Here is a 117,565-nt window from a genome sequence, read left to right on the forward strand (position 1 = left end):
CTGCAGCATAACTCCTGTCGCACATGGCACATGGATGGCTACGTGATTAGGACTACAACCAGGGCCTTTAATTGTTCCGAAAACACACACACACAAACACAATGAGCATATCGGTGTCGCTTTGAATCAGTGGGTCAATATGGGCAGAAAATAGGACTGCCTTTTATGTCAGACAAGTGGATGAAAGAAGGAGACCTGTGATAGCACACAAGAGAGAGCAGGAGGAGGAGGAGAAGGTGCAGGGAGCACTAAAAAAACATTCCATGTTGTGTTGGCAGGCGCTCCAGTCAAATCCCTTGGCAGTTTAGATTTTTTTTTCCAGGCCCCGCCTTTGCCATCTGATATTCAAATTCAGAGGAAACTGGAGGAGAGCTCCTCCCAGACCACCCACAGTATCATCAGGGATTAGTCAAAGAGCACCAACTAGGTCAACAAGATGCAGGGCCGGTGCATGTTCAGGGGGACGCGATGCAATCCACGCACACACACAGTAGAGTCAGCCTAGTCTTGCCTGTGCTCCCGTCTCTCTCGCTCTCAAACACACACATGTACACACAAACACGCAGAGGCAGCCACGCTTACGCAGTGACCTGTTTTCCCATACTTTGACAGTTATCCAAAAACAACTCCAAAATTCCTCTTGAGTTTTGTGTTTCACAGCAAGTGGGTATGGGTTAAGCATCAGATATGAGGCCAGGCGTAGGGAGATGTAAACATTCCCACTGCTGTCAGCAGCCCTACAATTGATTCCCTGGCAGAACATTTGCTTTGCTTGGTAAAAAGCAAAATGATAATATGATGAAACTGGTTTAAAGAGTGAGAATGTCCTTTATCGGAGCAGATTAGTTGCTTCAACTCTAAACTGTACATGCTCTGTGTCTTCGGGTCATGTAGACTGTTAAATAGCATCTCTGTAGTTTCACAGTCACACCTTAACAAAACAGCTCCAGGCAGATTGGCCTTGGAGATTTTTTTTTTGTTGAAACAACCATAGTTGTTTATGAAGCCTGTTCTGCTCTGTGCCACTAGTAGACTGAAGAAACTGTTGAATGGGAAAGCAGACACCATCCCCATTGTGAGGCCAACATAATGATATCCCTTCGGTAGGGCGCAGCACTCTATGCGGATCCTTTTAGTTAGATCTCTGGTCCCCTAGAGAAACTCAGCACAGAGCTGTTGCAATAAATAACACTGACATAGCTGGACAGGGAACATAGTCTCAACCGTCTGAGCCTCAGTACCCCAGGAGACATTTCTTAACATCCTATAGTGACCTTAGTCAAATGTAATGTTGCTTTATTCAAGGACCGGCAGCTCAAATTCAAATTACTCACTCATTGTGAGTCTGATGAGGAAAATAATGTGAAGCAGGAGAGATGGAGGTCATCACACTGAATCAGTAGCTTGGTGCACCTTTTCTGAATGTGGCAGCTGTGACTTTCATGTCTCTCCTCTGTTAGCGCGGTGCTACGTTGAACTGGAATTATCTGTCTTGTCTATCAGGCGCAGTTTCATCTCCCTGACACACTTCAAGGACAAAAGTGGAATATTTACTGAGATGGCTGTTTAGCATGTCTGCCATAATCCACTCATAATCACTCTTGTCTGTTTATTTTGAGCAGAGGTCATGCATTTCTTCTGCATCCGTAGTTTGTTGGGCCAATAAAGACAGTTTCACTTGTTAATGAATAATCCACGCATCTCAAGGCTCGAGTTGAGTCTGTAAAAGAGGATGGCAGTTTCACAGCGTAGTTACGACGCTGACCTTGTCATTATTACTTGTGAATGTAGATTTGGTTCATTGGTTTATAGCTGTATGAATTGGGTTCATACATATACAGTGGGGCAAAAAAGTATTTAGTCAGCCACCGATTGTGCAAGTTCCCCCACTTAAAATGATGACAGAGGTCAGTAATTTGCACCAGAGGTACACTTCAACTGTGAGAGACAGAATGTGAAAAAAAAATCCATGAATCCACATGGTAGGATTTGTAAAGAATTTATTCGTAAATTAGGGTGGAAAATAATTATTTGGTCACCTCAAACAAGGAAAATCTCTGGCTCTCACAGACCTGTAACGTCTTCTGTAAGAAGCTTTTCTGTCCCCCACTCGTTACCTGTATGAATGGCACCTGTTTGAACTCATCATCTGTATAAAAGACACCTGTCCACAGCCTCAAACAGTCAGACTCCAAACGCCGCCATGGCCAAGACCAAAGAGCTTTCGAAGGACACCAGGAAAAGTATTGTAGACCTGCACCAGACTGGGAAGAGTGAATCTACAATAGGCAAGCAGCTTGGTGTGAAAAAATCAACTGTGGGAGCAATCATCAGAAAATGGAAGACATACAAGACCACTGATAATCTCCCTCGATCTGGGGCTCCACGCAAGATCTCATCCCGTGGGGTCAAAATGATCATGAGAACGGTGAGCAAAGATCCCAGAACCACACGGGGGGACCTGGTGAATGACCTGCAGAGAGCTGGGACCAAAGTAACAAAGGTCACCATCAGTAACACACTACAACGGCAGGGAATCAAATCCCGCAGTGCCAGACGTGTTCCGCTGCTGAAGCCAGTGCATGTCCAGGCCCGTCTGAAGTTTGCCAGAGAGCACATGGATGATACAGCAGAGGATTGGGAGAATGTCATGTGGTCAGATGAAACCAAAGTAGAACTTTTTGGTATAAACTCAACTCGTCGTGTTTGGAGGAAGAAGAATACTGAGTTGCATCCCAAGAACACCATACCTACTGTGAAGCATGGGGGTGGAAACATCATGCTATGGGGCTGTTTTTCTGCCAAGGGGACAGGACGACTGATCCGTGTTAAGGACAGAATGAATGGGGCCATGTATCGTGAGATTTTGAGCCAAAACCTCCTTCCATCAGTGAGAACTTTGAAGATGAAACGAGGCTGGGTCTTCCAACATGACAATGATCCAAAACACACCGCCCGGGCAACAAAGGAGTGGCTCCGTAAGAAGCATTTGAAAGTCCTGGAGTGGCCTAGCCAGTCTCCAGACCTCAACCCCATAGAAAATCTGTGGCGGGAGTTGAAAGTCCGTGTTGCTCGGCGACAGCCCCAAAACATCACTGCTCTCGAGAAGATCTGCATGGAGGAATGGGCCAAAATACCAGCTACTGTGTGTGCAAACCTGGTGAAGACCTATAGTAAACGTTTGACCTCTGTTATTGCCAACAAAGGTTATGTTACAAAGTATTGAGTTGTATTTTTGTTATTGACCAAATACTTATTTTCCACCCTGATTTACGAATAAATTCTTTACAAATCCTACCATGTGGATTCATGGATTTTTTTTTCACATTCTGTCTCTCACAGTTGAAGTGTACCTCTGGTGCAAATTACTGACCTCTGTCATCATTTTAGGTGGGGGAACTTGCACAATCGGTGGCTGACTAAATACTTTTTTGCCCCACTGTAGATACATGGAAGGAAGCAAACAAGTGGAAATGGAAGGAGCAAAATAACATATAACATTTAATTATTAAAATAGAATAGAAATAGAAACATGGGGGAGAATAATAATTTCTTCCTCATTGCACAGCTGTGTTGGTTGGTTTTTCCAGCAGCACTGATATGTAGACAGCTAACTGTTGTAATAACAAATCTGCAAAGTTGGCTTCTTAAATAATCTGTTAGTAAAACTAGAGGGATTCAGTTCAGTGTGTCAAATTAGCTGAAGTGAAGGCAGAAACCTGTCAGTCAAAGAATCCACAACTGTAATGAGTTTCAGACTTCTAATTTTAAAAGGTGTTTCCGCTGTAATGTGTCGGAATGTAAACGCTGTTATAAAATGCACATCAGTGTTAATGTTAACAGAAAACTTGGATTTATTTACTATTTATTTTTAGTCATAATTTGGGCATCTAAATAATTTTACTTTTAATCTCATTTTAGTCGACTTAAGATGATAAAATTAAATCTAAAGTTGGTTCAGTTGACCACAAGTGTAAAAGTTTGTTGTTTTTCCTCCACGTGGTTTGCAGCGTCTTATTTTTATTGACATTTTATTGCAAAATGTCTCCACTTGCCTTTTCTTGTCTTCCTTCCAAGCGTTGGCATGTTGTTGCATTTTCATGAGAAAATGAGTTAGTTGTATCTTTTCCCAATTTTTATTCTATTTTTATTTTTTACACTGTACCGTTTCCCAGTGAACGGATGCGTGCATTTATCTACGTTTCGATACATTTTATCATCGTTTTTGTCCTTGTGTATTCGTTTTTATGTAGTCATCTTCTTAGAGAATAAACAGTACAAAAAAATATCATTAAATGAAATTAACGCAGGATTTTATGGGGAATTGGCTTTTTGCCTCTAGTGGCCATTTCAGGAACTGCAGTTTTGGTATCACACCTGAACCCTCAGGTTCCTGCTTGTTCCAAACCTACAGTGATATCAGTGATAGAGGTTTGGAGCATGACTGTATCTGATCACCGCTCTGTTATACTTTATTGTTTAATAAGTGAAAAGTGCATTTCACATATACAGTAATGAAAGGTTATGTGCTTTTTTGTCCTCCATAATTTGTGATGTTGTTGTTGTTGTTGTTTAATTCTATATCTATTAGTTGAAACCAGCTAGTGTTGTATTATTCCACATTCATAACACAGCATTCCCTTGTAAATTGCAGGCTGTGGCACATAAAGCTTTAATATTTTCTTTGTTTGTTTTGTTGACCTCAATCATTCAAGCAGAACAGTTAAGCAATCCAAATACGCCTCATGTGTCTGTGTGCAGGCAGGTTTTGCTGTCTCATATGGTTTTAGTAAAACCTCCCCTGCAGCTGTATACGTGGGGAATGTCACAACCATTTCGTACGCATTCCAGTTCAAAGGTTACAGTATGGTGTGACTTCCAGCAGGCCCTCCCACCGCAGCTCGCACCTGCCTCCTCCCCGAGAGGGCTTTAGCTCACTCCAAACCTTAGGAGATACTGCAGCTGAAATTGGGGAGTAGAGGTCAAAGGTGGAGGGTTAATGTCTGCTGACTCTCCACCTCCCTCCTTCTGAGACAATCGGGCGTCTGATTCTAAACTCTCCTCTGATTGTACTGCAGGGCCGGGAGGACGCCGGTGCAGAGCTGACCCTTGGCCGCGGATTCATATGTTTTCCATCTATGTTTTTCCTTTACCTTGAAATATGCACTGGGATACAGTTTAAATGTATGGGAAACCAATTCCAAAGGGTCCTGCGGGGTCAGATTACTTCATTTCTGAAGAGATGAACAAATCAAATCTGCATATCCCATCCAAAGATTTGAATGATAATCTGCCCCAGTGACCACTCAGTGAACTCATGCAGACCGACAAAAGATGAGTCACAGATGAACCGTCTACACTACCAGATTTTACACTAAGAACATAGTGCAAACTTTGGAATATATGTTTGCCAATGAGATCTTCTTTTTCACTAATTACTGCCAAGTATTTGCTTGTTTAATTAGAGAAACAACCTTCTAGAAGAGGCCGAAGTTATGGCACAAAAAAAGTCTGAAATCGGAAAAACTTTTATTGCTTCCTACAGTTGTTGAATATTTAATATTTAATTTAATATTTAAATAATATCGTATTTCAAAATGACAGCTCAGCACTTTTGAACACACTAAAGAAGACACCACGTTAACGAGACAATAAAGTTAGTCTTGTAAAACAGCAACTTCCATTTCCTAATGTCTTTCAAACACTTGGTGAGCTTCCTCTTTTTTTAAAGCTTTTGCCATTTTCTGCACTTCTATTTCCCTCACACAGCTGCAACCAGCCCGTGAGCATCTGTAACCAACCTTCATCACACAATGTGTTAAATCCCATACATAAATAACATCAAGACAAACTGTTTTCACATGAGGACCTCAGACTTTTTTCTTTTTTTTCTTCTTCGTCAGTCACAATCTGTCCCTGTAATTCAGGGTCAAAGGACAGAGTTTCCTGAAACCCATTTCTGTGAAAAGCTTCAGGGGCAAAGTTCGTGGAGGGGGAGGGGGAGGGAATGAAAGGGAGAATATTGTATCTCCATTTATGTGGCATTCGGGGTCAGAGTTCAAAGATGAAAGGTCACTCCAGTTCAGAGGTTACAAGGTACAAGATACCGTCCAGATTGCCGAGCGGAGCCTGCTCGTCCAACTTTTGACGTCTCGACAAAATCGCGATCCTGAGCGGCACTCGTGGTGCAATCAGACGGCAACAATAAAAACAGCAGCAACATCAACTTTTTATGAATAGCACTTTGGCGAGGACTTTGCTCAGACTTTTAACTGCTGCTACACTCAAAATGCAAATTGCAGGTAACACCTATTGTGCACAACAGCCTTGTAAAAGAAAACTATCCAATTTACCTGACTGACATGTTGAGTGCCGCCTCTGTTTATACTACTGGCAATGAACTGAATTACTGTTTAAACACCACAGTGGGGTTACCGCAGGTTAGAAGGCACAGTATCCAGCTGGCTGAATACAAGTGGCCAATAACACAGCATGATGTGATAACACAGCAGTGGGAGGAGGAGGAGGAGCAACCCCCCTCTCTCTCCCCCCCCCCACACACACACACACACACACACACACACCCTTCTGTCTCGCTCACATTCTCACCCACACAAACACACACTGCCCCCCCCCCCCGATCCTGGATTTGAAAAGGGGAAATAGAGACAGGAATGGCTGGAAGTAGGTTATGTTGTTGTGTTCTCATTCACCAGAACACTGATGTTCCCCAGGTCCTTAGAGACATTTTGTTCAAGGCCATGTTGAGTTGACAGACTGCAGGCCAGTGGACCAGATAACACAGATTAGCACAAGATGACACAAAGAAAAGGGGGGGGGGGGGTATTTGGAAGCATAAGGTGCGTAATCATTGGTTTAGATTTACAATGTTTACAATAATGGCGAGCGAGATACATTTTAAAAGTTTCCATGAGCGCATCTTCTGCTCGGTGAATGGCTCCCTGCTTCACAGTCAAGTGACACACCTGGGAGACGTCTCATATATCCAAAGGTGCTTTGATGCCATTTATGTTGTTCTTTTCCCCCACTTGGTCACTGTGAGGCAGACAGTAGAGCTCCAGCACTATGGCAGTCTCATATGGAGCAACCTAATGATTTGTTTAGGAATGCTCACAACAAGGTTATTTAGGGTACTTCTTACTTAATCCTCCATCCAACTGAAGAGCTATAATTGAACCTGCTTTAGATGGCTAGATTAAGAAATGTTAGTCTTTTAGATTTACTGTAGTCTGCCTGTGACTGTTTCTGTTAACTCATCTAAAGGGGAAAGCAATTTTTATTCCAAAGCAAAATGTGAATCGTGGATTATCTTTTACTACAATGCTATTTTTAAGGAGAATTTAAAAGCACTTCCTTAAAGGGGAAATTCACCAATTTAGTATTGCAATTTGACAAAGTAAGGAGACTTGAAGTTCTTGCTTTCAGGCTCATACATTTCCTGTAATGCTAATTTCTCTCAATACATTTTAACCAGACTTCTCTGGCCACCTAAGTGCTCCAGGCATGAGCATCCAGGCTTTATGTTCTAGTCTTTCTAATTTTTCCCCTTTTTCTTTTTTAGCTCTTTTTTCCCTGCATGTCAATTCTGGCATTGCCATATTACACATGCACTTCTGTGAATAACAATAGAAAATAATAAATAAGAAAATAAAATAAAATGTGGCACTCATGGTGACAAATAAACCAGTTTTTGTACAGTAAAGTCCCTCTTTAAGAATTGCTGTTGTTTTAAAAAAATTATTATTATTATTATTATCATTTTAAAGGACCTTTTGGAGATTATTACATATCCAGCTGCTGTTACATTTAAAACTGCAACTGTTACCACTATGGTTGATGTTAATGTAGCATTTGCTACTACAAGCATGATTCTGTTAACCCTTTGGAACAAATTATATTGATAGTATTAAATAATTAGATTACAAATTATACATCCAAATACAGTTAAATAAAACAAAGACTTTAAGAAGGTAACACAGGCCAAATACTGAACAAGTGGCAACCCTGAGGGCTGCAAAGTGGGCTGGCTGTAGCTCAGGTGGTAGAGCAGGTCATCTACTGGTCGGAAGGTTGGTGGTTCGATTCCTGGCTTCCCTAGTCTGCGTGCCAAATATCCTTGGGCAAGATATTAACCCCAGTTTGCTCTCCGATGCATCCATCCAATGTGCTTGTGTGAATGTACAAGTTTTGAGTGCTCAGAAGAGTAGAAAAGCGCTATATAAGAACCAGTCCATTTACCAAAGTGAAGCCAGTGCCAAAAACTGCAGTTCTTCTAGTGACCACATGGGGCTGGCTCCGATGGTGAATTGGTCAACTCCCATGTTAAAATGTCCACTTCTGCATCATTAAGAAAGCATTTTTTTAACATTATAATGTGTTTAAAATGGCAGGTTTAGGCCCTGGGATGTGCCACGATAAGGAGCTGTTACCGTCACTTATGTGAAACATTCAACTCGACCTCTCAGCCATATTTGCACCATGTTGGTGCCTTATGGAACTTTTTTAATTGAACTACCAGGCAAATAATATGTCATGATGCGTGGTACTGGCCGTCCACAAAGTTATTGTTATTGAAATTCTAGTATAGTAGTCTGAAACCATCAACCACCAATTTAAAACTCAAGTTTGCGAGCTAGCTAATAACATATCACTCCACTGCTTTGTCCAAGAAGGGTCACTTCAAAATGGTCATGGCTGAAATGCTAACACTGAGGGTTCAATATGTAGAATCCAGTTAATATACTTGGACTAGAGTAAGGCTAGCAAGCAGCATTCATAATTTGTATGGGTGCAAGAACACATACAGATATGTGCTTATTAGTCCTAAGTCACAGGCTAATAAAAAGCACCAATGGACTTGAGATGTTGTGTGCCTTGCAGAAAGGCCACACCTGTTAAAGAAAGCACCCTTATGTTAAGCTACAGAAAAAAAGGTCATGAAAAAAATCACCCAGCATAATAGTTACGATGGTGAAAGCTATCCGCAGGCTGTAAAAATGGTGATTTTTGTTGTAAAGTCAGCCATTTTTATTAAGGATGTTAAACTGGGACTTGACCGTCTTCTGAGGCAGCCTCAAGTGGCCATTTGAGGAATTACACTCTCTATTTACATAGACATGCTTTTATTTAAAAGAAGAAGAAGAAGCAAAAATAATAATAAAAAGAATGAATCTGAGAATGATCACTCACTCTGTGGGCAGTATTTACTTTTAAGAGAAAAGTGCTGTATTTTGTATGTAAGCATTATGTAGCAGTAGGTAATGGATAACAGGTATTGATTATTATATAACATTATAGTACAGTATGTATCTAACTCACCAGGCAGCTCATTCTCCTTCTCTTGACAGTTCTTTCTTTAAAGATAGAACACACTTTGGATGCAAGCTATAATGTGATATTGAGAATCTCCATATACCAGTATAATTTCTTAGTTGTTGACAGACAAACACGGGCAGTAGGTTTTAAAGAAAACAGATATTTTATGAAAGTCTGACCTTGTTTGACATTGAAGAAGAGGTCAGAGGTCCAACGTAACGTGATATGTAGAATCTCCTTATATCATTGCCTTTTTGCCTATGTGTGGTCAATACAAACGCTGACAGTAAGAAATGTAGTTTTTAATAGGTGTGAATACGATTATTAGTACTTTTCAGATCAATCTATTGACCCAGAGAGGTCAGAGGTCAAATGAGATATGATATGACATATAAGATATTTTAAATCTTTACATGTTAATACACACCACACTTGTAAGAATCATAGTTTCTAAGTTATAAGACTTTTTTTTTTTTCCAGTTTTCAACCAACAAATCGTTAACTTGACCTCGAAGACCTTTGTGGATGTTGGTGGAAATTTTGGATTATTACCATGACCCCACTCCACACACCTACAAAGTTTTATCAGCATTTATTCATAACTTTTTGAACATTCCTTTTTAAAGTGAGACAGAATGAGACGTAACCAAAAAGATCCCCTCCTTGGTAGGTTATTTTAGCCCAGCTTATTCTTAATAATTGAAATGATTAAATAATAATCTGCTAATTAAGCATTTCCATTGTATGTCCCTTGGTGTGAGACAAACCGTAGGCGGTGTATATTACTTAGTTTAAAATGGGGAAAAAAAACAGCGTTAAGACCATTTGCTGTACATCTAATGTTAAAAAGTGCTTCCTTGTTGGCAGAGGGAGTATGTGGGCAGCGGTGAAGGCTTGTTCCTTTAAGGGTGGTGTCAGCGGCAGGCGGAGGAGGAGGAGTGTAGCTGTCTGCGCTCACTTCTCCACAGCGAGGGGACTCCGAGAATAAACAATTTCCACAGACTACGCACTCCACACCTCGGCTCGCTCACAGGCGCAGCATTCATTTGTAGAATTAAAAAATCAAATCAAAAGGAGGCTTTTTAGAAATTATTTCGGACTTGATTTTTTCCTCCCTCGAAGCCTGCCTCGCCATTTCTGCTTCCTGCCAAAAGTGTCGCGACCGTTTTCATTGGATTTGCCTCCTCCTGTCGAATGATAACGATGCGCCTCTGTGGGGTGGACGAACGCAGGTAAGGGGATCTGTAAGCGAGCGCACTGTTACGTCTGGACAATATTATTCTTATACTGCTGCGGGTGGAAACGTACACGGGTGCGCGTATGTCGGGCAGTGGTTAGATCGTGCGCTTTTTTTCTGTGTGTGTATGTGTGCGTTTGTGTCGGGGATCGGTAACGCTGTTTGTGTGTCGCACGGCGACCAGGGGCGCTTATGGATGTGTCGCTGAAATCGCTGCATAAAGAAGCGGGGAATAAACCTGCCCGTGTGGCTTTCCATTTAGCCGCACAGCCGCTCAGTGACGGCAGCCAGTGCCCGTATCCTTCGGATCAGTGACTCAAATTAGGCCCACGATAGAGGCATTTCTCTATAAATGTTCTCCCCATACACGCACACACCGCCTCTGAATCTCTTGAAACCCTCCAGCTAATTTTCACAGTGTATTCTGGGCTGTCAGGCTGCTTGGCAGTACGAACACCGAATGACTAATGTCACCCGTTGGCTTAATTTAATAACAGTGCGCACCGTCTTCTGCTTGGAGCGCGGCAGCTGTAATGTAACGTTAGTACAGTTAATGTAGTTCATCACGTCGGGTCAAAACACTGCACAGCCCCCCATCTTGTAGTTTTAGCACCACCAAAGGGAAACGCTTCACAGTTGCACCGGTGTGTAGATTACAGTTGGCAAGTCTTAAGGGGTTTTTAATGGCCCTCCGAGCGTAAAGGGTCTTATACGTTGACTCATATGTGATTGTTTCAAGGTGCTAAAAGCCACCTGGGCCCACTGGGTGTAAAAATGAGTTTGGGTTGAATATTCATTGAGCAAGACTTTGCATGTGTCACTGCAGTAGCACTCAGGGGAAAGCAGGGACAGTGACACTAACCCCTGAGCATGTACAGTAAACACAGTGTAGGCGAAGGTTGTTAAAAATGTTGCAAAGCAGTGTTGCTACAACAACTTTATTACACAGTCAGGATCAAGGTAATGCTTTTTTTAATGCACTCAAAAAGGTGTGCACTTGATGTGTGGCTTAGTTGGTGATTCCCATTAATACTCTTTTTTTTTTTTTTTTTTTTGCTTGTTACCTACCCCACCTCTGAAAATGTCTGAATGTCTCTACCCTCCCCAGGGTCCTCTGATAGAGATTAGTCTAGTCTGCAGACTAAAACACCCATCATTTCAAGTTGGTCTGTTGCAGCCTGTCACATCACCCGACCGTCATGTCAGATGTGTTTTGATAGATCTCAAAGGCTTGGATGTTTTCTCGGCGAGAGTTTCTGAGTGGCCTTTACGTAGGTGTTCCTTTTTTTCACAAATATCTTATTGCTTCATTGGACTTTGGATCCGTGTGGAGGCAAAAGGTCAGGGGCTGAAGTTTTCTGAGACTTACCGGAAAGAGGGCAGAGTACAAGCTGCAGTTCAGCTTCTGAAATAACCTGTTTGGATGTTGGAATATGAGGCTTTTAAAAAAGGGTTCAGTTAATTTCCTGCCTTCCACATAACTACTTAGGCTACCAATCTAAAGTAACGCAGAGAAGAGTCAAACTTTTTTAAAGCCTTCTAAATACTGCCTGTGTCTGGGGGTCTGCCTCTTAGCCTCTCTTTTGTTGAACATTTAAGCTGCTTAATTATTTGACCTGAACTTACACAAGATGTTCAAGGTAGTTCGGCTTGTCCTCTGTTGCCACAGATAACGTAAAACCTCCACGTTTGTAGCCCAACTTTTTAAGTTGTGCTTTATGAGTGTTTGAGTGCTGCAATTCATAGGATCCTCTGTGTTGGACGGGGCTTGATTTGACTCTGCCATCTGCTATTGTCCCGGGAGCTGCTGTTGAGTGATGTGCAGTAGCCTGCAACAGAACCAGAGGACATTCAAATGGCCAAATGCAAATGATGCCGAGGCTGCTCAACAGTCACAAGACTGGACTCTGAACTCTCTCCTCTCTTGTCCACTGGCTGCCTTTCATTACTGCAGAATCTTATCTGCCATCAAAACACTGCTGCCGCCGCCGCCGCTGCTGTATGAACGTGGCAAGTTTTGACATGAGTGTTTATGTGTGTGTGTGTGTGTGTGTGTGTGTGTGTGTGTGTGTGTGTGTGTGTGTGTGTGTGTGCTCTTGCAGGTGTGTTCTGCACATCTCTTTTGCACATTGTGGAAAACACAGAGTAATTTCAGAATCCACCTGCTTGTTGCTACTTTGTGACATTGAATTATGTAAAGGAGAAATCGCTGTAAAAAATGTATTTTTTTTTCACACAATGACTCCACAGAGTACTTGCCCAGCCACTTACCTCTACTAACAGCTTCTCTAACTACTGCCACTGTGCCAGCTCAAACCCTTAGTGTTTGTAAATCTGTCATAGACCACAGCACGAGCACAGGGCGGACAGAAATTGAGAGTGGCGTCCCGCTTTTTGATTGCTGAGATACTCGGCAGCAAGAAAAAAAAAGAAAAACTAATGTGCAATCTACCAGAACAAGTGTCATGCATTTACTGCAGAGTTTTTGATTTATTATAGACCTGGGAGATGCCCAGCACTTGTGTTGTTGGCCACCGAACATTGTTCAAGGGCACTTTGACAGTAGATGTGAGGAGCAGAAGTGCATTTCTCATCTACTTACAGGCCCGCACTCTTGTCAGCCCACTGAGGATTCGAAACCAGACACCTTTGGGCCACAAACTCATTTCTCTAATTGTTTGGGCTCCATAATGCCAGTGCGGGGCGTGCATTAAACCAAATCATTTTATTGTTCCATTTATCGTTTGTTTGTTCAGCAGACACTCTTCTAATAACAATGGTCAGAAGTGCTGCTGTAACAGGAAAAAGATTTACACCGTGACAGTTGTGCTGTAAATTTCACAGTCAGAATGAAACATTTATCTCTAATTAACAAGACAGAAGTCAGTGTTGTGTTCAATCAACAAACTGAAATGATCACTTCTCTCTGATTTACTATTAAGTACTGGTAATCTTCTGTCCTCTCTTCCATACAAATTCTTGCCCAGTGCCTGTGTCACAAATAAAGGTTTGCCTGATACTCCATATTTATACTGTTTCAGTCCTATTTTGTTATGTTTACCATTTTTTAGAGAAATGCACCAACCTTACCCACACGCCAAACCCCCTCCAACCTGTAATCTGTAATGACATTTCTCCTTCTCCCCTTTTTCTTCCTGTCTTATAATGTGATTATTTTTCATACTAAATTCAAAATCTGAGTAACTACAGCCTGAAACCCCCCCAAAATTAAATGCTCAAACTGATATCAGTAAATGCAGACTTATCTGCTGTAGGGCTGCCACGATTTGTCGACTAGTCACGATTACGTCGACTATCAAAATCGTCGACGACTGATTTAATAGTCGACGCGTCGTTTGAAGCTTTGTAAGATCCCAAAAGACGCAGGAATAAGTAGCAGGATTTAAGAGTGTAATAACGGACTGAAACAGAAGATGGCAGCACTGTATGTACAAGGATGCCAGCTGCCGTTAAACCCCGAAGAAGAAGAAGAAGAAGAAGAAGAAGAAGAAGCAGCTGTGTCCCAGAATTCATAGCGCGGCCCAGCTCAGTTTCCAACAGTGGCGGCAGCTAGTTAGTTTTAATATTACTCTTATTATTCTTTCTGGGTCACAAAATAAACGTTTAACATATTTTCAGGCGAGAATGTAGCTGTGTAAACCTCAAATATCGGCTCAGTTTATCAGGACACCACATATTTTCAAAAGCGCTCCGATGTTTTCGGAGACGTCTGTTACCCACTAGCTCGATAGCTAGCCGGGGGCTAGGTCACTAGCGCGGTGAGAACACCGGACTCCCGGCAAATTGTTTTCAAACCCACCGCCGTCTTTCGCTACTCAGGTTAAATATATATGAGTCACTTAGATAACTTAAAATGTTATTGTTTGGCTTTTTTTTTTTTTGTATTTTATTTGTTCCTGAGTAAATCGGTTTGTCTGAGATTAAAGTTATAGTTTTTACACAGCTGAATAAACGTCAAGCAGACAGCTGATTATCAAAAGTGTGAGATGCTGGAGAATATACTCCGTTGTCCTGTTATATTTTAGATAGCAAGGAGTTTATTAAACTTCACCGAAACAATCTGCAAATTTCATTAAAATTGAATAAACTATCATCTTTTCTTTATTTTTAGTTAGCACCTTAAAAGCTTAAAGCTGTAAGCTAATGATAGTTATATAAGAGCAGATGCTGCTGGTGCAATAAGCTGTAGTTTTACGTCCAGTGGATGATGATCTGATTAGTCGACTAATCGCATAAATAATCGGTGACTAGTCGACTATCAAAATAATCGTTTGTGGCAGCCCTAATCTGCTGATATCTTATCGGCCGATATTCAGCTGATCTGTTAGTGCCTCCCTAGTACCGATCGTCTGTCAGTGGCTTTTACATAAGCAAATTTCTTGAAAATGATGGTGAGCACTAGGCTAAAATATCAGGGCTTGAGTGACTAAAGCAAAAATGCAGACTGATGGAAGCCAACAGTGCTGAATTAAAATAGACATTCAAATTACTACTGGAACACCGCTATTCTAAACCAAGCAGAAATGGGGCACGCAGATAAGCACACATAAAGATGCACGTGTACCGTTTACTGATCGGGGTGTATTTTCAGTGCGTTTTCTCTGAATTTTCTCCCCCTAGAATGCCTACACAGTCAGAAAGTGATGTGGAAGTACAGAAGTTTGCTGTTGCTTTTGGAAATGACATCACCGTGGGGGCAGTTGTGGTGTCTTCCCACTTAAAAGATTTCTGCTCTCAGTCATAGCGAGCCGCTGTGTCTCATTCAGAGACAGCACTTCTGCCGGTGCTTCTGTCGCGAGCAGAAGGCAGCCAAAGTCAATGAGACTTATTTTGATGACAAAGCAGTAACTGCTAAACGCTCCTGGATGCAGGCTGGAATGACGAAATGTGAGGAAGAAAGATGGACTCCTTCTCTGCAATCCCTGAAAGCTATACTAGCCAGAACTCAGCTGTTGAATGATTCGCGCCCCTCCTGCACCCACCACCGTCTCCTCCTCCCTTTTGACTTTCGCCTTCACCTCCAACTCTCCGCCCCTCTGCCTTCACACCTCACAGGCCCTTCAATTATCTCCCCCAATTGATCGCTGCTGATTGCAGTTGCCGTGAATTATTTAGACTTTGCTGAAATTACTCGCTAAACGGGGACGGAAGGCTGAAAGAGCGAGATACCACGGGTCAAATAAATTACCCACATGAAGCATCGGCCCCTTTCGAAAACAACCGCCGCCAAGGCCCAGTGTGCAGATCAATGAAGCGGAGGAGGGAAACGGCATCAAGCTAGCCTGTAGTGTGGTAACATCAAGTCTCCACTGTACCGCTCCTCTGGTACGTTAAGTAAAGACCGAGGAGATGTAGCGTGGAGCAGCAGACCTCCTGGGTGATGTGAGAGAAGCTGACTCTTTTCCTGGCCAGGCTGGTGCGGTCACAGCGGCGGAGCGGAGTGGAACTGACTTCCCCCTCCCTCTGCTCTCTCCCTCCATCTCTGGCTCTCTTTGCCTCTCTTGCACCTATAGCAGAGCTGCCACCCCGGGGGCTGTGGAGGTGCAGTAGGGAGGTTTTCTCTACTCTTGTGGTGAGTGTGCAGCCAGGATGCTGCTGCAGTCAGACGAGGGGGGGAAAGTGCTTCGCCACAGGCAGGCCAGTGTCACAGGCGTGTCAGAGTGGGCAGGCTGCAAAAGGGAATGAGGACAGATGCTCATAGACGGCAGGCATGCCCAGCCTGTTTGCGTGCACGTGATGGAGGATGTCTGTCGTGTTGTCCTGCAGTGGCATAAACAGCATAATGCTAGTAGATGCTTGTCTGCATGTTTGTAGTTTTGTTAGAATTGTTTAGCTGCAACAGTTGGAGGAACGGTTGTAATTAAGTCTGTGATAATCCCGAGCATCACAGCAAACGTGGATTCACTCGAGTGTGCCGTGACTCAAACAAAACACTTTCTGACAGGCATCAGGATAGGCTGCTGCACCTTCTGCACTAAATGCTATTTATGCGACCTCTCCATGTGTTGTAGCGAAGCCCCCCCACCCCCCCGCCCGGGGCGGTGGAAGAAACCTGAGGGTTGAGGAGTAGAACGATGGGTCACAGAGTCCAGTGACTGAGGTCAACTGTTCTTCAACTGTGTCTTATTTTAAGCAGGTTATGTGGCAGGACTACAGGGGAGAAGCTGGGGCTAAGTGAAAATGCCACTCATTCCTGAAGAGTCCCTGGCCTCGTCAAGGTTAGTGCCTTGTCTTTGTAAGTTGAGGGATTGATGCATGAGCCTGTCTGGCGCTGAATTCAAAGTCCAAGGCTGTCACAAGCAGCAACCCACCCTCCCGCCTACCCTCTCTTTTTTTTGCAGGCTATCACAGGGCCCTGTCCTTCCTAACTTCTTAGCAGCCTGTCCTTTTGGGAACCTTGAGCAGCCCAGGCAAGGACACAGCGTCTGGTGCAGTAAGCCTGTGCAGAGGGGGAGGCTTTACGTAACGTTCTGCTTTAAACATGGGTGCATGACTTCCCTGACACGGAGCAGTGCGGTGCAGAGCTCCACAGCTCACAGCACACGTCCCCTTGGCACCCCTGGACGGGGGGTGGGGGGGCAGGCAGAGAGATCCCTGCAACTTAATTATATCTTTTTCTTTTAAAAGCTTTCGTTTGAAATTAAATTTTCCCAGGCAATTAACTAAAGAGGAGTTTTTAGAATTTATGAATGAATGATGGATATATAGCGCAGCACAGTGGAGGGGTGGGGCGGGGGGTGAGTGGTGGAGGAGAGGGAGCAGGGCATACATATATATACTATAAGCTATGAGCTTCTGTTTCAAGACCAGTTTGAGACTTTGTTAAACTTTTGTCGTACCCGGGTGCAACGGCTGGATGCCGTCAGCCCAACGACACCTCGTCCTGCAGGGCGGCGTTGTCACCCAGCGAGCATTCACACACTTCCACGTTGCTTGGTTCCTGCAGGAGGAAAATGCATCACCTGGGGTTTCCCCGCTTCCTCATTCACTCAGACCCACACCTTGTGAAAGATGGCTATATCTCGCTTAATAATGTTACGCACTGCACACCTCTAACCCTCGTTTGGCTTGAACTGTAATTGTGTAACTTTTTGGCTGCTAGTGATGAGCTGAATTGTTGCTGAGCAACAAGAGACCTGTGCGGGTGGCCGTGGAGAGTCGAGCTGTGCGAGTTCAGATAGATCTGCAGCACATTATCCTTTTTTTTCTTTTTTAAATAGAGGAATGTCAAAAAATTTCCCTTGAAACACTCAGTGTCTTGCATGCAATTCCAAGGTAGATATTTGTCATTCATCCAAGATAATATTCCATTAGAGCTTCGTGGAGAGCAGCCTTCTAATGGCTTGGACATTACAGATTCCCTTCGGTCCATTTAAAAATTGTCAGCAAAGAGAAATGATTCATTTCACTTTCAATAAATATCTTTTTAACAGAACGTGGCTAAATGAGAAACGAATGCATGCCCGTGCTGCAAAGGAAGGACTGGGGACATTTGGCATAACCCCAGCATCCCTCCTTCACTCACAGTTGTCTCTCGAATTTCTGAAACATGCCGTCCTTTTGTGAACCTTCAGCCCACTTGTAAATCCATTAGCGAGGTGACGTTATTCACTGTAGTCCTCACTACAGCCGGGTAAACAGACCGAAAGACTGGGATTCAGCAGTACAGCTTTCTCATAACTGTGTTAGAAGGCTTCCAGTGGTAGAGAGGCCATTTGAGAGGAGATGGAAAGCACTGGGCTGATGACTTGAGGCTGCCATATGACCTATTACTTAGGGAAAATGGACTGGTGACCAGAAGATTGCTGGCTCATACACTGCTCACCCTCTGCCCTTGAGCAAAGGTAATTAACCTGGATTCCTCCAGTAAATATCCAGCAGTAGAAATGGGAAGAGATGTGCAAGAGTGATAATCGTGTAAGTGACTTTGAATAAAAGTGTCCACTAAGCAGGAAGATTAATACAGCTAATAGAATTATAACTTGTGTTTTCGAGTTGTCAAGGACCCAGGACTGCTGAACATGTAGTCATTCCTCCTCCCCTCTCTATTTATGCACTCTTCCATAACACACACACACTCGCGCGCACACACACGTACGCACATTCACAGACTTCTCTCTTTTCCTTTGGCATTAGGGCTAGAACGTGACCTTGACCTGATTGCTGAGGAGGCTCTTTAAGTAACTCTCCAGAAGGAGATCCAATCATGTGACACCCTTCACCCAGCCTCACCCCCTGTCCTCTCTCCCAACCTTGTATGTCTACCAGGATGAGGGGGCGGAGACGCTCGCTACAGGCATGTGTGTCGCCGCGGGGGCCGTCGTTCAGTTTGGTAATCGCTCCCAAGGTCAAACAGGGTCGAGGTTGTGTCAGACCCAGTAGTGCGGCTGCAGCGAGCCTTTATCTGAATTTGAGAATGGCTGCTACAAGTTTCCACTCTGACTGTGCTGACAAAAGGAGCAGGTTTAGTCATCTACTCGATTCTCAATCACTGATACCAGCATATGTCAGGGAAAGGTCGTTTCATGTCCAGAGCGAGCTGGCTGCTAGGATGTGTGTTATTGCAGTTGCCTTCCCTCACTCCCCACAGCTGCCCCGCTGTTTTAAACCACGCTGGCTCACTGTCTCACTTTAGAGCAAGCTCCTGTCTCTGCTTCAGAGTATTTTTATGCTCAAATGTTAACATATCTGGCCCCTGGATACATTTACCATATGGCTGTGTAAATAGGGATCCCAGCCCACTTTGTTAAAGCTGCTTTAATAAACCTTAGGCAAATGACATGGAGTCCCCCCCCCCCCAGAAACTTGTCTTGATATTACGCTGGGAGAACTGGACAGTCAACGAGGGCCACTGTTTCTCAGCTCGTTTGAGGCTAATTGGGACCTGTTACGATGCTTCAGTGTTGTGTGTGTGGTGAAAGACAATGGGACTCTTTTATTTATTCCTTAAATTCCAGGATGCTTTGATATCAGGAGCAACTTGGTTCTTTCAGAGAAAATGAAATATCGTGTCGCATCAGTTAAATGAGTCCTACATTTAGCATCAAAATGCAAAAATAATGAATCTACCTTTATATGATTATTTGTTTACCTGTCTATCCACGATAGGAGCGTGAATGCGGCTTCAGTGGCACCTGGGATCTGTGGCAGCTTTACGAAGAGCCAACGACTAATTTTCCTGTCTTGTTTTCATGACAGGAACGTACTCTTCCTCCTTCTTCTCTGTGGAGCTCATTCTCATGTGTTTGTGCCTCTCATCTCACTCATTATTAGAAAGCAGACTGTGGCATACCGTATTCTAACTGATCCAGGAGGGAGTTGTGAGTTATACAAGACTGTGTTCATTAGCTCCTTTATGGCTGCATATAGTTCTGTTTTTTTACTGTCACAGTGGTGGGTGTTCATATTAAACATGGTTTCATGGCATATGTGATCCCTGTGAGCCAAAGGTTTGGGATTCACACTGCTCCAATTGTTCTGTTTCAAACCTTTTTTTCTACTCTTGGCTCTGTTTGATGTCACAATATGGTTTACGAGGGGCAGCCAATCAGAAGAAAGTTCACCTAAAGTGTGCCTGATCGTAAAAAGAGCTGAAGCGGCTTGCTGAGACAGCAGATGAAAGAGATGAACTGAGTGGCTGCACCGAGGCCAAGAAATAAGGATTCTTTTAAACTGTAAATCATGCAAATCTACTCAAGTGAAGTCCACAAATAAAACTTTGAATTTGGAAATTAGCCAAGTTAGTCCCCTTTAAGTGGACCAGATAATATCCATCGGAAAATAGTTTATGCCACTGGAAGAAAAGTGAGAATGTTTATCCAAAACAACCAAAAACTATGAATAGGTTTAATTTTCATACATGGTGTTGTAATCTCTACTACAAGTAAATATTTGTTGTCAGAACCATTTTTCTTTGTACCTGCATCAGGGTCTTCCACCTTTATAAGGGCCAAACAGTCTGCTGCAGCAACAGCCAATATGTCGACTAATATCTGCACATCAGCAAATGAGATAATGCTGATATTTATCTGTTGGCAGTTTTGGCCAGTAATTTTGAAATCAAGATTTTGAAATGAAGGAAGAGTAGATAAAATGAAAACATCAAAATTAATAGAAAAAAATGGCGTATATTTTGGTATTGATGTTGGCTATTGGCCAAATTGTGATTGTAAACGTCAGTCACCATCTGCGTGTCCTCTGTATTTTGAGATGCATCATTTCTTCTTTTAAAGTTAACTTTAGCGTATGAATAATACTTTTTAAAAATTTGGATAAAAAGTGAAAATCAGCACTTGTTTGTATTTTTTAATCACAGATAACCCCCAGCCCCCACCACCCAGTGGGCCTCCCCTGCAGTCCCAACTGCTCAGAAGCTTTCTTGATTAAGTGCAGGGAGTTCGCTTGTTAGGAGCAACTTAAATTAAGGTGATCACCTGCCAGGATGTGACATTTTAAAATCAGACATCAGCCGCCACCCGCCTGACACGCTTTTAGCTCGTGTACACACAAGATGAACCTGTAGCTTGTATAATTTGGTTGATTGTTTACAGCGTCAGCCAGTTGGAGGTGTTCTTCACCTATAACTGTGTTATGTAGAATAAAACAAGTGTCACCAACTTATGTGCCATTAAACAGGGAGCGTTTGGACTGTTAAAGCAACAGTCGAGCTTTTGTAACGTGTGTGATGTTTTTTTTTCACACTCACACACACACACACACACACCTAGCGTTATCACTGAGGAGCTGTGTGCTTGTGTAACTTTGTTTACACGTCTAGGGCCAGCGCTGGCACAAGAGCCAGACGAATGTGGTTTATCCAGGGCCTCTTTCTGTCTAAGCCACCTTCCCCTTCCATTCAGCGTTGACCTCACGAAGAGGCAGGGCTTGACCTACATCCACCCACTTAGCTAGAACCTCCACCAACCCCCGTTGAATAAAGAGACCTGACACCCTATTCTGCTTTTTTTCTCCTTTTTTTTTTTTCCAACAGCCATTTGCTCTCTGGTCGTATTTGGTGCACTTAGAGGGATACAGCACAGCTCTGCTGCTTTTGCAGCATGTCTGGCAGCATGGGAAAGTGGAGCAGCGTTCTTCATGGCTTGTCTCTGAGGCACCAACATGTCTGTGTGCACTAGGTCACCATTAGCACGCAGGGGCTTAGCACCAAGCTGGTGAGAGTTTAGTGGCAGGTCAACCCTCCTCTGGTTTTTAAAAGTGTCAAACTGTGGCTGATGCAAATGAGTACACGCAAAACACGTGTCGTCACTAGCATCTGGCGGGACTAATATTCTAGCTTGGGCACACTGTGACGCCGGGGTGCCAGCATAAGGCACGCTAATGTCAGGAGAGCTATTCGACAGTCTACTTGTAAGAGATTTGTGTAACCAAATGCTCTGCAAGTCATCCTGTGGTTTTAAAAGGCCTAATGTGTATTATGCAAGGTAACAAGTGGCTTGCTGCAGCAATAAAAACGAAGTGGAACACTATCATTCAAGCTGAACTGTTCAGTAAGTCGCTTTAAAGGTTTTTAAAGGTAATTGTCAGGTTGCCTCCTACAAGTATAGGTCTCGAGGAGAAGCTAAGCTAAAAGGTTGCTAAGCTACAGCAAGTAGTGACTAATGATTGGTGATTTATTTATTTATTTTTTGACAGATACATTCATACTTAAATCAGCAGCAAAAAACCGTGTGCTTTGGCGAGATATTTCACTGTGGCTTCAAGCAGGAATCCAACACTGAAAACGCAGCGAGTCCCACAACAAACGTTTCTAAATGAATGAAACTCTCAGCTGTTCTTGACTAACCTCAGAGAGAGAGAGAGAGCGTGATGATCATATACTGCGGGTGCAGCTTACTGAGGATTGCATGAGAGGACCATGCATGTGATCTCAGACATGTCATGAGCTGGGCTAACCGTGGCGAAGACATTCAGAGAGCACTAGTGTCATGCTACCAGGCATTAAGGCAGCTCCTGGCTTCAGCTAGCCTTCTAGTAAAGCCACCCACCACTCCGGGAAAAAATTTTTTTAGGCTGTATGACAGGTCATCCTTTCATGGGTGTCAAATGACTGCAAAGTAGCTTGTGTGCGTCTGCGTTTAAATAAGGCAAAGGGTTCCTATTTAGTATTCTGAGTAAGAGGGGAGATAATGGCCACCTGGAAGAGGAGAGGTAGAAGTGGGAAGGGGGAATGGTAGAGGCCTGTAGATGTATTTAACCTCAGGAGCAGTTGTTGTTTCAAGGCGTGGGAGGGTTTTTTGCCAAACATGCAGCAGGCCAGCTGATAAGGGTCGGCTGTAATCCAAAGGCCGCCAGAATGTGGAGAAAGATCAGAGAGAAGTCTGAGCCTGTCTTTTTAACTTCTTTTATTCCTTTGTTTCCCTCTCTCTCTCTCTATCTCTCGCCCTCACCCTTTCACTGTCTCCCTCGATCATGCTCTGCAGAACTCCTCGCACGACGTTAGGGGAGGGGAGAGAAAGGAGAAGAAAAAAAGAAAGAAGAAAAGTGGGTCAGGGCGACCTATTTTTTTTCCCACAGTTCACGAAGGCAGAGGGTGGTGGTGTTATCGTCAGTTAGACGAGGAGCAGGGCCTGATGGGGAGGCAGGGCCTTGTCGCGAGACGCAGCCACTCAGAACTGGGTCAGCAGCAGAGGCTATGTCTTGTAAACGGCTTGTCATACCGGGGAGAAAAGCTGCAAATGAACCATAGATTATACGCCCCAAGCTGAGCGCTGAGGTCTCTCCTCACTCCCCAGACCCACACTTCAAAAAGCACACACACGCACTCGCGCATATAGTATAAGTCTTACAGTAGTGCACGAGTCTCTAAAGTACTGCCACCTCCTATAAGTTCCTCTCTTCCCCTCTCAGTCTCCAGTAATAGCGTTTGATTTCTGCAGTCAGACCTGTCAGGCTCAAAGCCCGAGCCACACATGCTTTTAAGCAAAGGCTCTTTTCTGGTTCTGTTTCTCTGACATACGGGCTGCTGTTTGCTAAATATAGCCTGCCTTCTCCAGGATTTTCTTGACTTTATTTGGGTCAGGTTATTTACTGTACCAAGTTCAACTGTGGTTTAGAGGAGCAGCGCACATGCTTGTTCTTGACATGGTTGTAAACCATGGCTGCAATTTCTCCCAACTACAGGTTAATTTTTAAGACGCTTGAATTAGGGTTCGATCACTTTTGCTCGTGCTGATTCTTGGCAAAAGGACCCAGTGTGGCAGAGAAAGGGACTAGCCGCAGTAACCATGTGTTTTTGATATCGATCCTACGCGTTGCTTGTTATTTCATAGCCTTTGTGTCTTCCCGCTGTGCCTCAGAAAGACAAAGCGGGATAAACACTGGGCTTGATCTCCTCCTCGCAAATAATTGCCGCGGTTGTCATACTGAGCTAAGACCTTTAGGACTGAAAATCGGGGTTTCATTTTGGCGTCGGGGCCTGCTTATGGAGCAATGCAATTTTCAGGCAGTAGAGCTCACTCATATTTCACTATGTGGAACAAATCTGCCTGTAATGAATCTCTCAGGACACTGTGGTGCCTCCACAAACGAGTCTGTTTTTTTGGCTCTTCTGGAGTTAGGGGGGAGGGAGGGGTGCAGGGGGAATCTATAGTGGGCCTTTTAATATTTCAGCACATCCATCTCCCTGATATGAAAAAAAATCTGTTTTCTTTGCCTGTATCAGTCCTGGCTCATGTTAATCTTATTGGTTTCGCTCTCTGTAAAAACAGCCTTATTAGCAGAGGTGTCCCACTAACAAACATAACATAATATCCCGAGGTGGGGCTAAACATGGCGGGGGATTGGATTAGCAGGAAAGACTCCGTGTTAGTCCGCACATGCAGCTCCCCTCTGTGGCTCCCGAGCTCTTTCTGCCGCTGCCGGGAAGCAGACCTGCCTAATGTTATTCTTAGCCCCAGAACTTCGTGTCTCTGCGCGAAAGCCCCTAACAGTAATCGAGGAGAGCGCTCGTGGCTCATGTCGCTCAACGACAGCCTCTGAGGGCGTGTGTGCGTGGCCCTGTCTGTTTTTCTATGTGTGTGTTTGTGTGTGTGAAGGTGAGACACGCTGAGCAGTAAACCAGTCGGAACCAGTGCTCGGCCAATCTAGCCGGTGTTTCCTTTTTTTCTTTTTCTTTTTGGTGATAGGGAGCCACCGCATTGCCTTTAGCAGATGGTTTCCAGCAGGCCTGCATATGACATGTGATAATATTACAGTTTTGAAAGGTCAGGCATGAAGAGAACCAGTAGGAGGGCTAGAAGGAGGGCCTGTCCTCTGTGCACACACTGTTCTGCAGCGTATTAGTGTTACATTCAAGAGAAATGTCCTTTTATGAATTTCCAGCTCAGTATTGAACATACTGCCAGTAACGGGGCGATGCAAATATTTATAGGATCACTTGAACCTTGGTGGCCCGCGTGTCAGTCGCAGGGAGGGTGTCCCAGTGTTTACTGCTGATTTACAAAAAAATAAATAAATCTCCTTTGTGCTCTCGGGCAATAGCAAGATTTGGACAGCGCAGAGTCAGACTTTGGACTGTGGACTGTGGTGTTTACTTTAGAGAATCAGAGGTCCTCACTGGGACACAGCAGATCATCATCAACCTGTCAAAACACTGGTTCTGATTCACCGCCCCCTTTCTCGAGGCCGAGATCCTTGATTGGTCATTAAGCTGGCACTTGTTCCCGAAACAGAGGCTGGGATATTTGTTTTGAAGCTATGGGTCACCGTGTGTGCTAAAGGCTCAGAGCAGAGCCAGGAGGGAAACGGTCTGGGATTTCCATATGCGTAAACAACACCTCTGGAGTGGATGGCAGTCTCATCACACAGGTGTATTCCATAAAGCAACCCTTCACCCACACAGACACACACACACCCTTCTCCAAACCCCTTTCCTGAAATGGCCTGGGGCTTGTGCATGGAGGAGGAGGAGGAGGTTTAAAAATAAATCTGCGCAGGGCCGGTCAGACATTTTGAAATTCTGTTTCTATCTCCGTCTGATAGAGAGGTTAAAGATACAGCATCCTGATAAATCTCTTCCCACCAGGGGGAACAGATAAGGAGTGGCGTAGATTGAATAAAAGAGCTGAGGAGAAAGGGGGAGGATAGGTGCAGGGGAGGGGGTTGGGGGGCAGGAGGAGGAGGAGGGATGAGATGTCTATCAGGCCGCATGAAGGGTTTTTTTCTCCCCCCGTTTTTTTTTTTTTTTTTGTCTTGCAGATCCAGTTCAAGGGCGCCCGCAGGCGAGGCAGCTCCCGCTCTTGCCGTGCCAACGCTGCTGCTCAAGGTCATATGAGCCAGCCCTGTGACATTAAAGAGGAACAGGAAAGGGGGCTGGAAGGAGCGGGGGGCGGGTGCAAAAACCATCCTCCACAGACAAGCACACACAGTCGCATGTGACTTGAGTTGTAAGAGGGGTGAAAAAGTAGCCTTTATTAACTCTTTTCAGTCTTTCCTGTGACTTTCTGTGCTGGTGTCTGGGTCTACAGTGGATTTTGTGAGGGCAAGAGCTTTTTAAGGGCAGTAATGAGAGTGTCTTATTCTCTCTGCACAGAGCCAAGAGATGCTTGGCTAACTGCTTTGTAGTTGCCAGCCACACATACAGGCAGGGTTTGTGTGTGTGTGTGTGTGAAAGAGAGGAGGGGGAGAGAGAGGAGAAGATGGAAGAGAGAAGAGTCACTGTGATAAACCTCAGGGGAGGGAGGTAGAGAAGAGAAAAGGGGTCTCAAAGTTATTTAAAGGGACAGGGAACCAATGGCAAGTGCCCTTCAGTTCTGAGTTTGAGCTGAAAGGTAGTCCTAGCATTTGTGAATCTAACCTGCAAAGAGCGCACGCTGCCGTTTGGGCTAAGTACAGTGCACCGGCAGGTGGTTTCAGATGGGAAGTAGAGTTGCGGTGGCACATCCAGGAGTGTCATGCTTTTAACTGTTGCTCTTATTCCGTATTAAACTGTTTTCCAGCTGCAGCTAAGCATCTGCAATAATTACTCAGCAGTTTAATGTCAAAAAACGACGCCATCCTTCAGAATCCGGCAGGTTCCTAAAGTGCACCTTTCAGCATCAGTGTTTGGAGTTTTGAGTGTCACGAGTTTGAAATATAGGTGCAGTCGGGTGAAGGGAAAATGTGACAACAGGCCGTGACGGTTTGGCTCTATGGTGTCAGAGACAGAGGTGTCAGAAAAATTAATGGTGGCTGATTCGGCTTCTTTCAATGGGAATGTTATCATAACATAAATGACATGAAACTGTTAGCGTGTGTGTGTGTGTGTGACTGTATAACGTGATACAGGAAAAGTGTAGCTCTCTCTTGTTTATGTTTAATGTAGTTGAGCCTGGAAGCTATATTACTCCTTAAATATTACCAGTAAATAGTGGTCTGCTGAAGACATGTAATCATCTACGTGTCCAGTGTCCATTATGCACTTGGATATGAAATTTTATTAAATTTAGAGATGACTTCTTCACATACTGTGGTGCAACAGTTCTTAGCTAATTCATGCTAACTGATGCTTCCAGCCAACATTTGCTCTTAAAAAATACCATCAGAAGTAACATTTTTGGGCCTCTCGTGATTTAACGTAATCTACCTTATGGCATTTATTTATTATCTGTTTGTTTTTTGCTTCACGTCCACATTACCATAGTCGAAAAATGCACAATATCGTCTCAATATCTCTTGATATTATTGCATGATATCGAAAATTAGCAATAATGCTGTCATTCCTCTATAACTCTGTGTTCTGTGTTGCCTGTGTTAATTAAAGTCAAAATCCATGTACATGCAGGTGGAGGGGATCTTCACTGTAAAAACATACAAAAAGAGCAGCTACATTATCATATCTGCATTACTGCCACAATATCAGTCTTTGATTTTAAAATGACACAGTTACAGTTATCCTGACAGCTCTGTCCTGGGCAGATCCTAGGTTTCTGTTTGCAATATTAAACTCGGTCATTAATAGTGTGTGTGTGTGTGTGTGGGGGGGGGGGGGGGGGGGGGGGTATTGTAGTATCTACAGGCTCACCATCTCGTGTGCTGCTTGTTTACACTGTCATCATGTGTTCGCTGGTCAATCAGGTATCAGTTTGCGGCGCCAATTACGCTGCGTGAGAATATGGCCTTGTCCTACAACAGCACACAGCTGTACATTTCAGGATTGCACTTAGGGCGGCAGGCTCGTGGTTGACTTAAGCCTGAGGATCTGGGTTCAAGTCCTTGTTTTTGGCACGATGCTACGCTGATTTGTCCTGGGGCCCTATTACGTAGCTGACCTCTGACCTCCAAGTGACAGGAAAATGTGGGGAGGATTTCGCTCGTTAAAGACTCACATGATGAACAGAATCCATTTAGCGTATTATTCTATGCAATTTAGCTTCGAGAGAGTATATTTTGCTCCTGAGCTAGCCCATCTATCGCCTCCTCATGTATCATTTTACACCAATATACAACTATTGGAAAAGAAGTACAAGGTGAATGTAATGGAGAATGGTTTTTGGACGGAGATAAGGCTATGTTTTCTGGAACAGAACTAATAGCCCCACTATCATCTAAATTTCCTTGTAGATGTAAAAGTACAGGCAGACATTGTATGAGTCCACAAAGTCAGTCTCCCGGGCCGCTAATGGAGCTGCTTCAGGCTATGCATCAATATGACATCACAGATTACAATCTTTAGACTTTGGGAGCACTTTAGGTACTTTCAGTGCTGGAAGAACGCAGGAAGAACTGGCCGACAAAACACTGAGTCATTATAATAACAATCACAGAGATGGGTGGAGCTGTGCAGTGATACGGCCTGACAGAAATGACTAAAGTATACCTACGAGGACTTGTAGTGAGTCTGCTGGGCTTCATAGAGATTTTGCAGTGACATTAATAGTAGACTTTTTAGTCTCATTTGGTACCACTGTGTTGTTTTTGGAATGATTCAGGCAAACAAATCTTTTTCATTATTACAAAATGCAGAATGTAAGGAGATCTGGAGTCGGTGTGTGTTACGTTGTAAAACTATTTCTGTCACACAAATATCTTTTGGGGTTGCGTCGGGAAAGGCATCCAGCGTAAAACTCACATCAAACATGTAGATCCTTTGTCACAAGGGGGCAGCGGAAAGTAACTTTTAATACCACATAGAAGATTGGTTACTTAATTGCTTCTGATTATTTAGAAGCAAAAGTCATGAAAAACATACAACTCCGAATCCTAATTTACGAGTAGTCTGCAGCTAATGTAGCTTCTCCCGCAGCTACACAGTGTCCAGTTGTACTTAGCAGGGTTGGAATAGCTCTGAAACTACGATGCAAAACTCAGTGATGTTGTAGTTGTAGCAATACTGTTTTCCCGCACTGTGATATCCATGTAGGGCTATTAATGTTAAAGCATGCTAGCCTTGATGTTTGAAGCGCTTCAGGCTGAACTTATAACTCATGGACTCTAATCGTAATCAAGTGGCCTCTGGTAAAAAAAAGTCCATATCCCCCAGTTTGGTTCAAGTCAGTTTGGATAGGCCTTTTCCCTTAATAAATAAAATGTATCAATTAAAAACTAGAAAGTCGTTGGTTTTTTTCTGTTTTTACCAACTCGGCTTATCTTTGTTTAATATTAAGGTTAGCTTGATGATCTGAATCATTTAAGTGTGAGAAATATGCAAGAAAATAAGAAATCAGGAATACTTCACAGCATTGTATGACATCTAGCTTAAGTCCCCGTGACCTGTACTCTCTACTCAGACAGGATTTACTGGATAAGTGTCCCTCACACTTGTGACGCAATCCTTTCTAACCACTCAAAGCTGGATTTGAAGCTCTACTGAACCCTGCTGAACTTTGACATTTTAAGGTATTACTAAGGAAGACACAAGTACGGAAAGAGCCTCCTCTCACCAACTAAGAATCCCTCTGTGCCCTAGACCCGAGGCTCGATCACACCTGTTCATCACCCAGCTGGCATAGTACCATTTTGACTCTTTCTTTTGATTAAACGAAAAAGCATTTAGACTAAACAATCAATAGGTACAGGCTTGAGTCTAGAATCGCTCTGGCATAAATCTTCCTGCTGCCTGGCGTGGAGTCGTCTCTGTATCATTTTTGCTGATTAGTTTTCCCATTACTCAAAACAGACGCGTTTGCTGGTGATGAATGATCCAATTATGGGATATTTGTCACCCATTTGATATCTGCTGCTAGTCTGTGACTGTAAAGAATTTCAGTGTAACTCTACCTGCTCAAACCTGCAGTCCACTGTGGGGTTAGTGTCGACCGGCCTTTGGATATATTTTTTTTTACAGCCATTAGGCAATGATTATCTCTTGGGGGGTTATTTTTTTTAATTTCCCAAGGAGCATCTAACCACTTCTCCCCGATCATCTCATTAATTTTGTGGTTACACATAAAAGCAGTACTCAAGAGCGTTTTCAGCACTTTTGTCATTTTAAGACTACTTGCCCTAAAATTTTCTAGCATCTCTTCTAAAGTCTGCATCCCCCCCATCGCCACTGATATACTTCAGACAGCAGTCCGATATGTCTAAACTGAAGTTGACCTCGTCCAACTGCTACACACACACACACACACACACACATGCACACCCAAACAATACACAGACACTCACAGCTGAAAGGATTCATGTACACTCCCCCACCACACCCCTGTGTCTGTGGACAGTAGGCTGATTCTGCAGCCTCCCTCCCTCCCTCTCGGGCTCTCTCTCCTGCTCTGCTGTGTTGAGCTGTGTGTGTGTGTGTGACAGCTGCTTAATTGGGCATTCTCCCCTCGTCGGAGAGCCTCCTCTCTCTCTCGCTCTCTCTCTCCTCCAGCTTGGGCCGGGGCTGCTGACGAATGGCAGCGGATTACAGATGAGGACACGGTGACCCACCTGACCTTGCTGCACAGCCGCGGGGGTGGGGTAGTGGTGGTGATGGGGAAGGGAGGGAAGGGAAGAGGGGGGGAGCACTGAGAGCTGGCGATGGGGCTGACAGGGTACTGCAGAGAGGCAGAGGTGGTGGCAATGGGCATGGGTGCTGTAGTGGGGGAGGGGGAGGGTGGGGCGTACCCGTGCCAGGTCAGGGAGGATGAGGTCGCACGAAGGTGGGTGATATATCGGCACAAAGGGGCGGGGGTGGGTGCATTTGCCAGGTGGCCAGGAGGGCAGGCGGGAGATCAGGTGAATGACAGGAGTGTCACATGACACCCTCCCTCCTCCACCCGTGTCAGTATGTCAAGGGCACGAGCCCCTGCTGGCAACCGCCACTGCGACATTTTCCTAACACTTCTTCTCTTCTTTTTAAGTTCTTTTTTTTATGTGTTTTTATGCGTCTATCAGGCGAGCAGCTCCTATATGACTGCTGGCTTGCCTCCACGCACCCTCGGGCCGCGATGTGGTCGGTCAAAAGGAGGCGGCGGGTCCTTGAGTGTGGTGAATTTTAATTTCGGTGCGTGCTATAGATATTTTCATCTCCCCCACCCCCACCTTCCTGCTGTGCGTGTGAGACTGCCAAGGTGAGGTTGTGTCCTCTTGTTAAGAGCGATTAATGGCACTCGTTATGTACATAATGAAATCTCCCTGCTGATGCATAGGGTGGCGTTGTCTCCTCTTTTTCTGAAACACACACCCACCCACCCACAAACCTACATATATATATATACATAATATACTTGTGTGTGTGTGTGTGTAGCACAACACTGAGGATGCTTTGTTACATCCTCCAGGCAACTCCAGCATGTGTTTGATATGGTGTAGAGACCCCTCCCCTCCCCTCTTGTTGTAAGCCATCTCCCCAAATGAAAAACGAACTGGAATTAAGGCCCTGTCAATTCGCAGTCGAGTTTGTTCCTCTTTCGCTTTAGATGCGCACAACACTGCGGCTCCCTGCGTGACATGTGTTCTGAGAGATAGAGATGGGTGGCTCGCCACTGAGTCCCGTTTTGACTGGCGGAGCAAATTAGATCTAATCTTCTTGTGTGTGTTCTTTTATAGCCCGAGAATGTTCACCTAACATCAGCTTTTAAGTTGACCTTGTTGTGTTGTTTGCTCGTCTGAGGCTCCTGTGTGCATGTGTGTTTCTAGGACAAGACACTGCTGCACTGCTGGCTTCTTTTTTTTTCTTTAAATTTTTGATCTTGTGCAAGTGTACGTGCACACACTAGCACCATTCAGTGCCTGAGTCAAGCTGTGCAAGCTCTTTTAATCCCATGCCCCGGTGCACGTAGTCTTGATTAGTGGCAGCAGTTATCTGTGCAGAAGACAGCCCGCCCTCCTTTAGCATTTAGTCAGGTCTGGGGCACCAGGGGGGTTGGGGGTGTCAAGTCATGAGAAAGGTGAACGAGAAAGGAGAAAGGCAGAGGGGGCAGCAGTGGAGGAATGGCTAGAATGAGGGAAGAGGGGAGGGAAGAAACCTGATTAGTATTCTAAAGGAGCACTCCTGCCAGTGGAGCAAATTGATTACTGCACTTTACCTGTATCAGCCTCCACAGCTAAGGATGACAAGGTACGGGAGCATGATGTGTGTCTGCATTCGCCCCACAGCCACGGCACAATAGCGGTGTTAAACCCACACTAGGCAAAATGCTTTTTTGCTACCCTCTTTTTTACTTTTTACCACCACTGGATCGTCTTTTCTCAGTCACATTCAATACAGGAAGCGATATGCCCGCTGCGGTTGGGTGCGAGCCTCGCCAGTCTCTCGGTCTGATTTAACAGTCAGTGATTGACTGAGGGAAGGGCATGCTTGTTTCCTGTTTCCTGCAGGTCTTGGCCCTTTTAGGCTGATAATTAGCAGGTTTCTCTTAGTTACAGTAAAGGCAATTACAAAAAAAAGAGATTATTTTTCTTTCTACTGCACAATTTCCATCAACACAGTGTTAATGATGGGTATGGTTCTGCTTTAGAGCCCTGCTGGGTTTCATTCTGGCTACTCAATGGAGCGCTGATTACACCTGGGCTGCCAGGTGAAGGCAATTAATTGCAATTAACCTCTGCTTAGACGGAAAAGCAGCAGCAGTTTGAGGAATGACGACCAGAAAGAAAGCTTGGAGGCTTTGTTCAGGCTGCGGGGAAATCAAATTTGTTTCTCCAATCACATCTGTAGAGACAGATCGTGCAGACTGCTATTTGCAAGTGATCAGATCAGATTTGTGTGTGGTCATCACTAGCCCATTGGGATAGGTTGCTGCGGTAACAGCCGAGGGGTCAGTAACTACGAAGCAAAGGTCGGCTGTACACAAACCCCAGCAGATATACCCCTGGTGCTCTAACAGCAGCCTGAGCTCTGCGTCTGTCACTCCTGGTATGATGTGTGTTGCAAATGAGAAAAGTATTTAGTACAAATTTGTGGCTTGACCCAGCAGCGTCTAAAAGGAACAAGATTTGTTGTATATTTTTCTTTTTTTTTTTTTTTTAAATGTATAGTTGAAGTGCACAATGTCTTTTCAGTTAGTTTGCCTCCCTTTAGTCCAGTTTTCCATTTTTATTTCTAAAATGTTTCTTTTCACATCTAGTTGTGGTTAACTGTAATATTCTTGATCCACAGCTGTAGAAATGCAACTGGAGTTGCATTTCAAACCAAACTTTGAAACATATTTGTGTTGGCGGCCCGATTAAAGCTGAATAGTTTGTCTAATTAAAGCAGATATGCAAAAGGATATATAGATATTCAGTGTTAGATATGTATAATTTGCCCCCCCTTAGCCCAGTGCACGCATTCCACTATGAAATTTAAATTCCAAGCCAATGACACCAATCTGTTCAGCCTGTCAGTGGCATTCACTGTGCTGTCAATACTGAGCAGGCATTGCAAGTATGTTTATATTCTCCATGTGTAATAGGCAGGGCCCAAATCATGAACTCTCCAATCACTGTGACCAATAAAAGTTGATTAAGTCAAATTGACCTGGTGCATGTATTTAAGAGGACCCAGTATAAAAGCAGGAAAGCACTGCCTTCATTCATTTGGGCAATATCGCTAAAATTAGAAATGTCCTGTCTAAAATTGTTGTTGCATTTATTACTTCTATTTTAATTCATTATTATGAGGTTGCTCTGAAAAGCCTTCAGTTGAACCTGAATTCTGCAGCGAGAGTTCTGGGACTACAAAGAATTGCTGTATTTCTCCCTTATTAGCTTAATTTCACTGGTTCCCTGTTGAATTCAGAATTGAATTCAAAAATCTTCTCGCATACAAAATCTTGAATAATCGGGCCCTGACACATCGTGCAGACCTCATAGTACCGTATTATCCTAACAGAGCACTTTGCTTTCAAATTGCATGCTTACTTTTGGTTTCTAGCATTTTCAAAAGTAGAATGTGATGCAGACTCTTTCAGACACCTCTACTGTGGAACGAAGTCTGAGTTTGGTTTTGAGAGACAGACGCTCTCTCCACTTTTTTTTGATGAAGCTTATAGTCGCTGCTGGATCGGGTGATCCTGGGCCATTAGTTATGCTGCAATAGGTCTGGGCTGCTGGGGGCTTCCCATGATGCACTGAGGGTTTAATCTTCACTCATCTCCTTTCACTCCCTGTTAGTTTTTCAACAGTACTGTATGTAGTCATTAGCAAATATTAAAATCTGGTTCTTTCTCCCATAGTATGTTTTTTTTTTTCTTCTGTCTCCCTCCCTTTACCCTCAAGCTTCATGGCAGATGGCCCCGCCCCTCCCTGAGCCTGGTTCTGCTTGAAGCTTCTTCCTGTTAAAAGGGAGTTTTTCCTTCCCACTGTTGCAAGGTGCTTGCTCATAGGTAGTCATGTGACTGAGAGTCGTTAGCTTACAATATAAAGCACTTTGGGGCACATGTTGTTGTGCATTGGCACCATATAAATAAAATTTAATTGATTTAGGCAATTCTATTAATAAAGTTGGTTATTTCACTATGGATAGTTTATTTTCCAAACACTCTAGTCAATAAACATGGCTTTTGTTAACTCTATTGTGGGATATTTATGTAAATATAAGTCTGGCAAATATTTTTTACTCCAACATTGGAAATTAGTTCCTAACTAGGACAGCTCACAAGTCCTGGACAGGCAGAGGGCAGCTCGGGCAGGGCCTCGCTGCTTCTTTATTCTAGCACTCAAGTGACCCTGCTGTAGTTAGTAAGTAGTGCAGCCCACTGCTTAGACTCACCGGTGAGGGGAAGGCTTAAATATAAGGAGAAGGTCAAGCTAAATAAAGTTTGTTTTGCCCTTGTGTCTATAGGATATGGATTTATCTACAGCTCAGCAGAGATCATGAAGATCTTGGCACACATCTAGAAAAAGGTCTTATAGCAGGCAGTTTGTTGCAGTTTAACACTAGCTTGCTGCTACATTTAATCCCTGTAAAAGACTGCATTTTATCTAATGTGTTTTTGTCATATGTATAATATTTTGTAGTAAAACCATATGGGCCTTTTCATTATTGATGAAACGCTAAGTGGGAAAGATTGTTAAAAATAAGAAATTTCCTTTGCTCCTTTTTTTGTCTGTCAACCCAAAACCCAAATAAAAAAAATCTAATTTCTTTCCAAATTGTTAGTTAAGAAAAAAATCTTTAAAATAATTTCTCACTTAGTTAACCTGATGGTGCATGTATGAAGTTGGATTGATCATTTATCTGATTTGAACCAGACAAAGTTCAAGTGACTGTGCATAGTTAAGTCTCCTGTTTAAAGGTTTTAAAAGTGAGAGTGAGTCGCAGGTGTGCTGCACACCATTCATCTCCAGTAGTGCAAACACATTTTTCCTGCTGTGTGTTAAATATGAAAAATATCCCAGTAGGGCTGGGCCATATCATACCGTTCACAGTAATACCAGTATAATGTTGGGCAACGATAAGAAAATGAAATATGGCGATAGAATATGGATAAAACGCGCATGCGCAGTGCCTTTGTTTTCATACATACATGGCGGCGACGCAGAATGAGAAGGGCGAAAGCGGATCGTTGAATGAAACAGATGAACCAGAACTGGTTTGTAAAAATGCTGCAGCTTCAGTGGTGGAACTGGTTTGGCTTTCGTCCGTCAGATACACAACAAAGCACTATTTTTGGTAGAGCATGCTAGCGGGCCGTCGTTATTACCGTGTTGTTTGGAAAATATAAACATACTTGCAAACAGTGTCCCTTATAATCCCGTGTGCCTTATGTATGAACTCTGGTTGTGTTTACTGACTTCGAAACGATTTTATGTGCACGGCGCTCGAAAATCTGTCAAATGTTTCAGTGCGACTTTGCTAAGCTACGAAGCCGCACCGCTTGATGGATTGTCGGAGCGTTACGGCTATCGTAGGCGGAGCCTCGCGGAGTGATACGTACTGCGCTTCAACATAATGTTACCGTATTGTGTGTGTATAACCTCTTTTTAAGTTTTGTGGATATTATACATGGTTATGCTGAGGATATGTCGTCTGCCCTTTGGTTAAACTGTCAGCAAGGAATTTGCATTTGCACTGTTACATTTTTATATAACTTTAATGCACATAAAAAACAGCTGCTTGTTTAAGTGAAAATACATTGATGTTTTTTTGGAGTTGTAAAGTATTTTGTCTAGTGTCAATTATATCGTCAGTTATATCGTTATCGCAAATTTTCAAATGTGTATCGTGATAAATATTTTTGGTCATATCGCCCTGCTCTATATCCCAGCTGAGTTCATGTCTAAGCATTTTAAAGAAAAGCTTTAACCTCCTAGGACCTGGCATCCACATATGTGGACATCACATTTTGGGTTGTCTAGACCAAAATACTTAATTTTTCTCTACAGGGGCCTGATGTCCACTTACGAGGACATTATACTGCCACTGTTCTATCGAAATTTAAAACAAATGTCCTCATGTGGATCTGATTTTCCCCTGAAACAAAATTGAGGTTTAAAAAAAGAAATCTGGTTGTTTTTACATTCGTCAGGTCCCAATCAGCCCAAATAGCAAAGAGAAGTTAAAAATGCATGCCCTGAGTGCAGGTCTTAGGAGGTTAATGCAACAGATGCAACAAGTTCCCAATGATATTTTGCTCATTTTATATAAATTATTTATTTCAGGGATGTAAACCTTTCAAATGAGGCAATCTGATTCTCTTTGTGTGTTAGCTGTAAAGCTGTATGTGTGTCCTAAAAGTCAGAGCAGATGGGCATGTATGGGCTGTCAGCTTGCAGCAGTCACTCCTCTCCTCTGTGATATTTAGTTTTCAAACCATCTTTGTCATCTTTTCTTCAATATTAGTTCATCTCACAACTGCAAAGTAGCGCTCCGCCACTACGTTATTGTCATCATCTTTCAGCCCTGTTGTTGCCTGTGCCTACAAACAGGTAGTGACCGTGTCATTTAGCGCTCAGTGTTTTCTTTTTCCAGCAAAAAATATGTCCTATCAAATTATGGTGATATCAACACATTTTACCAGTATATAAATTATTCAGTATGAAATGTGCTTTATTTAGGCTCAGTGGAACATTTAACGTTATCTAGGACACCTGATTTTTTTTTTTTTTTTTTAAACGGCTTTTGAGAATTTCCGAATGAAACTGCAGCAGCCTTTGCCCATAGGGCAGTGTTGGCAAGTATGCCTTTATAATCTCCAGTGTAATTGATCGGGGTTATCTCGGCTTAGGAATTGGTTAAAATCCGTTCTCTCTGTGTTTTGCTTGAAAAGAAAGTCACACAAGGACTGTAACACAAGTTTAAATAGCTGAGGTTGTGTGTCCGCAGCTTATAATGAGGTTTCTCCAGGTTGTGTAACAAAAGATTGCACAGTGGCACAAGGTCCTTTGAGGTTGCAGGATGGCAAGCATACAGCAGCTTGTTTGCATCAGTGTTATCTAAAGCTCTTGCCTGGTATATTTAAAGTATAGTTAACCTTTTAAGTTATTAACTGTCTTCGACGCCTTACTGTCCCTTTGTAATTTCAGCAACAACGACATATATACAAACTGATTATCACGTTACAAAGTTGCACATAAACGTGGTTAATTTGTTTATGTTAAAGTTGGATGTTGCTCCGAGTGTGAAAAATGAAACCCTTGTCAGCGTCTGAAGCCTACACTTTTCTCTAGTGGCCAGCAGGAATGCAACTTTTTATATTTGCGAAAACAGTTTGCTTCTGTGCGGTCCGTGCCGTGGAGTGGATCTGTTTTTGTGGTTGCCTCAGCTCTGGCCGTGTGAGCACCGGTCAGGCTTTAAGGCCAGGTGTAGGACTAATCTTATTGAAATGTCTTGCGCTCAGCTCTGCCCTGCCAAGTGGATTGGTGCTGCTTGAGAGGTTTTTCTCAGAAAAAAGGTTGCACATAATTGTTTTATACTTTATTGGGTTAAATGTGTCTAATTGATTTAAAAGATACCCTAATTGTGGAACTTTGAATAGCCCTGCATTCTTGCTGATCTAGAGGAAAAACAAAAAAAGAAGTTGTGTTTTTGATGATTCTAATGGAATGTCCCCTCACAGGCCATTATGCCCTGCGATACCATTCTCCGGCTTCACTCGGAGCAAGCATTAGGATGATTTAAAAACTAAAAAGTAGGTCAATGGGAGCATTATGAAAGGTGGAATGATAGTAGAGATGTGTCCTCTTCTTTTTCTGTCACTTAGACCTCTGTCACACACTATAATACTCCAAACCATCCTATATCACTTACAGTAAAAGAAAAAAAGAAGCAGGGCTCTTTTTAACCCAATAAAACCAGACATCTTGCTGACTCATAGCACCAGCCTTCTTAGGGATGATGCCAAGGATATTATGGAAATGATCCATTAAAGGCCAAGGTTTTTTAGCTGGTTTTATCCAGCTTCCAGGGCAGTCTGACAGTGGGACATTTGATCTCAATTGCAAAGTGACTGCAGTCTGTTTCAAGGGCCTAGTCTGCCTTTTGGTGAGCTGGCCGTTGGGCAATCAGCTGTTCCTATTTCCAGCGACAGTGTTTACAAATGGAAAATGTGTGTTGTTTCGGGAGGGAAATGAGCGCCATTTCAGACAGGCGATGTAAGCAGAAGATTACCTCGGAGCCCAATAGAAACGAATCAGGTATAGATTGATGGCAGCCACGGCTCATTAACAAGGAATGTGTGTGTGTGTGTTTAATTGATGCGCTAATTCTCAGCCACTCAGGAAATGGCCCTTGGGTGGGTCTTCCAAATGGCACACAAATATTTACTATGGACGCAAACACTTTGGTAAGCACATCCACGCGAGCCTGGGCATGTAAGGTAAAGAGTGTCCGATGCTGTGATACAGTGCAGGGATACACAGGCTAGTTTGGCTAGCTGCTCAGCTGGGCTATGAAGTGCTTGGATGACTCATCAGCATGCATGAATTCCTCTATCCTGTCTCTCTCTCAACCCTAAGAACTCTTTGTACTGATGAAGTTAAATTCCGCCCCCGCTCCTCATCCAAGGCCAGATGCAGCCTGAGAAGTTTAGCACTCTGGTCCCATTTTCTGAAATGTCCCCAGCACACTCTGAGTAGGATGTTCCAGCAGGCAACCTGTGCTGCTTAAGTCAAGAAATCTGACTTTCCTGCACTCACGTATCGCATTTCCTCTATGCGGGGTGCATCCATGGGTTTGAGCGCGCTCACATGGGGGGTGTGTGCGGGCTATGCATGACTTGTTTGGTCAATGCATCCTAAGAAGTGGGTCAGTATGCCCTAGTTCTCACTGTGTGGGCGTGCGTGTTTCTGTGTATTGCGTTTCAGTGTTATTTTGTCCCGATTGACTTATCTGCAAAAGCATTTTCTTGCTCAGGCTCTCCCGCTGTTCAGTAGCATGTTTATCCTCTTCTTTACCTTTCTCAAGGTGAACACGAGCTTTTTAATTCAACTTTCCTCTCGTGGACTCGTTCGCTTGCGGAAGGCTCGGAGCAACTGCATTTGGTCAGGTAGCTTATGTTTTGTCTTATTTAATCATGTCAGGCCATATTGAATTTACAAATAGCGGTCACGCTGCATGTGTAAGTGAGCTACCCTGTTGAGTATGTGCAGCAGGGCTGGGCTGCAGATTACATGATATAATAGTGTTTAGGCATTGCCTCTCCTTTTAAATTCCTTTAACCTTGACTCCCCTTTAATGCAGGGAGAACACATCTGCCAGGCTGGTGTCAGACATTAGTAATACACACCGCTCAGGCAGCATTGTCACTTTTTATTAACGCCCAGAGCTTTGCATGGACACCAGCTGTTGCATCAAGTGGAAAAGCCTTGGCGGCATGGATGACCTTGACTTTAACTGCCGCTCCTTTGGCTCTTACCCCCGTTTTAATTCTTTTGTTTGGTCTCATACATTTTAAATGGCTTAAGTGGATTACCATTGCTGACGATGAAGGTCGTTTAGAAACTCGCTTTTTTTAAAGATTGGGAAAGGGGAAAAACACTGGATTACCAAGAAGTGTGTTTGTTTGTTCCTGGTGGCGGTGGTGGAGGAAGTGTAATCTGGGGGTTAGGGGAGGAGAGCGAAGCTCACGTTTTAAAACTTAATCCGAGACATCTGCATCGACACGTTCAGTCGACCTTGTGGTGCGACCGAGAGTGCAGTGACCTTTCCTGTTCAGAGTGTCTTTTAAGTACCAGAGGAGTGAAACGGAAAGAAATAGATGAAGAGTCAACCAGCCAAGGGATGATGAAGCCTCACCCCCATCCCCATCATTTGCCCTCCCCCGCGCATGTACGTGGCTGACTGTAGGGGTAAAAATCATTTTAGACCGGTGCCTGCTCTGTCATTGGCTGACATTGTCAAGGATAATGGATAATCACCACAGAAACCATACAGCAGCTCATTGGTGTTGTGGGAGGAGGGGGTGGAGGTCAGGCATTTTGGGTGCCACCACCAATGAGATGACATGTTAACAGATGTGTAAGGTCATTTTCAATGTATACACCAGGGGAGAGCATGTAAAAGTAATGCACGCATTGTGAAAGTGGAGAGGAAGAGGGTCGTGTGCTTTAGGGGCTCAGGATGGAGGACAGCTTTCCCTATATTAAGGTCATTTATTTGTTAACAGAGCTGTGCCACTGAGCAGAACGCATTTTCCCGTGCCCTTCCCGTGGCAGGGCTTTTTGACACCGGCTCTGTCATTAAATGCATCTCGAGAGCCTGAAGGGCCTCGCTTTTGTTTCAAGTAATTTGTGCTTTATGTGATGCAGTGAATGCAGCAGCTTTGGACCTCTTGTATATATACTGATATAGTGCAGTGTCAGTGTGTCCCCATGCTACCTTGTCTGCTCTGTATAGAAGTGTCTTTGGGCAAAAACATAGACAAGGTCAACTGTAATTCCAAAGGTTCATTGCCAGTAGCAGAGATTAACAGAATTCCCTGTGTTAAAACTGTCAGTGCTCTTTTTTTTTGTTTCCCTTTCTCTCACTAACTGTGGGGCTGACTCCCAGCATATTAGTAATGCTGCCAGGCTGTGTGGAAGGTAAACATGCGTACATGTTTACTGTGCCCATCAAACGTGTCTTTACAGGCCGTTCTATTATGATTGTGCTAAGCAGGCTGGCAGGAAAATAGTCTAATCCTGAGCATCTAAGATTAGCATGACAACAGACGTCAGATGGCCCAGTGTGACCAGGTTGGCTTTTGTTGTTGTCAGATTTAGGTCACCAGCTTAAAGATGGCCTTGAACTGTAACTGACGCTGATGGGCCAGTCTCAGTTAACTTATTCACTTCGAGGGAGTGCACCACAAAGAGTCTAATCAACCTATTCTAGACCTTTGGTATGAAAAGGTCTTTTTAAATTGCCAAGCTGATTGTTTTCCTACTGCTGCTCAGACTGATCATCTTAAATCCAGCGTCTAATCCCAGCTCACTTCCAAGGTGGCATTAAAAGTGCCACCTTGTTGCCCTTACTGTCATGACAACCTGTGGACCTTGGCCCCAAGGATGGATTTCAGGCTGATTAGAAGCCTGCCACCTTGTTGTTTCTGGCCCTCGCTGTTGCCCTCTATGTGAAATATTCAGCCCGGTGACTGTGTGGTGGGTTGCCATGGCCTTTCGTCATAATCACTGGCTGCAGTCCTGTCGTGTGACCCGCTATGTCGGTCCGCTCAGCGGACACCAAAGGTGAGGACGGCATCGGGAAAGGACACGGACAGCAGCTGAGGCGAGGTGGAAACTCTGTATTAATTAACCTTTACGGGATGCGGCCAGGACTGTCGGCGGTGCCCTGTATCCACGGAAACCACGCTGACAGGGTTCAGAGCAGAGGTCTCCCAGAGCAGCACTGCTGACAGTGTCATGGCAACTGGCACAATGTTCACCCCAGTGTCACTGGCTCTGCCCTCCTGACAGTGGTGTGGTGTGACAGGTGCACCTGAACCTTAAGCAACCCCTCCCAATAATATAGACGTGCTCGACAGTTAAGTGCACCTTGTCTGTTATATCCTTGATGCAGCTCTGCTCTGTTTATGTGCGGTGCACTGTAAACCTCCCAAAATGTGCAGAATATTTAGAATAGTAAGAGTTGAGCGTACTATTATAAAGCTGAATTTTATAAGTGGATAAGTGGAAATGTTTTCGGAATGTAAATGTTGTCTCATAGTTCATATGTCTTATTTGGTCTCTCTTTTTTATTCGTTTAATTGTTAAAAAGTAGTGTAGCACTGTAATTCTGTTACTTTAGGTATGCATGAGCAATGTAACTCATTACATGCTACAATCAAAGGGAATTAAATGACAATTACTTTGCAGAACAAGAATGATTCTCCGCTCTTGTTCTGCATGTAAAAGATACTGAAATTCACTACAAATATTTTTTTTTCACACTGAAAAGAGTGAACAATTGTTAGCAATGATGGGAAGTGACGCTGCAAACTGCTTCACTCGTGGCTCCACAGCTAAAACACAACCTGAGCAGTTTACAGTAGATTTAAAAGAAAAAACCATGGCTAAATGCACAAAATTAATAAAGACGTACAACTATAAAATGTGCTATAGGGAGAAAATGTCGCACAAACTCACAATACCTAAGGAAGGAGAATTTGCAGGAAAAAACAAGTTCACAGTGCTTAGTGTGTGAACCTTTGAGTTTATTTGGGTAACACTGTGGCGTGGTGGTTAGCACTGTTGCCTCCCAGCAAAACGGTTCCAAGGTTTCCTGCCTTTCTGTGTGGAGCTGTGCATGTTCTGCCCGTGTTTGCGCAGGTTCTCTTCGGGTACTCAGGCTTCCTCCCACTGTCCAAAGACATGCAGTTAGTGGGGTTAGATCAACTGGTGATTCTAAATTGCCCCTAGGTGTGAATGTGAGTGTGAATGGTTGTCTGTCTTTCTGCTAGCCCTGTGGCAGACCTGTCTGTACCCTGCCTCTTGCCCCCTGACAGCAGGGACCCTGATTTGGAGAAGTAAATAGATGGATTATTTGTAGCTCAAAGCACTCCTCCCATAAATCAAGTTACTTCTGGTTTTGCACTTCTGATTAAAGGAAAAAGAATCGGGGTCAAAAACGCGAAGCCCAGCTGGCCAGGTGTTAATAAAGATAACGCAGCAGTAAGATTATACATGCGTCCATATGTGCCTCCGTGCACACATTCGTTTCTGTGTCTAGGCATGAACGCTTAAAGGCTTACTAGTGTGCATGTGACACGGGGAGCGGGTGGGTGGCTCATGCTTTATGTAGTCCAAGGTTTGTGTCGTGTGCGATGCTGCTCAAGTGCATAAGGAGCAGGGGGCGGTGGGGGTGGTGGTGGTGGGGATAATCCACTGAAATGACAAGCTGCATAAGGAATTATTCACAGCTCTCACAAGGCCCTTTGCTTTTGAAAGACATTGCTGCGAGGGGCTTACTGCTCGAGACCTGAATGTTTTCAAGGTAGTGGGCCTGAATTTTCAATTTGGATCCAATCAGGCCTAATCTACATTTGTCGTCTGTTCGGTGGCTGTGAGGGGAGAGTGCAGAGAGGAGAAGGAGCCGTGTGCAGTCAATCTGAAATGTTGCTAAGTAACAGAGACGGCAGACAAGGTGGTGAAATGAATGTGATATAGTGCTGTGTAAATCCCTGCTTCTCACACAGTTTCTCCCCTTTTCTCTTTTTTCTCCCCCCCACTCCACCCAACCTTCTCGTCCTCCCTCTTTTCTGTCTCTCGCTCACTGCCATAGGTCCCCCCCATGTGAGATCTGCAAAGCTGAAAGGCGCCGCTGACAGAACCACAGCCAGGCCATAGGACAGACATCCCAAACATCCACAGCCACGGAATGTGTCAACATCTTTGTGGTGAAATCCCGCTGACTCCTCAGTTGCTTTTCACATAAGCCTCGAGCTGGGCCTTCTGGGATCCTGCGGCATTTAAAGGCATACAACAATGCCTGGGAGGCCTACCTGCCCCGGATTGTCTCCAGCCATGATTGCTGTTTTAACACAGTGGTGACTGTGCCCACTACAGAGAGGATCACATCCATCTAGTGCATCCACCCCTCCCCTCTGCTGTACACTGACTCGGTGAAATAGCCTGCCCGCTTTTTGGTATTTAGGAAGTACATGCCACTGTCAACCAGATGACCTAGTGGACATATTTCCCAGTAAGAAGTGCTGAGCCATACGAGGGGATCCTAGTATTGAACATGACTCATGGGGAGGAGCCTGGCCCTGAGACACACAAGGATTCAGCTGTTCTAACTTATCTGGAAGGTTTACTGATGCATCCAGTGGTGGCCGGGCCTGGGGCCACGGCAAGTGGGAGGTCTGAGGCTGCCCACAGCAATCAGGAGCAGGGTGATAAGGTGGGTGGGCCCTTCCAACTGCCCAACCATGGACCCACAGCTCCCAAGGGTGGAACCAATGGGCCCACTCTGGGTTCTTCTCAGCACCTCAAGAAAGCCCGCTTACTGCGCTCGGGAGCTTGGAATGATCCAGGGAACCAGCGAATGAGCTCACCCCCAGCGGAGCTGAATGGCCAAGTGGGAGGGATGCAGAATGGAGCACTAGAGGGATCTCCTCATGCTGGAGAGAGCACCCTGCTTGCGTCACTGCTTCAGTCATTTAGCTCACGACTTCAGAGTGTGGCGATGTCTCAGCACTCTAATAAACCCCCGAGTGAGTGTTCGTCTCCATCCAAGGCGCCACCTGCAGACAAAGAGCCACTACCTGTGTACGGGACAGCCTCAAGCCGCTTAAAGGGCCTGATGAGAAAGAGCAAACTTCAGAATCATAGCAACACACCTTACAGTCGTCGTGGACACAGCCAGGACAGACCCCCAGAATCACCTCGCTCAGCACACAGTGCCACGCCTCCTGCTGCTCCTACAGCTGCAGATTCAGTTTCCTGTGCAGAGCGACTGAAGGCCGTGGCTAACATAGTGAAAATCCGCTCTAGTCCAGCGCCTTCACCTAAGCCCAGTGTCGCCTGCAGTCAGCTGGCCCTGCTGCTGTCCAGCGAAGCCCATCTCCAGCAGTATTCCAGGGAGCATGCACTCAAAGCACAGCTCTCTGGAAGATCAGCCAGCGAAAGACTAGCTGCCATGGCAAACCAGCAGCACAACCAGGACAAAAGGCCACCCAGTCTGCCCGGAGCTCCAGACACGCTAAGCTCCTTAACAACCCAAAATGGAATGACAACAACCACCACAGTAACGACAACACTCCCTCGAATGGCCCTGTCAAATCCACAGAGCCCCTCTTTGCTGCGTGGCCACAGCCAAAGCTCCCCACCCACTCCCCCACGTGCTCCAAGCCACACTCACAGCCAGCCATCTCGGGAGAAACGAGGCTTTGACTCGCGTCCAACCCGCCCACCCCAGACATGCAGTAGCTTGCTGCTGCTGCTGCTGAACAATCACAACAACCAGAAGCAGCTGACCAAGAATGGGCATTTGGAGGACAGCTGTGGCATTCTGCCACCAAGTGGCTCCTCTTCAGTCACCTCAGACAGCGAATGCTCCACCCAGGAGCGGAGCCTGACCAAGGACAGCAGCGATGCCGAGAGCTCCTACTCGAGTTGCTCTCCCATTGACCTCTCCATGAGAAGCCGTGTCAATATGCAAGATGGAGGGCTCAAAACTACAGTTCCCTCTTCCTCCGCCTCTTTCACCTCTACCCTCTCTACTTCCGCCCCAGGTGCATTCTCTCCTCAAGCTTCTGCTCAGCCCCCCACCACAACTTTATCTCCATCTTCTACTGTTGTCTCCTCTGTTTCCACCTCTATTTCTTCCTCTTCCTGTATCTCTACCTCTTCCCTGGACAAACTAACAGAATCTTTAATAAACAAGTGGAAGCCAGAGCCATCAGGATCAAAGGTGTCCAAGGGCAAGGACCCTGAAATGAGCCCAGACCGAAAGTCCCACCCTAAAGTCACACTCATGCAGCTTCTTCTTGAGCGCAGAAATAATGAGATGGTTAAGAAAAATGTTGGTAACCAAGATTCACCTCTTGATGTAACTGTAGCCACCATGTCTCGAAACCAGCCAAAAGGACTGGTATCTTGGGAAGAGGCGAGGACAAAAAGCCCCATAGATAGGTCTGTAGCTCCAGCTCAGCCCCTCTACTCACTTGGCCGTGACCCAAGCGGTGCTCTGTCCCCATATTCCTACCCTTCCCCCAACGTCCAATCCAGCCCACTGGATTTGTGTAAATCTAAAACCTTCCCTGCTGAGAAGGCCTCAGAGCCCGCCTTCAGTGCTAGTAAACTGTTACAGAATCTGGCTCAGTGTGGGACAGCTTCCTCCCCACCCACCCCCTCTGGTAAAGGGCTGGGCCAGGAGCACGATGCCAGCAGGCCCCTTGCCCTTTTGGAAAGACTCAATGCTCCAATCGGCAGGACCACCACCACCACTCCACTCTCTGATGGAGCTTCAGGTAGTGGCACACCCTTCAGTAGGAAGGAAGCTTCTCCTCCTTCATCACAGATTGAGAACCTTCTGGAAAGGCGCACCGTGCTGCAGCTCCTTCTAGGAACAAGCTCAGCTACAGCGACTGTGAGCCGCAAAGACAGGCCTAGTGGCAGTGGCAGGAGGAGTGTGGAGGCAGCGGGGGGATGCAGTGAGAAGAACCCTGGTGCTCACGTCACCTGCGACAGCTCCAATGGCCCCCCTCTGGATGTAAAGGTCAAATCGGAGCTCATGGAGGACGTGGGACCATCCTCTGCCATGTCTGAGGACGTGATTGGCAGAAAGAGGCTGAGTTGCTATGAGAAGAATAGCCTCGTCTCAGATTCCCAGCAGGACTTAAAGGCTGAACCCCGGCCTGCAGAGGTTATAGCAAAATATGGCCTCCTCAGCCAGTTGCTTAAACAACAGACTGCTACCTACTATACCAGTGCTGCTATGCAGGCTGACACACAGCTCAGACAGGTTAAAGAGGAACAGAGGGAGTATCCGAGCCCAAGCCCTAAGAAGAGGCGGCTCTGTTCAGATCGGACTGATAATTTGAGTAACATCAGCTCTCCAAGAGCAGTGGACAGTGGTGACACAAATATTTTTGCCTCCTCTGTTGTTCCGGTAGAGCCTGAGCAGCAGAGGACTCTAAAGGAAGAAGAGGTTCCTCCAAAGAGCCCACCGAGTGAAACCCTTACACGAGAGAGCCGGGGCTTCAATGTGCTCAAACAGCTGCTGCTCTCCGACAACTGCCTAAAGGAGCTGTCCCAGCAGCCCCGGGGGGCGCCCAGTCCTTCCGTCCTCCAGACCAACGGCAAGGCCAACGGTAGCATTCTCACTCAGCCTGCCCAATATCACAGCTTCCTCCAACTGCCCAGCTGGCATCCCCACGGTTCCCTCAACTCAGGGTTTCCAAGTAATCTCAGACCACTACCCACCCCTCCTCCAGGTGACAGTTCTCTGCGCTCCCCTTGGAGTCGCCACCCGTCCCCGTGGCCCATCACTCAAAAACGGGAGACGCCTACTTTAGTCAAACAGGAGCCTGAGAGCCCTGTGCGGTGGAGTAGTCAAGAGAACGAAGAGGAGGACGAGGGTTGTGACTCAAACCCAGACTCTCCACGGCTCTCGCGGTCCAACCCCATCCTATATTACATGCTGCAGAAGGGCAGCATCCAGCTAAGGAAGGAGGGGAGAGATCAGGCAGAGGGAGCCCATTCTGTGGTCAGAGTTAAAGAAGAGCCTATCAGTGACATGCATGCCTATGAACGCAGCCTGAGCTCTACCCCTCAATCACCCGCCCACAACGACAAGCACAGCCATGAGAGCCAGGGGCTGAGCCAGTCGTCTGAGTAGAATTTGTATCAACTGCAGAAAAATAGAAATGGAAAGAAATTCACTGACTCTGTTTGTTTTTCATTTTTTGAATGACTTGCCAAATTGGTCTGATGAGACAAATGACAAAGAATGCAAATTGAATGATTTTTTTTTTTCAGGTGGCATAGAGCAAATTCAGATGCACTTCTGCATCGATTTTTAAATAGTGAGGTCATGGAACGGTACAAAACAGCTGTATCTTAGCAGAATGCCACAAAAGCCAAAACTGTGCATCAGTCACAGATCAAACCTTCCCATCACTGATTGTCATGCTCTACATTTTGTACTACAATGTTAATTACGGAGCCCTCCTTTATTATTGTTATTTTTTTTTTTACACTTTCTTACTAATTGAACTGTACACATATCACTACTCCAAGTCCTCCTGTTGCCTGCCATAAAACATTTAGAAAGAACATTTCAAGCAACATCCATTATTGATGACTCTAAAAATGTTAGTGCTCAGTTCAGTGGACATTTATTTATTTTCTCCATCAGAACATTTCCAGATAGACAGAGACCCATCAATTTTAGATAAGATTCCAAATAGTCACGGCGGTCTATTACAACAGTGTCCGTGCTAAAGTCATTCAGAGGACCTTAAAAACGGCATTCGGCGAAGATCCCGCCGCGACGAATGCTTTGTTCCTCGGGATTCACGGTGTGGCACAATTACCAGTGGAGAAGGAATATATCGTTGGCGCTTTAAACGGTCACAACTCATTGTTTTCGCTTTTATTTGAAGTGCGTGTTTCGAGGCCAATATTCGACAGTGCAAATTCAGGGCACTATGTTTGCAGATTGAGCCGTTTGGAGCAGATGGGTCAACAGAGCGAGCGCGGCTCTTACAGTTGAGCAACTGCGTGTAAGCAGGTTTCTAGAGCAACAGTTAAAAAGGCAGTGTGTGAGAAACTTATCTTGCGACCCTGGTTAAACCCAAGGCACTTTTCTTCATGCACACAGAAACTTTTGAGTGTGACGCACATGGCTTTTTCCTTTTCATTTCACTTAAAAGGAGTACCCAGACTTTGCACTATCGAGTCCTTGGAGTCCTTTTCAGAATCATTTAATGGCATGTGATAATAAAAAAGAAAAAACAGTCAGTATTGTTATCTGTTGAGAATTTGACAGTTTGTGATTTTTTTTCCCTTTATTTCTTCACTATTGTGGTTTATAGATTTTTTTATTGTTATTATTATTTGTTTGTGGCAGTCTCTTATCTCATAAAATGTCAAAAGAATTGCATGATAATAAAGAGAAGACCACAGGTACATCTTTGTTTTGAAAGCAGCTGGATGTGTGTACCTGCCCCCAGCAATCACCAAGACCTTTTGGTGTCTTGAGGGATATCTGGTTGATCTAGCTCCTTATTTTTGGATCGTACTGTACTCTTTTCAGTTGATCTCACATACTGCTTTATCGATTTTAGTCTCGTGATCTTTTTACTACATATGAAGTATGTCTCTTCAATTATTAATACATTTTCACAATGGTTAAATATATTTGTGTAAATAGTACTTTCAGTATGAAAGATGACTATTTTGTAATGTTTAAGAAAAGATATTACCCTAGTTTTTAATGCCCTGATATGTAAATATGAATTATATGCGTACAAGTGTACATACAAAGGCCGAGGATGCTATGCCCATCGTTTTCCTTTTTTCTTTTTTTCTTTTGGTTGGTTTGTTCTCTGCATGTGTCTCTATGTGGTAAATGATAATCTATCCTGCGCTGTGTTGTGTAATAATGTCTGACTTTCCTCACTGCTGCCTGTTGCATGCAGACGCATGGGAACTACCTGTGTATCCCTACTGGTGATGGGGGAAAATGTCAAGTCTTAAAATAGGTCTTTTATATCACAGAGAGAGAGAGGCTGGTTTAGAATATGAACAGTCCCTAAATAACCACAGACTGTTGAGCAAGTTGATTTAAAAAAAAAAAATGTGTGGAAAAATAAATGTGCATTGAATATTTTTGTGATTATTCTTTTCTGTTACTGGTTAACAAAGCTCTGTGGAAGAGTTTGGGGGGATGTAGGTGGGGGATTGACGTACAATCATAGATCTGCATTGTGCATCTAAGAAATACATTTGTAGCAGCAAATATATATATAAATATATATATTAAAAAAAGGATGTTTCATTTTTTTCATGTGAAGACCTGAAACATTATTTCATTTTTTTATGTTTTCATTTTTGGTGTTCATTTGCACTGATATCTGAAAAATAAAGGACTAAAATGCATGACCTAGTATGACTGTGTTCCTCTCTTTCCAGTTTAGCAGCCAGCAGTGTGCTGGGACAAATGTCGGGACAGTGTTTGCTCATTTGTAGCGCCCCTCTTCTTTTAACAAAGTCAAATAGTGAATGTGTAGAAGCTGAACTTTAGATGGAGGCGTGCTGTCCTATACTGTTCCAGACCATCAACAGTGCTGTGTCTTTTTTTCCATGATGCACAAAATGTTTTTAGTTTCAGGGAAGGCCAGTTCACCTGTAATCTTCTACTATGTTGCTGGTGGAATTGTGTATCTGAAAAATGCAAGGCCTTTTCATTGAGCCTCATTTACTAAGCTTACATTGCGATTTATTAATATTTTCATACCTGGATTTTTCGTACTTTAGAAACAACTTTAAAAGTCTCTCTGACCATGTATACAAACAAATGATAGCCTGGTTGCCTTTAAATTTGAATACTACTACTACAGCTACTAATAATAACACTACAATGGAAAAAAAGAATGTATGTAAATGACATTTAACATTAGCAGCTTCAAATAGCACTCTTCTAGTGGGTTCTGCTGAAAAGCATTTTGAAACTACATGCTACATTAGCATACACAGACTGATGCTATGAATGCACTGCAAACACTTTAGTCTCCCTCACAGCCACAGTCAGTTGAGAATTACCCCAACATGCATGTTTTTGCACAGGGAGAACATGTAAACTGTACAGACAGGGTCAGACCAGGCCATGTATTTAATAAGGCAGTCCAGGATCATAAAAAATGACATTTTTAGCCAAAATTAGACACAACCACATCTTTTTAAGGCTGCAACAGGCCGATTAGATTTAGCCCAGATGTTGCTTCATTGACATGATCAGCTTAGTTGTTGTGAGCAGTCACTTTAACACAACCAAAGCAACCAGCAGTGAAACTGAACAACTACTGCACCCCAATATCAGAGTAAGGTTTAACATTAAAGCACATTATTATTTAAAGAAAATGACATCAAAGCCAAACAGCGCTGCGTGCAATCAAAGAGTCCGGTCTATTAAAAGAGTGAGAGGATGTCCTGTATTTGCCCCTAAACCCCTGCTTCTGAGTTGGCTGCTGTTCACTGTGTTGCCGAGTCTTTAACAAAGGCAGGAAAGACACTGAAAGAAGGGAGGACACGTGAAGGTCACCAGATGCACACCGAGTGCCCAAGGATGTGCCCTACACAAATGGAACGTATATCTTTGATTTAGAGCCTACAATAGATTTCTTTGTGCGGTCGTTACAAAACCTTAATTCTCGTGTCCCATCTGAAAAATTATCCATTTAGCGATAGTTTTCTCGACTTGAGAAAAAACAGCCTGTAGCGTGAGATTTCCTAAAGGTGAGGACAAGTTCAAGCTAAACTTCCCCTGCACCGTCTGAATATGAAGTCCAGCGAGTGAACAGACAGCTTTTTGTCTGCAGTGCACTTTTGAAATTGCAGCACAGTTCCTCAGCCCTGACTTCCCTTTTATTTAATCCTCCCCATGACTGACTGCACTCTCTTTAAACTCCCAGTAACCTTTCCCCTCAGTGAACTTCTCCATTTCAAGATTCTTATCAAGGCTGAACTACCAGTAACCTCTCGATTTCCTCTGATTGCCGGAGCAGCGGCAAGCTTAAAGTAGGCGGCTGCGAGTTTAAGCTGAGGTCAAGGTGTAAAACTTGACAATCGACTGTTTGTCTGTGGCTTCGCTCTTTGATTTCCTGACCTCAGCATGAGGCCAAAAGGATGTAAACGCTGCACATAAGGCCGCCAGCAACTCAACTGCAGACCGAGCACTCGGAAGTCCCACGACAGACGTTTTCATAGTTACGAGATGTCCAGAAATGATTTCCTGGCATTGCAGATGCTTAGTCTCTGACAAACAACTTAATGACTGCACTTAACGTGCTGGGCCAAGGGTTTATCTGCATGGGAACTTGTTCGAAACAGCAAGCCTGACGACTTTAGTGTAAATGAGATGCTTTCCTCTTTATGTGCTTTGTTTATTCACATGGAGGCCATACAGAGCTAACACTTGTCACCAGTCGTCTTAGTGATGGGTGTGATAAATCCGCTCCCAGATGTTTCATCGCCCTTTTCTTAGCGAAGCCTTTGAACTTTGAGCATGTGATTTGACCTCAAATGTTATGTAAACATACGCGTGCGCACACACACACACTCTGTCACACATACGATCTAATTAGCATTTTATGGGTCTCATGTCCCATTTGGAGTGTCATTAAAGTAGAATATATAAATAAAAGGCTGATATGCCTCACAGATACCAGTCCAACTGTTTCTGTACTTTGCCTTGAGGTGATGCTTCTCCAGCGGCTGGATGAGCAGAGCCACAAGTCAGTATTCAAAAGGATTGAAGCGAAACACCTGGGGAAACTCATGCACTAAGGAAAAAAAGGTCCCAACGTTTGATTTCACAACCTTATACTAGCCCTCCCTCCCCGAGGCTTTTGAAGATGTACCTCTTTGTGAAGTCTTTCCCTTAACCCCCCTCCAGGGTCATGACCTCTTGCCTCACCTCCCTCGACCTGACCTGGCTGATCCTGTTTCCCGGGACAGGATCAACTGTTGGCCCCGCAGCTGTAGCTCCCCCTCCCCTCTCTTCCTACCCCCCCCCCCCCCCCCCCCCCGACACCTCCTCTGCACACATATGCACTCAAACCACAAACCACATCTCCCTGCTTCCGCTCCCCAGCAATACACTCAGGCCACTCTCGCAATCTCTCATGTAAATATGACAAGTGGCGGCATGGCTCAAGCCCTTTCTTTTCTTTTGAGCTCGATAGCCTCTTGACCCTCACTGTTTCCCATGGCCTCCCAGTCCTCATACATGATGTGGTAATTATTCACGAATGACTAATAGCCCAAATGTGCAGAGAGGCTGCAGAGAGGGTGAACACTGCAAGTGAAAATACAGCAGCTCTGATCAGCGATGGCAGTTTTATAAAGCTTCCTTACTTATGTCCATGTGCAGGCCTGTAAACAGGCCCGATGTAATATTCATGATGAGTGAGAGTCCCTGTAGTCCACAGAGCAGGCTGCCAGCTTGAGGGATCTTGGCTGACACTAAAAGAACATGGATGGTATTTGCCATGTCAGATAAGCACAAGGGTAAATGTTTTACAAACTGGCCAGGGAGAGCTAGCAGTGTCAGTCTCCTGTCTGCCGGCGTCTTGTATTGCTTCTGATCATCTCAGAAAGTTTCTCCTTTCAAAGAAGTTCTCGCTTACACATCCTGAGGTATTCGATTAGTAATGACGGGAGCGAGCATTCCTGTTTTCATAGGCGATTAAGCTCACGCTTGATCTGAATCTTAATTTTCTCCGTTTGAAATCGAGTGACAGCAAACAATGAACTGCCATCTCTTTATTTTCCACCTCTCTCATGTGAACGATGTCATCTTCGAGAAACGTTTTTACCGCTAATTTCCTGTATGAATCGTGACACTGTGGTTGATCTGCAGGGTCATGAACTTTTCAAGTAAACATCTCTCAAAATCCCCGGTACAGTGAGAAAGGGCAGTTTAGTGTCAACCAGTCTGGCTAAGACCAGCTTGGGATGTGAACTTTGTGCAGACTTAGGATGAAGCCTGCCAAACTTAACTCTGTTGAATTAGCTTTCTAATATTCAACTCAGTGTGAAGTCATAAAGGGAAAAAAACAGAATGAAGCTGTATCTGGCAGTCAGAGGGGATTTGGTTGCATTTCAGAAAGTGAAGATGTTATGTTAAGAGCACTTATTAGTTTGACAGCATGATACAATATTTAGAAGGGAAGACGATCCATAAGACACGGGGAGGAACACCAGTTTACCTTTATATGGGAATATAATAGCTCCAGATTATAAATGCTGCCCCTGTACTCGTGTGGCATGCCTCATATTTTAATCATTAGCTTGTTTGTTTAGTGTTGAGTTTTTTCAGCCTGCCAGCAGCAGGAGTTTATGGACGACAAAGTCTTGATGTTGCTATGAAATTTTGCACAGATGTCTATGTTTCACAGGAGATTAATCTTATCGACTGTGAGGAACTTTAACTATAGGGCCACTAACAGAAACTGAATTTTTTCTCTTTTGCATTTAAATATGACATTTTACGTCATGGTAACCAGGTTATATATGATCTTGACAATCCCACGACTCTTCATTCATCACTGTGGTTCTCAAACTGGGCCCCACAGCAACTGCAGATGGAGCATAGATGCCCATTTTTGTAGGACAAATGAATCTTGATTTTTCTTTATTGTCAATAACTTACTTTATTTAGGAAAATCTTGCTGTGTAGCTTCAAGCTGGGTGTTTTTGCCATGTTACTGTTTAAAGGCTGGATGAGTGAGGCGTAGAGCTAACAAAGGAACTGGGGGACACAGTCTAGAAACTTGCAGTTACAAGGTAAGGCATACATGTCCTTAATTTATCTTAATTTACAATATTAAGATCATGTTTTAAATAAAACTTGAAGCTAGTAAATGAAACTATAAACCAATTAGGAAAGCATTTACTGAAGAGGGAGCCCAAGGGTCATGTTCCAACAGACTCTCATTCACAAAGGTCATCCCTTTCTGGTCATTAGAAGTCAAGTTCAAGGCAGTGCCTCACTGGCAGCAGGTATTCATCTTTTTAACAGATCAGATGTGACTGATGAAATTTGGGGGACAGATTTACGAACACATTACGCCAGCACACACTGGGTTTTGGTGTAAAAAAAAAAAAAAACAAAAGAAAAAAAAACCCCCCCAGAATATTTAAAGTGCATAAACTGATTTTCTAATGTTTTCTAATGTTTGCAAGATGCAATTTACAGCCAGCTGGACTTTTTCTTTGTATGAAATAGAAATGAAATGACTGTGCTTCAGAAAATAGCACAACTTAAGTGAATCACCTCTAAAACTAACCACACCTATCAGCACGCAGACACTATGTTGCCACGTTTGTTCAATCTGGAGTTCTGAATTTCTGAAGCTGCATTTATGTGCTTTAGGTCAGCAGTCCCCAACCTTATGCCACGGACCGGTTTATGACTGACAATATTTTCACAACCTTTAAGGTGTCGTGGATTATATATTATAAAAATAATAACGTTAAAAACCGATAAAAACCCTGAGAACCATCAATTTCACACCTGAGCCTCAACTCTCGCAGCCCGGTACCAAACAACTCACGGACCGGTAATGGTCCGGGGCCCAGGGGTTGGATACCGCTGCTTTAGATGGAAAGAAAATGGGGTCATCATAAAGAGTGTGATTAATTGTATTGTTCAGAACTGTTGTATGATTGTCTGCATTATGAACTGCCTTCATTCTGGATGTCATAGATTCAACAAGATGCAGGAAGCATCACTTACAGATATTGGTCCTTTTAACATGCTAGTATCAACGCAGCTCAAGAAACCAGTTTGTGATTATTTAAATTTTGTAACCTGCTCGAAGCATGGTCAGCAACAACACTCAGGTACGTCGTGGTCAATAAATGATGCTGATAATTTCATGTTTCTATGATTTCTATGGTGAACAAACTTGTTTTTTTGAGATGACGTGATGCAATCTAGCAACAGTGGTTAGTTGCCTGGACTCACAATATCATAAGATCACACAAAATTTATTCACTGAGGTTATAAGAGGCAGAAACGCATACACACACCATGTGTATGCTATTGCTATTTATTGTAGTTTAACCTGTCAAGGACAAAAACGTGAAGAAAATTCTGTATCAAGCCTTGTAATCATAGCTTCCCTACTTTTTTTTCAAGCTTTGAGTGACAGCTCTGTGGCGCAGTGGTTAGAAATGTTGCCTCACAGGAAGAAGATCCTGAGTTTGAATCCACCATCTGGCCGAGGCCTTTCTGTGTGGAGTGTGCATGGGTTCTCTGGCTTCCTGCGACAGTCGAAAGACATGCAGTTAGTGGGATTAGGTTAACTGGTGATTCTAAATTACCCGTGAGTGTGAATCAAAACGGTTGTCTGTGTTTGTCTTCATTAGACTGGCGACCTGTCCAGGATGTACGCCGCCTCTCGCCCTGTGAGAGCTGGGATAGGCTCCAGTGCCCCCCGGCAACCCTGATAAGGACAACTATGTGAATTTGTTATAAATTGGAGGGAAAAAAAGGTGTGCATGATAAATTTTATGTTAACACACCACAAAATACCTCCTTAAATGAACTTAAAATAATCACAGAAAAGATTTCTACATTAATAAATGACTTTCTATTAGCATTAAGTATTTTTGTTGGGCTAATGTAATGTAATGGGTTGGATCAGCTCAATGAAGTTGGACTCAACTACAGTAAATAAGTCAATTCATCATTAATTAATTAAGTTGGCTTAACTCAAGTAAATTAAGTTGAAACAACAGAATCAGTCCCGTGGAAATGCTTTCCATTTTTTACGTGAATCCAAATAATTTTTTCGTGCAGGGAGTGACAGTTAATTGTGTACACAAAGAAGATGATACTAAACAATCCTCATGTAATTTCTGTCAACAAGGTCGAGATGAGCAGTAAAACACAGACTAATGCTGCTTTTGTTAAGCTTTATAAAAAAATGTACTGAATTTGAAACATAGTTTATTTGGGAAGTGGTGAAAGTCCTGCCCATTATCTGGGAAAGACACCTTGAAAATGGCTGAAATCCTCAAAAATAATGATCTTGTCAGGATACCCGACATCGAGCCACGACAGAGTTTAACTACTTCATTCTTTACGCTGTCATAAAATCAATGCTCCTGCTGCACTCTAAGCTTCAAAAAAGCAAAGGGGAAAAACACAATCAGTGTTATTTTAAAATGAAACAAGCTTTGTATTATTGTTGGCACGACAGCTCCCGAAAAAATGCAGTGATATGTCTTCACTGCCTGTAGACACTGCTGTGCTGCGACGGTTTAAGGCACCTGATCATTTCCATATCACATAGGAACATCTATGGTAGTCCCATTGAGTCTGTATTCTAATTTACTTAATAAGAAAATCAAATCCTGAGATGTCCACGGATCTTGCTTGTTTCCAGGAAAAAAATAAAAAAATAAAAATAATAATAATATATATATATATACATATATTCCACACTAAAGCAGAACCTTGGTCCTGCTTTAGTGTGAAGAAAAATGCTTTCAGATGACCCATCAGTTTTTACAGCTTCATGTTTTATGACATATAAATTTGCTGTTGGGGAACAATAAGTGAGTAGTGTTGAAAACAACCACTGAGGTTTGCTGCATGAAAAAACAAAGACTGGATTTGATTGATTTACTGATTGGCCGTCTGCTTTCCTTTGCAGCTTCCGTAGATGCATTGTATTTTCTTTTCCTGTTTATAAGTTACCCTCACATTAGTGAATTTAAGATTGAAATGAGGTTTAACTGAATGGCTTGTATTAACAAATAAGCCTTTAAAACAAATGATGTGTTTCAGTGCGATCGGAAAACCTGCACTCCTCGCAGTTATATGTAATTTTATGCTGACTCTTTTTCTTAAAGACGTCATGGACTCATAAAAAAAATTCAGATAGATAGATAGACTTTAAACCAAATCATTCTTGGACACTGGCTCGTGTCTAAAACCCCTGAGGAAAAAAAACTGAAGAAAACCTGGCAGGTACAAAAGCAGACTCAAGAGCAGCACATGGCCCATAACCATACAGGTATTTCAACATTTTGTTTCCAAAACATTGTTGCAATATAATGTGTATACAGAAAGTCTGCTTGAAGCCAACCCAACCTGGTCTGTTTGCAAAGGGTCTTATTTTAGCCACACATGAAGCACCATAGTTGGTTCGTTTGCTTAAAGAGGGAGATCCTGGGGGGAAATGGGCACATCTCAAAACATTTTTAAGCATTAATTTTCTAGTTCTGCTTATTTTTTTATTATCTTTCAGGTTCCACGGAGCTGGTATAGCCAGAAAATTTGCTAAAATAAAGAAGCAAAACTGACTGTGAAATCTCATCGGTGCGTTCGTGGATTAACTGAATTCTACAATACAATAACGTGTAACTGTTTTATTCAGTATGCGGGGTAAACCTTTATCCCACATATTGGTGTGGCAGGTCTAAAAGGCAGGTCTATGTCCTGGAGCACGGGCTCATCATGTTGTTGCATTTTCACATATATTAGAAATTTAAATATATTTAAATGGCTTCAATAAGTAAATCCAGTTGTATCTCTGTGACAAGATGCAAGAAAGTATCAACATTTTACTCCTTTATGAAGTCATTAATGCGATGGACGTGTCTGCAAAGTGTGGCAGTTACAGTGGAGTCATTTATAGAGCCAAATTGTCAATTAAATGCTCGGCTGTTCTTAGGCTGGTAGCACTGGCATCACTACACAGGAGTGAAAATATTGCATGTAGTTTGGATCAAACTTTAAATACGTTATTATAAAATGTTTGTTGAAGTTCAGATTAGACCATATGGGCCCCATGAACTAACATGAATGCTACATCCTTGTGTTAAAGGACAGTTGTAATGTACATGCGTTGTTGTTGGATTACTGTATCGGGCAGAGCGAGAAGGAGGATTTTCAATGTCCTGGTGCGAGTGGAGCTATTATCATACAGCCCTCGGGCTCACTTTCGGGATCTGTTTTGATCTTCAACAAACAAGCAGACATCAGCTTGTCAGCCAAGGATCTATTCAGACTGCAGCGGCTTCTGTTTGACTTTGCCAATTGATTCATCAACTTATTTTCTGATTGGTTTCCTGACAGCTTCCCCGATTCTCTGACTGATAGCTCTACTTTTTGCCTTGAGGTCAAACTGTGTGATGTGTCTGCTCAGACAAGAAGGCTGTTTTAAGAGGCTGCCCTGGGTGTTTAAGGTAACCTTCACACACTCTGTGGTGGTCAGTGAATATTTCAGCACACTGCACATAGAAGTATAAAATATTGATTAAGGCACCGTGCTGAAAAATGAAAACAGACTCTGTGATTTATAATGCTACTTGATTTGGCAAGTGGAATCATTTTCATGTTTCATTCCTTTTTCCACATTTCTGCTGCTGCTGTGTGGGGCTGTGATTATGCAAGCTGGTGCTCCAAAGGAGGATGTTGCCATCTGCTGGGAGAAAAGCTGAATAGCATGGGGTAACAGCACAACCTTGATTTGTTGCTATGACAAAATAATGTATTAATACTGTTATATATTTATATTACTATATGTTTATGGATATGAATTAAATTCAAACTCAGTTTGAGCTAAATCGCAGTTATTGTTATAATGAAACTACAAAATGTACACTGATCAAATCCTGTTTACATCCTCAGTTCTGTTGCCAGATCCTTCTTCCAGTGCCATCATAAAGTTCTGATGTTTCCCATTAATATTTATATGTACTAGTTAGATGACACAGTTCATGTTAACAAAGCATGCTGACAGCTACAGTTATAACTATTACAACAATGCTATTCCTGAACATCTAAAGGATGACCCAGTTCTGTGTGAGAGGACTGTTCTCTTCCATCTTGCACTGAATTAATAACAGCTGACAGACCTGAAAGCCCAGTGTTTGGATGTTGGTGTTATTATCTCGGTCTGAATAATTAGGACAGAATGTGGACAGCTGAATTCAGTGCCTTACACTTGCAAGACCCCCACGCTGGCGTTCACAAACTATGAAATACCATAAAGGTAACAGATGTCATGAGCTTTGAAATGTTGCTGTGATAGGAGAAAATGATCATAACTGCCCCTAATAAATGAACAAACCAGGAATGTTGTCAGTCATCTTTAGCCTGACAAGCAGCCTTTTCTATCCTTATCATCCTTTCATGGAAGGGGATGGCATTTTTTGCTCCAGAACCCCGAGTGAAAACCCCGGGTGTGGAAATTTGACTGTTATATAATTGTAAAGTAGCACCTCCTTGAGGCCAAATGATTCCTCTCATCTTACAGGAGGTAAGGATCAGGAGTAGAAGGTGAACACTGGGCACCGAGCATGGAGGCATACTAAAGGGAAAGGCAGTTCTCAATATATGAGAATTAAAGTGAATCTGATACTAATACATCACAAAAAACAACAAAAACACGACTCAGATAGAGCAAACCACTGCTGAGGTAGCTCAGTCTAGGCAATATTTACTTTTAATGAAATAATATTATAAATTTTCTATATATTGAGTTTATTTTCTATGTTTTTAAAATGCAGTTTAAGAAGTTTTTAGTGCAGTAAAAACAAATTGCATGCCTTTGTCATTTGTCACCTACTAAAGATCCATTTTAATATACTTTAACACAACCGGCAGATGTGAAACATAAAAGTGTGATCAGAGGTCAAATGTTCAGATTCAAACTATAATGTGATATTTAAACTCACCGTATACCAGTATCATTTCCTAAATGTTGCCAATAGGCAGCAGAATTTTAAGCAAAGTTTGAGAGATAACAGACATTTTATCCAAATTTGACCCTATTTAACCACAAAGAAGAGGCCAGAGGTTCAAAGTAACGTGATATTTAGAATTTTCATATATAGTTCCCTATATGCCTATATGTTTTCAATGCAAACAATGACAGGAAGAAACATAGTTTTTAAATAGCTGTGTATAGGATTATTAGCACTCTGAGCTTCGGGTCAATCTATTGACCTTGAAGAAAATGTCAGAGGTCAGATTTTAAGTCTTTGTACTTATAGGTTGACAATACACCAAGCTTATAAGAAAAAAGGTTCCAAATTATAAGGCTTTTTGTCTGTTTGTGACTGATAAATCATTAAGTTGACCTTGAAGACCTCAGTGGATGTCAGCCAAATTTTAATAGATTGTTAACACGACCCCACTCTACACCCCTCCAAAGAGTTATCAGAATTCATTCAAAACTTTTCGAGTTTACAGACAGAATGACACGCATGCAAACAGTACCAAAAACATAAACTCCTTGGAGGAAAAAGAAAAAGGCAGCTGCCCAGAATGTGGCACACACAATGGTTAAGAGAAAAAGTCTTGTGGATCACATGAAAACTATGAAGTCAGAGCATGTCCAACACAAACACTTTAACAGTCTGGTGTGTGTATTTCACACCCAAGGATTATAACAGTGACTGTATGTTTTTCTGCTACCTGACTTTATAATGGGAAATTGGATGGGTCACTGTACAAACTGTGAATGTAAGTTGAAGGAGGTATGCCTTACTTAAAGGCATAGTTTTGGAACTTGTCTATCATTATAATGTCACATTTTCGTGTAAGGACTGATGCTCATCTAGCACTTTTCTACTCTACCTGGGCACTTTGTCTAAGATTCGTAGACATAATGATGCATCGGGGCAACTTGGGGTTCAGTATCTTGGCCAAAGAAGCAGGGATCGAACACCCGACCCTCCGATTAGAAGACCAGTTGTAACCTTACCTTACAAAGCGACAAAAGCGATTGTTTTAAAATCATTTTAATTATATATATATATATATATATATATATATATATATATATATATATATATATATATATATATATATAATATTCCTTGAAAAATTCTGTTTTCAAGTACACTAAAACACAAACAAAATATCAAGAATTCCTTGGCGATTTGGTGCATTAAGAAATGTGCTGAAGCTAAGCAATAACAATGTGGTTCAAATGAATCGCAAAATTTCTGGCTATAATTGTAGTTTGCATTAATTTCCCCCAAAAGTCCCGTTCATGATGGTAACGCAGTTCAACAGACCTGAGTAATCGATCCCAGCTCACAGGCAGCGAAGAGCAATGTTTTCATGCCTACTGACGACTTGCGCTAGTCACTCTGCCATGGCGTCCGTAATGTCGCTGATTAAGGAGGGGACATCGTAGCATCTCCTTTTTATATCGCTTTGGTGAACGGTATATCGTGCATTTTGCTACTCCTGGTTTGAATTTAACAAAATTTCCCACTGAACCGGCCATGACCGTGGAGCAGAATGTCCTCCAGCAGCATTCTCAGAAGGTAAGCTGCCATATGATAACTTGGTGGCTAGCTAACTTTAGCTTAACTGTATTCCTACATAGTTTAGGAGCTCAAAGAACGCAGAGGGTGGGTGAATTAGTTCCTTGGTTGGTAGGGTGTACCTTGAATTGTTGTTTAAAGACGTCGTGCGTGACCCTTTTGTGAAGAACCGTTTGTAAATCCCACATAACTGCATGTAAGCTGGGCCTTACGTTACCCTGGGTCAGTGCTTTATTCAATATTTTGCTAGCCAGTGTACGTGCTAATGTAGCCGTTAGCGATAGCTAACGGTACCACGTAAAGTTACCTGAAACCCCAACATCGTCCTTTACGCTGGGTTACGTTTAACAGAAGCTAGCTATTCCTATATTATAACATGATGCTCTGCATGGTAACGTCAGCAATATGGGCTATTCGTCACTTAAAATAAACAAGGCTAAGTGACAGTGACAGATTTAACGTTAGCTTGTCGACGTCTTCATAGTAAGTAAATCTTTGATTTCTCTGACGGTTTTAGCTGAAGTCTTCTGATAAACTACCCCCCCCCCCCCCCCCCCCCTCACCACCAAATAAATTAATGTTTAGTTTGATCAAGTGCTTACTCTTTGTTTGTGTGAGCAAATGTTTCCTATGTTACTCATCACATATCTGATACCTTTGTTTACAAAGCATGTCCAACGGCGAAGGTGGAAACCCACCCGAGCAACGATGCTTGGCAGGGATTGAGTGTTCGGATTGCAAGCCAGGCGTGTGACAGTTCATAACCGGGAAGGCAGATTATTATGTTACATTTGATCACACCGCTCTCATTTTACCAAAGTGCATTAAGATCCGCTGCTTAGACGCCTAGTTATGCGATTTAGTCCGTGGCCACCATGCCCAGTACCGCATAGCTCTGGTTACTTATGTAACCACTTGAGTGATGTTGCTTAATCATAGGTTAGATGTTTGCTCCGCGGATCCAGAGTAAAGGAAATCATATTTTTGCAAAAGTCTTATGTAATTGCAGCGATGCTTTACTACACTTCATACAGTCCAGGAGCTCTGCAGCGCAGGCCTGCTGTGTTCAAATAAATCAGCTCCCCAGCCTTTAAAACATGAGTAAGCACCATCAGGCATATGGTGGGCTCATTACACAAGTTACGGTCTTAGGCAAACTAAATACTTGAGCCTCTGTAATGGCTCACACTTGAATTTTTTTCTGTTATTGAGCAGCCTGACCTTATTAGTGGCTGACATCATACTACAACAACAGCTGTTGAATGTGTACTGTAATTAGGGCTGCCACAAATGATTTTTGATAGTCGACTAGTCACCGATTATTTTTGCGATTGGTCGACTAATCAGATCATGCATCCATTGGACGTAAAACGTACAGCTTATTGCACCAGCATCCATCTGCTCTTATATAACTAGCATTAGCTTACAGCTTTAAGTGTTTAAGGTATGTGCTAACTAAAAATAAAGACAAGATGATACTTTATTAAATTTTAATGACATTTGCAGATTGTTTCGATGAAGTTTAATAAACTCCTTGCTATCTAAAATATAACAGGACACCGGAGTAAATTCTCGAGCATCTCACACTTCTGATAATCAGCTGTCTGCTTGACGTTTATTCAGCTGTGTAAAAACTATAACTTTAATCTCAGCCAAACCGATTTACTCAGGAACAAATAAAATACTAAAAAAAAGCCAAACAATAACATTTTTTAGTTATCTAAGTGACTTATTTATGTTTAACCTGAGTAGAGTATCTTACTAAAAAAAAAAGAAAAAAAGAAGAAGACGATTTGCCGTTCTCACGGGCTCTAGTGAGCCTTGCCCCCGGCTAGCTATCGAGCTAGTGGGTAACAGACGTCTCCGAAAACGTCGGAGCGCTTTTGAAAATATGTGGTGTCTTGATAAACTGAGCAGATATTTGAGGTTTACACAGTTATATTCTCGCCTAAAAATATGTTAAACGTTTATTTTGTGACCCAGAAAGAATAATAAGAGTAATATTAAAACTAACTAGCTGCTGCCATTGTTGGTGTCACTACCCGATCCGTACCGGAAACCCGATCGGTACCCCGCATGCGCGAAAGGTGTCTACTTCCGGTCGAAGCGTTTTACGATAGTTACGGGTCAGAGTATCTGTTAAGATGTTAAGGATAATAAGTATCTCTTAAAATGTTTCCAATAATGAAACATTTCAATATAATGTAGACAAAAACAAAAAACAAAAAGAAAGTTACGGATCAGGACTCCCCGATCCTTACTGCGCATGTGCAAAGTCGGACCGTACAAATCGGGTCTACCCGATCCGTACCACGCATGTGCAGGGGTTTTCTTCTTCTGTCCGTTTAATGGCAGTTTACTCCCCAGTGTAAGAGGATACCGCCACCTGCTGACTGAGTGAATGAACCCTATTGTAAACTGAATTAGCGTCATTACAAACGTGTGCTAAATTTGATTTAGTGATAGTCGAGTGTGTTTATGCTTGTCTGTGTGGAGAGGATTGATTGGAATAGTGATGATGATGTCCGCTATCACTGTCAATTGTCAGTAAACACTTCATCTGGCTGATGAATCTTCACGTGACATATTACAAAGTCTGTATTATTAACTCTGTAATTAGGTGCCATTCTTCTTATTTTACGGCGCTGTTGTTCAATTGGGGGACGCTCTCTGTTGAGGAGAAAAGTGTGAATTTGTTTGTATACGGAGGTATCCATTGTTTAAATGTCCCCGTAGTCGAAAAGGAGGCAGAGCTGTTGAGAAATGCTAGGAGCTAACTGGGCGCTAACCGTGTCATTCAAATATATTGAATGTCGCAATGTTGGCAAAGAGAGGAAGTGACGTAAGATTTGCGCATGCGGGGTACCGATCGGGTTTCCGCTACGGCTCGGGTAGCGACAGTGACAGTTGGAAACTGAGCTGGGCTGCGCTATGAATTCTGGGACAGAGCTACTTCTTCGGGGTTTAACGGCAGCTGGCATCCTTGTACGTGCAGTGCTACCATCTTCTGTTTCAGTCCGTTATTACACTCTTAAATCCTACTACTTATTCCTGCGTCTTTTGTGATCTTACAAAGCTTCAAACGAGGCGTCGACTATTAAATTAGTCGTCGACGATTTTGATAGTCGACGTAATCGTGACTAGTCGACTAATCGTGGCAGCCCTAACTGTAATAGATTGTTTGTCTTGTGTTAATAAATATGTAGGGTTTCTGCTGATTCTGATTGGAGTATATGTATAAAGTAGTTTGGGTCTGATTTGTTTTGAAAGCAGAGTAGTGTGTTTTGGGATATCGCTGTAGTCAGTTGTGCTCCATCAACACTCAGGGTGTGGTGCTGGTTTTCATGCAGAGACCTGTAGATAGCAAGATGAGAAAATTTGAAAAGACTTCTGATCCTGTCTGTACAATTTCTTTTCTTCATTTTTGGTTGTGTCCCCCCCCCCTAAAAAAAACAAAAAAAAATCTGCTTTAAAACGTGTGTGCGTGTCTGAGCAACTGTTCTTGTGGTAGTCTTGGCCCATATCTGTCACAGGTGCAACTTCCTTCACATTTCTTGTCCTGGGCTGCTTCCACATGTACATAGGTATCTTTTTGTTTTTAAACAAGGATTTTCTGCTTTCATTTTCAAAAGAATCTACATCCATGTGAAAATGCAAAGGAACAATCCGGTTGTTCAGTGATGACGCGACGAATCCTACTTCCGGGTCTAAAGTAGTCTGCGTTTAATATGGCTTTTGTGTTGTTAACATGTTTAATGTTATGTATTTTCTTCTATTTGATCTCAAAAAGCTCCTAAAACAGTCAGTGATCCCTGTTGACCTCCCTCGGCTTTTATTACCGCTAATCATTTATTTAAGCTCAGTTTTTAAAACCTTAGGATGTAACTACAGCCCAGCCCATGCAGCAGTATATGAATGACTAACCTCGTATTGTGGATGGATTATCTCAGTTGTTCTCCTGGCTGAAGTTTGGTCCTTTTACAGCATCCTGCCATGCGATTACATTTGTTTCTGACCACCGAGAACACTCACGTTAACTTTTATCGAGTGGAAAAAAAGTTAGCTTGTTTATATTATGCTAACATAGCTGTGTCGCTAGCGGTCACGTAGCACATCATTATATACCAGCTAGCCCAACTTCAGTAACCCTACAAACGTCACTGCTGTTTAGTTTTCTGTCTTCATTTATGCTGGAAGTGACAGCAGAGCTGTACGTTTTAATTTGTTTCCAAAACCCCGCAGTCAGGACATGCTATATTATATTTAGATAGAAGCTAGCGAGCTAACTCCCTGCTAACTTCTAACTCCGTTAAATGTCATAAATTCCGTTTTTATGGATGCCTGGATGTTAAACTCAATTGTTACACCTGGTAGAGCAGAACGCTGATCATTTTATTAAAGATGAAAGACTTTAGACAGTTTTTCAACTCTTAGTAATGCCATAGTGATCGTTTGATATATGGACCTGCAGCGGAGTTTAGACCCAGACACGGCTAGTGACGTCAGACTGAACAACCGGATGTCATGGTTATGCCATAGCAACAGGTGGTGAAATGTCAGCCAGTCAAAAGCCTAACGGGAACAACAAAAACAAGGTACAGAGTTCTTACGTCAAAAAAAGACAGGTGCATAGGTTTTTAAGGAATGCAAGACAAGAGCTTCATTTTCCTTATCCATATGTAAACACAGAAATGAGAGCTTCCTAAGGTTTTCACTCTGGGACAACCTTTTCAGAAGCTCTGTTTTCATTAGATTAGGATAGGTGCATGAGCCACCGCACTACGACTACCTTTGTATCAGTGCTTTCTTTACCACTCACCATGCCTTACCATTCACAACAGGCCTGCTGTAACAGAAGCCTTAGAGAAAAGCTGTTTTCACTGTGGACTTACAAATATTGTTTAAATGTTATGACAACTGAAGCGGGTGTGAGGAAGCATATGAGCAGTTTCTGACTCATGTTTTATTTTAGACATTGGTCCTCGCATGTTAGTACTTGTTAAGCTTAAGTAAGATTAGTTGTTCTCTGTAGTGACAGGCCAAAAGTCAGAGTATCACTTCCTCTAGAAGGTTGATAGGAAGCGTGTATTCCTGTCAGCTGCGTATTCTCGTTTTATAAACTTGAAAGGTTATTGCAGGCAAATTGGACTTGTTGTATATTCTGTTGCTGCAAGGTGTTAACTTTCCTTCATTCTCTACATTGACTGACTCTGCAAAAACATTTACTCTTGAGGGTTGACAGAAGCACAGGGAAAATCACATAACATCCATCAGAAACAGAAGTTAAGCCTCCAGCCTTGTAGAGAAAAACCTCCTTAGAGCTGGAGGAAGTGAGTATCTTACTTGAGGATAATAAGATATGGCTGGTGCAAATCTGAGGTTTTTTACTGAACAGCCTTAGTCTTAGAGCTGTCTTGGTCTCAAAATTCTATCATGACATTTCAGTGAAATTTGTGGTAATTATATGACGACACAGGAAAAAACAAACCTAAGTTTATTGGTGTTTGCAGCCTTCAGGCAGTAGCATTTATTACTAGAAACCAAGTGAGGGGAGTTTTCCATCCTCCTTTTCTAAGGAGCTGCAGTCATTGATGACACACTACCTAATCTGAAGTGTGAATCTGTTGCTACAAGTTACCAGCAGCATTATAGACAATAGTAGTGACAGAGCAAATGTAGGCACACAAGTAGACTTTGTAGTGTTTGGAAATGTTTACGTAGAAGTATATAATACCTGATTAACACTTTGAAACTTTTGGGTTATTTTGGATGTCATGATATGGCACAGCCCTACTTTTGATCATCATGCATTCTGATGATGATTCAATTTGTTAATTAGTCAGCAATTATTTCAAGAACTCTTATCTCTGCTTCCTGTGGGCAAAAAACCTCCTGTTCTAGACTCCAGTACCTCACCTGCTCAGGTCTGCCCACCTGTCAGTATCACCCTGTTGTCTCATCCCACAGCAAATGAAAATAATCATTCAGGAAACATATGAATTTGAATGTATCTTTAACATTACTCAATAGAAGTGTCAGAATACAAATGAAATTAGTAAGGATAATGCAAATTAAAGTGTTAGTGGTATTTAAACAAAAAGTATTTAAAGTGCAAATAGGAAAATAAAATGGTTTCTGTCCATAAGGTCAAATAAAGCTTCAAATTAAATCAAAAAGATTTTTTCTCAGTCTAAAATAACACGTTTCCATAACTTACAGATGAGTCAGTGCATGAATTCACGATTGCAGTGGACATGCTCTGGAGTGAGGCTTGCTCTTATCTTTGAGATGATGTTCCCAGCTGCTGAAAACCTGCTAAAGATGCTTTCTGTCATGACTTCCATTTGAGAGGTGCATGAGCCTCTTTACAGGGCAAATTCATCTATACGCTTTTGCTTAATACTAGTAAAACAACCAAACAGAATCAGAAAAGACCATGACCAGTGTGTTTTTCAGATGGTGTAGTGTTTAATGCCAGTTAAACAGTGTATTTGATTATATGTATATAATTAGGTGGTGTTGTCCAACCCTCAGATTAACTACCTAACATTAGGTGGAAGAGGTTTATTATTCAGAATAAACGCTAACATTAATATGAGAAAAAACAAAAACAAAGAGACAGCGTAACTACTCCTGTTTAATGGTTTACTATCGCATTTCACTCATTAACTAACTAAACTGAAATGGGGTTCGTTTAGCAACCATCATCCGGGGAAGTTTCCAACTGTACAATATTAACATAAACAAAGTATCAACGCGACACACTAAAATGGACCCATTCACATTCGAGGTCACAGCTCCATGGTGCTGGTGTTTGATACACTCGTGCACTGCAGTAGTGCTGTCATGTTAGGAAAGTTCCACTTTGCACAGTCTGCATTTAGCTCTTAGTTTTCTGTTAAATGCTTTCACATTTTTTAAATTCTCTCTCCTCCTGTCTTGCTGCTCAGGCTATGTCCTTCTTCGTTAGTACTGAGTGCAGTCTTGGCAGACGATAGAGGTGATACTGCCCCCATAGCTTCCTGTAGTGTATTGCAGTTACAAAAACACAACTACATGGTATTAGTATACGATGCATCAACAAGCTTTCCAGCTCTGATATCTAAGATTAAGAATTCAGTATTTTTGGTAATTGGAGTTGTTGTCCTGGTTTGTTTACTGTGCAACAGCATAGCTCAGAACACCTGCTGCTTTGTGATATGCCGTGCTCCCAGACATCACTCTTTTTCACTGCTTTTTGTGTCGTAGCTGGAGCAACACCATTGAAAGTGTTTAGAAATGTTTTTCGCATAGGTGGTGCACAACGTTGCCATGGGTGTTTGTTGTGCAATTAGCTTATAGTGTGTAAATAACATACAATAATGAGTCCTAAATCATGAAAGAGCCCTTTAAACGAATATTCTTGTCAGTCGCCTGTTCCACCTGTGAAAGCTACAGTCTGTAGACCTCTCAGTCAAGACTTATGACGTCTGTATCGGATGTTCAAGTTGTTTATCGTTACAAAATTTACATGATATTAATAATTTCATTTACCACAGGTGCACTGCCTTTCACACTGTGTTGTTACTGCAACAAACACAATCCAGAAACCTTGCCTGATGTGGTCTTAGGCACACGCCAAAGCTCCAACCACCTGCTGTTGTTGTTTTCAAGAGGCAGCCAATCAAATGAAAGCAGACTTATAGTGGGAAGTTGTTGTTTTTTTTGTTTAGGGGGCTGCAGCAAGGTCCAGCAGAAAATAACTAAAAATCGTTTTTGAACTTTGAGTTTTAAAAAGTTACTATATTTGAGTTAAAGAATTGCATCTGTCTGTCTGTAATAGACTATCCATCTATAGATAGACAGACAGCGTATTATTAATTTTGTAATTATTATTACTACTATAATACAGTCTACATAAATAGTGTCCTGACTGCAGCTGTTAGCCTAATATCATGTAAGAGAACTGTTCAAGATCATTTAATGTGAGGCAAAAGTGACTTTGGTGTGGCTGTGGTTGTTATTGATTAATCAATGCTCAGTTAAACACTTTTTTCTTTAATTGGGCTGGCCTTTTTTTTTTTTTTTTTTTACCTTTTATTGGACAGCGTAGTCGAGAGTACATGGGACTGTGAAACAGTGAATGGTAAGGGACAGAGTCAAAACCATGCTCCTGCAGGCTTCCTGCATATGTGTTACCTGCTCAACCAGGTGAGCGATAGGAGCGCTCAAGGTAGTTAAACACTCCTGATAATTTGAATCAGTCTCTGAGGAACGGTGTGGACAGCTAGTGCAATGTTTGTCTGTGCCCTCCCCCGAGGAATCCAGCTAATGAATAATTTTGTTATTGTTAATCTGCCTATTTTTTTTTCTTAATCATTTTATCCATGAAGTGGCAGGGACACTGAAAGATGCCAACTACAATTTCCCGGAGACCATTATGATAAAATCATTAAATGATTAAACAACTCCCACTAAATATCGAGCCTTCCCATATACCCTTAGATGGGATTGATTAACATGCTGTGCTTTTTGTAAATCATCTAGCTGCCAATACACTTCTGTACATTCTTATGAGTTAAGAGTAAGTTATTTATTGATTTAACTGAGTTGCTGGCTTTTCATCCCAGTTAAGGGGGGAAAGCCAGTGACGGGGTTTTTGTGTTTTGAAGAAGAAGAAGAAGAAGTTGGACCTGTAAAATATAGTTTCCATCATTTTCAGGCTCTGTTATCAACACCCTCTTGATGATTTTTCTTCTTCAACAGCACCAGCAGACACTACTGAACCAGTTGAGGGAGGTCACAGGCACCACAGATGTACAGTTGCTTCAGCAGGCCCTGCAGGTACATTTTGAAACACAGGCTAAAAACTGGAAAAGTCAGGGATATTGTGTGTTTACAGTAGAAATTTTTTCAGTGGGAAATGTGAGAGTTTTCTGTCTTAAACTCAGTCAGTTTATTCTAATGGGACTGTTGACACAAGTTACACTGTGCAGTCATTTCTCCCAGAGCAAAGTTTTACTTTGTATTAAATGCAGGCATTTTTGAGGTTCTCTAGTCTTTCCCTGCAGCTAATAATTTTCTTTAAATTACATGGAGACATTAACCTAAACATGCTGTTGCTGCAGGTGAGTAATGGAGACCTGGGTGAAGCCGTGGCCTTTCTGACAGAGAAGAATGCCAAGGTTCCTCAACAAGATGAGACCACTTACTACCAGACATCCCAGGTGGCCAGCGACAGATACATCAGCGTGGGCAGCCAGGCAGACACGAGTGAGTAGCTTGGTTCAAGTTTTGGTGCTGTTATAGTTTCAGAACAGCACGTCAACATCCAGTGGTCCCACAAGTAGACATGCTCACTTCAACACTCACATAAATTAAGAGCTGACTAAGCTAATCAAGTATATTTAACTTAAGGGGATTTTAGCATTTTGATGCACTTGTAAACAATCCTGTTCTTATTTTCAAATTTCAGTCACTGCTAACAAGCATCCCTTTCTCATCTTTGGTTGCTTCATCACATGATTTGCTGAACAAGTTACTGCTGTTGCAGTCCTTCATATCATTCAACTTGGATTTTTTCCAGTCTCTCATAGCATGGCTGGACTGTCTCCAAGTCCATATTCCACGACTATACTTGCTACAGTAGTCTTGAATAGCCCTGGAGATGCTCTATACCCAGACCCTGCACCAGCTACCAGTGTGGTTGGACTATGTCTGCGGGTCAAGGGTTGTCACTGGATGGGTAGCTGGCTGATTCAGTTGGCAAAATGAGCATTTCATGAATGTTGTTAACATATAACTAATATAATAGAGCATACATTTGCCTCCTGTTACACGTGCACATGTATCCGGACCCTGTCATAATTAGAATTTAAATGTGTGAGAAACTTGGATATCTGTATTAAAATGGCATGTTTCACATCATTATTGTGTTATTCAACACACCACACTTGACCAACACAAAGTTTTAGTCCAGGACACTAAGTATCCAGAGTGTAAATGATGGTTGCATGTTAGTGTTGATCCAAACCAAATTGCTGTCGTGTGTGCTTTGTTGATGCAGACGTGATTGACCTGACTGGAGATGATAAAGATGACTTGCAGAGGGCCATTGCCCTCAGCTTGGAGGAATCCAACCGGGCATTCAGGGAGACGGGCATCACTGATGAAGAGCAGGCCATCAGCAGGTATCAGCGACTGACAACAACTTTGACAGGAAACGATATTTTAAGAAATCCACACTTTACTTCACCCACACGGTCTCTATCTTTTCCCTGAGTGTGATGAAGATAAGATAACCTTTATTAGTCCCACGCGTGGGAAACTCACTACATAGAAGACATAAGCTTCGAAGGCATTTGAAGGGGGTGGGGGGTGAGTGTAGGTCTGTGTCAGTGTACATGCATATGTGTGCGTAGGAGTGTGTGTGTGTGTGTGTGTGTGTTCCGTGTTCAGCCAAGAGAGAGTGTCCCTTCGCCCGGTTAGGCAAAAGTCAACAATCTTCGGTCGACGCAAGGGGCCTTGAATGAGGAGGGAGAAAGTCACACCACAGTCTTATTATCTAAAGGAGAATTTTTATTCCTGTCAGCTTTTGCCTTGAGCATCCAGCTGGTGCCAGGGGGGCCGCATGAGATGAAGATGGTAGTTGTTTTGGTTAGTGTGAACAAACTGCATCCAATTTTACAATTGGTCTAATGTCCGTCACTGGTCACAGGTCTCTCAATTCCTGTTGTTCTTCCTAAAGATGTTATCCATATAGCAGAGCCATGAGCTTCTCCAAGATCTTATCCATATTGCGTTCAAAAACACAGTCTGAGTACTCACAGCCCTGCCCATCGTCTATCATGTCGGCCAGCCTTGTGGAATTTTGAACAGCTGTAGCTGCTTCTTGTTCTTCGATAAGCCCGGTCCGAGCCAGCTCCAGTCAGCCAGAACTCTGTTATCATGGTTCCGAATTGGTAGATGTCGTTTAATGTCCTCCATCAAGAGTGTCTCCAGACACCTGACGCAACCGACCATCGAGTATCCGGCAGCAAACGTCTCCGCAGGACAATCGGGCTCTCCCAGGAGTTGTCAATTTCATTAAGGGACCAGTTGATCAAATCCATAATTCTTCTTTAGGTTTTTAGAGAGCAAGTCTGGGAGACTCTCTTAGGGTTAGAGAATAAGCGAGACTATACAATAGACATGAGAAGCCAAGCAGGAAAGAAAGTGCGACCGCCTCCGTCAAGAGCCAAGAGAAGAAGTATGAAAGTACTATACTTACTCTTGTATTGTGAAACACATGATCCCTGTTGTAATAAATAGAACTAGGTCAGGTCAAATAGTTGCTGTGTCTTTGCAGCATATGTTATCTGTTTAATAGTAAATAATTTATATCAGAGAGAAAATTCATGCGTTACACAACCCGTCTATTTCTCAGGAGTAATACTGCAGTGACTATTTGACCAATAATTTTGTTTTATTATTTATATATTTTTGGCCACCATCCAGAATGGTACTTGATGGTCCGCTACTATGTAATAAGTATGTGGAGGTTATTTTGCATTTTAAACCCCAGTTCAACTGAAGCACAGTGGCCATCAGGATGAGCCTTTCTGTTGTCCGACAGTTTTTTAGCAGATGAGTAGAGCGAAAGAAATTTGACCTTTTGAGAGATGCAGAGTAAATAACCAGCAGCAGGTGATGTAGTGACCCACACACAAGTTCATTCCCTCTATCTTGTTTTTATTTCCTTCCTGCTTTTCCAGAGTTTTGGAGGCCAGTATAGCAGAAAACAAAGCGAGTCTGAAGCGCACTCACACAGAGGTATGGAGCGACTCACCCAACCCACACGACAGGAAGAGGATAGACAACTGCCCTGTGGGTCTGAAAAATGTCGGCAATACCTGCTGGTTCAGCGCGGTCATTCAGGTAGGCACACACAAGTGGACACATGTACTTCCTGAGGGCTCAAAAGCAAGTGAACAGGATTGTTTCAAATTGAAAGCCCTTTTTGTTTGTCAGCTGGACTCTTTGCTGTTTCTTTTACTGCTATTTATTAACTTTTTTTAAAATTGTTTTTGCTAAAGGAGATTTATGAAGGCTTTTGAGTTCTTGGCCTTGAGATTCCTTAATGCATCCCTGCTTATGAAGCAAATATCACTGCTGTAATCTGCAGCAGTCAGCTTAAGTAGGAGTGAATAGACTGTTAAAGAGTCTAAATCCTTAATGCTGGGTGCAAGAATATGTCAACAAGACCCAGCTTCTTGTATGCTGGGAACTGAGTGGTAAAATGTGACCTAAGGTGAAATATGGTAGATCAACATTGGATACACTATCACATGGTGCTTGGCACCAGTGTTTAATCTTACCCCTACTGTGGAGTAGAAGGTACTCCTTAAACCTGATACCACTGCAGTTAGAAGAACAGGAGTAAACAAGTTTCTCTTTTCTAAATTCAAATTATGATAATGTTTTATGTTCAAAGAGCTCCAGTGGACTTTAAAAAAAAAAAAAAAAAGAAACATTTATAATGGCTTTTAATTAAAAAAATGCATTTACAAAGCATCAATAAATTTGCTGCGTGCTCTGCAATATTTATAGTTTTCATATTTGTAACAAGTCGCACCAGAATCTGATGTAGTGACCGTTTCCTCTTTAGTGTCTTTTATCACAGTATTTAATGGGGTGGGCCATGATAGCTGGAAGGGAAGTCAGAATGTAACTGTAAACAACTTGAGCTTTCAATGAAAGCATTTGTTTATTTAGGAAGTTGTAGAAAATAAACCCAACGTGACCCAAGGAGTCGGCTCACTGCTAAAGCGTCTGTGTAATGACAAAGATTTGAAGCCACGTCAGGCAAATACAGATCAGTTGTCAGTTTATTTACAGGTTTTCTGAATTAATAAAACATTAAATTCTATTATGTGAACCAAATGTGGTTTCTTTTAGAGGGAATCGCCATTCTGGTGAAACGTTAAATCGTTTTCACCTAGTTAAGCACAATTTGCAGGTGAAATTTGTAAATCTCACTAGGCAAAGCAACATACTTGTGATCCATAATTTTAACCAAAGTCATTTTTTCTGTCTTGTTGCTAATATAATTCAGCTCACTAATATAATTTAATGGTGAGCTGAAAGTGATTCCAGCAGTGGAGGGAAACGGTCTCAGAGGTGGATGAGGATGAAAGGGGAAAATAATTATAGATGAAATATGATATCTCTGATAGACCATGTTCTTGTCTCTATAGTAATAACATATATGAAAAAAGGAATAAAGGGTATGAGTATATCCCATTCCCTTCCATGGTAAATGTTTGTTTTACATATTTAAGTACTTACAGGCTGTGTCTTATTAATATTAATCACATAATATTCTTAAATGTTTACTAGATTTAGTCAAATTCTTGTTGTAAAACTTTTTCTGTGTGACAAATGCAAAAGACATTCATGGATAAATCAGCTTATCATAGAAGTGTACACTGACTGGCCACTTTATTAGGTGTACCTTGTTAATATTGAGTTAGAAGCCCGTTTGGCTTCATAGCTTCTTTAATTCTTTGTGGTATAAATTCAACTATATGCTGGAAACAGTCCTCAGAGATTTTGGTGCATATTGATACGACAGCATCACACAGATATTGCAGATTTGTCATCAGTAATACATACCTTCCTGTATGCAAGATTTCACTCATTTTTCTTCATCCTTCTTCAACCTCAAGTCTCTGTTCAACTTGCTCGAGTTCCAGAGGCTGGTGCTCAATTACTCACCGCCAGCCAGAGTCCACGACCTGCCTCGTAATCAAAAGGTGAGAGCCCTACCTCTTCAGATCCGACAGGGTAAAGCGAAGCACCGATTATTAAGTCTGTGCATGATGTCGTCCAAGGCTTTCAAGTTCAGTTGACTGCCCTGCTTCATATCCCATTTATATAATAGCAGTGCCACTACAGCCTGTCACAGCTAGCAGTGCTTTAGCTCTGAGGGTTTGACCTTCTTAGAAACATTTGCCATCATTCAACAGCTGGCGATCGTGCCCTAAGGTCACTCCAGCTTATCATTTTGCCCCCTGACAGTTAACTTAACTGACTGCTAGCAAGCTGTAAGAAGTGCCGACTGGCGTGAAATGTTTGAAGTCTTGGTATTTATCTGCCAGGATAGAGATCAGCATGCAGAGCAGATGTGTTATGATTGATCCAGGAGCTTTTTAAAAAAAATAATTAATTGTTTCAAATTCATCTTGTCACACACACACCGATGTACTAGCAGTGTAGTTCCCAGGATGTCTTCACACCTTTTTCTTACAGAGCCCTCACCGTAGGTTTAGTCGGCTGTTGCTAATCTGGTCTAAGCCTCTGCTCTAGAAGCATAGTTTGGGGTGGTCATCCCTTCATCTCACTTCCCTCTGTTTTAATCACTGACCTTTTGCTTTAGTGCTACATTGCTACAGGCTGGAATCTAATCTTTACATAAACATCCCTGAACAAAAAAACAAGTGAGCTTTTTGTAGTCTGCTTTCAAACCCTGCATCTTGTTGGCATTATGTCACTGCGCTGTCATTGCTGATGTTAAAGATAAGGAACTCAAAGTCTGTATGTATAATTTCTTTACTTAAAGATTGTATGTATTTTCTCTGTGTTTTGACATGTTATGAAAAACACAGTTGAAACTATTACAAAGTCAAAAAATATATATATTTAAAATAATATGCATGAACACAAACCTATGTTGAGTAATATTAAAATGTAAATTTTAAAAGAACGGTAGAAGATGGCTCCAATGAAGCCTTCTCAATATTTGAAACCTCAGAGTTTTGTTTTGGCCACTGCTGTGTTGTTTTGATGTTGACCACATGTCAGCAGCGTGTCAGAGGGTGGAACACTAACTAGCTTAGCATAGCTTGGCATAGCAGCTAATTAGAGGTAATTGACAGATTACTAAAATATTACTAAAATATTACAGTTTTATTCAAACTGCAGCTCAGTTATGCCGCATTATGTCAAGTGCCTGACAGAAATAAACAACGCTTGAAAAGGAACAAAAGGAACATAGGGCGAGAGGCGGGGTACACCCTGGACAGGTCGCCAGTCTGTCGCAGGGCTAACACATAGGGACAGACAATCATTCGCACTCACATTCATTCGCACATTCACACCTAGTGACAATTTGGATTATCCAATTAACCTATCCCCACAAGCTGCAAGTCTTTGGACGGTGGGAGGAAGCCGGAGTACCCGGAGAGAACCCACGCAAACACGGGAGAACATGCAAACTCCACACAGAAAGACCCCGGCCTGATGTTGGAATTGAACTCAGGACCTTCTTGCTGTGCGGCAACAGTGCTAACCACCGTGCCACCGTGCTGCCCCTTGTGCAATACTTTTTGTAAATAGTCAACAGTGCAATAGACTCAATACTTGAAATGTGCAATTCACTTGTATTTTTATTTTTTATTCCTATTTATTCTATTTATCCCCTTTGTATATTTTATTTATATTTGTCTCTGTATTTATATATATGTGTGTGTGTGTGTGTGTGTGTGTGTGTGTGTGTGTGTGTGTGTGTGTGTGTGTGTGTGTGTGTGTGTGTGTATATAACAATTCTGTAACTGTAACTTCGGTCGTTGCTGTGCTTTTTTTGGAAGTCGAATTTCCCAGAGGAACCCACCCGAGGGATTAATAAAGTTCTATCTTATCTTATCTTATCTTATCTTATCTTATCTTATCTTATCTTATCTTATCTTATCTTATCTTATCTTATCTTATCTTATCTTATCTTAAAAACATGGATATCAAAGCCAGTTTAGTCTCTCCATTCATTTAAAATGACACCTAGCATTCGTTTTTGGATATTAATGGAAACATACTTTTGATACTTTAGCTTTGCCTTCATTTTTTAATAATAATTGAGAAGATGCCTTTTGTTTATGACCTAGATTGCTTGTCTTCAGTAAGTTTGATCCACTCAATTGTTGACACGGATTGTATTCTTTGTCCAGGAGCACAGGAACCTGCCCTTCATGCAGGAGCTGAGGAACCTTTTCTCTCTCATGGTGGGCTCTAAGAGGAAATATGTAGATCCATCACGAGCTGTGGAAATCCTCAAAGATGCCTTTAAGTCGAGTGACTCACAGCAGGTAAGCCTCTTTCTGTTACAACCTGCTTTGCAGAATAGCACTCCAATGAAAAGACCTTTTTTGCAAGGAGGTCAGAGATTATGTTCTTAGTCCATCGAATCAAAGCGACTGAAAGCATTTTTCAAATTTTACGGTGCTGTGAAAAACTATTTGCATGTTTTCTTGCAAAATTGTCAAATTTACACGTTTCAGAGCATTAAAGATTAAGATAACCAGAGTAAATGCAAAAACCTTTAAATAATGATTTCATGTATTAAGGGAAAAGCTAGCTAAGTCTACCTGGCAAGTGAAAAGGTAATTGCCCCCTTTGTTAAATCATGAAAGAACTGTAATTAACCACATTTTTGGACAGCTGAGTTTAAGGCTTTGCCAGTGCCGTTATCCATAAATGGAGAAAATGTCGAACAGTGGTGAACCTTCTCAGGAATGACCCGCGTAACAAAATTAAATTCTGTCGACTGACGAGATGAATATTGCACTTTTTGGAAGGTCTGAGCTCTGTTACACCTGGCAGAAAATTGATATAGTATTTCATCTGGAAAAAACCCCAAAAACCTCTTACCAGCAGAAAACATGGTTGGAGTAGTGTGATGGTGTGGGGCTGCTTTACCTGGACCAGGATGTTCAGGACCTGGACGACTTGCTGTTATTGACGGAACCATGAATTCTGCTCTTTACCAGAAAAGTCTGAAAGGAAATGTCCAGTTATCAGTTTGTACCCTGAGTGTTCTTGGGTTGTACAGCAGGACAATGATCCATAACACACCTGCAAGTCCACCTTAAAAAAACACATGAAATTAAGTTTTTGGAGTGGCCTAGTCAAAGTCCAGACTTCAGTCTGAGATAGTGGACCAAAATTCCTCCACAGCGATGTGACCGATTCATTGTCAGTTATCACAAACATTTTCTTGCAGTTCTTGGGGTAAGGGTGGCACATTTAGGTTTATGGGCAACAACTTTGTCCATGCAGGATCAGGTAGGCTAACATAGCTTTCTTTCCCTTAATAAATGAAATCATCATTTAAAAACTACATTTTGTGCTTCATCAGGTTAACGTCTACTAATATTAAAATTAGTTTAAGCATCTCAAATGTGTAATTGTGATAAATATGCAAATACAAATTACTTAGAGTAATTCTCAGTTCCACTTTACGGAGGCAGGCTACTGTTGACTAACGTTTGGAGTCCCAAAAGTTTGGGCGGTGTTAGCAGTCACCCTAGATGTCAGGCATTAGAGTTGGGCGATTGCTTCCATAGTCCATTCATCTTATTATTGGCATCTGATCGATGCCAATACCACCAGGCAGCAGAGGATCCTGCCATTACATTAGCACTAATATCCTCCATACAGTAGTATCAGAAATATCCCCCTCTTTTTGTCTCTTATTTGATGATGATTATGATGAATTAGTCTAGGAATGAACTGCTGAGCTTGCACAAATACATCTGAGCTCCAAGTGTCAGTTACATGTGAAGCTCTGACATAAAACTATGGCTTGGCAGATAATGTTTTTGTGAATAATGAAAATATCCATCCATCCATCCATTTTCTTCCGCTTATCCGGGGCCGGGTCGCGGGGGCAGCAGCCCAAGCAGAGAAGCCCAGACCTCCCTCTCCAAAGCTTATCCGGGGGAACACCAAGGCGTTCCCAGGCCAGCCGAGAGATCTAATCTCTCCAGCATGTCCCCGGGGCCTCCTCCCGGTGGGACATGCCCGGAAAACCGCGCCCAGGAGGTATCCTTGTCAGATGCCCGAACCACCTCAACTGGCTGTGGAGGAGCAGCGGCTCTACTCTGAGCCCCTCCCGAATGGCCGAACTTCTCAACCTATCTCTAAGGGAGAGGCCAGCCACCTTTCGGAGGAAGCTCATTTCCGCCGTTTGTATTCGCAATCTCGTTCTTTCGGTCACTACCCACAGCTCGTGACTATAGGTGAGGGTAGGTGCATAGATTGACCGGTAAATTGAGAGCTTCGCTTTTACACTCAGCTCCCTCTTCACCACAGCAGACTGGTACAGTGTCCACATCACTGCAGCCGCTGCACCAATCCATCTGCCGATCTCCCATCACTGGTGAACAAGACCCCGAGATACTTAAACTCCTCCACTTGGGGCAGGGTCTTGTCCCTGACCCGGAGTGGGCACGCCACCCTTTTCCTGATGAATATTAATAAAAGTATTAATTTATTATATAGTGCTGTCAGCGATCCGCAATAACTCGCTAATGGAAATTTGCCGCGTTAATGCGGTTATGGCGTTAACGTCAGTTTAACGAGATTAACGCTGGCGGCAATAGTATTATAGTATTAACTGCATCAGTCGGGAATATTGGGAAAGAAAACCCCAAACACTTATCCGCCTTTATTTAGTGACTATTAACCTTCTTCGTCCCCTCTGAAGTCTGCCACAAAAGTTACGTTGGCCATTAATTATCTGATTTGTGTGTTCATCCACGAAATGTGATAGACATGCATAAAATGTACGAAACGGTGCATTTGTTCTTCTTACGCAGACATCCTTGCTAGGCCAGGGGTTAACTGAGGTCAGCCTCATGGCCCGTGTGCTCATCAGTCATGTCTCTCCTTCGTATTACTCAGGCTGGATAGACATTAACCTGAATTACTAGATGACATTGATATCTACCAGAGAGTGCCCTCGAGGCATACGGGTTACCTTTGAAGTTCACCAGGTTGCGAGATTCTCCAATAAGACTGCTGCTCTTACATCCAAAGTGCACGCAGATGATAGATGACATTGATTTGAATGACCTCCATATTATTGGTTTTCTGTACTTTTATTTGTTTACTCTTTATCTGTGCTTCGCTCAACAGCAGGATGTTAGTGAGTTCACCCACAAGCTGCTGGACTGGTTGGAGGATGCCTTCCAGATGAAGGCAGAAGAAGACAGGTAAGCTCAGCTGTACCTGGATCCAGAGGTTGCTGTGGAAACAGTGACCCCATAGTCAGGCAGGTTGTCTGACTTGCTGATGTTGTGCCGGTCTCAGACTACACAGTGTTTTCAAGTGATATGACAGATTAGACTATTAGAGTCAGGTTTAGAGAGCTGAACGGTAGGGAATGAGCAAAAACACTGTCACAAGGGTTCCCTTTTTTCCTCAAACAGCTGAGGTAAACAGTTGCACAAAGCAGCCATTTTTGTTCCCAAACCAAATCAGCGGCTTTCTTCATGTGGGTTGTGTCATAATCAGGCTGATTATTGTGTAATCTGATTCCGACATTAGAATGTGACATATTTTAAAGGGCACAATAAAAAAATTTCCTTGTTTACATGAAATGTGAAGAAGTGAGGCCTGTAACATTATCCTGATTTTTCTCCAGGGAGGGTGAGAAGCCAAAGAACCCAATGGTGGAACTTTTCTATGGTCGTTTCCTTGCTGTGGGGGTCCATGAAGGTGAGACGGGGTGTTTAATTGAAACCAATAAAGAGAAAAAAAGAGGCATACTTGGTCGTATCACAGAGAAATACAGTGTTAGCATAGTCTGATTGCAGCAGCCGCAAAGCAAAGCAAGTCCTTGCCCCTAGTAATGAAAGGTGACCTTGTCTTAATGAGATGTGATCCATGCAAAAGAGGAGAGTGTTTGCATTGATTGTGGAAGACCTCGACGGCTGATTGACATTGTGCTTATTACGCATGACAGTACTGGCCCAGAGCCACCAAAAGCTGGGCCCATGAACTCTGCTGTTCACAAAACGACCTTAATGCCTCATCTGCATGTCCCCTAGCAACTCCAGTCCTGCACCTTTTTTTTTTAAAGTCACTTCCTCACCCTAGTCACTGTGAGGATGTGGGTGCTGAACAAGTAAAAATCACCTCGGATGTAAAGAAGTATAAAAGGTACCATGCACCTTTGTCTTTCTTTTAAACTTTCCAACACCTTTAATGCAGAATGTTGGGAGATAATATAATATACTCATCATGGACACTTCCCTAATAAAATGACATCTGGCACCAGAAGACTATTAAAGCAAGTGACCAACCTGACTTAAGCAATAGCTAAAACATTTATGTATTATAATTTAAATGATAGCGCTCCATTAATTGAGTATGTCATTAAATTATGGCCCATGCTTTGGAATAAGATGTGGCTCTTTGGTTGAGATTACTTCTATGGTAATACAGTATCCATCTTTTATGTACACTTTGTGGTCTAGCTTTTTCACATTTTAGTATAACTTTTTTTTTCTCTGACGTTTATGTTATTTCCAGTTTGAAACTATTTTCCCAAAATTCCATAACTGAAAGATGTGGAGCTGCACTACATTCTCAAAACATGTTTTCCTAACACTGCATGCAAAACCAGCCACACTATTCAGAGCTACTAGTTAATAAACACCCCAGTGAACTCTAATACAATTTAAAGAGAAGCATATAGCGACAAAAAAAAGTGAGTCAGATAGCAGATTTTAAAAAACAAAACCAGTCTGAACAATGGCCGAGTATCCCTTCAGAAATTTGTGCAGCACTGACATTCTGCTTACTGAAGAGGATTCAGTCTGTGATCCAGAACAAAGGTGGAAATACAAAGCATTAAGAAAATAAAAGATTTACATACTTCCTGCTGTTCCCAGTACGGGGCCAGTATTTAATATAAAAAACTGTTGCTTTCTGTAATTACAGAATAACACAGTTAATCCCTGAAGTGATGTAATTATTGGAATTTGATATAACTTTGAATCATGTTACTGATATTCCAAAGTGATGTTCATACCTCTACTGTTGCGTTTTGGGGGCATAGGCCACACAATAGGCACTTAGTGTGCACTCTGGTTTTTCTCAGACGCTCTTTCAAGTGCACTCATCTGTCCATGTCTGTTGTATGTGTGCAATCCCACAGGTAAAAAATTTGAAAACACAGAGATGTTTGGACAGTACCCCTTGCAGGTCAACGGGTTCAAGGACCTACACGAGTGTCTTGAGGCAGCAATGATCGAGGGTGAGATCGAGTCCCTGCACTCAGCAGAGAATTCTGCCAGGTCTGGACAAGAAGTAAGTGCCAGAGCTCGCTAACAGTTAAGCTCCCGCAGAAGAACTTTAGATTTAGATTGGTTTTCCATCAGAAAGTGTTTTATACGTCACAAAAAAATCTCTAATATCCGTCTGATCTTTCCATCTTGGAAAGCCACATTAAATAAAAACACCTGCATATGAAACATTTGCTTTACATGTTTGCATCAATATATATATTCCACAATTCTATTTGCCATCTTCACCTCTCAGTGGCACAGAGAAAGCAATCAGGTTAAAAGTAAGAGATTATGTGCTGGCTCCTCTCCAAAGGGCTAACCTCTCATGACAATGACAATAAAGTTTCTGATTCTGATTTGCCCTTATGTGACACCTGTACTATTTTGGGTTTGACCTCAGCTTAGCTGTAGCCTTGACTGCGCTGTCCCAGAGCTGCCTGGAGCAGCTAATTATCAGGCCAGCAGGTTTGCAGATGAGTATGGCACCCAGCCCTCTGGAAAAAACACCAGCCATCAGCATTGGAAATGAAAGGAGACAATGCCATTCACATCATACACAGTAGCAGGGTTTGCAGATTACTTAACTTAAGAGAGATGAGAAGTGCAAAGTCACACAATGTGTTAGTTGGTGACTGAGGCTATGTCCACGTTAGCCCAGATAGATTTGAAAACGGCTACTTCGTCTGAAAATGCTCCGCATCCACACTGTCGTTTTCAGTCGTTTTCACAGAGTTGTGCATCCACATTGAAACGGCCAAAAACACTTACCTTCCAGTACTGCGCACTCGTGAAACGTGAGACGATTCGACCTGTGCCATTTCCTTCTGCTGTTTATTTACTTTCTGGCTCTTTGAAACGTCGCGGCAAAATGTTGAGGAAAGCGCGAAGTCGTTTTTTTTAAATAGACTAACAATGAGGTGGAGTTGTTGCTGCGAGTAACACAAAAGTACAAAGTTGCAAAAGCGAGTGAGAATTGAAGAATTTGAAGAAAAGCTCTCTGGAGCACATACAGACTGATATTAATCTTTAATAGGGCTGTCAACACTGAGAGCAAACAAAACAACTGCTGTGTAACGCCCTCCGCTATCTTAGTTTAATTGGTCACTTGACTGCATCACTCGACTAAAATGTGTCATGGTTTTCTACGGTCTCTCTGTCCACACTGTGATGTGAAAGCACCGTTTTCAAATGTATGCGTTTTTGAGAGCATTTTAAAAACGCTGCGTTTTCCATGAGCAAAAACGCCGTCTCAGTGTGGACGGGAGGCCAAACAAAAACGCATTAGTGTGGACGTAGTCTCAGCCAACTAACTTGGTCATCTCAAGCCACAACAAGCTGTTTTATTTGTAGAAATAGCCAATCAGACAAAAGCTGGCTTTAAGGCACGGGGAAGGGAAATAATAAACTTAGACAAGAGAAAACCTCAAAACCAAGGATTTGTATTAAACTCAGATATATTTAACAACCCTTAAGATTGGTTGCAATGGCTCAGCATGGGAAAAAATGTCATGGTCCTGGGCCATGTGGGCCCAGTATTCTTAGTTTCTTGTATTTTTGTATTTCGTTCCTTATTTAGGCCATGTTTCCTGAGTTGTCCTGTTGTGTTGTTCCTTATTTGACTTCCCCTTGTGACTTTTATCCCCTGTGTGCCCCTCTATGTATCTGTGAGCCCTCATCTCCCCTCCTTGTGTTTCATTCCATGTTTCCCCAGCCCACTATGCCCGTGCTCTCTCTCTCTCCTCCTGTTTGCACCTCTGTGTACTTCCTGTTTTACTTTGACAGTCTCCCGTCAGTGTTGTTTACTCCTGCCATGTCTTGTTATGTTTATCTGTGTCAGCTGTGTTCCCATGTGTGGCCACTTCCCCTGATCATCCCTCTTGTGTATTTAGTCTCTGTGTTTCATGTAGTCTGTGTCGCGTCGTCTGTGTTACCACCCCCTGTGTTCCGTATCTCCAGCCATAGCTTTTCCTTAGTTTATGTCCAGTTTAGGTTTCTGTTTAACTATTACTCTTATGCTGCCCTCACTCTGTTTTGTTCCTTTCATCAGCCAGAATAAAAGGCTCGCTTTTGTTTAACTCCACTCCTGCATCCTCGCTTGTGTTCGCTCCTGGGTCCACCACACACATTTCCGCACGGTCTGCCTCCGCAGACCGTGACAAAAAAGATTTTCCTCCAACACAGTGCTTTACTTTGCATCACAGTACGGCAAGCTAACCTGTTTATCTTGCATGACATTGTACCCCATTTCTAATGTGGGAACAAATACATTCAAGTATTTGAAACACAAAGTTAGTATAGATCAGTTTGTTTTCCAGGACATTTCACATTCTGATACAGATCCAATGTCTGATTTTAAAAATGAGAACATGACATGTGATCTTTAAATTTCCAGTTCATCAGATGCTGCTGAGTATCTGAGGGTCTGTATTCGATCGTTTTTGAATACCAAAATCCATTAACATCCAATTTTCTTACAGCACTGGTTCACAGAACTCCCTCCTGTGTTGACCTTTGAACTGTCAAGATTTGAGTTCAACCAAGCACTTGGACGTCCTGAGAAGATTCACAACAAGCTTGAGTTCCCCTCTATGCTCTACATGGATAGGTAACGTAATCAGGCTTTCTTTTTTACCACCTCCGTTAGCCTCTAGTGTATATATATGCAATCCTGAAGCTCCTGGTGTGATATGTGTGCGTTGTCAGGTACATGGACAGGAACAGGGAAATAACCAGGATCAAGAGGGAGGAGATCAGACGGCTGAAAGAGCATCTGACGCTCCTCCAACAGCGACTGGAGAGGTATGGCTTGTCCACTGATACCCCATTATTCAGCCAAGGTCAGCAGAACTTGCCAGACAGCCACAGTCATTTTTCACTCAAACTGCACCCTTTCATCTTCTGCCCTTTCCACTTTGTTGCTCCGTCTGCCTCCCTCCATCTCTGCTACGTCTCTGTTTTTCTCTCAGGTATCTGAGTTACGGCTCAGGTCCCAAGAGGTTTCCTCTGGCAGATGTCCTCCAGTATGCCATGGAGTTTGCTTCCAGCAAACCAGTGTGTACCTCCCCAGTGGAAGATATTGACACATCAGCACCCCCTGGTGGAACAACAGGACAACAACTGCCACCACCAAGGCGAGTTTTACAAAAAAAAAAGCCTGAAGTGTGTGTCAGATTTGTACAAAGAAGGTGAAGATGAACGAGTTGAAGATTAGATGGTGCAAAAAACAAATGGGACAAAACATGATAAAAGGTTAATATTATCACATTAAGTCAGTCACAGTTACCAGAACAAACTTGTCCAGTCCTTCCACAGTTTTTGAAAATATATGGAAAGTGGGACATACAAGAGAGGGCTGTGTCACGCAACACATGATGTGACGTCAAAGTCGAGCAAAATGGCAGTGTAAGAGAGTTTCTCACTGTAAGAGAGAGCCCAGACGGTTAGAGGCAGAGGGCCTGGCTCTCCTGTTGACAAATGTGGCTGTAGGGACATGGAATAAACTATCCATTTAGAATTTTTGATTTGATTCTTATGGTTTTGTTTTTTGTTGCAGTAGCTGTCATTTCAAACTATAAAATATCTGCAGTGTGAACTTTTTTTTTTTATTTAGAGATGTCATAAAGTTTACATTTCTAACCCTGCAGCTCAGCTGAGCAAGACTCCTTACCTCCTCTGGAGAGCTCGGGCCTTGCGTCAGGTCCTGCCACTGCTCCCTCTGCAGCCCAGCAGCAGAGAGTACCCATTCATAAGCCCTTCACGCAGTCCCGTCTACCCCCCGACCTCCCCATGCACCCTGCCCCACGCCACATCACCGAAGAAGAGTTAAGAGTGCTTGAGGGCTGCTTGCACCGTTGGAGGAGTGAAGTGGAAAATGACACTCGTGGTAGGGCTATGCTCCTTCTGTATCCAGTCATTTGCACTCAGTTGTGATAGCACGAGTATATTTCAGCGTGATTGATCTGTCTACCGCTATGCTGGCCATTATTTTGGCACATGCTAATAGGTCGTATATGATCCTCTACTTCCAGATCTGCAGGGGAGTATTACCAGAATTCACAGAACCATTGAGCTGATGTACTCGGACAAATCTATGATGCAGGTGAGCACCCAGTCCTTTCACCTTGACTTGTAAAAATAAACCCAACCCTCACATTTCCTTGTTTGCGTTTCTGCAGGTTCCATATCGGCTTCACGCAGTGTTGGTCCATGAAGGCCAGGCCAATGCAGGCCACTACTGGGCTTACATCTATGACCCACATCAGCGTTGCTGGATGAAGTACAATGATATTTCAGTGACAAAGTCATCCTGGGAGGAGCTTGTCAGGGACTCTTTTGGAGGCTACCGCAATGCTAGTGCCTACTGTCTCATGTACATCAATGACAAGAAGCCATTTCTCACAGAAGGTAAGAATGAACTCTTCTCCGGTGCTTGCATCTCTCTTTTGGTTGTCATATTAGAAAAGTGACTCGTATCAGAATGTTGGCTGGATTGTCTTTGGGGGTTTTGAGCTCTATATCACATTACTTTGTGTCATCAGCCTCTCTCTGTATCGATACCTAAATGTGTTTGTCTTTGCTCATAAAACAATAAACATTCTTTTATGCCACAAAATACTGATTTGACCAAGCTACACCTGATACTTCTGAACTGAACTGATTCCCAAATAGACATTTAGGAAACCTTCATATTTCTTTTTCCTAACTCTCCATTGCAGAGGAGTTTGACAAAGAAACGGGGCAGATCCTCAGCGGCATGGACAAACTGCCGCCAGACCTGAAGCAGTATGTGAAGGAGGATAATGAACAGTTTGATAAGGAGATTGAAGAGTGGGACATCATGCAGGCTCGCAAGGCCCAACAGGAGAAGCTGGCACTGGCCACAGCAGCAGCCGCCGCTGCTTCCACGGCATCCAGCACTTCCACTTCCTCCTCTTCCCCTCAGCCCATGAGTATTGAGTCCAGCCCTCCAGACAATGCAGGTCAGAGCCATAACGCTCACAATAGAGAGTAGAATGCTTTATTAAGAAACAGCAGTACATATAAAATCTTTTGTTCCCTGAAGAGTTGTAAAACAGTCTGGAAAAGAGCTGGCAATGTGCGCTGTGAAATTATACAATATTTATAGCAAAACAGAATAGAGTTATTACAAAAAACTGTACATGTATTTCAGTTGTACTGAATTATGGGATACACCCTTAGGCAGTGACGCATAGTTATTTGTTGTTATTCAGGTAAAAGCACTTTTTAATCACATTCTGGTTACCTCACCAAAATAAAAGCATGGAGTCATATACATAAGGAAATGATGCAGAGGTGTCACTGCTTTAAAGTCCTTTCACACATGATTGGCTTGCCCTGCTCTAACCACTAGGTTGAGTGAGTGACCCAGTATTTGTGTTGAGGTGGTCTTTGTGTTCTGCTTCTGCTGTGTCACGATCTTATACATATACCTACAGATAGATACTACATATACCTCGTTCTGTGTTTCTATTGGTTGTGCAAGTGTATATCACACACAGACACACAAGCGCTCTCAGTCAACATGCTTGCATTGTTATTTGCTTGTTGCAGCATGAAAGTATTGTTGCACTGTCAGTGTGTTTTTAATGCTGTTAATTGGAGACTGATGTGCTTTGAGGCCAGCCTGAAGTGGCCATTAAAAGAACTGCAGATTTTGTCGCTTAGACTGTGCTGAAGTGTTGCTGCTTCTGTATGATGGTGGTGTGCTCCTTCTGTAGTTCCCCAGCAGGATCCTGAATACATGGAGCAGCCATCACCCACGAATGACTCCAAGCACCTGCAGGAGGACACAGAGAGGGCCATCTCCAGGGCTGCTGCTGAACAGGAGGAGAGGAGCCCTGAAGCGTTACTAAATGCTGTATGTAAAACATGCAAAGACACACATTACAGAAGACTCACAACAAGTCATGCATGCGCTTTCTGATTCTAAACAAGTCACATTCATATGTGTATTCAACAAAAAGCTATGTCAGTCGAGAGCTGTTACTTAAACACTGCTTTAATCGGTACTTTCATATTAACGGTGGATCACATGAATGCCTCTGTGTTAGATATGTTGCTTATTTTGATGAAGTCAAAGAGCCATCGCTGGTCTGTTTAGTTCTCCTGGTTCACTCAGGCAGTTGGTTTAAAAAAAATAGACTGTAACCTCCCCCGTACCAAACATACAAGCACCAAGCTGCACAGATACGAAGAAAAACCAGCTGGTGAACATAAAGGAGCATTTAGCTTATAAATGTCGGATGGCTTTTGTACAGTGGGACTCTACTGCCCCTGCATCACATGGGTAGGTTAAGCATTTTTCACAGGCTCACTAAGTTTCTTAAAGTAAAGTGCACTAGGGCTGCCACGATTACGTCGACTATCAAAATCGTCGACGACTGATTTAATAGTTGACACATCATTTGAAGCTTTGTAAGATCACAAAAGACGCAGGAATAAGTGGCAGGATTTAAGAGTGTAATAACGGACTGAAACAGAAGATGGCAGCACTGTATGTACAAGGATGCCAGTTGCCGTTAAACCCCGAAGAAGAAGAAGCTGTGTCCCAGAATTCATAGCGCGGCCCTGCTCAGTTTCCAACAATGGCGGCAGCTAGTTAGTTTTAATGTTACTCTTATTATTCTTTCTGGGTCACAAAATAAACGTTTAACATATTTTTAGGCGAGAATGTAGCTGTGTAAACCTCAAATATCTGCTCAGTTTATCAAGACACCACATATTTTCAAAAGCGCTCCGATGTTTTCGGAGACGTCTGTTAGTCACTAGCTCGATAGCTAGCCGGGGGCAAGGCTCACTAGAGCCGTGAGAACACCGGACTCCCGGCAAATCGTTTTCAAACCCACCGCCGTCTTTCGCTACTCAGGTTAAACATGATATATAAGTCACTTAAATAACTTAAAAAATTTATTGTTTGTTCTTTTTCAGTATTTTATTTGTTCCTGAGTAAATCGGTTTGGCTGAGATTAAAGTTATAGTTTTTACACAGCTGAATAAACGTCAAGCAGACAGCTGATTATCAGAAGTGTGAGATGCTCGAGAATATACTCCGGTGTCCTGTTATATTTTAGATAGCAAGGAGTTTATTAAACTTCACCGAAACAATCTGCAAATTTCATTAAAATTTAATAAACTCTCATCTTTTCTTTATTTTTAGTTAGCACCTTAAACACTTAAAGCTGTAAGCTAATGATAGTTATATAAGAGCAGATGCTGCTGGTGCAATAAGCTGTACGTTTTACGTCCAATGGATCTGATTAGTCGACTAATCGCAAAAATAATCGGTGACTAGTCGACTATCAGAATAATCGTTTGTGGCAGCCCTAAAGTGCACCATGGATGATACCTGCTTGACATCTTGGCCCACTGAAGTCTGTAGTGTGAATTTTTACATAAAATAAGCCATTTAGAAATTTTCCACAGCCAGTACTGAGAGGAGGAACAATTACAGCAACTCAAAAAGATTATTTCCCACCTAGGGGAAACACTGCTGTGTCATGTTTATTCAACTTTCTGCCCCACTTTTCCACAACTGTGCCCACTGAGTTTTAACAAGGATTCAGAGTTACTTGCATAGTTTAGAAAAGTCTTATGCGGAGATATAAAATGAGCTCGTTTTATTAAAACTTTTTTCCTCTTCCTGTTTCACCTTTGCCCTATATAATGTTCCTTCTGTTTCCATCAGTCCTCCATCGTTCCTGTTTCATCTGTCCCATTTTCTCTCCAGTCTCTTCCCCCTCCCATCTCCCCTGAGCCTGAGGTCCAGATGAACACTCCCGTAACCCCCCCTCCTGACCTGGTCACAGAGGATGAGTCCCCTGGCCAGCGCACAGTCGAGGTGGCCATTCCTAATGTGGGGACATTTGTCATTGAGTCAGAGGAGGGGGGGTATGATGATGAGGTAGCTCTGGCTCCATCAAGTGTTGTCTGAGCCTGTTTGATCTATAGAATGAGAGGTTCATTGCCCAATTGTATTGGCTCCATAGAGCATAAGGTTTTTCACAATGCAGTGCAGTAAGGTTGGCCCCTTTGTTGGCTGCTCTGCGTTACTCTTGTGAAAAGTCTTTCGTTGAGCCATCGACATCGCGGCACAAAGTCAGGTGGAGACAGGCGAGACTGCTGCTTCATACTGTGATGCACATGTGCTCTTATATGTATGATGCTACTTGCACAAGAGCGCAAACCTCCGCCAAGGCAGCTAAATCTTATGTACTTTTAAGGAGGCAGTGTTGTGTTTTGTTCTTTTTAAACAACAGTGTAAGAAGTTGTATGTAGCATGACAGACATGACTTTGATTACACCAACATTATGTCGGAATAGGTGATGGATAAATAACCGGACCGATTAACTTGAGTTTATTATATAATGTGATGCTAAAGTATCTCTAACGAGAACGATATTCCTCCTTTCTTTCAACGTGGATTGTTAACTCCACCCCACCTACACCCCAAGAAAGTTTTATCAGCATTTATTCAAATCTTCTCGAGCTGCCGTGTTTACAGAATGACACGCACGCACACAAGTGCTACCAAAAACATCAACCCTCCTTGGCAGAGGTAAAAATGAACAGATAGCTTTCATGCAGCTATCATGGAATCAATGTTTCTGTAAATGTTGGCGGTAGTTTGCTGGTCAGTGTGTACTGAGTGCTGAATATCCTCTGTAGGGCTGCTGCTCCAGCCTGTCTTCCTGCACTCTGGGTTGTCTGTCACACATTTTTCATAAGGCTGTCTTGGTTTTTACACATTATCCTTGTGAGCACTGCGCGTTCCGCCTCTTAAACTGACTGGTCGCATCCCCGCCGACTTTTGCCCGTCTAACCAACCGGTGCATGGACTGCTGAGTGATGTTTGGCATGTCCTGACTATGGTACGCCTTGCTGTAGAAAGTTAGAGCAGATAACACAGTGCCTGACCTTGCTCAGTTCATCACCAGGGCCTTGTTTAACATGGTTCCTGCTTCCTGGGCAGGCGATGATGACCCCCGACATGCAGGGTGTAATTATGGCCATTGGCAAATCCAGCAGCGTGTATGAAAAGAATGGGCCCGAGGCGGCCTTTTTTAAGGTACAACCTCTCTCTCCTTTCCGCTCTCACTCACTTCCTTCACCTCCTCTTCTGTTATTGTGTTCCAGTGTAACATTGTTCCTCAGACCACTGCAGTGTTTCCCACAGATTTGGATTCTGTTTGTGATAGTGGAATAGTTTTAGGGGCTTACATGTACACATGCGGCACTCAGGTGTGCTGCTTAAATTAAGCTGTCATTTACTTAAGTAACTTCTCTCTCACACAGTGACAAGTAGCTTATTTTTCCTTTGTCTCTTTGTTCAGGCCATCAAGATGGAGTATGGACGTCTCTTGAGATTTGCCCAAGAAGACACGCCGGTTGAGAATGACTACCGACTACAGCACATCATCGTTTACTTCATCCAAAACCAGGCACCCAAGAAGATTCTGGAGAGGACTCTGCTCACACAGTTTGCTGACAGGAACCTCGCCTTCGATGAGAGGTGTAGTCCTCACTCTGCCACAAGCTTGTAATTTAAAAAATGATCATGTTGCATTTTTTTCCCCCTGGCTGTGTCAGAATCGAGTTGGTTACCTGAAATCGGTTCTTCGTAGTGACCAGCAGAGGGTAGCAGAGACTGTAAGAGCTCCCGTTTTACTCTCAGCACAGACTGGCTGTGTCTCATCAGAGCAACACTTTCATGCTGCTAATCCTCTCTGATCTGCACGCCTTCTGCCTTTTGTTCGAACACAAATCATACAAGGCACATGTCCAATACTGACTTTTTCTTTTCAAATTACCACTGCTGTATATCAAGATCCCCCCTCTTTTAACTCTGACATTTTGGTGTCATTAGGGTGTGTAATGTCCCTTACTATTTCTTAAAACTTTTCAGCTATGCTTGTTGGCCTCGATCCATATTCATGAGAGAAAAATTGATTTCTCCCTTCTCCTCTATTTTGAGCGAGATAATTAGATTTATGTGTGAATGTGGCCTCAATAGGAGCCTCTGGAGGAGTGCTTCACTAGTCCTCTCAGCACTAAAGAGTGATTCATTAAGCCACGTTAAGGCCTAGGGGCAGGGTGGAGCGTTTTATCTCCTGGAGTACCTCACGATGACTCACCAGCTCCGTTTCAGTAACCCCCCGTCCCTCTTCCTCTCACAGATGTAAGAGCATTATGAATGTGGCACGTGCCAAACTGGACCTGATTAAACCCGAGGAGGTCAACATGGATGAATATGAGGTCAGAAGTTGTGCCGTCTGTCTTTTGTTCGTCTAAAACTGTACATTTGAGCAGATTCATACTGGCTGGACAATCTGACTTTGGCTTGTCTCCATCAGATATGGCATCAGGACTACAGGAACTTTCGTGAAACCACCATCCTCATGGTGACCGGTTTGGAGCTCTTCCAGAAGACAAAGTATGTTGACGCCTCTTTAGCAAATGTATAAAAAACCTCAAACAAACAAACCCAGCGTCTCCGTAGAGATTTAACTGATTTCGCATTTTCCTTTATTTTCATGTAATTTCCCATCTTGGTGTTTACCTGCAGGGGGCAGCAGCTTACAATCGTGCAGCTCCCCAGCTTTAAAGTTGTGCAGTGGGTTCACCGAGTTCATTTCTTGTGTTACTCTGTGAGCCGCCAGTGTGTCTTTGCTACAGTTTTATCTGAATGTAATATCTTTCTTTCCAGTTATGTGGAGGCTCTCATGTATCTGATTTACGCCTACCAGTACAACAAGGAGCTTTTGTTAAAAGGCCTGTACAGAGGGCACGACGAGGAGCTGCTCGGCCATTACCGTCGAGAGTGTTTGCTGGTGAGCCCTGTGTGCCGTGTTTTCCGACTTAAACAAAGCGACTTCAAAGAAGCTGCTTGGAACGGAAGCCTTTGCATCAAGCAGCTTTCTTCTGTGTCACTCCCTTTCCTCTGTGTCAAACATCCTCTGCTAAAGTGACTCAGCAAAACTCTCACGGCTAGACGTTCCCCTCCGACACCGAGCAGAGCACCATAATCAAATTGCTTTTGCTGAGATATTGCTTTGGCTTGCTCGCAGCCCACAAAAGATTCCACTGAAGATTTTTCATCTGATACTGACAGATGAAAATCCTCTCAGCGTTGTGAAGTGAGCCCCTTTTCATTTCACTCCCACCAAGCTCCAGGCTATGCTCGGGTATTATTGGTTAGGGCTGGGGGTAGTTTGGTCCGATCAGCCTCATACTGGTCTTTAGCAGCCCTCTCGCTGCTGCACTCAGTAACCTTACACTGGCATTGTGCTTGTAATGTAATCACTGGAGTGGGAATAGGAAGCAGGAGGGCCAGTGAGTGTAAACACATTACCATGAGACACGAGCGTGTCCTCAGCTAACCTCAAACCTCAGGACTGTGCAGGGCGATTGCCCATCTTAGTTCTCTGGCCAGAACGTCTAGCTGTGTGCACTCAGCTGTTTACCTTCAGCTCTTGTTTTAATTGAAAACACTGCTAACATTGACACAGTCAATGTATTTGGATGTTTTGCAATTCCACCCTGCAGTCTCTGATTCCAGACAGCTCGTTTCTTCAGAGACAAGGTCAGGGAGTTTGTGTGTGACAGCAAGGTGTTTGAGGCCTCGACCAGAGAGAAAAGCTTACCTGTTAAATGTCAGGATCCTTTAGTTCCAGCGACTTAAAGATATTCTGTGATATTAATGATACCTGGGATTACTGTTGAGTACTCGTCTAACAGAAGAAAAGGAAACGACACAATTTAGAGTAAAGAAAGTTTTGCTGAGGTTTTCAGACTACGGGGGAGTTGATTTGTGAGGGAGCAGGGTGTGAAGGGACAGGTGTGAGGCACTGATTCTGTGTAAGTCAGAGGGACGGGAGCACACCAGTGCTGCGACAGCAACAAGAGGTTTGTTCTAGCAGCCTGCTCGTCAATCCTCCTCTTAAGCCTGACGTCATTAGGCATTTCCAGGGCCAAACTCTTCTCCGTTTCCCAAAATGTTCAATGTGGCTTCTCTCTGGGGTGTTACAGTGAAGTTTGACATCATGGCATCCATGAAAAAGAGGATTTACGAGGTTTAAAGGACTTGGAAATTAGCTCGCTAGTTTCCATCTGAGGTTGATATACCATGTTCTGACTGAGGGATTTCTATAAAACTAAAATATGCAGTTTTCCTATTACTTTGGAAATGAATGAAGATAGAAATCTAAACAGCAGCGATGTTTGTGGGGTTATTGACGTTGGGCGAGCTGGCATATGTCAGTGTGAGGGTCCCTGATAGGCAGAGACAAATGCAATCATCCTGCAGAAAAAAGACGCTGAAAACAGGCCATTCATCCCATTTAGTGGACCTCACAGATTCCTCAGGCTTTTGTAAATCTATTTAAAAACATTAAATGTGCCCTTTTGTTTCAGTATTCTTAAACCCCCTCTGCTGATAGATGATATAGAAAAACTGGATGTAGCCACAGTGATGTCACCCTGTGGTTTTGCATTTTGAACGCTGGCATTTTGACTTATCAGCTAAAAACTCAAAGTGCAGTGTGCACACACGCGCACACACACACACACGCACACAGCTGCTCATTAGTCCTAAGTAACAGACTAATAAAAGAAGAGAATTTTACTCTCCAAAAGAAACTTCTTGGGTGGTCTGTACCACACAGCAAGCTATGATATTAGTCCAAAATGAATGTGTGAGTAACTAATAAAAGCTTTGATATAAAAGACTCATCAGTGTCCCTCCCCCCCCGCCCCACAGAAACTAAATGAGCAAGCGGCCGCCATGTTTGAGTCGGGAGAAGAGCCTGAGGTGACCACAGGCCTGGGCATCATGAATGAGCTGGTGGTGCCCTGCATCCCTCTGCTGCTGGTCCACGACGCAGTGAGAGACCTGTTGGCGGTGGAGGACATGAGGAACCGCTGGTGCTCCTACCTGGGCCAAGAGATGGAATGTGAGTCCTTAAGGGAGAAGAAACACACTTAGCCTATTAGATATTTCCGGAGAGTTGAAGGCTTAGGTTACTAGTGCATTCCCTCGTACCCCTGCCGAAGATCGCCATAATCAGGCCGCGGCTCAGGTCACGTATCAGAAGGCACAAGTCTGACAGAAAAAGATCACCTAAAGATAACATTTTATACAATACTAATGTTTGTAAGTAGATAGAAATACTAGTGTATTGTATTATGATTTCTCCTATGATGGCATTTCAATGTCATGACAATACAACACAGAACTCTGCACTAATAAACACTTGGACCTACCTGTAGCCACTGTAGCTGTAAGATAAATGCTAAATCACAACAACAGTCACTCTAAACCAGCGGTCCCCAACCTTTTTGTGCCACGGACCGGTTTAATGTCAGACAATAGTTTCACGGGCCGGCCTTTAAGGTGTCGCGGATAAATACAACAAAACAAAATGATACAACCAAGACAAAAACTGTGGTATTTTATAAATATAATAATAAACGCGAATTCACTGTGTAATCGTGTAACTTTATTAGCAGCGTCCTCCTAAGATGCACCAACAACATCGAGAGTAACATCCTCCTCTCTTCCCCTTAATGCTTTCTGGTCGCTATGGTAACGTGTAAATATTTCTTTCAAAATAAGACACACAACTACAACACGGGAAAAAACCCAGGGAAACAGAGTTAACGATAAAAACGTTGAAAACCATAAATTTCACACACGAGCCTCAACTCTCGCGGCCTGGTACCGACTCACAGATAGGTACCGGTCCGAAGCCTGGGGGTTGGGGACCGCTGCTCTAAATCACTGTATATTGTGGGGTAAAATAGTAGAGAGAAACCTCCAACAGCAAGCACTTGGAGACAGTGGGAAGGAAAAACGTCCTTAAATATATGACTTTTAAATCGATCTACTAAAAATCTCAGTGACCGTGACATCCTTTCTAACTAATGAAATGGCCCTGAAAATCTGATTTTCACTGCATGGTGACAGTTCCTTATTTTCTGTCTGTTCACTTCTTGACTGCAGCTAACCTCCAGGAGAAGCTGACAGACTTCCTCCCAAAGTTGCTGGACTGCTCAACGGAGATCAAAAGCTTCCACGACCCTCCCAAGCTGCCCACCTACTCCACCCTGGAGCTGTGCGAACGGTTCAGCCGCATCATGGCCGCCCTCGGCAGGGTGCCCACCGAGGGAAGATGAGCTCAGAGGGTCGCCGAGGTGCCTCTCCCTCATCGCAGGCCCGACACGCCGGGCAGAAATTCATGGACCTCTCTTTAACCCATGCCTTCCTTATCAATCCAGGGGTCACTCGCTTCTAGCTGTTATTCCTCTGTTACTCTTTTGCTGCTATAGGTTTTATCATTATAAATATTATTTCACTTTTATTTTAAGCAAAACACGATAGAGGGCTCTGGAGGAGAGGGCAGACTGCTGGGAGGGGAAAACGTAACGTGAGAGAAGAAGTTGATGGATAAACGGTGGCGATCCTGAAGTGGTTGAAAGCGAAACATGTTCTGCTTCAGCTTAGCAAAAACGAAACGAAACATACACACAAAAAAAAGTTTGAGGGTTTTTCCTAGTTTATTATTGTTGTTGTTGCCGTTTGATTCAAGCTTCCCCGAACGCACTCATAGCCCTTTCTAACGCACCCTTCTCAGTGTGAAAAGGATCACCCTGCCGCTCCGCCTCCAGTTTGGTACAGTATTTCCACGTTTTGTTTTATTTTTCTAAGGAAGTCAGAGCGAGGAAGAGAGCCTCCAGATTTATCAGCGGCTCAAGAGGATCTCAAATGGGTCTCATGTCTTTGTGGACTGCGCCAGAATGAGATGTTTTAAGTGCTGTGGTAGACGGTCATGGACTTCCTGTGGCTTGTTAATAAATTGAGAGAATAAAATTTTATTTATGGCCCTTTTAGGCCACATAAACATGTTTTTGCCTGATGTTGACTTTTCATTTGTTTGCACAAAAATCCCAGTGCACTTCACTTCGTCTCGCCCCTCCGTGCTGTCCTGCTGTGCTGCTTCAGCTGCTATTCTGCAGCTTATTAGAAGCAGGCTTTCATTAATGTGCGGATGCAAACTCCAAAGCGTGCAGCATGTGGTCGCAATAATAAGAATATGAAACGGGGACTCTGTTTTAGCAGCTTGAAAGTGGAGCTTTTTAATGATGTGACTTAGGTCTAATTTCCTGGAGTAATACTAATTTCCAGGAACACAGATTACTGCAAACAGCCCATGTGATGACGCCAGGAAGCATTCTCAGAAGTCTTTCCCAAACATCGCTCCCAGCATTGCGCATATCTCAAGATGCACGTCATCCTGAGAGATGCCGCACCATGCTTCGGATTTTATTTCGAGCTTCCCGCTCCTGACCTCATCGGTGAAGGAGCGCAGCTTTGTCCGAAACTCAATTTAAGTGACACGTTTTATTTATCAGCTCAATATCCTTTTAAAGATTTAACGCCATCCAGATCACAACGTGGACTCTGCCGTAGTAAGGCAACAAGATGATGCAGTCTATAAGGCATGGGAAAAAAACAGATTCATTTCATTACACTGGGATTTGTAGAGAATTAGGTTTCTACAATATACCGGTTCCTAAGTATTGATATTAACAGCTGTGCAGGATCATAAAATAAGCCAAACTTTTGCATAAAGGCAAATAACTTTGGTGAAGGCTGAAAAGCAGCTTGGCGAGCACACTCCAGTGGTTTGCATTTGTGCTGTGTCTGTCATTGGCCCAGTGTGAAGCACAAGTTCCAATTGCTCGTGCATTCCTGCACGTCTGTCTGAACCAGTGCTCGGCTGTTAGCTGACAGTCTGCTACAGTTGTGTCTGCCTCCTCTGAACTCTTTTTCTTTCTTTCTTTTTAATCAATGAGCCACATTTTCAGCCACAGGCCTGTCACATCATTGGCCCTTTGATGGCTGAGCCAGTGCTGCTGTACATAAGCCGTTTGCACGGAGAACCTACAAGTGGAAACAGTTTGACTGTCAGCCATATTGACATGTTTGATCCTGCACAAGAGCTCAAGCTGTTTCGAGTCAAACGGATCCATATTAAAGCGGCCTATTGTGCTTTTTTCCAGCACTGTTTTTGTTGCTGTGGAGTAGTTTTGCTCGAGTTTATTACACACACACGCACGTATATAAAACACTGACCTTTATGCAGCCTCCACAGAGCTAAAAACGCTTGTTTCAGAGGGTGAACTGGAAATTTAACCTCCTCCGTCACAGAAGCCCACCTGATTCGGTTTGACTGCCCCTTTTCTAGCTTCCACAGACTGGGGGCAGTATTTTAAAGCTCCACCTTCTCGTGTTGGAAATGACCATATCAGGAAACCAGTGCCAAGCTGGTATTGGCTCAACTCGAGGGTAGAAAATGATGAGCATTTAGGGCAGTTTGTAGCCTGATCTTTTGGCACATGGCACATTATTGACAGGCACGCTGACTTAGTCTTTGTCAAAAGTTTAAAACATTAAATAAGAACATTCACTGCTTATGAATGACAGTGTTTGAAGTGTTTAGAACCTTTTAAGTACCCGTGCTCACTCCCAAGGAAATGAACAGTCTATCATTTTTATGGTAGTTTTATTTTAAAGGAAAGAAGCAAAACACAAAGCATAAAAGATAAACATTTACTGGATGCCATTAAGTTAAAAAAGTATTTTATCCCCAAGCAAAACATACAAACTTAATACTTGGCGGTGAAACCCTTGGTGGCAAGCACAGCAGTAAGATGTTTCTTGTAGTTCATCACCAGGTTTGCACACATCTCAGGGGGGATTTTGTCCACTCGTCTATACAGGAACTCTCTAAATCCTTTAGGTTTCATGGCTGCTGCTTGGCAATTTGAAGTTTCAGCTCCCTCTACAGATTTTCTGTAGGTTTGAGGTCTGCATACTGGCTCAACTACTCCATGACCTAAATGTGCATCTTTTTTAATAGAAATATCCTTTATTGTCCCTCACTGGGGAAATTCACATCTTCCAGTTGACCACTGTTGCCTTGGTGGTATGTTTTGGGTTACTGTCATGCTGGAAAACCCACCCATGATTCATCTTCTATGTTCAGGGGAAAAGTTTCTTATCAAAGATTTGATGGTGCACAGCAATGCCCACTGGCTTCTCAATGCGGTGAAGTCCTCCTGTACACTTAGCAGAGAAACAGCCCCAAACCATAATCTTTCAACCTCTGTGTGTGCATGTGATTCAAGCCTTCTCAATCACTTACATATTCACAGGCAAACTTAAGACAGGCCTGTACATGTGCCTTCCTGAGCAGGGGAATCACAGGCTCCTCCTGTGTAGTTTTGTCCTCCATGATCATCCTTAACCTTCAGGCAAGATCTTTGATGGAGCTCCAGACTGAAGGCGACTGATATATACAATCACAATTGCTGATGGTGTTGTGCAGGTCTAAAATCTTTCCTTTAACACCTCTTTGGTTTTACACATGGTGGTGGAGGAGTCAGAATGGAAGAAATTCTATTGTCAGGTGTGCTTTATACACAAAACGAGATCATAAGCATCTTGAGTAACTGATGGATTGATTGCAATCTGTGTACCACATACGCACACAGCCTATCTGTGTGTGCCAGAATGTAGGGGATCAATACCTATTTCACTAATTGAGTGTCCAGTCTGGGGTTTGGGTCATTCCAGAGGACCACAACATAAATATGAGAGTCTGAACAGTTTGTTGTCTTTGCCCTCACAGTTCTATTTCCAAGTCCTGCTGATGATCAATGATGCTTTTCAACACTCAGCTTTAATGTCTGCTCACCGGTATGAGTTCAAAATTCAATTTTATTTATACAGCATCAAATCACAACAGCTGCATCAAGGCGCTTTATATTGTAAGGTAGACCCTACAATAATACATACAGAGAAAAACCCAACAATCATATGATCCCCTATGCGCAAGCTCTTTGGCGACAGTGGGAAGGAAAAACTCCCTTTTAACAGGAAGAAACCTCCTGCAGAACCAGGCTCAGGGAGGGGCGGGGCCATCTGCTGTGATTGGTTGGGGTGAGAGAAGGAAGACAGGATAAAGACATGCTGTGGAAGAGAGACAGAGATTAATAACAAGTGTGATTCAATGCAGAGAGGTCTGTTAACACATAGTGAGTGAGAAAAGTGACTGGAAAGGAAAAACTCAATGCATCATGCAGCCAGAATCATTCTGGCACCGATGTGCTAGCCAGTGGCGTTTCTCTTATAGCATCGAAACTGTTAATATTAGTAGAAGAGAAAACTGTAAAGAAGATGGTTTTTGTAACCAAAAGGGAATGAGGTATGCACACTTTGAGTGTAAGGAAAGATTAAGCCACACGTGGACAGGGAAACTGCTGGGCAAGAAAAGTAATTCTCCAAAATAACTTGAGATGACTTGTTTCCACTGTATCACACACAGTGCACTACTTAGAGAAAAAGTGAAAGATTCCCAAATAAAAATGAGCCCTCTTAGGCAATAAATAGAAGCTCACACTATTTACATGAGTTTGATTGTTCTTTAGTTTAAAGTGAATAATCTGATCAGGGTTTTTTCCCCTTATGCACTTTAATATATTATAGTAAGACCAGGTTTCCGTAACGTTGCTGCTCAGACTGAGGCTCGTTTGTCACACAAACCCAAATAAGGAATCAATATTAGACAGCGTGGAAATACATTAACATGCTCAAACCAGTCTGTCAAATAAACTACCATCTTTTAATTCCTCTGCTCTGAAATTTTCAGACAAGGCCACCTTGTCTGTGCTCTTCATCACATCTGATCTTCATCTCATCCCACAGTGTTTCATTTCTATGTAAAAATCAATAATCCACCCCTGTTTTTGAATACTTTAACCTCTGTCATAGGACCTGAGAAGCAATATGAGTCTCTCTCTCTCTCTCTGCTGCGTGTGTTATCCTTATTTCACCCTTGCAGAAACAGCAGGCAGGGGCTCTCATCTGCATCACAGTGCATGTGCGGTTTGTGTGTAACCACCTTTGAGTTGGCCTTTTGATTGACCTGTCTAAGTAGACCTTGTTGGTTTGCAAATGTTTATGGGGCATTAATTATCATTATTGGCAGAGGCATCCCCTAATTTTGCTCATTATTTCTATTGACTTAAAGTGGGGCATGAAGCCAAGCTCTGCTTTGATTATAGAGTAGAAACAGTGGCAGTTTATGTGGCCCATGATACTGATGGACAGGCTTAATTAGTGGTTTCAACTGGTTTTCCAACTGCATCCAAATTTAAGCCCCCACAGACCCAATTCATGACCTGCAGTTGTTAATAGGGAAAACAGCTGAAACAATATGCATGCACCTCTGCCAAGTCTGTCTAATTATGCAGTCAGGACCATAAGTATTTGGACAAGGACACGATTTTTGTGATTTTGCCTCACAATGGAGTGAAAGGAGGCCATCGAGATCTTTTAGTTCTAGTGGTTTGACAAAAATAATAATGTCATTTGTTGTAAAGACTCAATAATTCAACAAACAAAATCAATTATGAATCTAAATAATATTCTTCATACTTGCAAACAAAACCTTTGTGATTGCAGTGACTGCCTGAAGCGTGGAAATAACCAAATGCCGTGTTTTACTGATGGACGGATTCTCCTGTCCAGCACCCTGGCACGGATCTTCCTGGGGAGGCTGCGGAGTGTGATCCCCTTCTAGTTACCCATTTAGAGGCACCGCCGCAGACCTCCACACAATGTTGCAGACATGTTAGCCAGGACAGCCCTACAGGGCTTTAGGAAGCATTACTCAGCCACAATGTGTGAGTCTTCCTCATCGTCCACTGACTCTGCTCCCACTACAGGTGTGTCAGTGGGATTGAGGAGATCCTCAAAGTCTTCTTTCCACTGCCTGACCATATCCTCAGTTGAGTTCAGCACCATCCCAGAAGCATCCCACGCCCGGTGCATGATGAAGACCAACAATAAAATACCATTTGGGTTTAGATCAGGCTGTTCCTCCCAATCACACCCCTCCAGTGTTGCATTGGAGTCTCCAGATGAAGCACTCTCCAGCGCCCCACCCAGTGAGTCAAAGAAGGCTGGGCACTCTGATGCATCTGAAATGAAACACACGGTTCAAAACAAAGCTGATACAAAGGAAGAGGAAAGAAAATAAAGTGATTTTGATTGTAAACGATAGTAATCTATTACACAAAGGCACTCAAGTCTAAGAATAAAAATAAAGCCAGTGGTTGTAACAAATGTAACTAACATCTATCGTTCATCTATCTATGGATCTGCCTTCTTTATCAACATGTCACGTAATTACCAGGTTAGACATTATGCTCTTCACATTTTTGTCCATGTACTGTAAACTGTCAGTGTCTTACAAACAAAATCACAACATATGAGACTGGGTGGGAACCGGGTAGATATTTAATATAGAATTCTATGTAATTCTTCTGAATTTAGTGTGTAATCTTCAGTACTTTAAAATACTTGCTGGTTCTTAATGATACTTCAAATGTATACTACATTGTCAAAAGTATTTGTTCATCTACTTTCATGTGCACATGAACTTTAGTGACTCTGATTCTTAATCCAGAGGGTTTAACAACAAAGCCGAACTCTTCCATCAGAAAGAAGCGTGATTTGCCACTTTGGAGAATTCATCTCCACTTCTCTAGAGTCCAGTTGTGGCATTTGCATTGTTCCTGGTGATGGAAGGCTTGGGTGCAACTGCTCTACACACTGTTGTTGAGCTAATCTGAAGGCCACATGAAGTTTGGATCTCTGTAGCGATCCACTCTGCAGACCTCAGCATCTGCTGACCTCACGCTGTGATTTTACCACTTCGTGGCTGAGTTGCTGTCATTCTCAATCACTTTGTTATAATACCACCAACAGCCTACTGTAGAATATTTAGTAGTGAAGAAATTTCACAGCTGAACTGCAGGTGACATCCTATCGCAGTACTTCTGAGGGCGAGCCATTCTTTCCCAAATGTTTGTAGATGCCGAGGTGTTTGATTTCATACTCCTGTGGCCGTGCAAGTGATTGAAATTCAATGATGATGGATGGGTGAGTAATTTGTCAATATGGTGTACATACAGTAGGACATGGGAGTAACAACTGGCAGTTTGTAAGAGTGTAGGAATAGGATAACTGATAACAGAACCCAAACCCCTAATAATACTTGTAGTTCTACTAAAGATATGAAAAGAATCCTTTTATCTCTCGTTCTGCTTTCTAGATGTTTGAGTATTATTAGGAAAAGGTGACTTGGGCTGCTCCCTCATTTTCCAGGGGGTTGCCAAAGTGCATATTTGACTTGGCAGAGACATGACCTTCCTGTCCTTCCTGACACAGCCCTGCTGTTTATCCAGGCTTGGGATCAGCACTAGGAGTAGACTAGCTTATGACCTCCTGAGGCTAAGTTTGTGTCTCCTTGAATCAAACCGCTATTTTTCACATATAAGGCAAATGTTTACCACTACATCACGGAGCCACAAAGTCTATCTGGTGGTAGTAAAAATGAGGGCCTCACTTTAGGAGAATTACTGAATAAATGGTTGAAAAGAAGCTGTGAGATGGTAAAATGGACTGATTCTTATTTAGTGCTTTTCTACTCTCCCAAAGTGCTCTATACAACATGCCTCACTCACCCAATCACACCCATACAAGCATTTCCTTCTTTTTCTTTAGTGCTGTTTAGCAAACATTCACACTCAGATGGCTACATCAGAGAGCAACTGGGGGTTAGTATCTTACCCAAGGATATTTGGCATGCAGAATAGGGGAGCCATGGATCGAACCACCAACCTTCCAATCAGTAGCTGTCCTGCTCTACCACCTGAGCTATGAAGTATGAAGTTCACTTCTTCAACACCACCATCACCAATTTCTCCAGTATGGGTCAGAGCATCCCTACATCTGCTCTCAACTTTTTTTGCCAACTTTTTTTTGCGTGGGAAGCAGCAGGTGCATGTCTCGAGAGCCTTTGTGTGCACGCAGAGCGTATATCTTCATTTAGTCATTTCGTACAAGCCTCATTTGCCCATTAGAGTTTCAGCGTCGGTTTATCCTCACCTTTGATGTTACCTACTTTTGTCGTTGTTCAGCGTGTTGTTAAATGTATGCAGGTTAGACTAAATGAGCTGCAACCAACAGTTTTTTGCTTCCCACGCTAAACATGCAGGAACTCACACACTCCCACCCCGTCGCGCTACTGCAGTGACAGTGAGCGAACCCCTGGAAGCTGATAGACAGTTTAGGGTTTAAACAGCTCGTATATGTTACGCAAGCTTCCCTCACCAACTGTGAGACTCGTCTTCCAGCTGAGTCGGCATTGTCAAAGAGTTTTAACTGTAGAAATGTGAAAAAATAAATAAATAAATAAATAAATGTGGAGCGCAGGGGCTCAGCCTTCTGCTGCTGTAGGGCTGATTCAGGAAAAGCTGTTCCAAGATCACACTGCAGGCAATTTGCAGCCGTCACATGAATAGAAAGCATCAGAGAGCATTCACATCGCCATTCTGAGCACATATTTAACAGCTTTGTCCACGTAGGTCTTTAATCCCCCAAGCTGAATATCAATTAACAGCCGCCTTCTTTATAGTCAGGTTTGAGAATAGCTTATGGTAAAGAAAGGGAGGCTGAAAAAAAGGGAGAAGAAGAAGAAGAGGGGGGATTTTAAATTGCTCTCTGTTCACTCAGCATTTAATGGTGCTTTTCTGAGGGTTCTGCCCTTGTTGGGTTGTGCTTTATGGTCAGATAAAAGTCGTGCAGGGGAAATAATTCCATCTGGGCTCTGTGCCAAGGGGCTGGTGTTTCACAGCAGCTCCAGCCTCTCACCAGGATGTGATGAGAAACTTGGTGGGAGGGTGAGGGATGAGGTGGGGCGGGGAGCAGCCCCTCAAGGTGCCACTTCCATGGAGACGCAGCTGGGCCAAACAAGACTTCCATCAGTCGACAAATAGGAGGTGAGGCGGCTGTCTGGCTCCCTCATTACTGAGAGCCCAGCAGCCTCTGTCAGTCTGCTGAGATGTGCTTCTTTGGGCCGTCAGTGTGGGCAACGCTTATCAACATCTCGTGGTAATGAGTGATGTTGAGCGTAAATCTTTTCTTGTGGGACTGGTTATGTTGTTGCTCTCGGCTCTGTTGCCTAGGAAATAAGCATCTCACTGTAAAGGTGGCAGTCTGCGGTCTGTTTGCCCTTTTCCTCAAATTTTTTATTCGATTGGATTGAACTTTCACCTCAAAAGTGAACACGCTCTCCATCATTTTTCACCTCTGTTTTGTTTAATATTCTACCTTGACTTTCACGTGTCCACTCAGAAAGAAGGGAGCCATCTCACCTCTCCTGACTCTTCACGTGTTCTCTAACTACACATTGGCACGAAGAATTGAAGGCTACTTGTGTTCATGCTGGTTTAGCGCTGAAGAAAAGATGTATTTAAAATCAGGGTCAGGGTTCACAGGAGAGAGGACCCAAGTGTAGGATAACAGAGGCAGGTTAAATAATCAAAAAGTGAGCCTTTAATGGCTGATCCAATAACCAGTTAAACACAAAGTCCAACCTGCAGTTACAAGGAAACAGGAGTCCAAGAAGAGGCTCATGAAACACAGACAACGAGAGAGCAAACAGGTGACACATAGGTGAAAACAAACACAACAAAGCTCCACTGGAGATGCACAGCTTTTCAAAATAAGACAAGAAGTAACTGAAAATGCAAAGGAACCAGAAAACCAACAGAAGACAGAGAGGGTAATGAGACAATAGATCTCCAGAAACGACTACCTCTGGGAACTTGACCAACAGCTGTGTCACAGACATTTGTACGGGCTGCTGCAAAGCTGCAAATCTTTATGCTAATGACAACGAGCGCAAACACAACATTACAAAAACAACAATCGTGAATACTCTGAAAAACAACAACAAAACTTTACTTTTCAAACTTGTAAAAACACCCTGCAAATAAATACAAAAATTGCAATAGTTTTTTTTTTTATTCAGTTCAATTCAATTCAGTTTTATTTACACAGCGCCAAATCACAACAGCAGTCGCCTCAAGGTGCTTTATATTGCACAGTAGATTGTACAATAATACATCCAAAGAAAAACCCAACAATCATATGACCCCCTATGACCAAGCACTTTGGCAACAGTGGGAAGGAAAAACTCCCTTTTAACAGGAAGAAACCTCCAGCAGAACCAGGCTCAGGGAGGGGCGGGGCCATCTGCTGCGACCGGTTGGGGTGAGAGAAGGAAGACAGGATAAAGACCTGCTGTGGAAGAGAACCAGAGATTAATAACAGATATGAATCAATGCAGAGAGGTCTATTAACACATAGTGAGTGAGAAAGGTGACTGGAAAGGAAAAACTCAATGCATCATGGGAATCCCCCGGCAGCCTACGTCTATTGCAGCATAACTAAGGGAGGATTCAGGGTCACCTGGTCCAGCCCTAACTATATGCTTTAGCAAAAAGGAAAGTTTGAAGCCTAATCTTAAAAGTAGAGTGTGAAATGCACTACACACAGGTACACACACACACAGGTCTTTATCACCAGATTCCACATTTATTTATAGTTTTCCCAGGTTATGACTGAACACAGTCTGACAGCTGTCGGTCCCAGCTGATTTCCCTCTCCCTCCGCTCCTCTCCGTCTCACTATAAAAAGGGAAGGAAACCACCATCAGTCCAAATCGCCATCAGCTGTTCTCACCGGCATCTCCAGCACCGCCCCGTTGAGCTCACTGCACCACTCCTCCCCTGCAGCCGCACCCGGGACCACACCTCCCGCCACATAGAGATAGTGTCTATCTCCCGAATACAAACTGGAAGCTGGTTCCACAGAAGAGGGGCCTGAAAACTGAAGGCTCTGCCTCCCATTCTACTTTAAATAGTCTAGGAACAACAAGTAGGCCTGCAGTGTGAGAGCGAAGTGCTCTAATAGGGTGATATGGTACTACAAGGTCATTAAGATAAGATGGGGCCTGATTATTTAAGACCTTGTATGTGAGGAGCAGGATTTTGAATTCAATTCTGGATTTAACAGGAAGCCAATGAAGGGAAGCCAAAACAGGAGAAATCTGCTCTCTCTTTCTAGTCCCTGTCAGGACTCTTGCTGCAGCATTTTGGATGGGTGTCATCTGCATAGCAGTGAAAATGTATGCTATGTCTTCTAATGATGCTGCCTAAGGGAAGCATGTATAATGTAAACAGAATTGGTCCTAGCACTGAACCCTGTGGAACTCCATAATTGACCTTAGTGTGTGAAGAGGACTCTCCATTTACATGCACAAATTGGAGTCTGTTAGCTGTTTGACAACTACTCTTTCAAGGATTTTTGATATGAAAGGAAGGTTGGAGATTGGCCTATAATTAGCTAAGACAGCTGGGTCTAGAGATTTTAAGTACAGGTTTAACTACAGCCAGCTTGAAGGCCTGTGGTACATAGCCGATTATTAGAGATAGGTTGATCATATTTAAGATTGAAGAATTAATTAATGGCAGGACTTCTTTGAGCAGTTTTGTAGGAATGGGGTCTAAAAGACACGTTGATGGTTTGGAGGAAGTAATTATTGAAGTTAACTCAGAAAGATCAACTGGAGAAAAAGAGTCTAAATGAATATCAGTGGTACTGAAAGCAGCTGTAGATAATATTATTATAATAATATTATAATATTATTGGTAATTTTTTCTTTAATGATTAAAATTTTATTTGTGAAGAAGTTCATGAAGTCATTACTAGTTAACGTTAAAGGGATGGTTGGCTCAACAGAGCTCTGACTGTTTGTCAGCCTGGCTACAGTGCTGAAGAGAAACTATTTCTCCAGGCTAAATGATGATCCTCTAAATTTGTGACATCCATTTCCTCTCCAGCTTACGAGTCATCTGCTTTAGGCTACGTGTTTGAGAATTATACCACGGAGTCAGGTACTTCTGATTTGAGGCCTTAGTTTTCACAGGAGCTACAGTATCCAGAGTCGTATGTAGTGAGGATATAATATCTTGCTAATATATATCGTCTTTTTGGTAGCGTTGTTCTTTTGTTAAATGTTGCGTGTGTGTTTTATTTAATGTTGTATTTCCTGAGATGTTTTTGTGTTTTTCTTTTTGTCGTTGCTTAATTTTGTGTCGTTGTACTTAAAATGACACCGTAGTTTTGACACATTGCTAACCAACAGTAAGGTAAAACAGGCCTGGTATGAATAAAATGTGTTCAAGAATAATGTGTACAAACTATGACTGTAGTTACTTAAATAAATGCACATCAGCGTTCAATAGTGGCAGCTGTTACATGTTTTTTCATGACTGTAATTTGCCACTTGTTAGTCACTGCAGCAAAGCACATTAGTTTTTCCGGTTAATCTCCTGCACTAAGTTTTTAATTGGTGTCTATGAGGTAAGGCTAAAGTGGCAGTGAATCCTTTTCCTTTTTAGAAGCAGCTGCTAAGAAATGAAGTCACAAATGCACAGTGAAGAGGCCGCAGTGAGTACTCCAGATGTTTAACATTCAGCTTCCCATTTAGGCAAAGTCACAATCAGCAAAAAGAGCGTCTTGGCTTCCAGTCGATTAAAAGGGGAAAAAATGAAGATGCTATTAATACATGACGAAACATTTGCTGGATCCCGGGACCATAAATCATTACCTTAAGCCCTTTCGGTCCACGGTGTTCTTCTTTAATTTGTCCCCCTCCCCCCACCAGCTCATGGCCCAGATCACCGAGGAGCTCACTAAGACCATTGTCTTCCTGCCAGCTCACTTAGCATATCTAGTTTTATTTTGAACCCTCTGGCTGTTTGGCAGGAGGAGAGAATAAGCAATGTTAAAGGTATTTATGAGGCTGTCCTTAAAGAACCTTTCTTTATATCAACAGTTTGACTAATGCATATGACAGGGAACTTGATATTGGCAGCAGCTATGAAAAACTTGTCTGCATGACTGATGGTGGGTACGATAGCTGCCAAGCCAACATGTATTAATTATAGTAGCTTTTAAACACACTGATTTTCACTACGTTTGGGAACTACCTAAATGACCGGGCCATTTATAATTACAAGTCTGCAAGAAGCTTATAATTAAGACAAAATCGATATTTTTTTATGATGGCTTATGTGTATAAGCAGAAAACAGATTGTTGGACCATTCTGCAAAGCGAAGGGAGTTTGAGTGTTTGAGTGCAGGCACTTTTTTATGGAAGGTTTTTAGGCTATTCTGGATATATACAAATACCTAATCCTGCTCTGAAGGAGTCTGGATATACTACCCAGGGCACTCTGTAGGTATGAAGAATAAATGAAGGGTGGAGGCAGAAATAAAAGGCTTTTAAACAGCTCAACAGTCTGTTCTTTTTTATTCCTCTTTTTCTTCACACCGGTGAATTATTGCAACATGCATCAGGCCAAGCTGAAGAAAACCTGAAGTTATGAAAAAGAATTCAGCTAGTGAGAAAAGAATAACCGGGACTCTCCAACTTCACTTCGAATTTGGTGATCCAAAAGCAGATCCAGTAACAGGCTATACCCCCATTTCAGCAGGACCCATGGCTGCACAGCTACTGTGGCCTGACACAAGTGCAGTTTCAATAACATTACTAACTGACTAACATTTGTAATCAGACTACCTTTGGCATTGTGTATCAGGACATGCAAAAACCTTATTTGGTTTTTTAGTTTTATTTATATAGTGCCAAATCATAGCAACACTTGCCTCAAGGCACTCTATATTGTAATGTAAAGACCCTACAATAATACAGCGAAACCCCAATAATCATATGACCCTTTTTGAGCAAGCACTTAGGCAACAGTGGGAAGAAAAAACTCCCTTTTAACAGCAGAACCAGTTTCAGGGAGGGGCAGCCATCTGCTGTCAACTGTTGGGGTGAGGGGGAGGATTTTTTCGACCATCTCTGTGTGGCTGCTATGGTTTCTGATCAAAACATGTCTACAGACAGATGACAATGAGCTCAAGGCGTTGACCTGGCCTCCAAGACACACTCACACCTCGCCAAACATGTCCAATCCTGGGAAGAGCCTGCAACTCTCAGCACGACAAATTATCCCCACCACTAATCTGACATTACGTGCATATGTGTTTAAATGAAAAAAAGTTTCCGTTTGCTTCACTAAGGTCTGACAAAAAGGTTATTAGTAGGCGTAGTTATGTTTTATTCACACCTCTTTCACAGGCCGCAATGTGACTGCTGGAGTGGAGCCCATGTACGTACCTGTGAGCTTTAAATGCATTCCTGTTGTAAATATTTCTAACACATCATTAATAGTATTCCACACATTATCGGAACTGCTAACAGTTACTGTCATAGCACATTTAAATGTGTACTGCGCACACTACTGTATCATAGGTTATATATGAAGATTGTAAAAATTGTATTTTTTATTGATTTGAACATTTTTATAGTGTCTAATATTATTATCCTTTTTTTAAAATCAGGTACTAGCAAGTGGTTATTTTTTGAGGTTGATGTAAAACCACAGAGGTCACTAAAGTAAAAAAAAAAAATTACTGCATAGCCCGTGTAATTGTAGATAATGTAACAAAAAATAGCCTAAATTTTCAAGAACCTATAAACGCGCTGCCAAATTTATCCTCAGCACTTAAAACTCTACTTCTGCAAACACCCCAAAGCATCCTCTACCAATCTCCCTCAGTCAGACCCCACAGAACACCTCCAGGGGTCCCACGCCTCACGGGCATAAGTCCAGCCAGAGCCACTGAATGGAATTTGACTTAGTCAAGGACTCTGAGTCCGACTTAAACCCTTTGTGTTACATCTGTAGTTTGAATTTAAAAAGACTGGCAAATATTTTCACATGGACAGTGTACATGGGATTTCTTGCACTAATGGAAAATTATAGCCAAGCACAAATGAAGTGACTCACACATGTCTGAACCACAGAAAAGAACAAGAGAGAGAGAGAAAATATAGCACATTTATTTGTGAAAAAATAACTTGGTAGACAGGAGGGATGACTCAGAATGACAAAACTGCAGAATAAGAACCTCCAGGTTTACAGGATACATATTTATCTTCATTCTTAGTAGTTATCATAGATAGTACAGTTATCCATCAAACTGTCTATCCCATTACCTGGGCTCTCTCACAGTTACATACAGCACCTTTGCACCAGGCCCTCTGCTCTGGCTTCTGTGACTGTCAGGTTGATGTATGTACCTGTTAGCTGCAGCTAACCATCTGCACTTTTCACGTCTTTTTTCAGTGTTTCCCTGCATCTCTGAAAGACTCTTAACATCTTATTATGTATCTTATTTGTTCTTTGGATGCTAATTAAAGTGTAAATTTACATCAAAATTACAATTTTATTAATTGTTGCGTTAATTAGCTTAGCTTAAAACTTAGCTAGTTTACCGGATGCATTAGCTATGGTTTGCTTAACGATAAAGTTTTATTTTATAGGTAGAATTAATTTGAAAGGTTGATATTGGTGTGTAGAGCAAAGGCCATACATTTCTACAATGAAAAGCAGCATCAAAGCTGCCAGGAAAAATGCTGCATCAGCCAAGAAAGCCTTGGATCCTTCCTCTCCCTCATTTGGAGGAAAACAACAGAGGAAACTACAGGGTGAGTTCAACCAGCTGCTGTTAGCAGTAAAATATCTTTTTAAATAAATACATTTTCATCAGATAACTTTTCTTTCCTTCTATTTGCTGCTATTTTTGACTTGAATTTGTCAAAGATACATTCTGGTCTAATCAAACAAAGGAAATTTGTCTTGACTTTCTGTTTTGTTCTAATCATCTTTGTTGAAGATGTTGAAGATTTTGGCTTCTTTAATTTACTGGGAGACAGGGTTGAGAAGTTCCGGAAAAATGCAAAATATTTTTCATTTGAGTTTTTTGATATCTTTTCTTCCAGTGTTTTTACTTATTCAGGCACACATTCCCTTAAATGTTTGGGATTTTAGTGAATGATTTAAAATATGAATTCCCTGACACCATACTTTCTTTTAGGCCGGAACACCAAACATTATTGTGTATAACTCAGGTGTCCTCGGTCATTTTCAAGAGCCACAAAAATAGAAAGAATAATATATAAATGATTGTAGCCCACGGCTTTCCGCACACTGTTTGAGTGTGTGAGATACTTTAAAAGCTGAATACTGAATAAAGTGAATTGAGGCACTGTACTAAGATACCACACATGACATCCTCTAATCTGCCCTCACTAAATGTCGTTGTTTTCACAGCATGGAGAGCACAGTGATGCATCTCTGCTGTATCATGGTGCTGAGCTCATCGTTCATGTAAACAAGTAAGTTTTTCATTTTTATTGGCATTTGGATATTTCCCCCTTTCAACCCTGGATTGGCTCAGTAAAAGGACAGAGAAACTTTAAGATATTGCTAATGTGTGTTTGTGAGAAACAAAGGGACAGACTGTGTAGACTGCTCCACACATTCCTTTGACTGTTTATGGATCAGGACTCGCTCTGCGTGTAGTATTTAAACACTCAGTTTTCCCATACAGCAGAGGAGGGCTGTGAGAGGTTTGAACACCTCCAAGCTGCCGTGAAATCTTAACAGTGATTGCGTCACACGTTAAGGATCAAACAAACAGATGCTGTCAGATGTTTCCTGCCCATGTTAGCGCAGGAAATTCAGCATGCTCTACATAAAATGATAATGAGAGAATAAAAATGTTAAGCACACAGTTTAGCTTCACTAAGTCCCAGTAAGGTTGGATCTGAATTATAATAGCATATCTTATATTTTTGTAAATATCTATCCAGCCCACGTGCTTTATGAGCTGTATGAATTTAAATTCCTCCAGAAGCACATGCATGTGAACAGTATTGGGACTATTTATTGCTTTTTCTCATGCAGTTGAAACACTGACTGAATTGTGTGGCTGTTCGTTACCTGTGGAGGGCAGCAGCAGGCTAGAGATATATCTGAGCTACCTCCAGAGTGAAAAGAAGAATAAGAACGGAGAAGGAGAACAAAAATCCCAATGCAGCTCTATACAACTTCAAACTTGGCCCAGCGTTTTTACTATTATTCTAAAATGCTACTATATTATTATTATTTATTTAGAGCTGAAGCTAATCCAGTTTGGGCAGACTCGCCATAGGACAATAAGGTTTAACTGTAGGCTATGTATTAATGTCCTGCTCTACATGCTGTTGAAAAGGACTAGCAGAGAGAAGAGCGACCAGCACTTAGTAAGAGGCTGAAAATTCAAAAGCAGCAGAAAATTGTTTTATTTTCATTTTTAACTCCAATATGAAGAAACTGACCCCAGTGACTGCTGGAATAGGCTCTGATCCCCGTGCAACTGTGAATTGGATAAGCAGAAGAAAATGGATGGATGAAGAAACTGGACATTGGTAACATCACACAAGTGCTTTCACACGTTCAGTATCTTGCATAAGGATACTTTGGCATGCAGATTGGAGCAGCTAGGGATCAAACCATCAACCTTCCAATTAGTAGATGATCTACTCTACCTCCTGAGCCATGGTCACCTATTTAAACCAACGTCCAATCATATTATTTACTGGCAAGTATATTAAATATCCTTTTATTTGGCACATATAGGAATTTTAGTACTTATGTCAAACACGACTTACCTTAAGTTTGTGTTCAAATTATCCTAATTCTTTCTTTATTGTGGTTAGCATTTAGAGCTGTTTCCAGCTCTAAATTTCCATTAAGAAAAATTGTGGGGCAACAAATAATTTTCAAAGAAGTTTACATCTGTAGGTAACATGGCACAATCCAAAGCCGTTTACTGTGTAAAGGATGGCTAGCTTTGCTCTGTTTGATATTCATTCAGTGTTCGTGACTCACGGCTGTCAGTTTGGTTTCTAGGTGAATGATGATTCTGTCAGCAGAACAATGCTACTGATGTTTGTGAATGAAATTATGCAGAGAAAGCAGTGAAAGTCAAGGCAGGATGAGGTCCAAGAGACAACCCAAAGTGGTTCCACCAAATTGGACAAAAGACCAGAATCTTCCAGACAGTCATCACTGGTCAAAAACACATGAAAAGGCGTTAAACAGAAATTATTTTATATCATTTTTCATAGAAATTCAGTAACCTGTAACAATGTATTTTACATTTTACTCAGAAGATGGTGATAAATAACACATTTTTTTTTATTCTTCTGCCTCGTGCTCACAGTTTTAAAAATGACTGTGGTCTAGCACTGATGATAGGAGTTAATTAGCTTGGTCATCATATAGTGCCAAATCACAACAACATCACCCTCAAGGTGCTTCATATTGTAGGGTAAAGATCCAGAAATAATTATCATGAATAAAGTGGTCAATATTTATTATGATGATTAAAAATAAATTTAAAATTTACAAAGTTTCACAAGAAAATATTCTTGGTTTACTAAACCTGTATTAGGTCCTTAATAGTTAGCTCACTTGTCAGCCATATTGGAAGGCTTCCAGCCAGTGTGTATTTGGAATATTGACTAAATGTACTTTGATTTCAGTGGTAACCAAGACATTAAAACTGCATGCACATCAGGGCTGCCACAAACAATTATTTTAATAGTCGACTAATCGTGGCAGCCCTAATGCACATAGAGACAGTTTATGAAAACTTTTTTTTCTCCAAATAAGAAAAATTTAGAATTTAAAAATGTTTTTTTTAGGGGCTGCGTCTCCCTCTCACAAAGTCTCCGTTGTGAACCATTTACTAATAAGCAGCTTTCTTTGCTTTAACAGAAATCTTTTAAAATCCTTCTTCTGCTTTCATTGTCGCCCCGAGAGGACTAAAATGGACTCAAATATAGTGCGATAATATCTGTTTATTTTCACGATCTCTAAATATTTATCATCACACACGCTAACAGGATTTTTTCTGCCTCTTTGTGAAGCGACTGCACATTAGCACAACTGGCCTGCACTTAGTGAAGGCAGTGAGTGTTTTACAGGGTGACAGGGTGACATGTGTCTTCCTGTTCTACCTGGTGATTTTTCTGTTAGCAGCAAAGCTAAAATCTTTTTAGGGTTATATATGTGTATATCTATCTATCTATCTATCTATCTATCTATCTATCTATCTATCTATCTATCTATCTATCTATCTATCTATCTATCTATCTATCTATCTATCTATCTATCTATCTATCTATCTGTATATACATATATATATAAAGAGTCACTGCACCTTGACAAATATATATATATATTGTACCAAATCATTTGCATCTGAAAACAAAATCATGGTTATGCAAGCTTCTTCAGAAATGCAAATATATGGAACCTGGGTTTTATGTAAGCATTCAAGTGTCCAATTGAGCAAGCTGTCTCCTTTTATGTGGGGTCCTGTAACCTCATTAAACCTTACTTTGTGATATGAGCACAGATGGGTCTTATAAGTGGATGCATAAAGTAAAGTATGCCTTTCATCACCCAGTCAGTGCTATTCTGCTGATGGAGACTGATGCACAAATATGAAATGTCAACTGGTAAGTGATACGATCCTTTTTTTTAGCGTTTGTTGTTCCATCACTGATGTGTTTGAGTGTATGTGAGAGGCTTTTCACAACTTTCCTTGTTAACTATCCATTATAACAGCTGTATTGCAAACAGCTCATGGAGACTTTTAGTACTTTTTATTGATAAAAGGTGTCCATACGGAGATGGAAGTCTTCAAAACAAAAGTAAATCTATAATATTTGCATTAATGATTTAAACAAACAATGGTAAACTTTCTGTATGCAGTGTTTTTTGTTCATAAGCTATGGGAACTGTGTTCGTTTGAGGGATTGGCAAATAGACTGGGAGGGGGCAGGATGGACCCATATTAATAGGAACACTTGAATGAATTAGAAGAATAGGTTTTAAACATGCAGGACAGCGACAATACTGGGCACCGACTGGAGGACTGTACCAGCTTGTCTCATTCAAATGATGCAAACCTGCCTGATTGGCGGGATTTAAACGCTTGTTTCAGCACACTGTCCAAGCAAAACCAAGTCCACTCCAGAGTGTGTGTGTCTGTTTAACTGCCAGTAATCTGAAAGTAAAAAAACAAAAGCTAACTTCAGCTCCAGCCGTGTCTCATGTCATCTTTGAATTGCTAAAAAAAAAGAAAGAGGGATCCCATTAATGTTTTTTTTTTCATTTTGCATGTGTGTGTTGTTTGTGATATTTGCTATTTGGAGTGAACTTTAAACAGCAAATGATGAAATTATGACATACACGTGTAAATAAATTCCCAAATTGACACTCCTTTGTAAACCTGTGTGATTGAATGTGCTTCACTCCAACACTGTGGGCTGTCCAGAAACAGCAGCTTCTTCAGATTAATTCAGAAGAGCACCACGAGTGGATGTTTTAATTTGAGTTATTTGGTCATTTGGAAAGGTCCAGAACAATTTAATACAATTAATCTTGCTGAGTGAAGGCAGTCATTGTTGCCATGTAGCAGCAGTAAGTGTTACCCTGATTGCGGCAGTGGTGTAAGTGTCCACCAGTATTATCTCTGTCAAGTGGCTGTCCAGGTATGGTTATATGATCTTGTGAGGTAAAGCTGCCCCACAGATTTAGGTACACACAGACACAACTAAAAGCTCCACACCCCTTAACGTGTGCACACACACACACACACACACACACACACACACACACACACACACACACACG

General features: G+C 42.6%; 2 protein-coding genes across 7 annotated transcripts; both read left to right on the forward strand.

Annotated features, from left to right (window-relative positions):
* Positions 1–10,267: 10,267 nt before the first annotated feature.
* On the forward strand, positions 10,268–49,963 carry nrip1b (nuclear receptor interacting protein 1b). Of its 2 annotated transcripts, none has more exons than XM_004561598.3 (2): positions 10,268–10,568; positions 43,638–49,963. In XM_004561598.3, the coding sequence occupies exon 2, from the start codon at positions 44,100–44,102 to the stop codon at positions 47,697–47,699; it is 3,600 nt and encodes a 1,199-aa protein (XP_004561655.3). In that variant the 5' UTR covers positions 10,268–10,568; positions 43,638–44,099; the 3' UTR covers positions 47,700–49,963. The 2 variants fall into 2 exon arrangements, with proteins under 2 accessions (XP_004561655.3, XP_004561656.3); XM_004561599.6 differs by lacking the exon at positions 10,268–10,568 and adding an exon at positions 31,834–32,075.
* Positions 49,964–61,642: 11,679 nt separating this feature from the next.
* usp25 (ubiquitin specific peptidase 25) lies at positions 61,643–97,885 on the forward strand. 5 transcript variants are annotated; one of them, XM_076888900.1, is made up of 26 exons: positions 61,643–61,882; positions 70,628–70,705; positions 70,990–71,134; positions 71,928–72,051; positions 73,615–73,777; positions 75,568–75,654; positions 77,842–77,979; positions 80,813–80,886; positions 81,318–81,391; positions 82,836–82,987; positions 85,443–85,570; positions 85,669–85,764; positions 85,932–86,096; positions 86,610–86,848; positions 86,994–87,064; positions 87,141–87,369; positions 87,681–87,944; positions 88,704–88,843; positions 90,713–90,886; positions 91,956–92,051; positions 92,317–92,495; positions 93,160–93,238; positions 93,337–93,416; positions 93,690–93,813; positions 95,742–95,934; positions 96,984–97,885. In XM_076888900.1, exons 1-26 carry the CDS (start codon positions 61,841–61,843, stop codon positions 97,154–97,156), a joined length of 3,507 nt encoding a protein of 1,168 aa, XP_076745015.1. In that variant the 5' UTR covers positions 61,643–61,840; the 3' UTR covers positions 97,157–97,885. The 5 variants fall into 5 exon arrangements, with proteins under 5 accessions (XP_076745015.1, XP_012777430.2, XP_012777431.2 ...); XM_012921976.4 differs by having other exon boundaries at positions 61,644–61,882; positions 80,810–80,886; XM_012921977.4 differs by having other exon boundaries at positions 61,644–61,882; positions 80,810–80,886; positions 90,713–90,823.
* The last annotated feature ends 19,680 nt before the right edge of the window (positions 97,886–117,565 follow it).

The sequence above is a fragment of the Maylandia zebra genome, linkage group LG10 (genome assembly GCF_041146795.1).
Source record: "Maylandia zebra isolate NMK-2024a linkage group LG10, Mzebra_GT3a, whole genome shotgun sequence".
Classification (NCBI taxonomy): Eukaryota; Metazoa; Chordata; class Actinopteri; order Cichliformes; family Cichlidae; genus Maylandia; species Maylandia zebra.

Excerpts from the sequence above, each read along its gene's own strand:
- nrip1b (XM_004561598.3), top strand. The coding sequence starts at position 44,100 with ATGACTCATGGGGAGGAGCCTGGCCCTGAGACACACAAGGATTCAGCT.
- usp25 (XM_012921976.4), top strand. The coding sequence starts at position 61,841 with ATGACCGTGGAGCAGAATGTCCTCCAGCAGCATTCTCAGAAG. Across the intron at positions 77,980-80,809 it reads AGTCGAGTGACTCACAGCAG|CAGGATGTTAGTGAGTTCAC; the intron begins GTAAGCCTCTTT and ends TTCGCTCAACAG. Across the intron at positions 93,239-93,336 it reads TCAACATGGATGAATATGAG|ATATGGCATCAGGACTACAG; the intron begins GTCAGAAGTTGT and ends TGTCTCCATCAG.